At 40.6% G+C, this 144179-nt stretch overlaps 3 protein-coding genes and 1 long non-coding RNA gene across 5 annotated transcripts; 1 reads left to right on the forward strand and 3 right to left on the reverse strand.

The window, feature by feature from the left end:
* Positions 1-6873: 6873 nt before the first annotated feature.
* On the reverse strand, positions 6874-27450 carry slc9a8 (solute carrier family 9 member 8). The gene is made up of 16 exons (XM_004545981.4): positions 27092-27450; positions 26531-26715; positions 25306-25386; positions 22368-22426; positions 16840-16923; positions 16278-16379; positions 15952-15986; positions 14840-14983; positions 11639-11780; positions 11431-11536; positions 11215-11331; positions 11046-11128; positions 10850-10961; positions 9435-9655; positions 8560-8709; positions 6874-7994 (listed from the first exon to the last, which is right to left on the reverse strand). The coding sequence occupies exons 1-16, from the start codon at positions 27328-27330 to the stop codon at positions 7881-7883; spliced, it is 1974 nt and encodes a 657-aa protein (XP_004546038.2). The 5' UTR covers positions 27331-27450; the 3' UTR covers positions 6874-7880.
* A 787-nt stretch (positions 27451-28237) lies between these two features.
* b4galt5 (UDP-Gal:betaGlcNAc beta 1,4- galactosyltransferase, polypeptide 5) lies at positions 28238-62909 on the forward strand. The gene is made up of 9 exons (XM_004545982.5): positions 28238-28773; positions 52041-52160; positions 52722-52835; positions 53277-53404; positions 55933-56049; positions 56215-56402; positions 56494-56616; positions 57069-57170; positions 58419-62909. Exons 1-9 carry the CDS (start codon positions 28668-28670, stop codon positions 58564-58566), a joined length of 1146 nt encoding a protein of 381 aa, XP_004546039.1. The 5' UTR covers positions 28238-28667; the 3' UTR covers positions 58567-62909.
* A 1049-nt stretch (positions 62910-63958) lies between these two features.
* On the reverse strand, positions 63959-65308 carry LOC143414369 (uncharacterized). Its single transcript, XR_013094992.1, has 3 exons — positions 65058-65308; positions 64386-64460; positions 63959-64062 (listed from the first exon to the last, which is right to left on the reverse strand). It is a non-coding gene; the product is annotated as an uncharacterized LOC143414369 (long non-coding RNA).
* Positions 65309-79589: 14281 nt separating this feature from the next.
* Positions 79590-98503, reverse strand: emilin3b (elastin microfibril interfacer 3b). 2 transcript variants are annotated; one of them, XM_004545983.3, is made up of 6 exons: positions 97802-98502; positions 86997-87119; positions 83771-84051; positions 83233-83579; positions 82742-83092; positions 79590-82071 (listed from the first exon to the last, which is right to left on the reverse strand). In XM_004545983.3, exons 1-6 carry the CDS (start codon positions 97984-97986, stop codon positions 80926-80928), a joined length of 2433 nt encoding a protein of 810 aa, XP_004546040.2. In that variant the 5' UTR covers positions 97987-98502; the 3' UTR covers positions 79590-80925. The 2 variants fall into 2 exon arrangements, with proteins under 2 accessions (XP_004546040.2, XP_023010637.2); XM_023154869.3 differs by lacking the exon at positions 86997-87119 and having other exon boundaries at positions 97802-98503.
* Between the last annotated feature and the right edge of the window lie 45676 nt (positions 98504-144179).

The raw sequence follows: 144179 nt of genomic DNA on the forward strand, positions 1-144179 counted from the left end.
GGTACTTTAACATATCAAAATTGAAGCAGTAGAACTTATCATTGGCTTTATGATAATAATGGTTAATGTAGCCTCAAATCTACAAATGTAGTTTCTAGGTCTTGGTGACTACTTCTCATACTTCTTTGTAAATTCATTGGATGCTGACATTGCAAACCTACTGCAATGTCAGCATCCAAACATAGTAGCTGTGTAACTGTGTATAGCTGTGTGAGCAGTGGGCACATCTGTAAGCTAAATAGCTTAATGTTATAATATTCACTACTTGATCTATACCTATTTGTCTTTAGAAAAATGCAACGAATTATTTATTAAGAGCTACTGAACACACTTCCCTTAAATCTTGGCCACTGGCAGGCTTTCAGGAGCTGATCTGACTAAGGCTTAATGTTGTGGGAATTTTTTTTCTTCCTGCGTTGAATAAGTAATGTGTAGGATGTTAATTAAGTGTAAAAAGTCAGAGGTAATATATTTAAATTCCTGCAAAAATATGCACAGAGACTATCATTAATTCCACAATATTCAGGTTTTACTCCCACTCCACTATGCTTTTTGCATGACTACATTATAAAAAGGTGAAAACCTGCAGTAAATGCTGGGGTCAGCCCCACAAAGGAGCTGTTGAGGGCTGTCAGTCTTCGGTGATGCATCACACTCTCTGTGGTGAACATGAGTTGGGACCTTCATACCTTCCAGGGTTGTTCTGATAAATCTGATTGATATGTTTTTGTTACTTGCATTATGAGTTACTGAAACAACATAAATTTGCTTTCACATTATATGTTCAGCTCCGAGCTGTTGCTTTTGACAAATCAGTTCTTTTTCTTCTCCTTTAGTTTCTTGAAGACAGTTTTAGGTGCATTTTGCACTGGGTAATGGATTAAGAAAAGTGCTCAGTGCTGAAGCCTTCCAAATCCACTCTGAATTCTGAGTGAATTTGCTTCCTAATTCAGAATACCTTTAGCTTGATAATATGTCTCATTATTTATGTGCGTCTGCGGTTTTGAAGAACTCTAAGCCTGTCAGTTGTGTCTAACCCTTGTTAACAGCTTTTTACCCTAAAATGTCGGCTGCTGGTATGTGCAGCTTGGCTTCACCCAGAAGTGAAGCATTGTGATGTTGCTCACACGCCAATCTAATGTCACAAACTAGTAGCTGAGGTGCTGATAGCTGACACACAGGAATTGGTGGTCACTTTGGCAACTGAGCAAACTACTGGTTTCCCTAATACACACATTAGTAACACTGGGGAGCCTTGTCAAGAAGAAGGCTTCTGGTTAATGTCAGTTCATAATAGTTCATAACTGAGCCCGTTTAATGCTGCTAGATGTTTCCAAACTACTGATTTTGCATACGGCTGGATGGATGGCTGATAACTTTATTCAGCTAAATGAGGAGAAAACTGAAGTCCTTTTTTGTTCTCTCAAAAAATTGGTACCTTTGGTTATGGAAAACTTAGGCCCTCTCGCTACTTTTGCCAAACCTTCTATCAGGAACCTTGGTGTAACTTTTGACTCAGCTCTGACTTTGGACACTCATGCTAATTTATTGGTTCACTCCTGTTTTTATCATTTAAAAATATTGCTAAGCTGAGTCCCATTGTTTCACGCTCAGAACTAGAAATGGTCATCCATGCATTTGTCTCATCTCGTTTGGATTATTGCAATTCTTTGTTCACTTGTTTAAGTAAAGCCTCTGTGGATCATTTGCAAGTTGCAAGTTGTTCAGCAGGTCCCCGAGGTCATGTGATCAGGGCTTGCTGGTTGTCCAACATACGAGGCTGAAAACAAAAGGCGGTAGAGCGTTTGTAACTGTGGCCCACAGACTCTGGAACTCCCTTCCTTTAAGCCTGTGATCTGTGGACTCAGTGGTGTCATTTAAAAAACAGCTAAAACCCATCTTTTTAAACTTGCTTTTGGTTGATTTCTCTTTTTATGTTTTAGCTTTTCTGTGAAGCACTTTGTGATTTTTCTCTTGAAAGGTGCTATACAAATAAAATGTTACTTTACTTACTTTACTATCTGTATATAAATAATGGATATGCAGTCTCAGTAAGAAAAAAGAACACCCTCTAAGGTTTTACATATCAGGACATAGTAAAAAACAATCTGGTCCTACCTTGTAAATGTTAAATGCAAGATCTACAAGTTTCTATATAGCTTGATTATGTAGCGTGCAAAGAAGATGAATAAATATTCATGTAAATATATATATGTATATATGTATATATATATATATATATATATATATATATATATATATATATATGTGTGTGTATGTATATATATATATATATATGTGTGTGTGTGTGTGTGTGTGCATGTCTACATCATTCCATTGTTAAGTGCTTATAAACAGACAAGTTTTTGTCATCTGACTATATACAGTAGCATTTCAAAGATATTCCGAATAACAAGATAAATTAACCATACATATCTGTGCCACGTGAGCAAAGCAAAAAAGTGCTGCAGGCTAGTAAAAGAATAATAACAAACGAGCACTAAAGTGACACAGAGCTGAGTGAATGAAAAAAAAAAGAAACATACAGTTGAATTAAATGAAAATCCGACAAACTCCTAACTCCATCACTGGAATAAATAGTGTTTAAGACAAATAATGGCTTATCCTCAAAAAGTGACGTTCAGGTGAGTGACAGGTAGGTGTTTCAGTGCTGTGCAGAACACACTGGGCGTAACTATTGATGTTACAGGATGTCTAATGAAATGTCAATAAGGTTAGCCACAATAAGCCTCTAAATCTTGTGATCTAATTACCACGAAGTCCGTATGTGTATTATTGATTACTCTCATTGCCGCCATTGACTTTACGTCTCTTTGTGCTGAGTGGTCAATCCAGCCAGTGAATAAACACTTCAAGCTTTCTCTCTTCTGTTATCAAGCGAGCACACATTTGAGAAACAGATCATTACTTTGCACAGACTAACAGTGCAGTTGTTAATTCATTTAAAAAAAAGTTCATATATGAAATAGAAGTACTCACCGGCACAGTTATTAGGCACACCTGTTCAACTCCTCTTTAATCAGCCAATCACATGGCAGCAACTCAATGCATGTTAGCACAAGGTCGAAACAACCTGCTGAAGTTTAAACCAAGCATCAGAATAGAGAAGAAACATAATTATTAGTTGCCATTGATGCTGATGCCAGAGTGAACTGGTATTTCTGAAACTGCTGGTCTACTGGGATTCCCTCCCACCCCCATACATCCATCCATCTCCATGGCTTATAGAAAATGGTCAGAAACAACAAAAATATCCAGTGAATGGCATTTCTCTGGGTAAACAGTGAACAGGTTGAGCAGAAGTAACGCTGATGTTCTTTTTATACATGACTTTTTCTCTTTACTGTACAGCATATTGGTTTAATATCTAAATGTATAGATATTTCCTTCAAAAGACTGCTCACAACATTTGCAACCCCAGCAACTGGATTTCATGCAGCAGAATCCAAGTGCAATACATTCTGGTACAGGGCCAATTTTCATTTTGCTTCTTCATGACATGCTTTCTGTATTCCAACACCTCCATGTCCAGTGAAAACTATGACAAACTAAGATCAAACCACACTCAAAACACCTGATGTGACATGTACTTTTCTTTGATGAAAAATCTGAACTCAAACATCCAGCCATCTGCTGCCTGTTGTGGCTGTGTTTTCTTTATCATTATTCTGGGAAAGAAAACACATGCACCCCCCTCCCAGACAAACAATGATCACTGGGGGCAGCTGGAAGTATTTGCTTTGCCTTCTGAGGTGACTTTATACGTGACAAAAGACAAAAAGCTGTTGTTCTTTTACTTTGGTTTTGCTCTAAACGAGCGCTGATGCAAAGACTGCTGGTAAACTGTACTGATATATACTAGTAAATAAATTGACATATATTACTCTTTGTGGTGCAAAAGAGTAAAACCATGATGCCCAGATATATCGCTTAAGATTATTTTTCTCCATTAAACCATAAGTCTCTGTTTAAGTATTGGATATTTATGTGCTGTACTTCTCCCGGATGGTCTTTCCTCAATTTGCATGCTGCCTTTGAACATTAATGTCATAATAGTGAATTACTTTAGCAAGTTTCCATAGTTAAAAGCTGAAGCAATTCTCAGCATATGGAGACTGCTGTGACATATAGGGAAACTATAAAAACTGTAGCTTCTGATTCCAAATATGAGCAAAATAACCAGTGAAATCCCCTGCTGTAGTTCTTCTACAGCTGAAATCGAATATTTGCGTGCATATGCATGTGTGCATAATCAGAAACTGTAAGTGTGCCAGAGTGGGATATTAATTCACACCTGTACCAATGTAAGGCAAATTCCATCAACATATTATTTATTTCTTTTTTACTGTTTGGCAGAGGACCAGACTCAATTCAGTCACTCTGCAGTTTTTAATTTTTCCATCTAATCTCTAAAAAAAAAAAAAGCTGTCCACTTGCATGTAAAAAACAAATACAAAAAAATGTATACAGTTCAAAAACTCTTTTCCCTTAGACTTTTAGTCTTAATTTTCTTAAGTTACTGAGTACTGAAAAATAGTATTAAAACCACTGTTATCTGGCATCATCAATTTTTCATGGACCAATGTAGTGGATTAAGACCCCCCCCTACTGGATGCAAATCATTATTGCAAAAAGGGATTTCCACAGAATTAAATGTCCTCTGTATATACACGTTAACACTGTGCTTTCAGGAAATGATATCCACTTATTGCAGGTGGTTATTTCTGGCTATGTGAAATTTTGTCCTCAAATAGAGACCACTGTTTACAAATAACAAATGCACAAAATCAAAACCATGCGCAGAGATATGCTGTATATGGACCAACTGGCCGCACTCATTTATGTTCTACCTCCAGTTAAACACTGTCACTTCTTCATCAATATGCCTAATGAGTTCCCACAAGATGGTTCAAGGGTATAATAGTCTGGTGTTATCAGGACTGGACATGAGAGCTTTGACTGTATGGGTATAGGATAATTTCCCAGCAGGATAATGCATTAACCTTTTTATGTATTCTAATTACTCTGTGGACCAGTCTGGCTCCCTGTCTATGTCAGACACATTTAACCTTCCACTTCCACTTACTACAGTCTATGTGGTTTGCGACATTACTATGAACTAATTAGTTCCTGCAGCTTAAGAAATGGAAAGTGAACCCTGCAAGAATAATGCTCAACGAGTGATTATCACTGAAATTCACATTAAAACCTGTTAATGTCTGAAACACTGTGTTATCTAATATATATTTAGGAGACATGAGTGCACAAGTTGAATTTTATTCATATATTATTTTATCCAGAATAATAGTGTACTATAAAAAGACACGACTAATATTTCAAGTGAAAATGTGTGAAACTGCTTACTTTACGCACCTACAGGGAGTGCAGAATTATTAGGCAAGTTGTATTTTTGAGGAATAATTTTATTATTGAACAACAACCATGTTCTCAATGAACCCAAAAAACTCATTAATATCAAAGCTGAATGTTTTTGGAAGTAGTTTTTAGTTTTAGCTATTTTAGGGGGATATCTGTGTGTGCAGGTGACTATTACTGTGCATAATTATTAGGCAACTTAACAAAAAACTAATATATACCCATTTCAATTATTTATTTTTACCAGTGAAACCAATATAACATCTCCACATTCACAAATATACATTTCTGACATTCAAAAACAAAACAAAAACAAATCAGCGACCAATATAGCCACCTTTCTTTGCAAGGACACTCAAAAGCCTGCCATCCATGGATTCTGTCAGTGTTTTGATCTGTTCACCATCAACATTGTGTGCAGCAGCAACCACAGCCTCCCAGACACTGTTCAGAGAGGTGTACTGTTTTCCCTCCTTGTAAATCTCACATTTGATGATGGACCACAGGTTCTCAATGGGGTTCAGATCAGGTGAACAAGGAGGCCATGTCATTAGTTTTTCCTCTTTTATACCCTTTCTTGCCAGCCACGCTGTGGAGTACTTGGACGGGTGTGATGGAGCATAGTCCTGCATGAAAATCATGTTTTTCTTGAAGGATGCAGACTTCTTCCTGTACCACTGCTTGAAGAAGGTGTCTGGCCCATCAAGACTCACTCTCATTTCATCAGTCCATAAAACCTTAGAAAAACCAGTCTTGAGATATTTCTTGGCCCAGTCTTGACGTTTCAGCTTGTGTGTCTTGTTCAGTGGTGGTCGTCTTTCAGCCTTTCTTACCTTGGCCATGTCTCTGAGTATTGCACACCTTGTGCTTTTGGGCACTCCAGTGATGTTGCAGCTCTGAAATATGGCCAAACTGGTGGCAAGTGGCATCTTGGCAGCTGCACGCTTGACTTTTCTCAGTTCATGGGCAGTTATTTTGCGCCTTGGTTTTTCCACACGCTTCTTGCGACCCTGTTGACTATTTTGAATGAAACGCTTGATTGTTCGATGATCACGCTTCAGAAGCTTTGCAATTTTGAGACTGCTGCATCCCTCTGCAAGATATCTCACTATTTTTGACTTTTCTGAGCCTGTCAAGTCCTTCTTTTGACCCATTTTGCCAAAGGAAAGGAAGTTGCCTAATAATTATGCACACCTGATATAGGGTGTTGATGTCATTAGACCACACCCCTTCTCATTACAGAGATGCATATCACCTGCTTAATTGGTAGTAGGCTTTCGAACCTATACAGTTTGGAGTAAGACAACATGCATGAAGAGGATGATGTGGACAAAATACTCATTTGCCTAATAATTCTGCACTCCCTGTAGGTCGCCTAACTCCAGTACTAATGCATTCAATTATTAACGGAATGTATTTTTTATATTATGTTATATTATATGTATGTGTGTACATATGTGTACATATATATGTGTATATATATGAGAGAGATATTTATTTATTTTTATCATCTTGTGGTACTCACAGAGCTTGTATAGAAGCCATTATCCATAAACGGCACATAAATATTCTTCAAATAAATACAAAAAAAAAAAAGACATTGCCATCTGACATTCATTGGTGCCCGGGATCAAAGGAAATACTTTGTGAACAAGGTCCACTTTTAGACAGTGTAGAGACAGAAATCTTACCCACAAATCAGCATAAACACATGGAAGTTAATTGTTTTTAGAGCTAAAGTATACATAGAAATGAAAGCAATTTCCCATTTTTCAGAGCAATAGTCTAGAATTTAGCATTTAACTATTAGTTTTATCCCACCTGCTAAACTAGTTTTAACTCTCTCCTGCATTTCTTTTGTTGCCCGGTACTTGGTCCTTTTTAAAAATCTTTATTACATATGCATCAATATATATGCTTAAAATTTACTCAGAATAATTAATTAACAAAAATGTGGAGACTTGGAGAGAATTAAATCCAGTTGAATAGCTATTCAAACCTCTGGCAGTATATAAACATTGGCGCCATTGTTTTGTATCTTCCCCCTCACAATCTTTAAAACTTCCATTGTACTTTTAACTAAGCAAGGGACGAATAGAAATGATAAGGTGCTTTAGAACTGAACATTTTCATCACAGTATCACTTGAGTTTTCCCTTGGATTGAAAGATTCATTCAAAAAAAGAAAGAAAAACACGGGAAAAGTTTCTGAGAATCAGCAAAACTCTCTTCCTGCTGTTCAACATGTCAATGGTGCATACAATCAGATATCCTGCCAATTTCTTTACAAAGTAACAACATGTTTTTTCTCATTCAGTTTTACAGTGTTAAATGTGAGTTTTACTCGGACTGTGACTTGACACATTCCACACATTCCTGTGGAGGAAATGAAAAGTATGCTCATTTTCACAGAGGGACACACAAACCACAGCCCACACAATGTCCATAAATTGGCTTACAAAAAAAAACAAACAGTGAAAGTGATCAGAGAAGTTCGGCTTCTTCTTCGTCGTCCTCAGAGCCCGACGGTCCTTGTCGAACTTCTTCGTACCACTTGTTGGTCAGAGTCTTCATTTGGATCCGGCCATGTAACAGGTCCTGTTAAAACACATCAGACACACAAAAATTTGGCAATATGTTAGAACGAACATGCACGTACAGAAATAATCACACAAAGATGCAGAGAACTGGACAAAACAAAAGATCTGGAAGTCTTAAAGCAAAAACATTTAGACACTTGTTCACCACAAGTAGTTGTCAGAATTGCTCAGACATATTTCTCAAATATTTCTATTAGATTATTGTTTCTGTGTCTAAACATGACAGTTTCATTTTGATACAAGAAACAAAGCCCTACATAACATGACACCCCCCCCCCCAAGAAAACTATAAATATAAATATAGGAATAAACCCTTGGGCAGAAATGTTCATGCAGGCATCTTTACACATTTCCTGACGACACAGATTCTCATCCAAATCAAAACGCCCCTCGCAATGAATAAATACATCATGATAATGTGAGATATATATTAATTGTGGATAAATCCCAATGACTGAGGACAAAGCATGACAACTGGAAAATAACAAAGTATTAACAAAGGATTGTGATCGTTTTTTTAAGCTTTATGTGCCACACAAAAGACTTCCCCCCGATTCGCTTACCTCCTGTGTAAGCCTGCGAGTGAAGAAGGGGTTAAGGTACTTAGCATCCAGCCACATGAAGCCCTTTAGGTCTTGCCTCTGATAGATTTGAGCCTCATACTCCTCCTCTGTCAGTTCTGATAGATGCTGCTCTGACTCAATGGTATTACCCTGTAGAGAAAGATGAGCACAGAGGCTGAAGTCATATAAACATATAAAGCAATTAAATTAGAGGGGGCAACAACGCAAGGAGGAGAAAAAGATGAACGCAGGAAAAAGTTCAAATGGCAGAAAAGCGGTGAGACTGGTGAGTCAAGATCACACACAGAAGGAACAAAGACGAGAGGGAAAGAGCAAAGGGACCAAAGAGTGAATTACATCAAAGAGGGCTGGAGACCCGTAAGGAAAAATGGGGATTTGATAGATCTCGCAGCTAGCACCTCAGGGGGTAACACTTAGCTTTGGAAGACATCAAACATGCAAATACTATACATGCAAGTCATGAAAACACACCACCATTAGCTTCAAATGACCTCAATAATAGGATCTACTTCAAAAGAATGACCCATTATATTGAGCTAGAGCTAATACAGTTAACTGAAATATTAAACACAAGAGCTTGATTTGGGAAAATTTTTTTATTAGTGCCACTGGCTAAGGTCTATTTGTGCCTGTCAGAGGTTTGGTGTTTTCAAGTGTGAATCTCTATGATAGCAGTCCATTCCCCCTCACTGATTCAGTGTCCTTCACAATCAACCCTTTGATGTTTTTTCCCTCTGAAGTGCGCAGAAAGAGCCTGATGGCAGATGAGAGGATGGCGCAGCTAGTACCAATACAGACAACAAACTCTCTGTGTGCCCCCCGTGTGCTAGAACCCTGGGTGCTTCAATCATTACCATCTTTTGTGTCTTGCTGAGATTGACGTCCTTCTTGTTTTTACGCCGTGACTGGCTATCCTCAATGTCCATGATGCGGATGAGTGGCATGGTGCCACCCCCGAGGAAAAGAATGGTAAAGAGCACGATGATGATGGTGGTGGTGCCGATTAGCTGACGCTTCTCAATGGGTTCCAAACCCAAATGAAGGCTCAAGGCATAGGGAATAGCACCTCGCAAACCTAGCAAAGAAGGGGGGAAAAAAAGCAGAATGAATGGAAAAAGAAAACATTTAGCATAATGGCTTTCACAAGAAATGGTTATCATATAAAGCTCGATGTGTTTTGACTTTTTCCACATTTTAGTTTTAATGCACAAGATATACAACAGGAGCACGTCTCTGTTTAGTTAAATGATGTTTATTGTGTTCAAAAACAGTAGGACAATGGTTGTCTGCTATATCAAAAACTAGAAGTTTAGACTTACTAAACAGGCACCACAGTGTGAAGTCTTTGCTAAAAAAGTTTACTGCTTCAGTGCTTCATACCACCTTTATTTTCAATGACAGACTCAGACCTCCTCAGCACGATAGATAGCATCATAGCAGAAATTTCTGGAGAGATTTTCTGACTATCTTTAGAGACGTTTTTTCAGATGCTCTTTGCTGTAGTGGTGTGTTCCTCTAACTCTCTCTTTCAACTACCCCGACTGCATTCCACAACACTCAGCCTGCTTGTTCTGGTCAGTTTTCAATTCTTCAGAAACTCTTTGCAAAATTATCACGATAAAATATTTTGCTGCTAAAGAGTCTTGAGACTGGAAGTCATCTTGTTAAGCAGTACTTTGTTACTCCTACAGGCACTTTTGATGCAGTCGACAAATTTTATTGTCCGACCTCACAGAAATCACAGGTTTATTCACTTCTGTTGCGAGTTAAAAAATAAAGTCGAAGCAAAATATTCATTTGATCTCTAAATAACTACACAGAAGTCAGTGACTATATTAATCTTTGAATACAGAAAATGCTGCTTCAGTGATGCTTTTCTTTTTTCACTAGCTGTCGCATTCACAAGAATTTCAGAAAATTTGACCTCTGACCTTGACGATGCATCTCACATGCAGCATGTAGCAGCGTTCTGGGACACTAAGTTTTACCCAGCCAAAAAACATCGATTATGAATTCATTTTTATATTATAAAGCAGAGAAAAAGAAATCAGACATTCTTTTGATAAGGATAAGCTAAAATCAGTCCATGTTCTATCAAAAATGTGATAAACGCAACCGATTTTCCACAACAGCTGCAGAATAACACAAACTCTACTTTCATTTGCAGCCGGAGATGTGCGCACTGTGTTAGTGTAATGAGTGTGGTTTAGACACCAATAAAAAGATGACGCCCTGTAATTAACGAAACACATTAGTCATGTCATCTCACCACTAAACCACATGATGAACATCATCTTAGGTGTGATCTTGTGGTCCCTGCAGAAGTTCAGCAAAAATGACAGAGGGAAGATGTTCACAGCACGGCCAAGAAGAACCAGGACCTACAGAGAGAGAACAGCTGTCATTCCTGATTACCGTGGGAATAAGCAGACAGATTAAAATGACATCAATAAAAGACAACTTACTATGCACCAGATTACAAATGACATTTCAAATTTATGAGGGAAGCTGAAGATGGAGAGGCCGAGGAACGCAAACACACACGTCTCTGGAGAAAGAAGTTAAGAAAGCAGTGAAAACTTCTGATAATGACAGCCAGCGGTGAACTGGGATGCTAAGCGAGAATCTACTGACCACACATAAAGGCCACAGTGCGCAGTGTCTGCTGCATAAGGATCTGGGTGACAGGAGATAGGTTGTGATGGGTGTAGTGAGACATCACAATTCCCGCAAACAGGATAGACATTATTCCTGTAGGTGGAAACAGATGGGAGATGGAGGTCAGAGGAAAAGTCAAACATACAAAACTATTCATGTATTCATTATGTGCATGTGATTGTATTGACCCACCAGACAATTTGATTCCCTCTGCCAGTCCATAGGGAAGATAGGCAAAGATGATCATCATCCCAAACTCCAGCGATGGCGTGTTCCTCAGGTCAAAGTGTTTCAGAAACTGATTCAGTAAGTTAGGGAATTGAAATAAGGCCAGACCAGAAAATACAATTCTCACACATATAAAGTACAAACACATGCAAGGAGAATGGCGGCTGGATACAAGAGCTGAGATGAGTCCAGTGAGGGTTCCCAGTGCAGCAGAACCGAAAAACATGTTAAGGAAATAACCCAGAGCTTGTAGAAAAGTCTCCCAGCCTGTTACCGTGGAGTTGTCTGAGCGGGAAAAGAAACCCTCCGCTGTGCTGAAAAACAAAAAAGGGAGGAAAGTAACAAATTAAATCTCAGTGGCACTGTGATGCATTTAGTCTCGTAATATCTTCAGTTGACACTAGAGGGCAGAAACACTCCACCAAAATTAGGAGCTGGAGAGAGCAGGCATACTGCAACTATCCTGTTGGTTCAACTGAGATATTTGTACCATACATTTCAACTTGTTTCTTTATTTTCATCACAATAAGAAACAAACTGTAAGACAAAAGTTCCCAAACATTTACTGTGATCTGTGATTACCAGAAACACCAAAATCTCTTATAGCGTGACAAATGATTATCTTGGTGCTGGCACCAAAAATGTTGCATGTTGTGTATTTCATAAATATTAGTTTAGCTGGATTCACAGTTTACATCCTATTTATAATCACAATGTTTATTAACAGCCTTCCAAGGTAAAGCATTAGCTTCTGCGTGGCGTTTGGAAATGGCTGGGCCAAACTACATGATTGCTTTCTAAGAAAACCACTTTGTTGGGTGCTAACAATAAGCACACTGCCAGGGCTGCTCAGTCAGCCTATTTATTATTTATGCACTCATTTAGACCTCAGAGACACCCGGATACTTAAGATCACTTTGCACATTTATCCTGTAGTGAGTAGGAGAGATAAGGAGCAATAAAGGGAGTGCAGATACTGAAGCTAGTGTGTGAACAGGAAACCCGAACACTGTTTCTGTCAAACTTGTCTGTCAAGTTTCTGTCGCCTGTCTGAGGTAGTCAGTAAGCAGATAATAACAGTAGAAACTAGATAAACATTCTGAGTAGCAGATATTCTGAAGAAAATCTAAAGGTGTGCCAAGACAAACTTCAGTGATAAGTTCAGACATTGACCACTTTCAGCCTTCCAGCCACTGGGTTTCATCCTTTTCCCGATTTTGATGGCAGCCTGCTCACATCCAGTAATTTAATGTCTATAAAATCAAAATATATTGCTATTTCTATCCTCTTCAGTCTTACCCATGAAAGCAAAATGAGTCATCTGCAAAAACTAGGTCAAGTTCAAAGGTTGGAAAATGCCTGACATCAAAATTTTAAGCCACCGGTGTGTTACTGTTGGTGTGTTTAAGAGGTCTACTGCACTCAACCAAATAATTAAGCCTTGAGGACAATATAAGTCAGCACAAGAGCACATGAGTATATGTTTTAATATGAAAAATATCCCTCTCTCTCTCTCTCCTTGCTTTCTCCTCATGTAACCTGGTCGAGGCAGGTGGCTGTCCTATCTGAGCTTGGTTCAAGAATGTTCTTCTTGTTAGAATAGTTTTTTTTCTCCTCACTATTGCAAACATCAGTATTTAGTATAACGTGAGACAGCAGGCTATACAAATACATATGCCCCGAGATCCTGAGTTGAGTGCTGTTATGAATGAAGCGCTATATAAAGAAAACTGAACTGAAATTTAATTAAAAAAAAATACTGAAAATGTAGGCATTTTATACATATACATCAGTAGATCTTTATTGTGTTACTTAATGATGTATTTTTCACAGAGTTGTATAGATTGTATATAGATTGTAACTCTTGTGGTTGGCAGATCATGCTATTGTTTCCTGTTTTGTTCAAAGTGCAATACACCACCCAATTTAGAAAAATGACAACTTGCTCATACATCCTCTTACAGGATGTAAGAGCAAGTTGTTTGAAATATGCTTGTGAAGATTTTCGCAGTAATAACTGCATTATTACCTAATCCACCACCCATTCTCTCTCAAGACCCAATGCAGGGTTGTGCGGAGGAGCTAAAGCCTCTATCACAGTGGCCATAGGATGAGAGGCAGGGTACACCTTGGCCAGGTTGCCAGTGTGTCCGAACATAAACAATGGCTAATGTTTATGTTTATTCTGTTAACTTCATGGTCTTCTTGTAAATGAAATGCCACCGTTTACTTTAAAATGATCGCATTTCCTTCTCTTCTTTCGTGAACTCAATGGCCTTTGTTTCAAAATGGGAAAAAATGTTAAGCTTATTTTATGCACCAACAATATGATTGAATAAAATTAAACTGATCAGGAGAGCTGCAGTTCAGTAAGTGCTGTAATGGGCTGATATGATTTCAGCTAAAAGCAGGTACTGCTATTCTGATCCCACTTTATAGCTAGTATTTGTTTGCATTTTGTCTAACTGGTACCTGTAAAAGCAATTTGAATGAACTAATAGCAGTCCGTGCTTGTAACAAATGTTGAATTACTTTGAAAGAAAGTAATCTTAGAAGTGTAGTACTTGTGATGTTTTGAAACATGTAATTTTTTGCTGATTTCTATGAGCATTTGGGGATCTTTATTTGTTGTTATATGACTGCCACAGTAAATGTCTATTACAGACCACAAAATGCCACAAGAAATATCTTATCCCCCATGTGTCTAGTTTAATGGACCTTAATGAGGTGATCACAGTCAAGCAAGTTGGGCATACTAATATGTTTTCATTTGAAACAATTTTTACTATAATTAAACATGGGATCCAGTCAAGTGTTTTAAGAATTGAAACATTGAGACTTTTGGAAATCCTGCTGACCCATATTAGCTAGAAATTGTTTTAGTCTGAACAAACAGAAAAAGAGAGTTTTAGAAGCATCCATGTTCACTATTCGTCATACCTTGATTTGTGAAGCCCCTGTCACATAGAACTTTTCCAGTAGAAACACATTAAATCAGCCCTCTACTAACAGTGGTTAATTCAGCATGGATAAAGAATTACAGGCACTGCTGAACTTATCAATGCCAGCAGCAGCTATTGCTTTATCATGCTAGTAGTGCCTACATGCCAAGGTTATTAAATAAACCTCATCTGTACAGTGATCAATGTAAAAAGCTGTTTTAATATGAAAACAGAAGTTTGGATTTGGCCTTAGTTGCTGTTAGATTTTAAGACGCTATGTTGTGTTGTACATCTAACCCTTGTATAACATCTGCAGAGTGCAGACTCTATGCATGCTGTCCTTAGGCCTACTTTTTGATAAAGACTGGGAAAATGTAAATGTGCCAGTGTGTGCAATGGAGAATATTCAAGTCATGAAGGAGTGTCCTTACTTGGTGAGGACAATGGAGACAGCATCGTTGAGAATGCTTTCACCAAACACCAGCATATTAAGGACTGGGTCCACGTTGAGTGCATTGAATATGGCAATGGTAGCTACGGGGTCCACGGCTGAGATCAGTGAGCCAAAGGCAAAGCTACAGCAAAGTAGAAGGGAATGAGAACGATTTACTTCATTCATAAAAGAAATTAAGACACAAACACATGTGGGCAGTAAAAGAGGAAAAACATTTCCAAAATAAATAAGAGGAAGCAGGAGACAAGAAATATGATTTTTACTTTCTCTGACTTTAAAGGAGTCCGAATGCATACAAAGTAGCACACTTTAGTACTAGGAAAATAAAACATTAAAAGATTATCAAAAGTTTCCTGGGAAAAAAAACTGACAAAAAAACCAACTAAACAAAAAACCGCAGAAACAGGTGTAAAAATGGAGCAATTACTCAAGAAGTCAAGAGGCTGTATTGGGACGTTCCATCAGAAAATCTATTGAGCTATGTACCCTAAATTCTAAAAAATCCCCCAAATGTAAACTCCTTTAAGTTATTTCTGAGTTATTTTCTTTGTTTCATTCAAAAACAAATAAAATACGTAGGCTAAAGTACTGCCGGAATGTGCTAGTTGCTAGAAAAAACACATGGGTGTGGAGTAACATGCTGTGTTTGTACTGGATATGTCTCTGGTAGGTGGATTATCCTGTTACTTTGAACTCCTAAAAGACAAACCCTTCAGATGTAGAGGGCACAGTTCAAACTAAGTAGGAAGAGGGTGTTATTAAGAATAGAGGGGGAAAAAAGAATAAGATAAGATAATCTTTATTAGTCCCTCACGTGGGAAATTTGTTAATTTTCCCACGTGAGTAAGTTACACTAGTGAGTAAGTTTTGACCTTTTGTGGCTCATGTAAAAATGGTAAATTCAAAGAATTCACACTAGCAGAAAATGATCTCAGCTCAGTATGTGATTTCATCAGTGAAATACATGTTTAGTCCAAGACTAGGCTTAACACCTGTCAGCAAAACTGAGCCAAGTTTTATCTGACACAGAAAAATTCCATCACAATGAAGTAAGAAAGCTCACAGTAAATGCTTAGAAAAAAATCTCACCTATCAGTCATGGTCATCTTATAGATAACATCAGCCTGTGAGGAAGGTTATCAAAAAAAAACAAAAAAACAAAACCCCAGATTGTTAAGCTGCAAGAAAACATCTGATTACGTCGATATCAGTGTTACAGATTTGTACAATAAGAAAGTGATAATGGTGATGCAGCAATAATTTATTTTTGAGCATATCCCATTAAACATTTCCTGTACTAACAAAACCTTGACAGAACATTGAAAATATTATATCATGAGGTCACATACTCTTTAACTGAATGAGGGCTGTGTGCCACGGGCCTGTGTTGATTACTAGATTAATAGAAACATCACCTGGCCAAGGAAATAGATGCCTCCTCCAACTATGAAGGCAGAGATAGCTGTGCCGATCACAGCAAAGAGGGTAATGGAACCAATGTTCTGGAAGAAGTTACCCTGAAGACACAAGAACATGCAGGTTAAGTATTAGATACTGCCAGCAAAAAAAATTATAGCATAATTTCACAGAGAGTTGTAAAAAACTAAAAAGACTGTGACCTTTTAGTTGTTTGGAAAAAATGAAGCCAGTTAATAATGTAAAAAATAAATAAAATATTGATAAAATAAAAACAAAGGGAGCAAAAACTCAATTATCAAAACAGAAAACACAAACAGGTGACCTGCTTAAGCCTCTTGCTGCTTTTGAATGATTTGTAGGTACTGCATTTGTAAATGTAACACACATACTAAAAGGCTCCAGCTTATTGCTGGGTTGCTCAGACTTTTGGTCTCATGAATCTTATTCCGTCACGCCTAAAGGTCAGTTTTGTCCTTTATAAATATATGTGGTGGTTTGTACTGTTCTAAGAACACGAGGGTGCTGGTTGTGTAAATCCAGCCTCATACACACACGTACCTTATGTAAAGAGTATCCAGATTCAAAGATGATGGGTGGCAAAAGCAAAAGGAAGAACATGTTGGGTCTGAACATTTCCTCCTCCTTTTAGGAAAATAAAAAACAAAACATTTTATTGGTAAATAAACTGCAGCAGAGAGGCGACAAAATGCTGCCTTTAACCTTGGATTAGAGCTGCAAACTGGTCAATAGTAACAAACTGATGAGGTACAAGTACAATTGCAAGTGTCATTACTGTAAAGTGAGACATGTGCAAGCATTGAGTCATAGTTTCAAATTTAAAGAAAACATTTGAAAACGTTAAAGGGAAATGTAACTGTCCTAGTCAAAGAAAAACAGCACTTAAATAATTTGGACTGTTACACATTTGACATTGTTAATCTAAACAGGAATTCTTAGCAATACTGTTAACGCAAAAAGTATGTACATGCCAGTAAATGATAAAACACTAACTTGTGGTTACACATTCAACAAACACTCCACATTATTCATCGGACACATGAAAGCCGGTACAGTGACCATCAGCTGACCTAATGAGTCATGGGGGAGGAGAAACGGTGAGGGCGAGGGGGACTGCCTGAGCTGTTATAGTTACAGCTCTTTATCTGACAAAACAAATTTGGATGTCGACTCCTCAACAATGAGCACACACACACACACACACACACACACACACACCCAACAGGTATTTGTCTAAGGACCGCCTGCCCTGCCTTCCTATTAGGCAACTCACCATTCTATAGAAGCTTTTAAACATGCTCACTTCAACATGCTGTAAACAGGCTGTGAGCTCATCGTTCATATAAACAAGAACACACACACACACACACACACACACACACACACAGGGACCTTGGCTCTCTGATTATTTCAGCAAAATAATGCAATCTTTGTTGCTTCTCAGCTAACTGGGCCAGCCTCCAAGATCAGGCACAGGCATCATGTGCCCATGCCTTACGCTCTAGCTGCCAATGTGTCTGTGCATCATGCACCGTGTGTTCTTGTGTTAGCCAAAGTGTGTTTGGACGGGTGTGTCAACACACAGTATGCATTAATAAATGTTCATGCACAAGTTATATTTCTGAGCGGTTGACACGGCGGTTGCTTCTGTTAGAAAGTTTGAAAAAGGCAGAGCCATATTTACAGCACTCAGTCAACAATCTCCCTCTTTGTATTATGAAAGCCTGTCATGACGGCTGGTTGAACCTGAATTTCAATCCCAACAACCCCATTAGCAGATGGACGTTTAGACAGTTATTTCCACACTTGATGTGGCTTTCCTGGAAAGTATTGCAACAGGCCGGCAACACCTGAGTGCGTAACTTTTTTCTCACATACACAATCCCATTCCACAATCCTCCAATTTACCATTTGAGACACTATTTTTATAGAATTTGCTATCAAACACGATAAGTAGTTTATTAACTACTTATTTTTATTAAGTAGTTAATAAAAAGGTTTAAGAACTTTTCAATTAAAATATGCCAGCATATTTTAATTGAAAATATGCTGGCATAACTTCTTGCATAATCTTCTGCTTTTAGGTATTTGTTTTTTCCCTTTCTAAGTAATTATTTAGAATTAAAAGAGTATAACTGGAGTGATATAAGATGAGACAGAACCACAAAAAAAGAAACCAAACGTGTGGGTGCAGGAGCAGTCATTTTAGTTCAGACGGTAAATTTCTCAATATCAACAAAACCATGGCTACAAGCACAGAGGGTCAAGCACTGAGGACAGCCTGCGGAGGATGTACTGTATGCTTATGCTAAAAGGCTATGCCCTTGCTTACTTTGTTTTTCCAAAACATTCAAATTTCAGGAAAAGTAGACCAACTCTTGCTTCCAGGTTACCAGTTTCTCTCGACATTTAGGTCAAGCAGAAGTCTTCAGGCCAGGTGCTCAGGAATGAATATTAACACCAGAGACACATGAAAGTATGCCATGCGTGCACTGCGACCTGACGTCTACCACTGTACTCCCAAGGCACCAATGCACGTGTTCCTTTAATGCTAATAAAAATGCCAACTGGGAGGACTGAACAAGTACACATTGGTTTTTCTCTACACATACCTCAAAGGATTCTCATTACTTTGCAGGTAAGAGACTGGTTAAAAGTGGAGTGCAATAAATAATATTTATCAATGAATAAAACAATTAAATAAATTGTTAAATAAAACAGTCTAAAGGAGAAAGAATTGTTCTTTAGAATTTTGGGACAAACAAATGTTGTTGGGCGTTACATTTACACTGACTGACAAAGCACTAGACTTTAGGCAAGATAGCACTGCAATCTCCTCCTGAAACTGGAGAAAGTTATGGACTGATGAGGAGTAATGAGATTTCAGAAGCTGAAAGGAAAGATGAAATGGATAAAACCAGAAAGCTGACGATGGGTATACTCGGGAGAAGAGCTGATACAGAGCTTGAACTAAATGAGAAAAGATGAATGCCAAAGATGAAGAGAACACAGTTAAAAGAGAGTTGAGAGATAACAAAAAATATGAGTGCAGATGTTGAAGAGACCTTCATTTATAGTACAGGGTCCCTGGAGGCTTGATTTTGACAACCGGTGAAATCACCACATAAAAAAAAGCACAAAAAAGCCCCTAAAACCACAATTAAAACTTCTCTCATTCTGTCGCTCTCTCTCTCCGTGGCGTGGGAGACATCTAATAAAATATGTGCAGCCCTTTGGGGCTAAAACACACCACTGCTGCCACTGAAGCAAAGTGACAAGCCCAGATAGGACAATACAGAAAAGCTTAAACAGAGAGAGAGGTCTTGTTTGGAGTACAAATATTCTTGTTTATCTCTCTCTGTTTTGGCGATGAGACAAATTTCTACGATTGTAATACTTAATACCAGCATGCTACTTCCACAATCTGTGTCAGAAAACATGGGAGAGATGGGGGGGATGAAGGTAAGTATAAGGAAAAAACAGAGAGGCCTTCCCTGCATGTGCTAGAAAAAAGCACACAGGAAAAGGCTCTCTTTGTATGGTGGGTTGTAGTGAGTGCACTGAAGATAGAAAGCTCAGTTGTCAAAAGCAAAGACAGCAGATCGGTGGTAAAAAGGAAAGAGCAAATCCAGCAATAACAGGATGCTGCTGCCTGAGGGAGTTGTACACCCTTCAGGCAGGGTATAGGGCAGTCCTCCAGGCTGGCGAGATTAACCAAGTGGGCCAGCTGTAGAAATGCTCTAGTTGGATGAGGTGGCGCCAGCCTTACAGGCAGCTACCAAAAGACATTGATCAGGGAGAACAGATCCCTTTAATTAATTATAAAAATAAAGCACAAACCTACAAACAAATGTACAGTTTCAAAACAGCTGCAATTAAAAGTAAACAATAAAAAAAAAATGCTTACAGAAGCCCAGTTCTGCCACTGGCAATCTTACTTCAAACTGGTTTCATCGTGCTTCACGGAAGCTTTTTAAAAAACAAATAGGTCAGACATAATTCATTTGCATTGTGTCCTAGGTCTTTTCAGGTCTCAAATGGGCTATAAACCACTTAGCATATCCATGCTCCAGCAAAGAAGCAGCTGCAAGCCATAGTGTAATTCATATTACTTTACTACTATTGAAGTCACTGCTGCCTAGACATAGACAGGAGAGCAGGCTTGTTTGCTACAACTTAAACACAAATACAGACATAGCAGTCTAGAGATTTACAGGACTGGGGCAATGTGTGGAAAGGGGCTCCAGGGGCTCTGGTTACTAATGTAGATGACTCAGCAATACCCTGGGGGCTCCAAGCTTAAAAGACAATGGGACCCTGTGTGCAAGAAACATTGGCATAACCTGTCCTCTTTTCCTGCCTCCCTTTCACTCTGCATATCCTTCCCTGTGCCTCTCCTGTTCACTTGTTTTCTAACTCACTGGCAGAGAACAGGGAATGTTAATTAAAGGGTCCGAGAACTGCGGGGGGGAAAAGGCTTGTGGGGGGGGGCATACCAAGCACAAAAATGGTGCATGTCACAGGTCGATAACAAAGTTTGCATGATATGAATGATGACATTTGTGACAACAGGAACCAGGAAATTAATGAATGAGAGAAGAAAGAAATACGACGCAAAGATGAAAAATGAAAGCAGATGTTTTGGGCAGGTGTGGGAAGGGATTTTCTATGGAATTTGTTGCATTACAAGTTACAAGACTGTGCATTACGTAGGAATGCAACTGCACTAAATATGATCAATCACTGTATCTATCCAAAGTATAAAATGGGCAAAGGTTTTAGAGAATACTTTTGTATATTTTTTGTGCGTTTGTGGGAATGTACCGTAATTGTCGGGCTATAAGCCGCTACTTTTTGCACAAGCTTTGAACCCTGCGGCTTTTAGTCAGGTGCGGCTTTTCTATGGATTTTCCATGATTTTTGTGATATCGTAAGACGATTTGTTTTGTTTGTTCCGCTGTTGTACGGCACTACGTTGCCTGGCGGAAGGATCGGGGTTCAAGAGTGGTATGTTAGTCACATGTCCGTCCGCCAGGCAACGTAGTGCCGTACGAAGTAGCGCGAAAAACAAACTTCAAAGTAGTGCTACGCGTTCAGCGGGAGTCGTGGATGACGAGCGGCGATAAACTTGCGAAAAGCAAGTTATGCCCAACTCCACCGGTGGATTCTGACAGCGTGGAAAAGTGCGAAAACATCCACGATCACCAACGGATTTTGAAGGGCTGGACTGCTGCATGATGGAGAGGAGGACACCGCCACGGCCCTTCTGAGGGTGTTCGACTCTGACACTGACAACGAGGATTTCTTTGGTTTTGAAAGTGATAACGAAGGAGAGAAGCGGAGAGTGGATGACGAAGCCATCCTGAGCCTGTTCGTTTCCGACATTGGAGAAGAGGACTTTGGTGGTTTTAGAGCGCAGGAAGAAGAGAAAGATGGTGAATGACTGACTTTTCTTCTTGTTAAAGCCGTGTCACTGCACCTGAGCCTAAAAGGTAGTCCGAATCTATTTTTCTGGTGTGCTGTAGGTTACTGTTATGTACTACATGTGCAAATATGTACACATAACTTGTTTTTCAAAATATTAATAAAAGGGGTGTGTCTCCAAACAGCCATCTCTTTCCTGACAATTCACTTTGTGCATATTCTCTTACATATGATAAGTCAACATTGAAACACCTGCGGCTTTTAGTCAGGTGCGGCTAATGTATGTACAAAACAGGATTTTCCCCTGATTTTAGCTTGTGCGGCTAATATTCAGGTGCGCTTTGTAGTCCGGGAAATACGGTAATTATTTTACTCCACTCTAAGAAAATCAAGCAAAACTAAGAACCACACATTTTGAATCTGAGAGCAGTGAGTGCAGCGTGGAGATAAGAAAGGTTGCTATGGGTTAAGCTGTGGACATGCACTGCATATGTGTATTTGTTTGTGTGCTTGCAGTGTAGACAAATGTGATTATTTTACCTAATGCTAAAGTAATCAAAACCAAAAAAGCTACATTTTAAATTTGGACCAAGTGCAGTGCTGACAGAAGAAAAAAAACATGTTGAAACCCAGTAAAACTATACCTTCCAGTTGGCCAGTTCCTGGAACTCAATGATCTTAATGAAGCCTCCCATTAGAATCCCTGGAAAGAGTAAGGAAATACCAGTGTTTGAAAAAAAAAAAAGTTTACTACTTAATTTCATGAAAATCACGCAACACATGCTATTTTAGTGGTTTACAGTAAATACCTCATAAATGTCATCATAGTTCAATTATAACTTGTTTAAAAGAGCTATGGTTATACTTTTGTCTTTGAGAACATCCTGCTGGGGCTTCAGTTCTCTTTCTACACAACCCAGCAGAACATTAATTAAAAGGGTGATGAAACACAAAGCTTTGTAAAGAATCGAGAAAAGGAGATAGATAAGATGAAGACAGAAATTAAACACGAGCCTCAAAGCTGTGTGTAAGTTCTAGATATATTGGCAGATGGAGAGTGATAGTGCAGAGGAAGACATACAAAGAATAGATGGGGAAAAAGGAAGTGATGAGGAAGGAAAAGCAGCCTTTTCTGATTTGTAAGCAGTGTGTTATCTCTCTTCAGCAGAGTCCCCTGTGACGAGGCCTGTCTTATATGCAGCAAGCAGGTCGTGCAAAAGCAAAAGGCCTTCAGGGTGAAGACAGATGGGTGTCACTGAATTATAGCGAGTGTAACTGCACAGACATGTAAAGAGGAAGCTGGTGGAGAGAATTAGAACGAGAATTAACCTAAATCGACTGCACAGAGGAAGCAAAGCTGCACCTCAGGAGAAAAATGAAATACATCTTGTTTTTTTTTTTGGTTTTTTTTTTTTTAAATTAAGTACTTCTTAAATATTGAATAAGGCTGCAAATGGCACCAATGAGTTAGTGTTTGCTCATCTTAAATCACACAGACAACCTAAAGAAAAACGATTTCCCTTAGGTCGTCTACCCTTTGTTTCATTTTGTTGCATAACACAGAAGAAAATTGAGTCTCTCTGTGTGTATAGAACATATGAGTAATATATGAAGTCTTGTGAAAAACGAATTCCCCCCCCTTAATGCTGCCATAAGAATGAACATAAAAATGAATAGAACAGACTTTTACTGTAATTGTACATGTACAACAAAAGAGGTAATATGTCTGATTAACTGTTTATCAGCAAGTGTGTGTTACCTCTATAAAAGCTGAAGCCTGGGATGTTAACCCAAGTGCTACATCTCAGACACTACAGCCCTGAGTGAAGCGTGTTAGAAAAAGACTGAACAAATACCGCTTGCTTTTAACAGCTGCCAGGAGAAGCCACTTCTCTTTAAAAATGATTTGATCTTGTTTTGCAGCCACAGGATCTGGGTACCATGCTGTTGTGGAGTCAACTGTGAACTCCTCTGTTTACCAAAGTATTTTTGCTTTAAATATGTGGCTATCTACATGAAAGTTAAAGGTTGGCCAAAATTGGTTCATGGAAAAGGACTGAATGGCTGAAAAAAAAAAAAAAAAAAAGAATCAAGGCGCTGCAATGGCCCAATCAAAGTTCAGATGTCAACCTGATTGCAATCCTTAACAGAGCTGTGCGTGAAGAAATTCCAGCAAAATTCAATGAGCTGAAGCAACGTTGTAAAGAAATTCCTCCACAATGCTACGAGAGACTGTTCATTTATACAAAAATCAATTACTTCCAAGTTTTTGCTGGAAAGGTTCTTCTACAAGCTACTGACTCATGTTTTTAACAAGAATGCAAAGACATCTCAACGTTTAAAACAATCCATATGCTTTGGTGCAATTCATCTACTGTCTGAAATAAGCCATTTCTGCTCTTCTGCCTTTAAGGCCACACCGATTTGAAGGAAAATTACTTCTGTTTGGCTGCTCCTCACAAACAGAAGGTTCAAACATTAGATGGCTGAGGCTGCACTGCCATGAGCTCTTAATATCCAATTGAGGATTACCCTCTTTGACATAATAAAGTTCCTTACAGAACGTTCATTGTAAAATGCTAAAATTCAGATAAGTCTGAAGGCTAAGTGTTTTATCTAAATTAGGCAGGGCAAGTTTATTTATATAGCAAAATTCAACAGCAAGGTGATTCAAAGTGTCTTACAGAGACATAACAAAACAAAAACAAATAAAAAGGATGATTTAAGATGAAAAAAAGGAGCAGTAGATAAAATCAGTAGTTAAAATATAAGTTTTGAAATTTAAGCTTAAAAATAAAACAATGCGAATTTGGTGCTTTATTCAAATGCAGCTGAGTCAGGTGAGTCTTCAAACTGGATTTAAATAAACTGAATGTTTCAGATGATCTGAGGCTTTCTGGGAGTTTGTTCTAGATATATGGAGAATAAAAGCTGAATGCAGCTTCTCCGTGTCTGGTTCTGACTCTGGGAACTGATAAAAAACCGGATCCAGATGACCTGAGGGATCTGGAAGGTTCATACTGGGTCAGGAGGTCACTGATGTACTTTGGTCCTAAACCATTCAGAGCTTTATAGGCCAGCATCAGAACTTTAAAGTCTATCCTCTGACGGACAGGCAGCCAGTGTAAAGACCTCAGAGCTGGACTGATGTGGTCCACTTTTTTGGTCTTAGTGAGGACTCGAGCAGCAGAGTTCTGAATGAGCTGTAGTTGTCTGACTGATTTTTTAGGTAGACCTGTAAAGATGCTGTTACAGTAATCAAGCCTGCTAAAGATGAATGCATGGACTAGTTTTTCCAGGTCCTGTTGAGACATCATATTGTCTTAATGTGTTTTTCTAAGTTTAGGTCTGAGTCCATCACTACACCCAAATTTCTGGCCTGGTTGGTGGTTTTTAAATTAAATGGAAATATGTTGACATAATATAATTTTTTTGGTGAACCTCCATTAATGTAAACATAAATATGACAGATAACAAGAAATAAAATTCTACTTTAATTACTTGGACAAATACACTTATGATGTTAAAATTTTAGTATGATGCCAAATGCAATTACAAATATAATACATAAGCAGTACTTACCTAAGGACACAACAGCCACACTCTCTGGAAGAAAATGCAGCTTGAACTTGATGAGCAGGTGCACCAATATGATGCAAATACCTGGGGGTGAGTGTTAAGAGAAACATACATCCATGTTAATAAAATCACACCGTCTCCCAAATATTACAGTATTGTCATCTTTTCTCAAGCTGCCTTCCTTCCAGTAACCAAATGCACAGGGATGTCAATGAGAGACGAAGAGTACCATTGAGCTCCAATTAAATTTCTTAATAATTTAATTTAATTTCTTGGACACTGAATCCAGGAGAGATTTACTGATTAAACCTGAATTATTAGTCATATGGGAAATGCTGAATTAAATGGCCTGTATTTGTATAGCGCTCTACTTAGTCCCTAAGGACCCCAAAGCGCTTTACACATTCAGTCATCCACTCATTCACACACACTGGTGACGGCAAGCTACATTGTAGCCATAGCCACCCTGGGGCGCACTGACAGAGGCGAGGCTGCCGGACACTGGCGCCACTGGGCCCTCTGACCACCACCAGTAGGCAACGGGCGAAGTGTCTTGCCCAAGGACACAACGACCGAGACTGTACAAGCCGGGGCTCGAACCGACAATCTTCCGATTACAAGTCAAACTGCCAACTCTTGAGCCACGATCACCCCGAGGCCAAATTCATTCATGCAGCAAGGTAATGAGAGGCAACGTTACAACATATACAACTATGTGGCTTCTAAACTGCTCTCTGAGATAATTTTTCCATTTTCCTAGTTTAGTAAACATTTTTTTCCATATGTTTCTTTAAACCAATGAGATGTTTTCTTAGTTTACAACTAAAACTGCATGCTTTCGCAGTGTAAATCAGTCTAAATAGTAAGTACATGTGTCATTCATGATAGTATCTTGGTTTATAATCTGACAGCGAGATAGTGGACTAATGTGCATAATGGCTACTTTGGATGGTACTTCATGTCCATTCAGTGTGTAACCACATCCTCTATATGCACTGGTATCATCCTAGATCCCCATCTACAAACTTGATTTAATAAAACACTAAATTGGTTCTCCATTATTATGGGTACGGGATGAATTATGCATGCTTTGTTAACCACAAGATGCAGATTTCCTGCTGTAAAACAATTTACTTCTATTGGTCTATCCTGTTTGCTCAGACAAACAGTGATCTTGACAGACAATATGGAGTCAGACTTATTCGGTGATGGGTGAAAACACACTAACCAATAACAAGCAGGCTGAAGAATATGGTCATCCCACTGGACTGTTCTTCTTCTTGGGCCTTAACCCCTGTCTGCACTGGCAGAATGGGCTTGACTGTTGGGGGTGCCGGGGTAGTTGGCTTGACAGTAGTTGTTGTTGAGTGAAGGGTGTCATTGTAGTAGTTGTCGGTGGTGTCATTGGACTTACTGCAAGGCGACAGACAGATTAGATTCAGAGGTGACTATGTCAGTTATCTCAATATGGCTCAGTTACGTCTTGCATTTAAACAGCTGCCATTTTGATCTAGTCTAAGTTTAAGTTAGGTAGAGCTGAATGGAGCACATAAAAACATTTACCCAGTTTAAACAGATGGGATACAGATTTTGTTTTGGTGAAATTATGTTTGTCTATGTATTTTTGTACTTGTAATATTAGAAAGTATAATATTTATTTGGCATCCATACAAAAAATGATTAGGCTTGTACCGTGTACAAGCCAAACTACTGAAACTACTTCTAGCTAGGTACAATATGCCAAGTTAATCCAGAGAGAGTACTGAAATTAGTTTTTGCCGTCTCTGACCTGACCGATGACCCATCCTTCTGTAATTCGTTTGAATCGAGGTTCGAACCATGTTCTGTTTCATGGTTTTCTACTGACTGCCCTTCCTCGGCTATAATATTGTCCTGTTGGTTCACATTTCCTCCATCGTCATCTCTCTCATGCAAGGCAAGTGAGTTTTCCCTCTCTGCTCGCTCTGACGCACAAAAACTTACGAACAACAGAAAAAAGGACAAGACTTTAACAATACCGCCTCTCATCCTCAACCGACTTTTTTAAACATTAAAGCTACGTTTTGTAATTAAAAAAAGATCGTCTGTTTCATGTCGACAGCTCCATGTATCTGTTGACATTTCGACTCTACTTCCGGTTAAATCTTTTGCTGGGAGTTGTAGTTTTTTTTAGCTACCGGGCAAGGCGGTATTAACTAAGGTTAAGGGAACATTCAAAAGTTGTTGATGTGTTCGTTTTAAAAAGATAGATATAGATATTTGGTCCCGTGAATAATTCAACTTTCATGTGTACATACGAAATGTTGGCGTTTACAATTCTTGTATTTCCACTTTCCCATGAGCCATTGTAATCTAACGTCAACCGTCTTCTTGGTGCTTCGTGGGTATTGTAGTTTTATTGTGGCATGCGCTGTTTGCGAAGTACCAGATGTGTATTACATAACACTAAGACACCTTCCACCTTGTAGTCAGTCATATAAGATACCTGCGAAGATTGAGCTATCTATAAAAAGAAAAAAAAATAAATGGTTTGCTCAAATACGTAATAGAGGTCTGTGCTTTAAATGGACAGACTTTAGGGCTTCTAGGTTAAAAATAGTCTTGTATTTACATCCAAACAGTGGTCACAGTATACTCATGGAAGGAGGGAGTGGACATCCAGTATTTACATCCCCTATGATTTTTTTTTAAATCCCAATATTGCTAATAAATTAGCCAACTGTCTAGCTCAAGTAGTGCTGTGAAAAGCTCTTTAACCATTACGCCATAACGGGTGCAACGTCTATCGAAGCGGGCATCTTATTCGAATTTTTTCTCGCCGGTGTTACGTCGGTAAACGTCGGACGCGTACATGTTTGCTAGGCCCGAGCTGAGCTGTTGTGAACGCCCACTTCAGCTACTGCTGCTTTTTTTTTTTTTTTTTTTTTTTTTTTTTTTTGCGGAGGGACAGCTCCATTCATAGGGCTGGGCAGGCGAGGCAAGGCAAAACGCAGGAGCGGCAACACCATCGGCGACTAGTGTGAAACCCAGATGATGGTCTCACACTAAGTGTATCAGGCCAGTTCAAAGCGTGCTGCCGTTATCAGACCTTTCTTCATTGGACCCGCAGCGAACCTAAACCAAAAACAGTAATGGAATTTAAGTGCATTTCCTGAAAATTGGTGGTCCTATACTCGCCCTGCCGCGGAAATAGACGGACTTCCTAGACGCCTGGCTCATCGCTGCCGCAGCCCTACCACTCCACTCGGCTCATTTAACCCACACAGCCACCGGACTACTGGCTCTGGCATCTGGATACATCGAAAAGGATCTGCCATTGTTTTAGAAACGCGAACGTGCCTGTGTGTGCTTCTGTTGCCTGTATAATGCCGACACATTTGCGGTTCCGGAGAAGGTCATTCCTTGGGCTTTTATTCCTTTTTACGCTGTCCACCTCGGCACTGTATTTCATCTACTCCGCCCCCGGAATCGGTAAGTCAAGTCAAATTGATGAATTTATTCCAAAAATTGTAGGTGATGAAGATGTAGTGAGGTTGTTTGTATGGGCTGTTAGGTCATGTGTGACAGCTTGGCTGAGAAAAGACGTTGCCATGCGCCTGTACTCATCTTCCAATCTATGATGATGATGATGGCCATCTGGGTTGCTGGAGCTCAGACTATAATATCCATGTACCTGGACACTATAATAATAGTATTACTGATGAGCGTGTCTATTATATTCATCCCGATGTTAGCAGGCCTAACGGCTATGATTATATTGCTCATCGTATCGTCAGGGACCACAGAAAAAAATGTGATATTTTGGCCCTCATCTCAGATACCCTGATGTCACTGATAGACTTATCAACGCCGAGTCATATTAATTTTACAGTTCTTTCTCTCTTTTTTTGATATACTTTATGAATCTTGGATACATGAGCCTTAATGACATCTGCGGTGTCAACCTGAGCATAGGGATCACTTACAAGCGAGTCATTCCTAGATCATATGCCGCCTGTTAGTCACATGCAATTGTGTAATATCACATGTCCTGAATACCTCCTATAATTAATTCATTAACGTTTCCCATCATCTCCACCCTTCTCTTCTTCTTTTACTCTCTGTGTGCCTTACTGAGTGTGTGTGTGGACATCCCCGTCACCTCAGCATCTGGCACATCCTTATTTTAGGGCCTTGTAGCTTCAGCCGTGGCCCATTCATCCTATCAGCCTGGATAACTAGGCATGCTATTTTGGACTAACACCAGCTACCTAATTTTAGTTAATTCTTTCGCGCTTACCTTGATGTACACTTAATTAAATTTGGACTTTTACCTCCGCTTACAGTAAGTTTCCACTAATTAGCTTTAAGAACATTGACAAACCTTAATATCACCCAATAAAATATGGACCTTGCCAACAATTGTTCCTTTAGCTGGACTGACAGATATGGTAAGAAGCATTTATTGTCACTGTTTACAGGGTGCAGTGAAATTGCAGGTGCTCTGACAGTGACATTACAAAACACATGCATGCATCCATCCATACATAGGCTATGCCCAATCATACACACGATCATTTTCAGCCTGTCACAAAACCATATAGCATAAGGGGATAAAAAAAACAAAACAGAAAAGGCAGGCTAAAATACAACGTTTTTTTTGTAAATGAGGAGCAAAATCGTGGCTTTGAATATTATTCTATATTTAGACAAGGAGAAGAGGAAAGTAAACAGACATTTTTGAGGAAGTCAAGACTGCAGTTAAAAGTGCTTAAAAGTTAGAAATACTTTGATGCTTGGCTATTTACTGACTGGATGTCCTGTTTGGACTAACTGTGCTGGTAGTTAAAGCCAGGCTCTCTTAAAGCATAGTGAAGTAGTAACTGCTTGGTTTAGTTCTATTCTTAGATGTCACAAATCATCAATCTGAGCCAAAATAAACCAAGAGATTGTTTGTCTGAAGAACAGCTTCTTTCCTTTCTTTTCTCCGTGTTTGAATAAAATCGCAAGACAATTAGTTTTTCTACCCTCCCACCACCACCACCACCACCACCACAAAAAAGAGGATGGCATAGAATGCAGTGGACTTTTGTCTTTGCTTATTATAAGTTTCCACTAATTAGCTTTAAGAACATTGACAAACCTTAATATCACCCAATAAAATATGGACCTTGCCAACAATTGTTCCTTTAGCTGGATTTTAAAACGCTGACGGATATGATAAGAAGCATTTATTGTCACTGTTTACAGGGTGCAGTGAAATTGACGACATCGATATTTGCCTAATAAAATATGGACTTTGCCTCCAATTTGTTCCACTAATTGGATTTATGGACGGTGAGAGAGATGTCACTGCTCACAGGGTTGCAGCAACATTACAAAACACATTGTTGCGTATGTATGGATACATGCAGTCATGCGCATGATCACTTTCACAAAACTATACAGCCAAAGAAAAGAAAAAACAGTCAAGACAGGATGACATGAGGCGTTTGCATGTTTAATGTGTAAATAAGGAGCAACAGCATGGCTATGCATACATAGATAATTTCCATATGATACAGAATTATTTGTTTTTTTTTCTTCTCGTTTGACTAAAATAGAAAGACAAGCTAAGCTGTAGTGCCTCTTCACCTCACTGTACAATACCTTGTGCAATACTTTTTGTAAATAGTCAATGGTGCAATAGACCTCAATACTTGAAATGTGCAATTCACTTGTATTTTTATATTTATTCCTATTTATTCTATTTATCCCCTTCGTATATTTTATTTATATTTGTCTCTGTATTTATATGTGTGTGTGTGTGTGTATATGTGTGTGTGTGTGTGTGTATATGTATATATATATATATATATATATATGTATATATATATATATATATATATATATATATATATATATATATATATATATATAATATTCTGTAACTGTAACTTCTGTCGGTGCTGTGCTTTTTGGAAATCGAATTTCCCAGAGGAACCCACCCGAGGGATTAATAAAGTTCTATCTTATCTTATCTTATCTTATCTTAATTCCACTACCAACACTACCGCCAACATTACAACCAGCACAAAAAAAAGATGACATAGAATTCATGTGATCCAACTGTAGCCTTTCTAAAACATCAAAGAAAAAGCTTTTACTTCTTCCTCATCTAAATGGATATTGATCTATTCACGCTTTTTACAAGCTTTGGACAACTTAATCAATAATCAAATCAATTCTCATATGGAGAAAACATTGCTGACAGGAATAGCCTGTGTTGGGTCTGAGTAACAGAGACCAATGATTTCTCTAAATGTGAAAATCCTTCATTTAGTTGACTATTTTCCAGCTCGAGCATTGATGGTGTCTGGTAACTGACAGAGAGCTGCACATGCCTGTATTCATCTTCCTAGGTGTCAGCTATTGTGTGGCTGTAATGGTCACATGGATTAATGGGGTTTGGTTTAGAAGCAGAACAAGAACCAGAAGCGCCAGTCTATTAATTATAGATGGTAACCAGGAAAACAAGGCAGCTTTGCTGCTGTTACTAAAAGCCTCACTTTAGTCTTTTACACTTGGGGAGCCTGGGTGAGCTCTGGCAGCAGACCTTAACTGAAGGTTTGTCGATAGTGCTTAAAAAGGGAGTGGTTTTGTTCTTTATTTTTAATCATATGTTGTGATCTTTTACCTTTTACTCACTGGCAGTGTTATTGATTCAGAGACATACGCAGAAGTTTCACATTCTGTGGTCAGTGATGCATCAGTGAGCTTACACATAAGTATAAATTGAACATCTGAAACAATGACACAATGATACAGTTCGAATGAAGTTTCCCCAACAGAATGCATCATTTTGAATGGCTTTAATCTCTTGGACCTACGTGCCTACTAGAGCTGGGCGATATGAGATTTTTTCATATCACGATATGTTTTTTTCATTTCAAGCGATAACGATATCTATCACGATATAAGCCAAATAACTATATTTGTAAGATTTAAATGTGCCGTTGCTCACAAGTAAAATGTGAAATTATCAGCAGCTTGTTTTTAAATATTTATTTCCCATAATAAGTTCAACAGGGTATATGTACTTAAGGAACATGAGACTTTTTCAGATAAATAAAGGCAAATATTGCAAACTACACAAAAGGCAGCCGCTAAAGCGTTTAAGTTTCAAAATAGAACAAATGAAACAGACTAAATTGTCAATTCCACTTAGAAACAAAATATTAATTCTAAAAATAAATCTTAGTTTGTTTTACAGAAGAACAGACAAAACTGACTAACTTTTGTCAATATCAAATAAACTGAGAACTAAAAGGAAATTCTCAATCTCTCCTTGTTGTATAGCTTAGCTTTTCAAACAGTTTTAACAGTTACTTTAGTCTGACAAAAGCCGAATGACGAATTAGCGCTTCCAGTCAGAGACTGAGGCTACGTCCACACGTACACGGGTATTTTTGAAAACGGAGATTTTCCGTTTTCGTTTTAAAAAATAATCCCGTCCACACATAAAGGCAGAAATGAAGGAAAACGCTGCTATGAACATGCCAAAGCAGCAGGTGGAGCTAGATTCCTAACTGTGCAGAAATGTTGGCCAATCAGAAGTCTAGAAGCCTCGGTGGGGAAAAAGTAAACAAAGCTGGGGCATAGAAGCAGAACCGAGTTGTATGTGTGGAGGGACAGTAACTGTGTGTATATGTAAGCATTTAAACACTGCAGAGAGTAGAATTAACAGTATTGTAGAAATTCATTTCACCGAAACAATAACGTGGCGCACAGTGTGACGCATGCACCAGTTTATTGTATTCCCAGACTTGCTTTCGGCACAATTTACAGTGCACGCTACTCTGTTTTTTGTCAGACTTGAAATAGCCGAAGTACCTTCAAACTACGGAACTTCTATGGCTCTTCCGTTCGACAATCTCTCCAGCATTGGAACTATCATCTGTTTTCTCTTCGGTCACGCTCGGTTGATTTTTCTAGTCGGCACACTCATTTCCTCCATTACCCGCTGGCTGCTTCCCAAACAAACACACGTGCGGCTTGGCACTTGTGCTGTACATAACAAGTCACGCGACGTGACGCTGCGGCTGTGATTGGTTCGGCTCTGCGCTACTTAATTTGGATCGGCTGACCTTTTTTTTTTTTTTTTTTTTTTTTAAGAGGACAAGAGCGGCGAGGTCTATCGCGATAGCTTAATTTCTCTATCGAGTAAAAGTTATATCGCGATACATATCGTTATCGTTCTATCGCCCAGCTCTAGTGCCTACCTAAAATAAGTTGATAATAATATGATACAGACAAGTTTGAATGATAAATCAGCAATCAGACATACAAAATGCTGTTACCTGGTGTGTATACTCTGAGTATTAAAAACTGTCGGGTTGACATTTTAATGTTAGTGTTGATCTGATAAACTGTGACCACACTCTCCACATTGTAGTCTGAACTTCCCTTAGCTTTGACCACATTTTAAAGATTTGAGCAATGAAAATGCAGTTCTCAGAATGTTTTTCTGTGAGACGGCTGCTACATTCTACACAAATAATCCAAGAAAATACTTAGGAGTACCTTTACTTTTGCAGTTGTTTTCTCCCAGCATGCAATGTGCGTTTAATAAGTTAAACAACAAAATCCTGTACCATTAAGCAACACGTATGACCATCTTTCCACCCCTTGATAAATGTATGAAATACATCATTTTGGGCTGCCACACATTTTAATGTGAACTGAAAAGTAAATCAGAATAGTTCAGAGTATAGAGAGGAAATTTCACAATTAAAAAGGGCAAGAGGGTTAGGAGGGGAAATGGAGAGGGGAGGATGAAAGAGCTGAACTGAGCTCCTTTCCTTCTGCTGGTTTGCACATTGGGGAACCCATCCAGAGCACCTGAACAGGGCTTCCTATGATACTCAGGTGGCTTTAGTGCACCATGCCCCAATTTCACAGCTTACTCTCTCTCTCTTTGTGCACTTTCTCCCTCCCTCAGTTTCTCTGTCTGCATGTACTCATATGCACTGATACCACATCCTCTATGTTGTCCCTGACCACGGATGCTGACTGACGCAAACTGGGGATGCAGGGCACAGCTGGGCCCGATAGAAGCAGTTTATTTAATTAAAACATGTGAGGATCCCACTGGAGCGAGCGCTAGGGAAGACACAGCCTCTATTTATAGGTTTGAACACCGACGCGCACACACACCTCCATATCCAGGGAGAGCAAGGAAGACAAGAAACCAGGTGCCTCTCTTTGACACTGGAGACCCTGTTTACCCTTCCATCAATATGGAAAAGTGCAGGCGAAACCCCTTATGTAATGACTTTTCCATTTTACCTTGTACCTGATTCAAATCTAGGTGTGCCCTTATGATAGTACACACCTTGACAGTGTGTGTCATTCATGTTTTTTTATAATGTAATAATAAGGTATACTTTATTGATCCCCGTAGGGAAATTACTCCTCTGCATTTAACCCATTCATCCAGTGAAGCAGTGGGCAGCCACCAATACAGCGCCCGGGGAGCAGTGTGTAGGGACGGTACCTTGCTCAGGGGTACCTCAGGGTAGCCGTTCAGTGGAGTTGAACCCCCGATCATAGGACAACCACTCTACCTACTGAGCTATTCCTGCCCCTGCAATTTTTAAATTGACTACTACAAAGCAAACACACACTCAAGCTATGTGGTTACCACACATCCTCTCGGCTGCACAAGAAATATTTGTCTTGCCCTAACTAAGTATTTAGAATTTCTAAATGTAGACTGTCAAATCTAATTTGAATTTGCTAAAATAATCTATAAAAAATATGTTTTTTTGTTTTCTTTTGTTTTTTGTTGTTTTTTAGCAATATCTGCAGGATTAATCTTTTCTTTCACAGAAACATGCTTCGCAAATCATAAAAGGTTTCTTTTTAAAAACTCGTAGAAACTCATAAAAGAAGTCATGAATTAGGTGTGAATCGTGAATCATATCTTTTGCAATGTAATGACATCAGTCAAGCAATTTTTTATCTTGTGCTAATGAAAACCATAACTTTCATTTGCAAAACACATTTTAGCATATTTGAATTTCAGCATATTGGTAGTTTATGGCTACACATTTAAATTATGTAACATGTGGCGTTTTGTGTGTTTAAAAACGTATATATTTATTGCTATAGAATTATTCCCAGTGAATGTCAGTGGAAATGTAATAAAAAAAAATCTATTTCTTGTAGCTTATTTTCTTACAATAGATCACCACTTGCAGAATGCATTTGCAGTTGATAATCTAACTTCAATCGCAATGTCATCCTTGATCGCTTTGCAGTAGTACTATAAATGGCCTGCAAATGGCCTGCATTTGTATAGCGCTTTTCTAGTCCCTAAGGACCCCAAAGCGCTTTACACTACATTCAGTCATTCACCCATTCACACACACATTCACACACTGGCAACTATAGTATGATAAATAAATGCTGATGGCATTCTCCCCACCCTGTCTCAAGAAATTACTTGCAGAAGGACCACCTTCTGAATTTTTGCTTGGCATTGTGCCCTTTCATCACTTTACGGGCAGAGCCATCAGGGTAGTTCTATGTTGTCATGCTGCTTGCAGTGTGTTTCTGAGAAAGCTGTTTTCCCAGAGCAGTTTCCATTTCCTCTGGCCACGCCCACTATGTGTTGCAAGTGCAAACTTGTATGATTCACTTATATGCATCTATTTGTTTGTGCAGCCACTTATAGCCTGGAAAAGTTTCCAACTTAAGTTTCTACCTTACTTCGGGATCATTTGAATCCTAATTTGAGTAAAAAATTACTTCTGAGGTGGGAAGGTTTACGGGAGGAAGATTCTTATAATGATAAGACAGATAATATTTTTAAATTTGCAGTTTGGAATTTCTAGGGAAACCCACATTAGGTCTGCATAGTACATGTTTGTAACAACAACAACATGTTCAAATGCAGCCCTGTTACTCTAGTCTGAATGGGGTAAATCATTAATTTTGTCAAGGTGCATTACACTTTAGTTCATTATGCTTAATGGATTTGTTAAATCGGTACTTTGACTAAGAACAAACAGGCAATTGATGAGCATTTTAAGTACCACTAGAAGAATTAAAATCCAAATAAGTACTAGTTGTAGTAAAACTGCCTCTGTTAAGTCTTGTATTGTTGGTGTTTATACTCAGAGTTTAAAAGCATGGCTGATGGTAACCACAGAACTAAAAATTGGCTGTACTCCAGTAGAGATCCACTTGTAATAATAACAGTGTCTGTGCACTGCAGTGTTAAGTGAGTGTGTATGTGCGTGTGTATTTAAGTGCAAGTGAGTAGAGTTGTCTGTGGAAAATGCGGCCTGTTGTGTGTCATAATACTTGGAGCCCATTTGTGCTTGATGGGTCGGTTACTTCTGTGCTGATGCTGGTGTCTCAATGTTAATGCCTGTGCTTCTCTGGCACTCTTAAAGCAATTTATCCTGGTCCTAGAGGCCCAATGTAGTACTATTCTTACTCCCTCTAACACCCTCCTGCTACATGAAGTTGCTGGAATTAGCCAGCAACCTCAGGCTAATTTCCAGAAGCTAGAGAGAGCCAGGGTGAAATATTAACTGTGTGCCAAGCTGCCTCAGGTGGGTTTCATTGTGAATAGACAAGCGTGCTGAATAGGGATTAATTATGTAGCTTTAACTTTTGTGACTCTCTTTAGACAGTTGCAAATGGATGTCTCTGATTTAATAGTAAGTAGAAAACTGTATGAAATCTAAACACACACAAAGTTGAATGCCTGAGAGTCCAGACACTAAAATTCCTCTACTTTGGTGTTTGACATTTTCACTGCAGTTGCCATGGTTCCCTCAGGACTTGTTCCCATCCAGGACTGACTAGTTTTTAATGTCACAGGAACCAAAGAGACATGCCATCCTGCTTCCCATGATGGTCTGTATGATGACAAATCCTCATTGATACAGCCATTATAGTAATTTGGGATTTTTGATAGAGACATCTCTTTTGGATTGAGATTGTATAGATAGGACCTCTCAGTAAACTTCAATAGAACTAGTATAAATAAAACAAAGTAACCCTGATGGGTCAGAAGAGCGCTTGCCTCAATATTTCAATAAACACATATAAATTTTGTTTATTTTCATATGTGTAAATGCATGTGCAGAGATAAAGGACATGTGACTTAAAACTCTGCCACTGCAGGAAGCAGTAAACAAGATTAAATTGATTAAACTGTAAGCGCAGTGTATCCTGATACATGTTTATTGTGTGATATTCTTTACATGGCATGTTTGAGTGAAGTTTTCAAAATATAATAAATATAAATATATTGACAATCAGTGTCCAGCCTACTACTGGTCATTCCTGATCTTTCTAATTTCCTTTATCGATAAATACAACTTTTACATACGGGTTGCTGACAGTAGTGTGAAAATACCAGTCATCAGTTCCAGATATGTCACCAGATATTCTACTAAGATATTCATGTACACCTCTCTAGGACTTACAGAGAGTAGGCAAAGTAGAGTAACTAGTGAAGTAGAGTAATGGTTTGGTAGAAATTGATGATTATTAACTGGCACAACCTACCTGAGTATTGTTGTTGTTGTTGTTGTTGTTGTTGCTCTTTTATGAACACAGAGCTAGCATCATCTAATGACTGCTATCAGCACGAGAACAGTTATGTATGCTTAAAACGCATTTTTATTTACTGGCTTTTAATACAGCATGAGAGTTATTTGTTAATTCATATTTGGTGTTTGCTATCAGTACTCTAAGTTAATTTATTAGGTATGTTGTATTCTTGTACAGCACTTTGGTCAACGCTCCTGTTGTAATTAAATGCGCTATAAATAATAATGTACAATGTAATGTAATGTACTCATTTAATTTTAGACAGGTTGCCTAAATGTGAGAATGAGTTCCCTGTGATCAAATAACCAACTGGAAGGGATAGCTCAATAGGTAGAGTGGTGGCCCCGTGACCGGAAGGTCCGGAGTTCGAATCCACTGAATGGCTACCCTGAGGTATCCTTGAGGTAGGTACCGTCCCTACACACTGCTCCCCGGGCGCCCATTTATGCAGAGAGGAATTTTCCCACAGGGATCAATAAAGTATACATTTATTTTATTTGTTTATCACCAGATCTCGATCCAAAAGAGCGTGTTTGGGATGTGGGGGAACAAAAGATTAGTAACTTGAAGGCGCTGCCCACAGATCTGCAACATCTGTGTAGTGCTATCATGTCAATGTGGATCAGAATCTCAGAGGAATGGTTAAAAGCACTTTGATTTTGATAGAGGCCACAAAGAATAAAGGTGAGGGTCTATTTGGTAGTAGTAGAGAGAATCTAATACTGAAGTGAAAAGTGCTGAACAGTTCACTTAATCTCAGCAGTGTTGGTTTAATAAATTATGATAAAGAATCTAAACTCTTAAACTCTGATTTACTCAAATTTAAAATGTCCTTCTCATTTTATTTTATTGGTTTGTTCTTGGTTTTTTTTTACTTGTAGCTTCTTTGAGATACAAGTAGGGCATAGCATGCACAGTCATATGCTCAATCATTTTTCTGTAAAATGACTCCTTAGCTGCCTGGATATTTGATCAACAGATAGCTAGTGGAGGTCAGTGTTGGTATACCACTGCTTACACCTTGATTATAGTCTGTTATGGACACGGACAGCTAGAGACAGTACAGCAGAGTAGTCATTCCTCTTAAACCTTGATTATACTCTGTTGCGGACAGTTGGAGACAGACACAGAAAGTAGTCGTTCCTGATATTCTTCTTTAACGTCTGGGACTGCATCTGGGACACATGCACAGTTGATGTATTGTAATGTAAAATCCCTGGGGTGGAGTTCAAGCATTCTCAAAAAATTAGCAGGCGCATGTCCGTACGGACCTTCGCACTCAGTGTATGATGACGAGGTTTCAGTTGCTCAGACCCTAACGGACTCGCAGAAACAAGAAAGTATAATTAAGGCCTTAGCTGGAGGGCAGTGAGTTATTTTAGAGGCTTACTGAGGGTCTTGTGTTGGGGCACTAATCATTTATGTAACCTAATCATCTGGGGGAGAATCCCAGTCTTTGTTGACCTGGTCTGAGCCTCCCTTTGTTTTTGAGACGGTTACCGTGGTTACTTTTGGTCAAATGTTTGAGGGCAGTCAAACATGCTGGTGAGGCATAATCCAAATGCACACAGTGTGGTGATGAGTGACGCACTGCTGATTCTAGGGGATCATTATTGCAGGGACAGCATTGGTTTTAAACTTTGCTCACAAAAGCCATTTACTGAAAGCAAATATTCGCTGTCTAAGCTTTACATGAAAACATACAGTGGGGCAAAAAAGTATTTAGTCAGCCACCGATTGTGCAAGTTCCCCCACTTAAAATGATTACAGAGGTCAGTAATTTGCACCAGAGGTACACTTCAACTGTGAGAGACAGAATGTGAAAAAAAAATCCATGAATCCACATGGTAGGATTTGTAAAGAATTTATTCGTAAATCAGGGTGGAAAATAAGTATTTGGTCACCTCAAACAAGGAAAATCTCTGGCTCTCACAGACCTGTAACGTCTTCTGTAAGAAGCTTTTCTGTCCCCCACTCGTTACCTGTATGAATGGCACCTGTTTGAACTCATCATCTGTATAAAAGACACCTGTCCACAGCCTCAAACAGTCAGACTCCAAACTCCGCCATGGCCAAGACCAAAGAGCTTTCGAAGGACACCAGGAAAAGTATTGTAGACCTGCACCAGACTGGGAAGAGTGAATCTACAATAGGCAAGCAGCTTGGTGTGAAAAAATCAACTGTGGGAGCAATCATCAGAAAATGGAAGACATACAAGACCACTGATAATCTCCCTCGATCTGGGGCTCCATGCAAGATCTCATCCTGTGGGGTCAAAATGATCATGAGAACAGTGAGCAAAGATCCCAGAACCACACGGGGGGACCTGGTGAATGACCTGCAGAGAGCTGGGACCAAAGTAACAAAGGTCACCATCAGTAACACACTACAACGGCAGGGAATCAAATCCCGCAGTGCCAGACGTGTTCCGCTGCTGAAGCCAGTGCATGTCCAGGCCCGTCTGAAGTTTGCCAGAGAGCACATGGATGATACAGCAGAGGATTGGGAGAATGTCATGTGGTCAGATGAAACCAAAGTAGAACATTTTGGTATAAACTCAACTCGTCGTGTTTGGAGGAAGAAGAATACTGAGTTGCATCCCAAGAAAACCATACCTACTGTGAAGCATGGGGGTGGAAACATCATGCTATGGGGCTGTTTTTCTGCCAAGGGGACAGGACGACTGATCCGTGTTAAGGACAGAATGAATGGGGTCATGTATCGTGAGATTTTGAGCCAGAACCTCCTTCCATCAGTGAGAACTTTGAAGATGAAACGAGGCTGGGTCTTCCAACATGACAAAGATCCAAAGCACACCGCCCGGGCAACAAAGCAGTGGCTCCGTAAGAAGCATTTGAAAGTCCTGGAGTGGCCTAGCCAGTCTCCAGACCTCAACCCCATAGAAAATCTGTGGCGGGAGTTGAAAGTCCGTGTTGCTCGGCGACAGCCCCAAAACATCACTGCTCTCGAGAAGATCTGCATGGAGGAATGGGCCAAAATACCAGCTACTGTGTGTGCAAACCTGGTAAAGACCTATAGTAAATGTTTGACCTCTGTTATTGCCAACAAAGGTTATGTTACAAAGTATTGAGTTGTATTTTTGTTATTGACCAAATACTTATTTTCCACCCTGATTTACGAATAAATTCTTTACAAATCCTACCATGTGAATTCATGGATTTTTTTTTCACATTCTGTCTCTCACAGTTGAAGTGTACCTCTGGTGCAAATTACTGACCTCTGTCATCATTTTAGGTGGGGGAACTTGCACAATCGGTGGCTGACTAAATACTTTTTTGCCCCACTGTAGTGGAAATTCCAGTTTTGTTTCACGGAGACATTAAACTGTAAAGTTTTGCTCATCTACCATTATTTGCTTTAAGCATATTCCATTTGGACTAGTTTCTATACCTTGACACAAAAATAAAGGTGAGGTAAAAGTAATGATAGAGTCACAGCAAGCTGTCCAGTTCTATCCTTAAAAAGTAGTTCTGCTTCATGCTGTGGGTGCTCTTGGCCACAACAGATTACTGGATTCAGTGGCTGCGTGTAATTATTGGAAAAATCTGCTTACTTTTGCTAAATGAATCACCTGACTGACACATGACACTGACAAATGCTTGTGTCATATAAGTGTACATGAAAATGTCTGCCAGTATGAAGTGAACCAGAACTATATTTATTAGGGGGATTTAACCGTCAAGATTCCAATTCATTCACTTCATGCGCAATCTGAAAATTTATGATAAAATAATGAAATTGTATATTGTCAAAGGACAGCTTCACATCATGTCATACAAAACCACATTTCTGGCCATTGCTCAATACCTTAAAGCAGGGACTGAAAAGTAGGGAAAGGTGTAAAGGCAAGGCAAGGCAAGTTTATTTGTATAGCATAATTCAACAACAAGGTGGTTCAAAGTGCTTTACAGAGACATTAGAAACAAAAACAAATAAAAAGCATGATTTAAAATTATAGCTGCCGTGTTCAGTAATATTGTTTGCTACTTGGATTTTGGAGTGATTTGCATTTTAACAATAAAAAGTTGTAATGATTTTAGAGATAAACCATTTCATCTTTTTCCTGTTCGGGTATCTGTTTATATCAAATAACAGTCCAGTAACAGTATTAAATTATTAAGCTGTTTTCCTCGTTGTGAGATCTTGGAGTCATCTTTCACATGTAAGGCAACACAAGGCTCAGCTTAAACACTGCTTTTCTATCTTTAGAAGATAAACATAATTCATACATAAATATAAATGTAATGAATTGGTATTTCTTGGTTAAATAACCCATTTTATCAAAGGTGATAAAATTCTCTTTTAATTTTTAATATTATTATTATATTTATTATTATTATTATCATTACCGGTATTATTATTAAAATGAAAAAATGCCTCAGCATTAATCATCTGTTTAATCTGCTGTCAGTGCAAAGTGAGTCAGTACAGCTGCACCTGTTTGTCTGTTTATCCAGCACCACTTCCTTCTTCCCCATTCATTTGGCTCAGACACGGGAACAGTAGGGGAAATACAAAAAATTTAGTTTTTTTTTTATCTTTGCAGGGTTCCATCTGAACAATGAAATGTTCTCATGAAGTTAAGTAGAAATGCATGGCTGAGTAAAGAGAATTGTTTTTTTTTCCATGTGCATCATTTGCATTAAAACAGAAGCACTATTATTCTCATGAAATATTAAATGTATCAAATGCAGCTCCAAAGCCTTAGCAGTTTTTTTAATGTTAGCTAATTAATGCATACATACACATGCATGCAGTATAAAATAGCACATACATTATTTATTCCATATTATTATCTTGGAATATCATCTCATATGTTTTCCAAAATCATTACACAGTTTATGTTGCAGTTAAGCAAATAGAGTTTTTAATTTAGCATTGATGTGATTAACCATAATATCGAAGAGTGTCTCAAATGTGGGCATTGAAACCTCGGTGCTGTGCACAGTTTATGTATTTTGAAGGATTTCAAATGGTAGCTCTAGCGTGCCTTGTAGATAGTTGAATGTGTATATCACGAGGAAAGGTTGCGTTATTCTGCATCTTGTTCCACTATATGTCACTACTACTATTGTGCAGCGTGCAGCATTTGCTTGCCGCTCTGGCCCATTGCTCAGTCAACAGGAGTAACCTCCAGCTGTGAAGAGACTTCAGCTTTGTGGAGGGGGAGATTGGTAGGAAAATATCAAGCAGCAGGAAATGTGCAGTACAGTGTATGTTTGGGGGTTGGGGTCCATGTGTACCTGTCTGTGCATGTCCTTTGTTTGCCCATTATTCAGAGCCACTGCAATAACACAGGAATGCATTGGACAACCGCCAAATATAAAAGCAGGAGGAAAGGGGTGAGATGAAGCTGTGGGTGTACTTGAGGAATGAAGCAATGCCCTGTCTTAGCAACACTGCAACTGTCTTGCATATTGTGACTTGACAAGAGTTGAAGAGCAGTTTTTTCGTCATACAGATCGGAAGGGCAGTTGGTTCTACCAAGGTTAGATGTGCAAAATAAGTAAACTCTACAATTTCAGATTTTGTGAAATGAAGAGGCAAGAAAGGAAGTTGCAGGTCGGGTTAGCTGGTGAAATACAAGAGAAAAACAGAAACATCTGGCAAAAGACCAAAAGCTACGTGAGAAGGACCCAGTCATGTTGAGCTGGTTTAATGATCTGCATAGTTGTATTTGGCAGGAACTGCTTTGTTGTTCACAAAACAGGCACTTGAGATATTATTGGCATACTACAGTAGAAAAAAAGTGTAGGAGAAAGGAGGAGAAGGGCGCTCTCCAACTGGCAGCAGACTTGCTTCAGAGGGCTAACAGCAACTGGAAATAAAACATGCTCTAAAATGATAAAACTTAGATTTTTATTGCTCTGAGTCCTGGCACTTAAACTTCAGTCTGAATGCTGAATATTCCATTTTGTTATGCTGGGAATTACATAAAGAAATTCTGTAAACTGGCCTGGCCTACAGTATATATTTGTTATTTTTAATGAAGTCGTGCTTTTAATAGTTGTGCATCCTTATTATTATTTTTTTTATTTAGGCATCGAGCAGTTCTGAAACACTATAAAACTGTAAACTGTGACTCTTAAACGTCATAGAAATCCACCTATAGTTGGGCACAGGCTTCCCTGTAGCTAGCAATGAAGTCACCAATTTACTTTAGAGCTAAAAATAAAACTGCCTATCAGGAGAACCAGAACATTTCCTGGTGGCTCTAGGGTTTTCTGCACGAACAGTCAGCTTGTCCAGCAATAATAAAACAGCTTTCAGAATCCCGGCATCAGGCAGACTTTCTCACTTTTGTTGCAGTTGTGCGCCTGTTAGATAAACAAGGAGCTGAATTTGTTGTAAAGCTTTATAAACCAGAGGAGGGCTGCAGATTCGAGGTGATTATTCTCAAGATGTTTATCACTACAAGCAGTGCAGTTCATGTGGGTACACTTAACACTTTAATACTTAAAAAAAGTATGTTTATTAAACCGTGCAACAAGCAATGGTTTGTTTATTTGTTGTTTTTTAATGGAGGCTGTTAAGTACTGTCATCAACGGCAGCAGATGACTCTCTGGTATAACATTAGTTAAAATACACATGAGCTCTTTATTTCCTTTTTGTAACTGATCTGAAGAGGAACCATAGGTTTTCCTTCACTTCTCACTTCTCAGTACTTTCATTGTTCCTCATGTCATGTTGCCACCCTGTGATCACACACCCAGTCATTTCTTTCATTCTGATCTGAACTCTTTTCGGACAAAATCTTGGACCATTTATAAACAAACATTTCCCATAGTCATGATTGAGTGAACAAACTGAGAAACAACCTTCCGTTTCATCCTGCCTGCTCTTATCACTTACAAAAAATGTCCCATTAGGGTGAGAACGGGAGCGCGCTACTAAGGGAGAATCTCTCTCCATCTTGAGCTAACATCCATATATATCAACAATCTGTCCATCTCACTCTTTTCCTCTCTCATAGTCCTTCCTTTAGATCTGTTTTCCAGTATTTGCCAGCAGCAGGGTGAAAACAAGGGGTCCTGGCACCACTGTGTCGTTTATGTAATTCTCACTGCCACTTCTGGTCCCCCATGCTTCTCTGCCATGTAGTGGCTCAGCAGACATAACGAGTCGGGGGGGGGTCAGATATGCAGACAAAAAGGCTGATATGAGCATGTTCACACACACACACACACACACACACACACACACACACACACACACACACACACATCCATACATTTGGGAGAGCAGAACAGATGGAGGGACAGAATGGCTAGTGCAAAACCAATAATGAACTCAAACTGCACCTCATGTTGTCCCTGCTGGCATGTGTTAGTGTATACTGTGTCTGAGCATGATTACATTATGTGGCTTTTTTTTTTTTTTTTAAATAGATAGACATGATTTTTCCATTACAGTTACACTTTATGTACAGTCAATTCCTGCATCTATAAAATATTCTATTCTACATTTCATACATATAATATAGCATGCCTGTTTCCTGCAGTCTTTCAAGAAGTGTGTTTCTTCTTCCAGCCACAAAGTTTCAGGCATTTATGTCCCCTCCATCTTTGCAAATTGCTGGTTAGTTTCTTTAGCACAAACAGAGCTGACACTAAACAGATATGAGATGTTTTGCAAACTTTGGGATACAACAGGCATTTCCAAAGAGTGGTTCTAAAGCCCCAGTAATGTTCACATATCATGTCTTAATCCAAAAATGCTACATCCAAAATGTCCAAGTTAAAAAAAACACTGTTTGCATGACCCACCTTATATCCATTTTCAGAATTATAGTGATCGTATAAATATAGTTGGTGACTAAAGAGGGAAGTTCAAAGCAACCTTAGAACCTAGCGGTCAAGAATGAGGCAGTTTCTGTAAGAAGGTTTGAGTTTCAAGCAATAGTCCTCTCACATCAAACATTCACATTTAAAGCTCTTTAAATTCGAGTTCCTTTTTAAAACTGGTGTTTTCCCCATTTTTACTCTGCTTCCTGTGGTCACAGTCATTGAGCACATGAATCATTGATCAGTATTCACCTCCAATTTTAGATCAATAAAAAACAAAATATAATGGTAAAGATTTTGCTAGAGGGTATAAATCCACTCTTACATCTAGTCTCTGTAGGTATTCCCATTTGTTTTTATCTGAAAAAACTGAATGTAGGATTTATGTTTCTCGTATGCTCATATCTGCTCATAATGCTGGGCTTACACTGTGTGATTTTTTCAGTCGCGCGATTCAGCTCCTGCTCAAACTGTACGATTGACTCGCAGGGGTTAGAAGTTCATAGGTCACGATGCAGGATGCACTGCTTTCACTTCTGATGCAAGTCACACACAGTATGAAACTGATATTTTCACTGACAGTAACAGTGGCATAACAAAAGAGTAGTTTACTTTTCCAGACGTCCCTCCATAGCAGGCATTTACCACCAGCAGAGACATTGTGGATGGGGAGGCAACATTTCAGAGATACTGCGAATAACAATGATTGATTGAATTCAGTTGTCTCAAGAGGAGGTTAGAAGCTTTTAGAAGGCAAGGGGGTGGTTCCCACGTCCCTAGAAAGTGGGCACACAGCCATGAACATAAGTACTGACGTCATTTAATTTACGGTAAAAGAGTACTGATCTTGTGAAAAAGAAGAAGGAAAAAAAAGGCGTGGGGTGCACTAAGAATGTAGACTTTAAGGCATTTTTCTTTTTTTGGGAGCAGGTCTGCATTCCTGTGCACGTGACGAGCATTCTGGTCAGTGCACGCATGATGGTTTTCCTGTAATTTTATTTTTATACACGGCGCTATTTGGAGTTAGTCTAGATGTAATGTGAAACAGACTGTGTGTGTGTGTGTGTGTGTGTGTGTGTGTGTGTGTGCGCGCGCGCGCATGCTCACCAGTGTGTCATGCGCGTGTGTGTGTGTGCAGGGAAGCTGTAAGTTTAGTGGAAGCTTCCTGATCTAGTTATGACGAAGTGTAATGTAGCCGTAACTAGCACAGCTGGCATTCCCTTTGTTCTTGCTGGTATGTTTCAGATTCTCTGAGCAAAATCACATTTTCATTTGCACAGTTGGTCAGATAAAAAACGAAAAAGATTGACCATTATTACTCTCTCTAACTTGCTTCTAATCCCTTTTTCCTGCCCTGGTGTCATGCATTAAGGAGATTGTCCAGACCCTGACAGCCGGATAGACTCTTGAGTGCAATAACAAGTCATAAATGAGTGAATGCGAGAGCCTGGTTTGCTAACTGTGAATATGACAAACCCAAGAAACAGACAGACACTGAACAAACAGAAAAATCTATCATATCCTTCCTGCCTCTATTACTACTAATAAAAATATTTAGCCAAAGTAACCAAAGTAAAGCACAGCAAAGACCCTTGGAGAATAATTGCACACTGCTGCTTGCGTAACCTGAAGTTAACCATGATAACAACAACATAAATGTCATTGTAAGCACAACTGTTATAGAGACAGTACTTAATCAGTAAGTCAAACAATTATAAGTACCAGAGCTGTGCAGGCATGTTTTGGAGCACTTCACTGAGGCGTGGCTCAGCTGGTAAAAAAACAAAGTTTGCCGTTGCTTTACAACCTTTGTGCAACTCTGAAATGCCCCATCAACAACTCATTAGTTACAAAAGCACATTCAGTGTGTGTGTTTGTGTGTACATGTTTAGGCATCTTTGTAATGACAGAAATTTGGTATGCCACTATAGTTGTGGGGACGAGCAGTGACTTATGGGGACAAAATGCCAGTCCACACGGGTTTGAAGACATTTTTGAGACTCAAAATGTGGTTTTAGTCAGTTTGTCTGTATTATTAATGATAAAACAATAAAAGCAATACTGTGTGCAGGAAGCACCTGTCTTGATGTTTGATGTTCGCACAGGCGTATTTGAAAAACTGTAATTGGAATTACAGATGGGGCTAATAAGGAGTTTGTTTCGTGAGACAATTATGTCCACCGTTTGGTGTTTGAATTTCTGTTTTGGGTTTTTTTTTTGTTTCATGGTTTTTGGTTTTGGTTTTTGTTTTGGGTTTTTTTTTTTTTTTTTGGGGGGGGGGGGGGGGGGGGGGTCACACCTATCAATGGGTAAAGGGAGGGGGAGGATGTAGAATGTTCTCTGTGGTAACACGGCATTGTTCATTTCACATGTGCGTGCATTTGCATGGGTTCACTGACTGAGGCATGGCTGTGGGTGGTGAGTGTCAATCCACTGTAGTTTATGTATTTCTCACCATCATTTGCAAACAGTCCAACAAGGTGATAACAAGTGTGTCCCTTCAGATAATATCCAGTTTGTGTTTAAAAAGGTCAAGTTACACATCACCATGTGCAAATCCCAAACCTTTATCAGTTGATCAATGCACTCAAGTTACAATAGTTGTTCCAGTTCATTGTGAGGGATTTTGTGTTTTTGCTTAGAGTATTCGCCCATTTTCCTTACCGTGAGGTATTCAAATGAAACTGTGTAGAAAACACTCTAACAATACAAACGCTCTCCTAATCCACTTTTAAAGTCAATTAATATGTGTGAATAATATGATGAATTTGTGAACATAGTGTTTTCTTGGCGTGGCTCTGTAGGTGTCAGTGATATACAGCGGCATTAAAATGAACATTTTGAAAGTGACTATGGTGCATACATGCAGAAAGCTTTTCTGGTCTGAGGTAAGAAAAAAAAATGCCTTTCAGCTCTTATCGCCTAGCTAGCAGAACAGGAGAAATCACCTCCCACTGCTGAGCTGTATCAGTGTGCAGTTAATTGCCTTTTTAGAGAAAAAACAAAGGGGTATGTGCGTGTGTTTACTTTTTTTTTTTAGTTCTTTACATTTTCTTTTTCGATTAACCTCTCTTGCACTACAATATGGTGCAGGGTCGGTGCCTGGAATTGTCCCCATAACCCTGCAATCCATCATTCAGCTCATTTGCTTAAAATGAAAGCAACAAACGGAATTGACAGAAAGTGATACAAACCACATTACACAGAGACGGCAGCACAACTAGATGAAGAGGGAGATAGAGGAAATGACAGATAAGTGGGAGTGATATGGAGAAAGAGACAAGGATAGGTGGGCTGTGCTTGGCGTGACGGCTGGATGTTCTCTGAGAGCTATAGAAGACAAGGTCATTCAAGGTTGCCTGTCGTGCTTGATGGGTTACAGTGAGTGGTGCTGATGGGATGAAGAGCTGGAAGGGTTTGGCTGGGGAGGGGGTCCTACGTGTCCCCATGTCTCATTTATATAGTTGTATATGCCGACACTGACACACTGACAAAGCTCTGTGGTGATACATGCCTCCTCTGTCCTGATATGTCCAGTGTTAATGGCTTTGTGTTGTAACCTGCTATGTTAGTTTCCTCTAAAGCCAAGGTCTCTCATGGCTATTGCATTTGTCACAGTTTATAACCTTGCTTACCTCACCGTAAACCATTAATCCAGCCTCTAGAGTGCATGTTAGATGCTACATGGCTGTGTTTTAGTTTGTAATTTCAGTCAACCTGACCCTCTTTTTTATTTATTCATATATGTATATATATTTTTTACACCAAAGAAAAGACTTCTTAGCTTTGCTTTAATCTTCATATGCTGCTGTTTGGTACAGTATGATAGGGTAGTTAATATATAATACACTCACGGTAAAATGAAAGTACACCCTTTTTCAATTCACCTCTTTCAGGTTCTTAAATATCAGGGTATAATGATAATCTGGTACTCAACAGGTCTCTAAATGGCACATATTTACTGCTTCCATAGAAATTAGGAGGGTAAGTACTATCCCATTGCCAGTCTTCCCAGGAGTGAACAGATACCCAGGAAATTCATCCAAAGAGCTGGCCATGCAATGTTCCGAGAAAATGCAAAAAAAAAAAACCCAGGAACAATATCTCAGATTCTAAAGGCATCAGTTGGCTTGTAAATGCTAGTTAAAGTTCACGAAGAGTACATTGATATTTCTTTAGTCTTGTTCTGACTTGGACAGGTTGCATGGGAAAGATATTCTTTCTAAGTTCAAAGAATAATATGGCAGTATGGCTTAGGTTTACAAAGGACGTTTTTCCAGAAAGAAGTCTTATGACTTGTGGAAAAACATCCTTTGGACACATGAGACCAAAGTGAGGATGTTTGGCTTTAATGCACAGCAACACATTTAGTGAAAGCTAAACACAGCATGTCAACACTAACACCTCATATTAAATGTCAAGCATGGTGGAGGAGGGGTAATGGTTTGGGCTTGTTTTGCAGCCACAGGCCTAAATTCTACCATCACTGAGTCAACCGCAAACTTTTTTTATATATTGAAGTATGAGGCAAATGTGAAGCATCTGTACGATAGCTAAAGCTTGGCCAAAGCAGGACAATGATCCCAAGAACGGACTGTCCATAAACCTCAGTGAACAGAAGTAATGGTGTAAAGAAGAGTGGACCAAAGTGCTTTCACCACAATCTGAGAGTCTTCTCATTTGACATTGTTTAGCTCATTTAAAATCTGCTATGATATACACCTGCATATTATGTTGTGGTATTTTTTGGCTTTTTTGTTTTTTTACTGTATATTCATATGCTTGGCAGGCGTGAGAAAAAGACTTGTCAAAATATGTTGGTGGCTTGCACTGGGTCACACTCCAGACGCCTCTTAGCCTTTTTCCATCCATATGGTGCCTCAGAAGGGCATCAGTTAATGCACGTGCGTGCGTGTTTGTGCGCACATTTGAACATCCGTGCGTGTCGCTCTTCCTCTACATGTGCTACAGTGCAAGTGAAGAGAATCTGTTGTCTGTTCCATTGTCGTCTTCTGCGGTTCCAGCTGCACTGTACTATTTGAGTGCTGCAGAAGTAAAATGAGAACATTGATTTCAGCTAACGCTCAGCCACTAGTCTCTGATCCTGCAAGCCTGGCATTTTGTATAAGATAAGATAAATGTGATGGAAACTGTAACGCAATTACCATGACAAATCACATCCAGGGGATTTCTAGCTCAGCAGTATACATGCCATCCACACAGATACAATGTCCGCAATAATGCAGATCATCTTGACATTGCCGGTGTTGGACACAGAGCTACAAAGGCAGAGAAGTTATTCTACGAGCTGTGTTTTTGCCTATTTTGTTTGACTTCTGAAACTTGATTCAGTGTTTTAAATGTTTTTTGAATGTTTTTAAAGCTTCTTACTATGCACATAGTATGTCATACTTCTTTACTGTACACCAAAGAGTGCATGCGTCACTAGGTGTATTCAGCTATTCGCAGTTAGACCACATAACCCCCTTTTGTTCCACTACATTGCTTGGCAGGTTAACCACTGTTGTGGTGTTTATTTAGGTCAGTTCCATGCTGACTGGAACTCTCACTAAGCCTCTCTGGTGTAGTTCCCAATTATAGTTAGGAATAAATCGACTGAACTGTTATAGCAAACAGATCTACTACATAATATTGTGTCAGCTTGATGAGATGTCGCTGGTACAATAGAAATCTCACTACAATCCCAGATTGGCACATTCTCATTCACCTAGAATCTCTTGCTACTTCCTGTTTCCTGTATGTGACTACTCTATGCTGTGCAGTTTCACCCACATCCTATATGTCCCCGTCACATTTTCTCACGAAAAAGAGTGCTTCAAAACGATACAGTGGTTTCCAGACCTTTATGACTGGAAATAGCTTAGTAAAATAGAGTAAAATATTGCGGAAGGAAGTTAATCAATAATTAAAAATCTATTTTCATTTCTTCCTCCTTAAAAAAGTTTAAGTTTAACCTCTTCTCCCACTGCTTCTCTTCAATATAGATTAACATGCCATCGATCGGCCTCTTGGTATTTAGTTGGGAAATTCCCTCCTTACTAAGCACACCCATGCTGTTTGCAGTGCAACCTAGTGCAACCGCATTTCTTAAACATGAATATTGTTTGAAATAATTATCAGAAAGAAGAAGTGAAAGGATAACAGGTCTGAGAATGTATATATGCATTCTCAGACATTTCAAACATTTTTAAAAGTCGTTTTGCGTTAACATAATATGATTCATGTCTGTGCTTGGGTTTCTCGAATACATGCCTCGAGTCTGTGTTTAATAATAAAGTGTATTAATTCTTTTTTTCGCCTGTTTTTTCTTCTTTCCATAGTGAATGAGTATGTGTTTATGGTCCAGGCCAGAGGGATCCAGATCAGAGAGAACGTGAAGAACATTGGAGCTCAGGTTCTGGAGCAAGTAGTGAGGGGGGCTTACAGCATAAATGGCACAGGTAAAAACATGCCCATGCACACTAGTTTATTAGAAATGTTTAGCACAAATGCTATCTTTCATATCCTTACAAGAGAATGAGTGCAGTGTCAAACAATGTTTAAATAAGGAAGTAAAAGAAAAAGCGCTATGGCGTTTTCACATTTAAGTCTGTTTGCTTTCCAGTGAGTGACTCATGCTTGCCTTTACTAGAAAAGATATTTTGAATGACAATGAAAAGCTGTCGGTAAAATACAGGGTGTATCAAAAAGAATCAATCAATTTCAAAGTCCTTTAGTTCTGCAGCTGTTTGCTGGTAATGACTGAAACACGTGCTGTTGGAAAAAGGGGAATTGTAAGTTTCACGTGATTGCCTTTTGGTGGCATTAGTGACTCCAGACATGCTCACCAAAGTATGGGACAAGTTTGACTATAATAAAGACATGTATTCATATTGTATAAATTACTGTTAGCTTCTGTGTACATTACTTTAGAAAATGTCCACCTCCTGAAATCATTTTCTTTTTTTATACACGCTGTACATTAAAGCATGAAGCCGGTCATGTTTTTTTTTCACTTTCAGATTATTCTTATGACTTCAACTTCAGCGAAAGCAATGCTCTTCCCACTACATACCTCCCCGAGGGTTTCACCTACCTCCCCTCACAAGTTTGCCCTGAGAGGCTGCCCTCCATGAGTAAGTGCACTGTTAAAGTTGTGATTTTAAATTTAATTTGAATTCTTTCCTTAGAACCAAACTCCTTATTCTGTAACAACAAGTAGGTAACAAATGAAAAAAAAGGCTCTCAGTGGAAATGTTCCTTATGCCTCTGTATTTATTTGTTGTAGTATTGAGCTGTGAAACTGTTCCAAGAATATGTTTTATATTAGTTTTGATTGATGACGCATCAAATACAGTACTGTGTTATAGCACAAGCAGGCAATTTATGTCCCAGATTTCTCAAATGTTGCAGGCTTTGACATTTTCTTAGTCACATTCCTATGATCGTTTTCCTCTCGCTACTGTTCTTCTTTACTCGCACACCGTGTCTCTTATTTTCTCCCCCACGCTCTTGACCTTTCTTGCTTCATGACTGTTGCTTGACTCCCTCTCACTCTCTCTTTCCCCCACGCACAGAGGGCAGGTTGGAAGTGAATATGAGTGAGATATCTCTTGAAGAAGTGGAAAGATCTTTGCTGGAGGGAAAGCCCAACATTGCCCCTGGAGGCTACTGGAAGCCCACAGACTGTTTACCTCGCTGGAAGGTAAGTGCCCACTGAAAAAAACAATCTTGTGCGTAATGTGGCCGGTGAAGCAAGAAATAGAGTGGCTTCATAGAGTGGTTTGTATATTGTTAAAGTATGGCTCAGCAAAAGCACATCAAACAGAACTTTTTGAGGAATGTTGCTTAACCCTCCTGTGACATTGCAAAGAGACATTCAAGCCCTGCATGTTATAACATGCATGTGCTCTGCACACTTGGGTTTCTATTGAATTGTCACCTTTATATATATAGTCGAATGGTTGTGCATGACTTTTTCCATTTTGTATATAAAACATGCCTCTCACACAGTGCAGCAGCATTAGGTTTGTAGCGCTGGACCTGCTAAAACCCGCCTTTGCCCCACAATAACACCGATATATGTGGATGCTTAGTTGCTATGTTTTTTTTAACACGTTGCTAAAAGTAATGTTGGCAATAGTAATGCAAGAGTTTCTATTCTCAGTGTTCAGTGTTTCAGTGCAGAGTTTGCATAGCAATGTCAAATGAACAGCAAAACCTTAAAACTGCAATGAAGACAAAAATATTGTTTCCACAAAAGTTCATTTTTTTCTGCGTTTCTGGGGCATTAGACAGCAGCAGAAACTCTCCATGAGAACACGAGAAAGGTGTGTTTATTTATACACAGAGCATAGCATAGCAGGAGTTACTTCATAAATTACTTATGATAAATTATCAGACACTGAGACAGGATCGATCTCACAGCAAATGAGTATTATGTATAATAAATAAGCAATAGCAGTTTAATAATGGTCTGATCTGTTGACGTCTATGCGTGTGTTTAGCACACATAATATCGGTCAAGTACTGTGACTGATTCCGGCATGTCTGATTTGAAGCTGTGAAGAACATGTGAAGCTTAGCCATAAATACTAGAGGTGGGAATCACCATACATCCCACGATACGATATTATCACAATACTTAACGCACGATACGATATTATTGCAATTTTTAAAAATATTTTGCGATATTCAGATTCTGTACATAAAGGTAAACTTTATCAATATTCATTTTATCTAATATCAAAGTCTCACACTCAGTCTTTCTCTCATTTCAGTCAGTTTTATTGTTGACAAACTGAACGGTTTGTATTACAGTCTAGTCCAACTTAACTGAATGCAACCATCTGGTACAATTATAGCTATTCTGAACTATGCAATTTGTGAAAACTATGCAGCCCCTTCAGCAACTGAAGAATTTGAAAGTAAATTAAAACAAAATATAATTTTACATTAAATAAAAAAGTTTTAAACTTAATTAAAATAAAACATGTCTTAAATTAAAATAAGCAAACTGTCATGTTTATTGCTGCAATAAAAAAAGTTAAACACATTTGGACAGTGAAGGAATGTCAGGATTCTTGCTCAGAAAAAGGATCAACATGCTCTGAAGTCAGAGCATGTTCCAGTCCACAAAAACCGTTTTTGTAACAAAATATCGATTTCTGCTGTCCCTGTATCGATACATTATTAGCAAACAAAATATCACGATACTACACAGTATCGATTTTTTCCCCCACCCCTAATAAATACTATCACTGTAACAGTAGTAAAGACAGCACAATAACATATTCTCTACCTCAACAGGGCTTCAATCTCACCATGGGAAGGAAATGATGAGAGGAATTATCAGAATTTCTCCTCTGTGTACCTTTCCTTTTATGCCCTTTCTTTTATTCTGTTGCTCCCTGTGCAAATAAGATTGATGGAGCTCTTCTATTTGACATTCAAATTCCAGAAAAAGTACACATAAACACAAAGTACAGGAAGTAACCTAAATTACAGCTCGTGTTTGTGCTTTGCAGTATTGTTTCAGTCTTTAATCTTTAGCCTAACAGTACTTTTTTTTGTGCCCAGTAGAGTGATCTTGCTTTCCATCTGTCTGTATCTCTCTCACATTCCTTTGCCCCAAAGGACCGTGTATGGTCTGACAGCATTTTTTCCCCTGTTTATCTCATTAGCCAGCAGTCTCGCTCTCTCTCTCTCTCTCTCTCCCTCTCTCTCTCTCTCTCTGTCTCTTTCTCTCTCTCTTTTTTTTTTTTTACACCTGTCTCTTTTCTTAGCGTATCCTAGCCAGTTATATTCTGTGAATATTTCACTTTTTTATTGATCTTCAAAAGAAAGTGCAAAACAAGAACAACCATTATTACAAATAAACGCTACACAGTCATTCAGCTGCTCAGTGGGGTTTTTTTTTTTGGGGGGGGGGGGGTTGGACTGATCCATGTCACTTCTCGTTGTGGAAATGACACTCTGCAAATCCGCCAATCTTGTGATGAGTCAGGTGCTAATTGGAATATTTTAGTGGTTTCACACAGCACACACTAAGATACTGATCAGGATGTCCACATCGGACATTGGGGAAAGTAGTATAATGAAACATGTTTCAGTATTAGTGTTGATTTGGACATGTAAAGGTGCTATCTGCTCTAACTCTAACTCTACTCTAAATTTATCCCTATATCTTTGCAATTTATTCAAGTCCCATGTTATTCTCCTTTGTGTACCTAGGTGGCAATCCTAGTTCCCTTCAGGAACCGACATGAACACTTGCCCATTCTCCTAAGACACCTGGTGCCAGTGCTGCAGAAACAGAGACTCCACTTTGCCTTTTATATAATAGAACAAGTAGGTTCACTTATTTTCACAATCAATCAATCAATTGAATTCAGAGGTAAACAACTAAATGAATTTCATCTCAAGCCACTGTTTTATGGAAGTTATAACCCATTATCTTCCCCCTTTTTTTTATGAAAAGGCAGCTATACCAAAGTATCATCTTTTTTTCTTTAGGCGGGTACAGAGCCATTTAACCGAGCCATGTTGTTCAATGTGGGCTACAAGGAGGCTATGAAGGACCTGAACTGGGACTGTCTGATCTTCCATGATGTAGACCATCTAATGGAGAATGACAGAAACTACTACGGCTGTACGGACATGCCCCGACACTTTGCGGTCAAACTGGACAAGTATTCTTACATGTGAGTCCTGATTATTGTCTTTGGGGAATTACAGAGTACATGTGTTCGGACGCAAAAAATGAATCTCAATATGTATAACTGTCCCTCAAAGGCTGCCGTATAATGAGTTCTTCGGCGGTGTCAGTGGCCTGATGGTTAAGCAGTTCAAAAAGATTAATGGATTTCCCAATGCGTTCTGGGGCTGGGGAGGAGAGGACGATGACCTGTGGAACAGGTGAGGGCAACTTGTACAGACAAACACACACTGGCCTTTCTGATAGAGCTGCAGCATGTTGTTAACAGTAGTGTTGACATTAGGCATCCTCAAGTGATGAGGTAAGCCATTTGGCACATAGAAGGCTTTTGTATTATATTGTTTTTTCCCACTTCGGCCCAGAGCGTTTCCCCCACCTACACAACTCACAGGCAGCTGTACACACAGAGTAAATCTGTGTGTACTGTAAATACTGATTCTCTTGTATATTTGTTTCCATGAAATCCTTCCTTTTTGCCTTTACTATGAAATCTTTCTGATGTATTTGGAGCATGTTATTGACTATTTGAAATATTATAGCTCAGCTATCAGAGGCATTATTGTGATAATTATTATAGCAGGATCATAAACACAATGCCTTTTCCTCCCAACTGTGTACAATATGGATTAAAATTTTAAAAATGTTTCCGTAGGGTGCAGTTTGCCAATTACACAGTAAGCAGACCACAAGGAGACCTGGGACGCTACATGTCCATTCCACATCACCATCGTGGAGAAGTGCAGTTCCTGGGCAGGTTGGTGTCCTAGGTTTTCACAGCTCACTTACAAACAGTACATAATACACACTCCCAACCAAAGGAGGAAGCTGATAATTGCAATGAGGCTTAGACTCATGTGATGTAAGCCAGTCACATGAAAAGCCAAAGCAGTACCTTTGATAGAATTTCCACTCTTTTAAAGACTTTGCATGTGATATGCTCCTATGCTTCAGGGCAAAATTCCTGAGTAACTTAAAAATGGCCCAAAGAGTAAATGTTTCTTTCATATAGTTTTACATAGTACCACAGTACTAAGTGGAATTTATTTTTCACTTATTTAACTTTAAAATAAGCCTTAGATTTAAGCTACTCATATACTCATATCATTTAGGGATCTACTAGAATACGTTTGCACATTTTATGTCAAATTATTTTATCCCCCCCTGTTTGAAATATTATTTTTTAGCGCTTTTTTCTTCTAAGCCCAGCCTGGTGGTCACTTTGCCTGACTAAACTGAGGCAGCAGGGGTGTAGCCCTCTGCCTCAGTTTAGTCAGCTTTCACTTTTACTCTGACACTTCTAACTTGAACTGTCTGTGATCATTTTGCGTGAAAATGTCACTGAAACAGCACAATGCTCCTTTAATTTACATGAATGAGGATATTTGTCACATAGTGCAGCTGTTTGTTAAGGAATTTCTGCAGTCCAGAGCTGTACTTTGGCAGCTCGCCTGAATGTGAAGGGTGGTTTCCATTAATGAAGTCGAGTAACTTTTATTCATATCACACCCTGATATGAATTGATCCAAAGCACTTTCCAGCTTTTTAGTCATCTAGTATGCAAAAGTTTTCTTCTGTTGAAAAATGTATGAAATCGATGGTACAACATAGCAGGAGACTAAAAGAGTCCAAGGGTGTATATATAGTCTGTGTTAGGCCTGAAGCAGACTCCCCCCATGCCAACTCTGAGATATTTTAGAGTTGTTTAAAAAAACCGCTGTGGTTAGAATCAGTGGCTGATTGAGAGGCAGTGGGCTCTTGCTTAGTTTTGTTGAAGCAACTGCTCATTCTTTGTCAAACTTGTAGCTTCGCACATTTAGTGATGTACATAAGTAGTAGATTACAATCCTGGGCCACAAATAAGGTATTTTTGGCTGTTTAGACAAGAATCACTCCATTTGGCACAAACACTGGACTTTTTACATTTTGCCATCCTTTTCACATGTAATGAGAGAAAAGTGCTTCTTACAGTGTTCTGTTTTCTCCTCTCATTTTGCACCTGCAGGTATAGTCTTCTCCGTCACTCAAAGGAGAGACAGAAGGTGGATGGTCTTAACAACCTAAACTACTCCCCCCTAGTGTCCAGAAGGCCTCTCTACACCAACATCACAGTCAGCTTGAGCAGAAAGCTTGCACCAATAACTGACTACTGACGTAGGCAGAGCTGGACTGCAAAATCAAAGTCCTTTGGGACATCAGCCATATCTCACCAGTTGCAACACTGCTTAGGACTTTTTAGTTGACAGATTTATTGCTTTGTTTATTTTGGTTGTATGCAAAAAAAAAAAAAAAAAAAAAAGGAGAATCAAAAGCATATGTTTGATAAATCATATAAGAAAATAGGGATAAATGCTGCACTTGTTTGTGCCACAGTCCATCACTCCTCTCATCTGGGCTTATCTAGACTTCAGTCTCCACATGCCTTTTGCACCATTTTGGCCTTCAGCATTCATTCCTCAATTCATTTTCTTCTTCTGTCCATCACTAGCTCCACGTGGCACCTCTGTGCTCGATGATTTCGATAGGTTATGGTACACATACGTTTAAGTGCACGCACGTATAAACACACACACACCACACATGCACGCAGAGTTTGGCTTAAATGTGCTGACATTGTCCTAAGGCTATGACTTTTCTTTTTTTTTTAATTACTTTTTCTCTTGCACTTCTTTCATAAATGCAGTACGCCTGTGAAAACATTTGCATGCACACATAACACGACACATCAACTTTAAGCGAGTGGACTCTTGCAGCTGGTTCTGCATACAGTATGCCAAATCTACAAGAAAAGAGAGCAAGAGAAGACGACATAGGGAGTTAGAGGCTGTGGTTATATGTTGTATGTGAAATAGTTTTTCTTTCTGAGTTTAGAGAATATTGTTTCCTTAACCATCTCTTGTGTTTTGTCTTTCAAGCACACGATTTAAAGACTGATGTTTGCGTAATTGCATGGAATGTCCTGCCTGCCTGCAAGTGGCTGTATGTTGGAGTGCAATGTTCATCCTGTTAGCAATAAGCTGTAATATCAGACAGCAGAACTTTAGCCCTGACTTCCTCACTATACAGATGCAATAGCGCGGGTGCTAGCATGCCCTCATTGGACTAGAGAGAAGAAGTGACTGCGTATGCAAACTTCACACTCAACCCAACTTTGCCTAAGCAAACATGCCACCCTGTTCAGAAGTTGTGTGTGCCTGTTTGCGTGTCTGTGTGTAAGTGAGGGAGAGCTATGCAAATGGCCTGTATGTATCTCGTTGTCGGTTCAAAGTAATCGGGGTGACCTCCCAGGTCCCTTTGCTTCTGAAGCTTTGACTGGCAGGTTGCAGACCTCACTTGGCATGCGGGTGTGAATTCGGGCCAGGGAGAGATAAACGCTTGCCGTTTTTTATTTTTAGGTTTCGTGTCTTCAATGTTTACTCACCTTCATTGTGACAAAAGAGAATTGGAATTAGAAAATACTTGATTGCTGTAACTGTCACTGGTGTTTACAGAAGCATTTGCTTTGTTATTTTGCAGATTGTGTAGTCTTTGTAATACTGTTAGCCAGCCCTGCTTCACTTTGGGCCCTGTGAAAATACAACTACCATTCGATGGCTGCCTTTACTTTTTAAATGACACCTCTTTCTTTATCAACATTTCGATTGGGGGAGAAAAAAATACAGCTTGTCTCAATCCTTATCTGAAGTGTCAGGTTATAACCACTGATTAGCTTTGTTAGCTTGTGGCCAGGCTTTGGCTCGTGAGATTTCTTGTGAAATTCATTTTTCTTTTGGTGGAGGGAGTTGCTCTAAACAGAGGTTTATGTTCAGTGGCATGCAGCCTTTCACTGTGCATTAGACACAGACTCTGGCAGTACATAGAAGTGTAATGCTCCTCTCTGATTTGTGTATTTGACAGTGTTGATTTCAGTAAAATCCCAATACTGTAAATGAAGTTCCTTTTTAATATATCGTACAGACTTTACTGTCCTCACTGTCTGTCCTCTAGTCATGCAGCTACTTCATTTCACACAAATCGCCTTGTACGCATTACTTAACATGTACCTTTTTGAGGAAAATATTGGTGGTTGACTTAATGTTGTTCCCACAATGAAATATGGAGCAAAGAGGCTGGACCTCATTTTATTTATTTTTTTGGATTATTTTCCTTAATTGTTCAGTTTTTATTTTATTTTGCAGTTAATGTGACAGTTTAATAGGTGACACAAACTGATATAGATGCACTGAAATGTACTCATGCGTAATTGTGCGGGACGGTGAGGTTCAGGTCTGTGTAAATGAGGTATATTCCATTTCATTCAGATTCCCTCTTAAGATAAAGCATAGATAGATAGATAGATAACTGCTTCTAATGAAATGGAATGGGACCTGTAGCCTGGTATTAAATTGTAATCTCATGAGCAGACATATTGGAGGAGGCCATTTTGTGTGACAACCACAGGAAGAGCAAGACACAGAATCAGACAATGCTACTGGTCACTGTCTTTCACTGATCACCTCCATTATACTAATTGATGATCAATGGTGCTGACCTTCCAGAGGTCCCTTCCAGGGACTCTCTCTGCGTGCTTACTGGAACCAATCCCAACATCACAGAGGCTGGTATTGACAGGCAAAACATCCTTCAAACTTTATATTTTAATTCCAATTACAGGAGCAGATGTTGAGCATGTTTACATCCATACATTTGTAAGCCTGTTGCCTTTCCACCTTAAAGTTGATCCAAATTGCCGCAAGCAGAAGCACGTTTACTTCCTAGCCTATCACCCAGGAGGTGTCCAGTGGAAGTCACAGACAGTAGCAGCATTTTAGTTGAGTTTTCTTTTCCACGTGCGTTTGAGTGAAATGGCTAAACCTTTCCGAGGTCTACCTATCCTCCTAGGTTTCAAAGTTTCTGTTTTGTTTTGGGTTTTTTCCTTTTGGTTTTGCAGCACTGATGACAAAATTATTTATAGTGACCTTGTTGTGAACAACTGGTAGGTTATTATTCTAGGTCTTGATACCTACATAATGCACTGTATATTATATCTTTTTTATGTTTCATTGCTTTAAATTAAAAGCTAGGTGGACTTATAGCAAAAGCCAAATGGTTTTAAATTGAGTGTTCAGGTAAAGAGATGGACCACACGGGCCCTCTTAATACAAAGAGGCCCTCTGATTGAGGCCTGGTTAGGGTCAGTATTAGGCTCTATACTCCACAATGAAGAATGAGCAGCTTCATAAGCCAACACCATCTTTGAGGAGACTAGTACACAGCTTTGGCTATTTTGTGACCTTGCAACAAGGACAAGTGAGTCAGTACTTCTGATTTTATCTAAAACAGGAAGTAGATTGATTTCACTTGGTGATAAGAGCATGTTGGCTAGTCTTGTTCCAGTTCTATCTACATAAATAAAATAAACCTGGTGTCAGTCCAGACCCAGACCAAGACTGCTGCTCACTAACGAGTCTTCATTGTTCCATTATCTCACCTCATCCATTCTGTGCCAGTTTAAATGAAGGGACCATTCTTTGGGCATCTGACAAAACTGGCAGCCTTAAAGCTTCTTAATTTATTGCAGTGTTTTTTGGGTTTGTTCTTGTTTTTGTTGTTTTGTTTTTTTTCCATTCAAGTTTTTATTTTATTTTTTTATAAGCAAAAATATTTAAATTGAAAAAAGTGCATATCAAGATAATTATCATTGTAAATATTGTTGTGTGTAGTGTTTTAGAAATTCTATAAGGTCTTAATTCACTACAGATGCTAAAGAACAAGGCTTCGGGAGGGTTTGGTTTGTGGGTTTATCCGGTGCCATTTAAGTGCTAGTAAAGCTTACAGAGTGACATCAATGTTTTTACATCACTGCTTCCCAGCACAGACTTTTTGTTTCTGATGGAAAGAATAACCTCATTTCATAAATTTTCAATTCCTCTCACGATCTCAGAGGTGTTCTGCATCCCGCAGACCTCCCTGTATTTTAACGCGCTGTCGCAATGCAAGGCACATGTCGTGGCAGACGGAGACGTAAAATCCTTTGATGAATTTAACTGTCCTTGTGTCTGCACGTGATGTTTCTTTATAATAGTGACAGCAGCTGAGATAAGGCGCAGGTCACAGGAGAGCGCTGCGGGATAGCAGTGTTTCAGCCAAAAAAAACAACACCTTATGCTTACAATGCAATGAAACACAGGCACCCAAACCAGCGACCACAATCCACTCCAAAATCCACACAAATTATTTTTTTGTATGAAAGCTAACTATTAAAAAAAAAAAAAAGAAAGAGAAACAATACAGCTAAATTTAAAATTTATCTCCTCTGATTGTAAGGAGAGACGATCTCCTTGAACTGAAGCCATTTGAAGCCACTTGTCAAAACTTGATGTCAGCCTTATGTGGATCCGTTTGTGTATCGGCATATTATCTTTTGATTATTGAAATTTGTATGATGGAGATTTTTCTTTTATACCATCATTGTTATTGTCAGAATACACCAATAAAAGTAAAACTTGTAAAGATAGCTTTCTGCCTGCCTGTGTGTTTGTTTCTCTGTCTGTGTTGAGATCAATCTCCATTCTGTGTGCTGACTGGAACGGCTGCCTCTTCCCAGTGTGGTCAGTGACTTTTAAATATTATAAATCACAACAAGGATACACTTCGCACACGACGACTACTTCACAGTGTAAACACGTACACGCAGACACACTTGCTCTTAAGAGACCTTCAGTTTATATTTCATCACTTGAACAAGATGCAGAACACAAACTGGCCAAGTCGGTCAAGAGCAGCCAATACTGGAGCTCAGCTGGAAGTTGCATGCAGTAGCTTGAAATGACCTCTGCTAGGCTCCTTAATTAATTTTACTAAAAACATAAATGCATGCACAAGTGCAGAAGGGCTCTACGTTGACAGCAGGGGATATAAACGGCATCCTGTTCCTTCTAAAACTCCTTCCTTAACAGAGGTTTTTTGTCTGTATTTTTGGCCTGTGGATCTTGTTATTCACAGTTAACAACAAAGTTCCAGTATGCTGGGGCCAGATTCCTCTTTTTCTTTAAGTGCAGTCCAGTTTTTCCCCACTGATGTCACTCTGAATGCTCTGCTGTCAGTTAATACTGTACAGACTGGATCCTCAGACAAAAATGATCCTTATTCAGACCCTCTGACCTATCACCCAGTGGGGGGAAAAAACAAAAACAAAATGAGTAAAACCCCAGTGAGGTCATTTAAGACTCATTTAATCAAAGCCGCTCCAGTCCTATGGCGTTTAGCACATTTAGCTGAGTATCTCCAGCGGTTAACACAAGCGACATCTGATATTGAATTTTCTTATCAGAAAAGGAAATGCAAAAAGGCAGGGAAGGAACTCAGAGTGAATTCCACGGACTTTGTGCACCACTTCTCACAATGGATCCCATAAACTACACATGCACAAGGAGAGGGGTGTGCTTTATTATATGATGTGCTTGGAAGTATGCAAAAAACATACTTACTTCTCTCCTGCTGTGTAAAAGCAGTCCGTGTGTGTGTGTGTGTGCGTGCATGAACATAAATCAACATACTTAAAATGTAATTTGTTTTCTTTTCCATCAGTCTCAGTTCCTCCAGCTTCAAATTCACTGCAATCCCCAAAGCCCCTCTTGACACATTGGGAAACCTCTTCCTTACCGCCACTGTAACAAACAAAAGTCACAGTTCTATTACTTTTATCAGAGTTCAAATAAAAATAGCAAACAGATATTTCTGTTTATATAGCTACAGATATATTTCACACAGAATTCTACCTCTTTTTTTTCCCTCAATGGAAAGTCTATCCAGTTCACATTACAGTAACACTAACACCCCTTTATGTCATCTCCTTACCCTCCAGCATTCATAAATCTGTTGACCAACCACTACAATGCATCATCACCTATTTCTACAATTTTTTTAATGGTTGCAAAGTAAGTTGTTTGTGCTGTATACAATTTTAGATACACAGAAAGTCTTCACTTACTAAATATATCTGTCATAGTTTCCTTATCAAGAGCAGTTCTTCGCTCTGCGCCAATGTCCATTTTGCTCTGTCCTCCTATAAAAAGCATGAATATTTGAGTGTCTGACTAGTTTTAGATTTCCAAAAATCTGATCTTTGTTCATCTACACATTTGAACTACAATAATATGCTTTTGAGAGATACTTTTATGGATACTTTTTGGTAAATAAACTGGTGACCTGTTCTAACGTTTGAATCTAAGGTTTCTTTTTTAGCACCTGGCGGCTCTTTTTTGCTTCTCATCCATACAAAAATCTGCCTACTCTTTCATGTAATTCAGTTTATTTTGAAAAGTCTCAACAGGATCTTGAGCTTTATTGTGAAAGGTTTATTTGGAAAATAAACAAGTGGACACGGGATGGTTTTACCGTGGTTGTAGCTAACGACAAGGCATAAAGATAGTCGCTTGTCCATCCCTAGTGTGGTTATATTAAATATAAGAGAAAGAGAGAACTTTAAGAAATTAATATAACCACTACAGTGACCATCAAAACGATGAAAAAAATATTGCCGTAAACAGTTTATTTTGCGACACCTAGTGTAAAATGAATCGATAGACGTTTTTATATTGTCATCCGATATATATATATCGTTATATCGAACAGCCCTAATATGAACTTATTTAGAACTTACCAGAATGAAAATGTCTGTAGCACAACAACAGATATCTGTGGATGGTAGAGAACTGGATATAGCTCGTCTCACAGCTGCTATCCAGGCTAGTTGCCTTCTTTTGGTAGTATCCAATACATAAGCTCCCTCACGTTGCTTCCAGGTGGGGAAAGAATAAAACGTGAGCCAATTTTCCCTTCCCGATCGTGCATCTAACATTACAACCCCCAAAACAGCAAGGTGAACCATTGTTGATGCTTTCGCTCCTTAAGCCCTTTGTTTGGCAGGGAATTCTGGGAAGATGGCGGAGTGAGCGGTTCAACTTGAGTGGGCTCCGAGGCTTTTCCTGAAAAGAACCTCCTTTACAGTGGGGCAAAAAAGTATTTAGTCAGCCACCGATTGTGCAAGTTCCCCCACTTAAAATGATGACAGAGGTCAGTAATTTGCACCAGAGGTACACTTCAACTGTGAGAGACAGAATGTGAAAAAAAAATCCATGAATCCACATGGTAGGATTTGTAAAGAATTTATTCGTAAATCAGGGTGGAAAATAAGTATTTGGTCACCTCAAACAAGGAAAATCTCTGGCTCTCACAGACCTGTAACGTCTTCTGTAAGAAGCTTTTCTGTCCCCCACTCGTTACCTGTATGAATGGCACCTGTTTGAACTCATCATCTGTATAAAAGACACCTGTCCACAGCCTCAAACAGTCAGACTCCAAACTCCGCCATGGCCAAGACCAAAGAGCTTTCGAAGGACACCAGGAAAAGTATTGTAGACCTGCACCAGACTGGGAAGAGTGAATCTACAATAGGCAAGCAGCTTGGTGTGAAAAAAATCAACTGTGGGAGCAATCATCAGAAAATGGAAGACATACCACTGATAACCTCCATCCCTCCCTCCAGGCCTGTCTGAAGTTTGCCAGAGAGCACATGGATGATACAGCAGAGGATTGGGAGAATGTCATGTGGTCAGATGAAACCAAAGTAGAACTTTTTGGTATAAACTCAACTCGTCGTGTTTGGAGGAAGAAGAATACTGAGTTGCATCCCAAGAACACCATACCTACTGTGAAGCATGGGGGTGGAAACATCATGCTATGGGGCTGTTTTTCTGCCAAGGGGACAGGACGACTGATCCGTGTTAAGGACAGAATGAATGGGGCCATGTATCGTGAGATTTTGAGCCAAAACCTCCTTCCATCAGTGAGAACTTTGAAGATGAAACGAGGCTGGGTCTTCCAACATGACAATGATCCAAAACACACCGCCCGGGCAACAAAGGAGTGGCTCCGTAAGAAGCATTTGAAAGTCCTGGAGTGGCCTAGCCAGTCTCCAGACCTCAACCCCATAGAAAATCTGTGGCTAGAGTTGAAAGTCCGTGTTGCTCAGCGACAGCCCCAAAACATCACTGCTCTCGAGAAGATCTGCATGGAGGAATGAGCCAAAATACCAGCTACTGTGTGTGCAAACCTGGTAAAGACCTATAGTAAATGTTTGACCTCTGTTATTGCCAACAAAGGTTATGTTACAAAGTATTGAGTTGTATTTTTGTTATTGACCAAATACTTATTTTCCACCCTGATTTACGAATAAATTCTTTACAAATCCTACCATGTGGATTCATGGATTTTTTTTTCACATTCTGTCTCTCACAGTTGAAGTGTACCTTTGGTGCAAATTACTGACCTCTGTCATCATTTTAGGTGGGGGAACTTGCACAATCGGTGGCTGACTAAATACTTTTTTGCCCCACTGTATACTGTAAAATCACAAAATACTTGCTATTCTAATTTTCCTGCCTGTGTCAAAAGGTCTATGTTCCTTATTACTTTACCCTAGAAACTTTTATTTTCTCACTGTAAAGTTATGATGACTTGCTTCAACCCCTTTTGTAATGTAAATTGTTACAATTCTGGTCTGTTTCCTTGACTTGTTTTGTATATGAAAATTTCTTTCAATATAAAAAAAAAAAAAAAAAAAAAGCCCTTTGTTTGGCCTGCTAAAATGGCGCCCCGGCGGTCACGCCCCCTGCCGTGACATCACGCTCCAAAGCCCCATAGACAATAGAACCAAATTTTTAAAAAAAAGAATGTTGCTGTTACGTTATGTTATGACATCATCATGATGATCAAAGGCATTTCATATGGCTGTGATCTGTGAATCCTTAAATCCGGGTAAGAAGCCCAAGCTTTCATGCGGTTTACTTGTAACACTCGATATTGCAGCATTGAGAAAAATTTTAAAACAGTTGAATCTTTAAGACAGTCACTTCATCAACACTCTGACATGTCTCAGAGTAAACACGGCAAAAGCCAAAAAGCTTACGCTGGCTTTACTACAATGGACCACCAAAATCCAGAGACAAATTCTGATGAAACACATTTCCAGCTTCCACTCAAGAGGAAGCGAGGCCCGGATTATGTTGCACAGAATTGCAGAATTGCCGACAGCTGCTCTCCACCAAGGAAAAAAAGACGAATCTGTGAAGAAAAAACTGTGTTGAAAAGACGATACAGTCAGATTTCCAAAGGCAGCAAAAACAACTCTGAGAGCTACTCTCCAGAGAGAAAGAGGATGAGAATAGACACTGAGAAAAAAGAAACAGCAGTGACTCGGAGCATCCAAAAAAGTTCTTCTTCAAGGACTATCCAACTCCAAGTTCAGAAAAAGAACGATATGAACTTGAGTGATACCAAAAACTCTCAAAACATACCAAAAGACAACAAGAGGCCAGAACAAGCAGCAGTGACACAGAGCATCCAATAAAGTTCTTCGCCAAGGTCTATCCAACACCAAGTTGAGAAAATGGACGTTACGACCTTGAGCGATACCAAAAGCTCTGAAATCACACTCAAATACAACAAGAGGCCAGAACAATCAGTAGTGACATAGAACAGCCAAAAAAGTTGGACGCCAAGGTGTATTCAACACCATGTTGAGAAAATGGACGTTACGACCTCAAGCGATACCAAAAGCTCTGAAAACACTCCAAAATACAACAATAGGCCAGTACAAGCAGCAGTGACACAGAGCAGCCAAAAAAGTTGGACGCCAAGGTCTATCCAACACCATGTTGAGAAAATGGACGTTACGACCTCAAGCGATACCAAAAGTTCTGAAAACACTCCAAAATACAACAAGAGGCCAGTACATGCAGCAGTGACACAGAGCAGCCAAAAAAGTTGGACGCCAAGGTCTATCCAACACCAAATTGAGAAAATGGACGTTACGACCTCGAGCGATACCAAAAGCTCTGAAAACACTCCAAAATACAGCAAGAGGCCAGAACAATCAGCAGTAACACAGAGCAGCCAAAAAAGTTGTTTGCCAAGGTCTATCCGCCTCCTAGTTAAGAAAATGAACAATATGACCTTGAGTGAAACCTCTGAAAACACACCAAACACACCAAAAGACAATAAGAGGCCATAAGAAGCAGTAGTGACACAGAGCGTCCAAAAAAGTCCCTGATCCAGGACTATCCAACTCCCAGGTCAGAAAACAAACAATACGGCCTTCGGCTAATGAAAATAAATAAAAAAAAACAAACAAAAAACATCTCTTACTGCTCTGTTTATTTCTTTAAATGGGTTTGTTTGTTTGATTTCTTCATCAGAGAAAGTTCACAAAGACTTTGAACTACTTAAATCAAAGATTTCAGAGAACCTGATTAGGTCTTTCTTTGTTGTGTTGTGATGTTATCAACCAGTACTGTCCTAGATTGACCGTATTCTTAGTGAATTTAAAGGAAATAAATCTGCTCATATAGGCACCTAAGGCTCACCAATCTGGTTGGGTAGGGAGGACTGCATCAGAAGTCGGGCTTTCACAATAATTGGTGCTGAGACAGTCATTACTAAAAGTTAATTTGTACTCAATACAAAAAATGGCCAAAACATATATGTGCTAAAATACATTTCAAAATATGTTATAAATATATTCTAAAATGTATTTTAGCACATATATTTTTTGGCCATTTTTTGTATATTTTGACATATATTTCAAAATACAAATGAAAATTATTTAAAATCATTCAAATATATATATATATATGAAAACCAAACACCCAGCACGACCCTGCGGGCGGTTTATCCTTCAAGCTCGGGTCCTCTACCAGAGGCCTGGGAGCTTGAGGGTCCTGCGCAGTATCTTAGCTGTTCCCAGGACTGCGCTCTTCTGGACAGAGATCTCCGATGTTATTCCCGGGATCTGCTGGAGCCACTCGCCTAGCTTGGGAGTCACCGCACCTAGTGCTCCGATTACCACGGGGACCACTTTTACCTTCACCTTCCACATCCTCTCGAGCTCTTCTCTGAGCCCTTGGTATTTCTCCAGCTTCTCGTGTTCCTTCTTCCTGATATTGCTGTCATTCGGAACCGCTACATCGATCACTACGGCCGTCTTCTTCTGTTTGTCTACCACCACTATGTCCGGTTGGTTAGCCACCACCATTTTGTCCGTCTGTATCTGGAAGTCCCACAGGATCTTAGCTCGGTCATTCTCCACCACCCTTGGGGGCATCTCCCATTTTGACCTCGGGACTTCCAGGTTATACTCGGCACAGATGTTCCTGTACACTATGCCGGCCACTTGGTTATGGCGTTCCATGTATGCCTTGCCTGCTAGCATCTTGCACCCTGCTGTTATGTGCTGGATTGTCTCTGGGGCATCTTTACACAGCCTGCACCTGGGGTCTTGCCTGGTGTGATAGACCCCAGCCTCTATGGATCTTGTACTCAGAGCTTGTTCTTGTGCTGCCATGATTAGTGCCTCTGTGCTGTCTTTCAGTCCAGCTTTGTCCAGCCACTGGTAGGATTTCTGGATATCAGCCACCCCCTCTATCTGCCGGTGGTACATACCGTGAAGAGGCCTGTCCTTCCATGATGGTTCCTCGTCTCCCTCCTCTTTCTTGGGTTTCTGCTGCCTGAGGTATTCACTGAGCACTCGGTCAGTTGGGGCCATCTTCCAAATGTATTCTTGGATGTTCGTTGTCTCATCCTGGACTGTGGTGCTGACACTCACCAGTCCCCGGCCCCCTTCCTTCCACTTAGCGTACAACCTCAGGGTGCTGGACTTGGGGTGAAACCCTCCATGCATGGTAAGGAGCTTTCTTGTCTTTATGTCAGTGGCTTCTATCTCCTCCTTTGGCCAGCCTATTACCCCAGCAGGGTACCTGATCACGGGCAGGGCGTACGTGTTGATGGCCCGGATCTTGTTCTTACCATTCAGCTGACTCCTCAGGACTTGCCTGACCCTCTGCAGGTACTTGGTGGTTGCAGCTTTTCTAGCGGCCTCTTCATTCAATTCAATTCAATTCAATTTTATTTATATAGCGCCAAATCACAACATAAGTCGCCTCAAGGCGCTTTATAGATACAGAGAAAAACCCAACAATCATATGACCCCCTATGAGCAAGCACTTTGGCAACAGTGGGAAGGAAAAACTCCCTTTTAACAGGAAGAAACCTCCGGCAGAACCAGGCTCAGGGAGGGGCGGCCATCTGCTGCGACCGGTTGGGGTGAGAGAAGGAAGACAGGATAAAAGACATGCTGTGGAAGAGAGACAGAGGTTAATAACAGATATGATTCAATGCAGAGAGGTCTGTTAATACATAGTGAGTGAGAAAGGTGACTGGAAAGGAAAAACTCAATGCATCATGGGAATCCCCCGGCAGCCTATGTCTATTGCAGCATAACTAAGGGAGGATTCAGGGTCACCTGGTCCAGCCCTAACTATATGCTTTAGCAAAAAGGAAAGTTTTAAGCCTAATCTTGAAAGTAGAGATAGTGTCTGTCTCCTGAATCCAAACTGGAAGCTGGTTCCACAGAAGAGGGGCCTGAAAACTGAAGGCTCTCCCTCCCATTCTACTTTTAAATACTCTAGGAACAACAAGTAGGCCTGCAGAGCGAGAGCGAAGTGCTCTAATAGGGTGATATGGTACTACAAGGTCATTAAGATAAGATGGGGCCTGATTATTTAAGACCTTGTATGTGAGGAGCAGAATTTTGAATTCAATTCTGGATTTAACAGGAAGCCAATGAAGGGAAGCCAAAACAGGAGAAATATGCTCTCTCTTTCTAGTCCCTGACAGTACTCTTGCTGCAGCATTTTGGATTAGCTGAAGGCTTTTCAGTGAGTTTTTTGGACATCCTGATAATAATGAATTACAGTAGTCCAGCCTGGAAGTAATAAATGCATGAACTAGTTTTTCAGCGTCACTCTGAGACAGGATATTTCTAATTTTAGAGATGTTGCGCAAATGGAAGAATGCAGTCTTACATATTTGTTTAATATGTGCATTGAAGGACATGTCCTGGTCAAAAATGACTCCAAGGTTCCTCACAGCGTTACTGGAGGCCAAGGTAATGCCATCCAGAGTAAGAATCTGGTTAGATACCATATTTCTAGGCTTTTCAGGGCCGAGTACAATAACCTCATGGTTCCCATTCGCCTGCGGGATCCCCAGGTACTTGTAACTGTCCTCTATGTCTGCAATGTTGCCTTCTGGTAGTTCAATCCCATCAGTTCTGACTACCTTCCCTCTCTTTGTTACCATCCGACTACACTTCTCCAGTCCGAACGACATTACAATGTCATTGCTGTATAGCCTGGTAGTGTGGATCAGTGAATCGATGTCTCGTTCACTCTTGGCATACAGCTTGATGTCATCCATGTACAGGAGGTGGCTGACAACTGCTCCGTTACGTAGTCGGTATCCGTAGCCAGTCTTGTTAATGATCTCACTGAGGGGGTTCAGGCCTATGCAGAACAGCAGTGGGGACAGAGCATCTCCTTGGTAGATCCCGCACTTGATGGTGACTTGTGCTATGGGCTTGGAGTTGGCCTCTAGTGTTGTACGCCACATCCCCATTGAGTTCCTGATGAAGGCTCTTAGGGTCCCATTGATCTTGTACAATTCTAGGCATTCCAGTATCCAGCTGTGGGGCATTGAGTCATAGGCCTTCTTGTAATCGATCCAGGCAGTGCACAGGTTGGTCAGTCTGGTCTTGCAGTCTCGGCTGACTGTTCTGTCTACCAGTAGCTGGTGTTTTGCGCCTCTGGTATTCTTGCCAATTCCTTTCTGTGTCCCGCTCATGTATTGACCCATGTGCCTGTTCATCTTAGCCGATATGATGCCTGACAGGAGCTTCCACGTGGTAATGAGGCAGGTTATTGGTCGGTAGTTGGAGGGGACCGGTCCCTTCTTGGGGTCCTTGGGGATCACGACCGTCCGACCTTCGGTTAGCCATTCCGGGTGTCTCTCGTTAACTAGCAGCTGGTTCATTTGTGCTGCCAGATGCTCGTGGAGTGCAGTCAGCTTCTTTAGCCAGTAGGCGTGAACCATGTCGGGCCCTGGTGCTGTCCAACTCTTCATACTGGAGACCCTTTCTTGGATATCTGCCACTGTGATGGTTACTGGACCCTGTTCAGGGAGGTCGCTGTGGTCTGCCCTCAGATCCACTAGCCACTGAGCATTGCCGTTATGGGTTGCGTCCTTCTCCCACATGCTCTTCCAGTATTGCTCCGTCTCCAGCCTTGGTGGTGCTGTTCTCTTATTATTATTATTGTTCCCTTGCCACTGAGAGTACACCTTTGCTGGTTCTGTGGAGAACAGCTGGTTTATTCTCCTGCCTTCTATCTCTCTGGTGTACCTCCTCAAGCGGCTGGCCAAGGCTGTGAGTCTTTGCTTGGCAGTTTCCAAGGCCTCAGGTATGGACAGCTTGCTGTATTTCTTATGCACCTTCTTTGTCGCACCTTTCTGCAACTCCGTTAGTTGGCTAACCTCCCTCCGTGCTACTTTGATCTTGCCCTCTAGCCTCCTTCTCCATGGAGGGTACTGCCCCTTGTGGCTGTTCAACTTGTAGCCAAGCATCTCACTGATCACTGCTGCCGTATTGTAGATCAGCTTGTTAGTGTCGGTAATCATGGTTGTAGGGGTTACTTGCGTAGTAGCATTCCAACAACGCCCTGTTTTCGTCTCTTGCCCACCGATGCCTTCTTGTTCCAGTAGCCGACTTTTCGTCAGGGTGCCCTGGTTCCTCAACACCTGACGCGGACCTTGTTGATCCGGGCTACGTCCGAGCTGGCATGCCTTCATATTTATCTGTCTCGCTCATGTCTGTGGTAGGCTTGCTTAGCATAGGGGGTCTAGCCTTAGGACCCTTACTGGATACAGACGCCCCAGGTAGGAATCGAACTTGCGATCCTCTGTTCCAAAGGATAGCGTAGTGGTTATATAAACAACACCCAGCACGCCCCTGCGGGCGGTTTATCCTTCAAGCTCGGGTCCTCTACCAGAGGCCTGGGAGCTTGAGGGTCCTGCGCAGTATCTTAGCTGTTCCCAGGACTGCGCTCTTCTGGACAGAGATCTCCGATGTTATTCCCGGGATCTGCTGGAGCCACTCGCCTAGCTTGGGAGTCACCGCACCTAGTGCTCCGATTACCACGGGGACCACCATTACCTTCACCCTCCACATCCTCTCGAGCTCTTCTCTGAGCCCTTGGTATTTCTCCAGCTTCTCGTGTTCCTTCTTCCTGATATTGCTGTCATTCGGAACCGCTACATTGATCACTACGGCCGTCTTCTTCTGTTTATCTACCACCACTATGTCCGGTTGGTTAGCCACCACCAATTTGTCCGTCTGTATCTGGAAGTCCCACAGGATCTTAGCTCGGTCATTCTCCACCACCCTTGGGGGCATCTCCCATTTTGACCTCGGGACTTCCAGGTTATACTCGGCACAGATGTTCCTGTACACTATACCGGCCACTTGGTTATGGCGTTCCATGTATGCCTTGCCTGCTAGCATCTTGTACCCTGCTGTTATGTGCTGGATTGTCTCTGGGGCATCTTTACACAGCCTGCACCTGGGGTCTTGCCCGGTGTGATAGACCCCAGCCTCTATGGATCTTGTACTCAGAGCTTGTTCTTGTGCTGCCATGATTAGTGCCTCTGTGCTGTCTTTCAGTCCAGCTTTGTCCAGCCACTGGTAGGATTTCTGGATATCAGACGATATATATATATATATATATATATATATATATATATATATATATATATATATATATATATATATATATATATGTGTGTGTGTGTGTGTATATATATATATATATATATATATATATATATATATATATATATATATATATATATATATTACCCTTCATATATTTCAATCTAAGTAAACACATTCACATGTAACAACTGAAAAAAATGTAACAACTGAAAAAAATCTTTATTTGATGTCTAAAACATACATATCAATCAAGCAAGGAACATATATTTTATAATATTATTTTCATAACATACTTAAACATTCTAAAACAAACACACACACACACACACACACACACACACACACACAGAGATGTGTGTGTGTGTGTGTGTGTGTGTGTGTGTGTGTGTGTGCGCGCGCGCAAGTGCGAGACAAGGGGATTTGGCAGACGCACAAGAGCCTGGCTGGAGCAGCCACATCTTAATGGAATCTGGGAAACACAAGGCTTTGGTATGCTAACGCCAGTGTCACTTAGCTGTCAGACCCACGCACAGGGGGCAGCTCTTAAGATCTCAAGAACTGTTTTGGCATTCACACACACGGGCATTCGTTATGATTCTTTTGAGTGTTGTGCCATTCAAAGGTTTTGCTCTCATCTGTTAGTGTCTTCACCTAACTATCTATACATACACACACAAACACACACACAGCTTTATGTGTGTGATCTATGTGCTGACACCATGCATTCAGGGGCCCATCGTCTCATATCTGGTTAAATCACATGTTTGAAAAATGGAGAACAGTGCCTTACAGGGTGCACAGCCTGTGCGTGCGTGTGTGTGTGTTTGAGCCGCTGCCTGCACGACAGCAAGAAGCAGCAGAATAGAGAAAGCAACAGCACCCATGTGTGGCTGTCGCATGGATTTGTAACATTCTTTGGTATTACATAACAGTCTGTTACAGATTCAGGTATGAGCCTTACTCCGGCATATGAGGAACCCGCTCCCCTTCGCCCTGTTTGACGTGCTTTTCTCTCGTCACGCTCCCACTTCTTCTGTCTCTTCTCCGGGTCACCAAGAGGACAAACCTTTGTGTAATCCTGCTTCCCAAGGGACGACAGAGGATCCAGCTGCTACTGGACACCAGAGTTCAAATTTACACTGCTGCAGTTTTTAACTTTTTTAAATTATTATTTATGTATTTATTTTTTGCTCTTTTCAAGCTCACTGTTTGTTCCACGTGCAAGCCTGCGAGCAGCATGTGAGCCACGATGTCGCCTCTGCAACTCCTGTTATGTCTTTCCTGTCAGGAAACAAGACACGCAGCTGAGAGACAAGATGGCTGTAAACACATCTGTTTCCACTTCTCACATTATTCATCCCCCTTGACACTGTTGTGCTTTCTGTCTCAGTGTCCATCCCTTGCACTCCTGTCTGCCCTGCCCTTGTCACATCCCTGTCTATCAGCGTGAGTATTCCACCTCAGCGAGCCGGGCCCTTTCTCTCACCTCACCTCCTCCCAGTGTGGTCATGACTCCACTCTTTTCTGCTTTGTTCACATTTCCCGCTTTTTCCATGATTTTTTCATTTCTCATATCTGCCTGTCCATATTACATATACAGTGGGGTGCAAAGGTTTGGGCAACCTTGTTAATAGTTATTATTTTCCTCTGTAAATCGTTGGTTGTTACGATAAAAAAATGTCAGTTAAATATATCATACAGGAGACACACAGTGATATTTGAGAAGTGAAATTAAGTTTATTGGATTTACAGAAAGTGTGCAATAATTGTTTAAACAAAATCAGGCAGGTGCATAAATTTGGGCACCACAAAAAAGAAACGAAATCAATATTTGGTAGATCTGCCTTTTGCAGAAATTACAGCCTCTAAACACTTCCTGTAGGTTCCAATGAGAGTCTGGATGTGGTTGAAGGTATTTTGGACCATTCCTCTTTACAAAACATCTCTGGTTCATTCAGGTTTGATGGCTTCCGAGCATGGACCTCTCTTTAACTCACACAACAGATTTTCAATAATATTCAGGTCTGGGGACTGAGATTCCAGAACGTTGTACTTATTCCTCTGCATGAATGCCTTAGTGGATTTTGAGCAGTGTTTCGGGTCGTTGTCTTGTTGAAAGATCCAGCCCCGGCGCAGCTTCAGTTTTGTCACTGATTCCTGGACATTGGTCTCCAGAATCTGCTGATACTGAGTGGAATCCATGTGTCCCTCAACTTGGACAAGATTCCCAGTCCCTGCACTGGCCACACAGCCCCACAGCATGATGGAACCACCACCATATTTTACTGTAGGTAGCAGGTGTTTTCTTGGAATGCTGTGTTCTTTTTCCTCCATGCATAACGCCCCTTGTTATGGCCAAATAACTCAATTTTAGTTTCATCAGTCCACAGCACCTTATTCCAGAATAAAGCTAGCTTGTCCAAATGTGCTTTAGCATACCTTAAGCGGCTCTGTTTGTTCTGTGGGTGGAGAAAAGGCTTCTTCTGAATCAAAGGAGCTTGCAAAGAAAAGCGTCTGGACTTCTTTAAGTTGCTTGAAGATGTTTCACCTCTCATCCGAGAAGCTTCTTCAGTTCTAAGGTCAAATGGTGGAGAGTCCCAGATTTAAACCTAGTGGGAGTGTCTCCCCACAGAGGGACAAAAGGACCCCCTAATGATCCTCTAATCACCTGAGCCAAGGTGTGAAACTGGGTGTGGGTCCCAATCAGCCAGGGTTTCGGATGAGCTCATTGTGAAACCTGGCCCCACCTTATCATGCGAATTCCTGAGGTCAGATGGCCCAGGATGTGAGTGGGCGTTAAGGCGTCTGGGGAGGGAACTCAAAACTGGATTATAGATGGCAGAGAGTTGGCCACCAGCGTGTTGCTGGGTCTAAACATCCCGGTGCATTTCAGATCTAGCAACAAGCTCAGACAAAAACTGGTTCACCCGAAAGACAAAACTCCAAAACACAGACTTAACAATGTGGTGTATGCTGTACAGTGCAGCGAGGAATGCCCAGACCTCTACATTGGAGAGACCAAACAGCCACTTCACAAGAGCATGGCACAACACAGAAGAGCCACCTCCACAGGACAAGACTCAGCGGTCCATCTGCATCTTAAGGATAAAGGACACTCTTTCGAGGATGCCAATGTTCACATTTTGGACAGAGAGGACAGATGGTTTGAAAGAGGAGTGAAAGAAGCCATCTATGTCCACTGTGAGCGACCATCTTTGAACAGAGGCGGTGGTTTACGACACCAACTCTCTGCCATCTATAATCCAGTTTTGAGTTCCCTCCCCAGACGCCTTAACGCCCACTCACATCCTGGGCCATCTGATCTCAGGAATTCGCATGATAAGGTGGGGCCAGGTTTCACAATGAACTCACCCGAAACTCTGGCTGATTGGGACCCACACCCAGTTTCACACCTTGGCTCAGGCGATTAGAGGATCATCAGGGGGTCCTTTTGTCCCTCTTTGGGGGGGAAACTCCCACTAGGTTTAAATCTGGGACTTCCCACCATTTGACCTTAGAACTGAAGTCGCTTCTGTCTATCCGAGATTTTTCTTAGTCTGCCACTTTGAGCCTTAACTTGAACTGAGCCTGCGATCTTCCATTTTCTCAATATGTTCCTAACTGTGGAAACAGACAGCTTAAATCTCAGAGCAGCTTTCTGTATCCTTCCCCTAAACCATGATGGTGAACAATCTTTGTCTTCAGGTCATTTGAGAGTTGTTTTGAGACCCCCATGTTGCTACTCTTCAGAGAAAATTAAAAGAGGAGGGAAGCTTACAATTACAACATAAATACTCTTTCTCATTATTGGATTCACCTGTGTATGTAGGTCAGGGGTCACTGAGCTTACCAAGCCAATTCGAGTTCCAATAATTAGTTCTAAAGGTTTTGGAATCAATAAAATGACAACAGTGCCCAAATTTATGCATCTGCCTGATTTTGTTTAAACAATTATTGCACACTTTCTGTAAATCCAATAAACTTCATTTCACTTCTCAAATATCACTGTGTGTCTCCTATATGATATATTTAACTGACATTTTTTATTGTAACAACCAAGGATTTATAGAGGAAAAATAATGACTATTAACAAGGTTGCCCAAACTTTCGCATCCCACTGTATAGTACTTTGCAAAAGTCTTGAGCCACCCTTCATTTCTTTATATTTTCCTGGGGAACTGTGAAACAGTTTTAACAGAAACGTGTGCAAAAACATAAATGGAAATAAGTCAATATTCTGTAAGACCACCTTCAGTCTCCAACACAGCCTGAACCCTCCTTGGCAAGCTTTCTTCAGGAATAATTCTTCAAGACTTCCTGAAGCACATTCAAGGCTCTTCTTTAGATAATGAGAGCCTTTTTATCCATTCTCAGCTTAATAGACCCTGCTAAGTAGCCACTCACTGTTGTACCTCTTTTATGATCTCTTCCATACATAGTGGCGATGTTTTGAACCAAAAATGTCGAATTTGGATTCAGTTCTCCATGAGACCTGCTGTCACTGGTTTTCAGTAGAGTTCCTATGTAATGTGGCTGTTTCACTTCCTTTGAATGGCTTCCTGACAGAAACAACCTTCCACAGAGGCCATTACTCACAAGGCTTCAGTGAACAGATGCGTCTCTGGGGTCCTTACAAGAATTTTTCCAATTTCACGCTGTGATATCTTTGATATTTTATGTAGATTCAACTAAAGAAAAGGAAACAAATGATTTTAATTGCATTTTTTTTTTTTAAAGACTGTCAGAAAGCCTGGAGAACTTGCTCAAGACCACTTACAATATTTTCAAGGGAGTCTGGCTTCTGACTCACATCATGTACATATTTGGCTTTGGCTTTGACGTACGGCCACTCTGTCTGCACTGTATTGCTCCTGAAGCATTTTTTAAAAACTTTTAAAAAATCTAGCTTCTGGATTTTCTTATGCTGTGATTGCTCCATCCTGTTCTGGTTACTGTAAGATGTTATCTTTAAAAACTATGTGCTGACAGCGTACAGAAGGTCTGCTGACGACGCTTCAGTGGAGCAAGGTCAGCAGACCTTTTTACAGTTGATCTTTCCCAGCTTTATTCATTCATTGTGATTAAGTGTCACCTGATCTTAAAGTCTGCCAGACTCTTCACCAAGTGACTTTATTTGTTATCTGACTGCCGTGCAGCACCACAGTCTTGTGAACTGATTTGTTTTGCAGCTTTAGCACATCGTTCTCAAACTATTTCAGTCACGTCCGTATCAAATGAGCTCAGACTTTCATGCATCGGCTTGGTTAAGTCAGCGGGGTTGAACAGCTTACTCTGCTTAGTCAAGCATCAGATTCTTCAATCCTATATGCTTCACTGCAAATAATGATATATTTCTGGTCCCCATTACATGCTGGCAGCTACTTAATCACGGAGGGATGTTACTGTCTTTAACTATGTGCTGACTCTGTAAAACCTGCAGTGCAGTGAGCATATTGACTTAGTTGTAATTCAAATTATTTTTGCTGTTTTAATTATGTGGTAACTTTTTAAAAAAAACAAACAAACAAACTCTTAGAAGGAGGAAGTTTACTGATCTGTGAAGTGGACAGTTTAATGCAGTTTCAGCTTTTGTTTGCTGGTTACACACCCTTTTAATGAAGGACACAAACAGACTGTAGAAGAGTACAATGTTTTTCAGATCTTTTTAAAGAATATTGGGGTGAAACGGACAAAATCTTGTCAGGTACATTTTTATTGCCCTCTTCAGAGTAATGGGCTAGAACTGGCTGTGAAAAAAAAATCATTATTCCAGTGTTACATCAGATTTTTATGAAGGTGTAGATTAAAAAAATTCATTAGGAATGCTTTCTACTGTGAAAGTTGTCATAACATACTTTATTTTTACAGGAATGGCTACACGTTAAGAAACAACAAAAACAAGAAGGCCAAAAGGTTTCCAAGGTATTGATGGGAGAGACCTAGATGATGTTGTTTCTGCTAAACCACAGCACAGTGTGACTCAGTGGGGTCAAGGTAGCTCACTGAAGCTGAATTAAAGTGGAGAATTTGACGGCTTAGAGAATTTGGTTTAACGAGAAGTACTTACCACCCAACTTCTAATTATAATAATTAAACAGAAAAATTAACTTGATAAACTAGATGATGTACACAGTTCCTTACGCTATAACAGATAAAGTTGTACTTGTTGTTTTAGACTTTCTCTACTGTCGACCACGCCGTGTTGTGTGTTCTCACTGCCCCCTAATGGTGAATTATGGAACTTCTCTGCAACTTTGAGCCAAGTGGCAGCAAATGAACACAACAGACAAAGCAGAGATATATTTGTATAAGGCATTTTTAAACGTGTAAAACAAACAAAGGTTTACAAAAATGCAAATAGCACCAAGTTGACATACAGTATTTTTTTTAAACAACAACAGAAAAAACAAGGCAAGTGTCCACACAGAGGTTGTTGAGTGTGCTTCTCAGCAAAAACCCATAGCAGCACTGTGTTTTGCTGTATTTTTTTTTAATGCAAACAGTTTAATATCACAACAATCCAGTCACTTCATATAAGTTAAACAGGTAAAATGTCTAAACAAAACAATCATGATCAGAGAAATGCCCTCTAGAATAAAACCTTGAGAGAAAATATCGCCCAGCTATACAACCGTAGGCGTGTCTTTGTATTCTGCGTTGTCCTCTTCTCTTTCCAGATGACTCAACTAAACGCCCAGGACATCTGGAGGAACTGGGATGAGAAGCTCACAGGGAAATGACTTTCACTAGTTTGGTTAATTTGCATCTGTGCAGAGTGGGTTTAAAAGACAGGAGACAGAAGCAAATGAAGGCTAATAAAAACCACACTTAAGTCTTAATTTTTTTTATAGATTCTGTAGCTGAAATGCTACTGGTCTCCTTTGTGGTTGGCAGCATCCTTGGCCTTGCAGTCTTTGATGTCATCTTTCAGCTCAGCTAGCTGTTCTGCATGGATTGCCAAGGTACCGTTTACTTGGGACAGGTAGGAGTCAGAGTGTCTCTCAAGCTCCGCCCGGATCCGTTCCAGGTGATCCGCCAGCTCGCTCAGGTTGCTGCACTGGCCCTCTACCTGGGTCACCCTGCTATCGACATCCTTTACCTCTTTCTGCACTTCTATTGCTGTGCTGTGGCAGCCCCGTAGTTCCCCGGCCAGCTGTCTCTTCAATGCCATTAGCTCCCCTTTCAGCTGGACCAGTCGCCTCTCCCCAGCTCCAAGGAGGGAGGCTTGGTGGCCCATGAGTTTGGTGATTCCTTGCACTTGGTTGACGAGTTGGTGCTCTCTTTGTTCCCATGTGGAATTAGCATGTCCCACTTCACTTGCAATAAAGCTAAGAGAGTCCTTTAGGCCCTTCAGAGTGCGGTTCACAGAGTTGATGTTGACCTTTAGCAGTGTGATCTCTCCTTGGATAGACCCTTCTGTTTCCTCCTGGGCAATCCGGAAGAGCATGTTCTGAAGGGTGTTGTTTAAGCGATCCAGCTGGTTAGAGTGAGAGTCCAGACGGTTTGTCATCTTCTTTTCCATCTCTTTGCACTCGTCCTCTACTTGAGTGCCGCTGACACCTCCCGCTGGTGGCGTCGAGGGTGGGCAAGAGGTGGTACAGAGGAGCTCCAGGTGTTTTAACTGTTTTTGAATTCCATCCAGATCTCCTTCAACTCTCCTCCTCACCGACTCAATCTCGGTCTCCAGTGCAGGGACCACCTGCCCTTCCAGAAGAGCCGGGGCTGTGGCGTTACTCAGCTCCTCCACGGCCACAGACACTTTCTCCTCCAGGGTCTTCAGCTTGTCCTCAAACAGAGTCTTGAAACCATCCAGACCACCAGGAAACCCTTCAACCCCGTCAAAACTACCACTTGTGGCATTTATTCGGCCCTCTATGTCCACCAGTCGAGTCTCAATCAGGGTGTCTATGTGGATGGTTTGGTCATTAAATGCGGTCTGGAGCTGCCTTTGTGACTCCGTAAAACCTTTAACCGACTCCTCCAGCAGCAACACACGATGAGACAGACTGCTCACCTGCAACAATCAATAACTCATTAGTTGTTGTGTAAACCATGTCATGGCCTAACAAACTGCACTCATAAATTATTACAATTTAGTGATGTGACCCTTTCTGGATTTCAGAGCTGGATTTGGAGCAGCCAAGATATTTTTTAGTACCTTTCAACAAATCTCTATAATAACATTTCAGTATAGTGTGTTTCAAAGGTCTGAGAGGGAAACACTGGCTTTTTAGCACATATGGAGCCATCTCTAAGGTGGGGCTTCGAACATAGAGTGGAGAAGCACTCTTTTCACCACTCTGCATTTAATAATTAGTTATTATTTTTCTCCTTTTTTTAATCTTTTCTCAGGAATCTGAGATTAAAGTCAGAATTCTGACTTTAATTTCAGAATTCTGGAAAAGAAGAAAAAAAGATGTCCCCAACTTTTGTTCGGTGGCCCTAATCCTCAGACTGGTGTTTTGGGAAATTTTTCTTTGAGCGTCAAAATTTGCAATAATGCAATAAGGTTTCAGCAACTGTCAGGAGATAAGGCTTAGCCTAAACATTTGGAAAACAAAAACTTTTCAATTTCATATGTATGGATAAAGCACCAGAATTATTCGGGATTTCAATTAATAAGCAGATTACTGATTAGTTTATTGCTGTTATATTGTTATATTACAACCCCACTTATGTCATACCTGTCCGCAGCAGCTCTCAGTGAGTGTTAGACCCTGAATCTGAGCTTGCAAAGAACCCAACTCCTCCCTGAGTCCAGTTTCTCTGCCATCCAGAGATTGCTGCATCTGTTGTTGGCCATCCATGTGCTCCCTGTGGCACTCCCTCTGCACCTCCCCGATCTTCTGATCACAGTGCTTCTCGAGGCTCGTCAGACGGCGCTCAAAGCCATCCAGGATATCACCCCTTATATCTGCCAGCTTGATATCTAAGAGTTCGTCCAGAAGAGATCTGGTGTCAGGGCCAGGGATGGGCCTGCCTATAGCTCCTTCCAACAGTTTCTTCAGCTGGCCATCATGACCCAAGACCATCCCCTAAAGATGAACAGAAGTCAGATCAGAGACAAAATTGAATATTTATTGAAGGAATAAAAAAAAGAAATGAGGCATTATTTGTTTCAACTATGAAAAACAATGTATCAAATGATCGATCAGCAGGCATTATGGCACAGTACCTGAATCTCCTCTAGAATATGAGTCTTGGCCCGCAGCTCATCCCTAACTTCTGTCACTCTCCCTGCTAAATCCCCAAATCCAGTAAAGCCTCCTGCTCCATCCAACCCATCATGAGTCCCATCTGGGATCAGCCCAAATCCCACAGCAGAGTCGGGCGCACGAGGTGTGTTCGGTAGCAAGGACACCAGAATTTTATTGGTGTCTTCGCGGAGTGATGTGCGTAGTCGGTCCTCAAGGCCAGTCACCACCCCATTAAGAGTGTCTAGACCCTGGGTAAGGCGACGCAGGTCCTCTTCGATGCGGTCCAAGCGCTCACCAGTTACACCTGAAATGCCATATTTGTTGCCTGTATTTTGAAGGCAAATCACAGAAAAGGGAACGTTTTAGAGATATTCATAAATATGTCAAATATGAGGGAAATAAGTGGTTTCAATTACAGAATAATGCGCAAACATTCAAAAACATTGCAGAGTTAATGACAGTCGTTAATTTAATACTCCAAGACTTTACAATAAACAAATTGGAACCTCTTCTCACCATTTGTCTTTCCTGTGGGTATACCAGGGAAGGGTTTTCCTGGCTCCAGCTGGCCTCCTCCAGGCTTATGCTCAATAGGAGGTCTAGGGCCATGGGGGAAGCCCTTCACACTTGGGCGATGGGGAAGAGCTGCACCCTTGAAAGGTGGCATTGCAATATCTGGATGCGACGTGGGTCCATCGTAACAGTTTTCTCCAGAATAGCCGGGACAACATTTCCACTCGAGCTCGGTCACTGTTTTAAAACCAACCTTGTATTTTGGCTTGTAGAATGTCCTATACCTAAAGGAAATGTGATATAAATGTGCTTACAATAAGTGATTAAGCAAATGTTATGAGTGAAATATATCAGGTTTTACTGTTAGAAGTACTTTTGTTTTCATCAATCATGAGCACAAATACAGGATGGAAAGATGGCGCTGAGCAGAAATAACAGGATTTAGTTGTTCACTATGAGATTAGACAGGGATTAGAGGAAGATTAAGAGATTAAGATAATCGTGGTGTAAATGATGGCATCAGGGGATTGGACCTGGGTTAGCACCCAACTTCATTGTTATTTAGTTTAAGCTGAATTTTCTATCCATTGTGAATCAAAGTCTCTCTTTACACACACACACACACACACACACAGAAAATCCACTCTTGTTCCCATTGTGTCTTTCGAATGGTATACAGGGAGTGCAGAATTATTAGGCAAATGAGTATTTTGTCCACATCATCCTCTTCATGCATGTTGTCTTACTCCAAGCTGTATAGGCTTGAAAGCCTACTACCAATTAAGCATATTAGGTGATGTGCATCTCTGTAATGAGAAGGGGTGTGGTCTAATGACATCAACACCCTATATCAGGTGTGCATAATTATTAGGCAACTTCCTTTCCTTTGGCAAAATGGGTCAAAAGAAGGACTTGACAGGCACAGAAAAGTCAAAAATAGTGAGCTATCTTGCAGAGGGATGCAGCAGTCTCAAAATTGCAAAGCTTCTGAAGCGTGATCATCGAACAATCAAGCGTTTCATTCAAAATAGTCAACAGGGTCGCAAGAAGCGTGTGGAAAAACCAAGGCGCAAACTAACTGCCCATGAACTGAGAAAAGTCAAGCGTGCAGCTGCCAAGATGCCACTTGCCACCAGTTTGGCCATATTTCAGAGCTGCAACATCACTGGAGTGCCCAAAAGCACAAGGTGTGCAATACTCAGAGACATGGCCAAGGTAAGAAAGGCTGAAAGAAGACCACCACTGAACAAGACACACAAGCTGAAACGTCAAGACTGGGCCAAGAAATATCTCAAGACTGGTTTTTCTAAGGTTTTATGGACTGATGAAATGAGAGTGAGTCTTGATGGGCCAGATGGATGGGCCCGTGGCTGGATTGGTAAAGGGCAGAGAGCTCCAGTCCGACTCGGACGCCAGCAAGGTGGAGGTGGAGTACTGGTTTGGGCTGGTATCATCAAAGATGAGCTTGTGGGGCCTTTTCGGGTTGAGGATGGAGTCAAGCTCAACTCCCAGTCCTACTGCCAGTTTCTGGAAGACACCTTCTTCAAGCAGTGGTACAGGAAGAAGTCTGCATCCTTCAAGAAAAACATGATTTTCATGCAGGACAATGCTCCATCACACGCGTCCAAGTACTCCACAGCGTGGCTGGCAAGAAAGGGTATAAAAGAAGAAAAACTAATGACATGGCCACCTTGTTCACCTGATCTGAACCCCATTGAGAACCTGTGGTCCATCATCAAATGTGAGATTTACAAGGAGGGAAAACAGTACACCTCTCTGAACAGTGTCTGGGAGGCTGTGGTTGCTGCTGCACACAATGTTGATGGTGAACAGATCAAAACACTGACAGAATCCATGGATGGCAGGCTTTTAAAGTTCTGATGCTGGTCTATAAAGCTCTGAATGGTTTAGGACCAAAATACATCAGTGACCTCCTGACCCAGTATGAACCTTCCAGATCCCTCAGGTCATCTGGATCCGGTCTTTTATCAGTTCCCAGAGTCAGAACCAGACACGGAGAAGCTGCATTCAGCTTTTATTCTCCTTATATTTGGAACAAACTCCCAGAAAGCCTCAGATCAGCTGAAACACTCAGTTTATTTAAATCCAGGTTGAAGACTCACCTGTTCTCAGCTGCATTTGAATAAAGCACCAATTCCACACTTTTAAGCTTAAATTTCAAAACTAACATTTTAACTACTGATTTTATCTGTTTTGATTTTATATACTGTTTTGTTTGTTTGTTTGTTTGTTTGTTAATTAGTTTGTTTGTTTGTTTGCTTGTTTTAATCAATTTTAAATCATGCTTTTTATTTGTTTTTGTTTCTAATGTCTCTGTAAAGCACTTTGAATCACCTTGTTGTTGAATTGTGCTATACAAATAAACTTGCCTTGCCTTGCCTTGCTTTTGAGTGTCCTTGGAAAGAAAGGTGGCTATATTGGTCGCTGATTTGTTTTTGTTTTGTTTTTGAATGTCAGAAATGTATATTTGTGAATGTGGAGATGTTATATTGGTGTCACTGGTAAAAATAAATAATTGAAATGGGTATATATTTGTTTTTTGTTAAGTAATAGTCACCTGCACACACAGATATCCCCCTAAAATAGCTAAAACTAAAAATAAACTAAAAACTACTTCCAAAAATATGCAGCTTTGATATTAATGAGTTTTTTGGGTTCATTGAAAACATGGTTGTTATTCAATAATAAAATTATTCCTCAAAAATACAACTTGCCTAATAATTCTGCACTCCCTGTATGAAGAGAAACTTACTAGACAACACTTTGAGAGCAGATAGCAGAAAGGTACATCTGCCTAAGAACAAGTTAAAGCCAAGTTAAAATGTTTTTTTCTTATGCCTTACTTTCTCATGTTTTCAACAAATAATAAGAACGCAGAACAACAGCTTTCCAGAATTCTTAATAAATAAAAAACAGATCTTAATCATTTCCATGCACAGAGACAGAATTGGTAACACAGACGTCCCTGCATTTTATTTTATTTAGCAAAATAAATAAAAAGTTATCAGCAGTATCGCAGATGTGCATTAATAAGGGTAATATATAACACTAGAGGGCAGTATTGATGTAGAGTATGTTCTACATTGTGCTGCAGTTTGCCAAATATAAAGAAAGAACGACATATTTAAACATCATTACCAAACTCCTAAGGCGCAGACTGAACTGTAAAACATCTGCAGCATTGTATTACTTCGTTTGATTGACTCACATCACAACAGGACATTTCTGACCCCAGATACACTTGGTGGTATACTCAGCCTTCACATAGGTTGCCACTCCATCCTGCATGATGCATGTGATGTTTCTCTGAACCACATGGGCGCAGTGGTTTCTGTGGGGAGAGCAGAGGGATGTTACAATGCTAGCACCAATAAGATGCCAACAGCCCCTGTTTTGCTCTGTGTCCATCACACTGACGTGTGTTAAAGTAAAACCTATTTAGATTTCGTAGAACAGCAACCACTGCAGAGACAAGTACTATAACTAACTGTGAATTTACAAATGTGGTTCAGCAGCAGCACTGTTAATTCAACAGGGCAGTATACAGTAGACTTAAACGGCTAAAACTATAGCCACTTTAAGATACAAAACATGCCAGAAAAAGTAAAGCTGTAACTGCAAACTCTCAGTGTATTGAGGTCAAGAGGAATCTGTTTTATTGTGTATAATTAAAACTGTTGGAGTGTAACAGGCAAAATTTAACAGAAAGCTATTTCTTCCATCAAAAGTGTTGAAAGTGATGAAGATGCATCATAAAACCTTCTGTAAGATACTATTGACTCAGTGTTTTAATCTTTGCTTTGTTGTGTTTAATCTTTTACAGCTCATTCTTCTTTTGGATTATGAATAAGCCCGTGTTGTTGTGTTTTTCTCTTTTTATTGGCACTTTAATAAAAAAAACAAGAAAAGTTTGCTTTTGATCTAGCTGATAGATATTAACAAAAGATCAAAGAGAGCTTTTCATTGAGGAGCTACAGCTGCAGATGGACTGAGTAGGGATTCTTTAGTTACTTGTATTCCCAGTTACTTTCAGGTATAGCTGCATGCAGTATACTACAAATACCCAGGCAGTGAGTTGTGTTTCAGTTGTGTGTGGAATCATAGATTGTGTATAAATGTATATATGAGGTAGCCACTTCGGCAACACCCCTTGGTTAGTGAAGTCCCGCTGCAAAGGCTTAAAGTGAGCTTTGTTGTTGTTGCCAAGTTGTTTTATTGGAACAGGATGATAAGGGTGAAGAGCAGCTCTGACTGAAAAGCTGAGGGATGCTGCACACTCATCAGTCAGTGAAGTGCAATTGCTAAATGAACTTCAGTTTACAAAAACGGCATCTTTTATATTCATTAAGACGAAAATAGCAAGTGAGGCCTTAAAGTCATCCAGAAAATATTTACTGATGTGGATAAGGAAGTTGAAGAGTCACTTTCCAATGGACTTCCACACAAGTGGAAGTCTTATTGAAACTACAGGAATTTCCCACTGGTGGAAGCAAGTGCTCAAACATTTCAACACAAGCTCCTTTATTCAAAAACTATTTTAAATACATGTGGTGTATGTAATTTGGGAATGTAGTGGACGAGGAGAGACCACCCATGAATTTTTACCCAGCAGGAGGAAGATATTCAGTCAGCATCAAAGACTGTACCAGAGTGTGTTGTGGTGTTGTTTGATGTTTGTGTGCAATGACTTCCAAACTTCATTGTTAAAATTAGATTTACGTGTTTTTCACATGCTTTACAAGTTGCAAATATATGCAAATGCACTGTGTCATGTTCAATTTCATACAATACTAGTCCAGTCCTGCACGAAAACCATGCAAATAAGTATACTGTACAGCCTACATAGTGTACTTTATGTAAGTATACTAAGAAAACTGAAAGTCCTTTTAGCTTGTTTTGCTTCTTTTAGTTACGTAGGGTAGTTGAGCACCAAAAACATTCACGGAGACTGTTTTCAATCCTGGAAGTGCTCAGATGTGCACTAACTTCACTGTAACAACTTTGAGCAGTTGTTGCATCACACTGAACTTTCCCTGTCTCACTCGCTCTCACTCTTCATAGCCAGTGCAGCTATAGCAACTGCTAAATGTTCCCCTGGCCTCTGTGCAACACAGGAAATGATGATCTGCTCTCTTTAGGCTCACATGTGAAGCATTTCTTACATTCAGAGGGGAGCATTTAGCAACACATGCGGCACTTAGAATTGCTCCACAGCTGTTTCAGGACTAATAGAAGTGTTCGGAGCAGCAGGGAGGGACACGGGGGCCGAGGCGGGTCTACATGCCAAGTTAACAGGTTCAGAGGGCTAACAGAGAGGGGAGGCTGTTAGAATGTGTGAGAAACCACTGCGCCGCTGTGTCCTTCTGCAAATGTGTTGACAGTGTTTTCTGCGTGTGTGTGTGTGTGTGTGTGTGTGTGTGTGTGTGTGTGTGTGTGTGTCACCACTCTCCCTGTGTTGACATATGTTAATAGCAGTAGAAGGTAGAGGGCAAAAGTTAGAATGACAGAGCTCCTTTCATACCAGCCTGACAACCTGCTGCCAGGTCATGGGTTGTTAAGGAAGTGGCAGTTACGACCTTAACTGATGTGGTATGATGGGAGTTCTTTAAGTACTTTTAACTCCCGCATGCAGTTTACTACTTGGTGCAAATGATTTTCTTAGCATAACAAAAAGGGGAACTGGCTGGAATAATGTATTAGGTCATTGAAATAAGAAATGCAAGCTTAATTTGACAACACAAATGATGCTGCATCATCTTTTCTGGCTAGTTTTTTTTTTTTTTTTTTCAAAAGCTGGACTCCTGTAACATTTCTGTTGTTCTTAATAATTTGCTTTCATGCTGTTTTTCTTCTCCCTCTCCACCTGCAGGCTCTTTTCTTTACCAGGCCAGAGGGACTTTAAAACTGATCACTCCCTGTGCTGTCATCTGCTGTTCGCAGTGAGATCTATTGCAGACAATACACAGTTTTTGGCACCAAAGTAAATGACTTTTTAAAAAAAAAAAAGACAGAGAGAGAGAGAGAGAGAGAGAGAGAGGCGTAAGCAGTTAGATCTTGTACAAATGTGTTTGTCAAAGTCACATGAAGATTTTGATAGCGATTTCTGCAGTATAGAAAAGCTATAGATACTGTCAACCTGAATATTTCAGCACTATAGTGAATGGCTTCAGTATTATTATGTGATATAAATCAAATTTAATGCCTTTAGTTTTCTCATCTTACATCTTCAAGGAGCTTAAAGACTTGTCTCTGTGTAGCTCTTAAAAGCTGATAGCTGATAGTTGCTGATAGATAGATGTCAAACTCATTTTACATTGTGGGCCACATACAGCATATTTTGATCTTCAGTCATCCCGACCAGTGAAACTACATGATAAATATGTAAAATTGCAGAAAAGGTTATTTTACTATCCTGTAATTATAATATATTTTTGTTAATTTACTGTGGACTCACTAATAGTGGGGACAAAGGAACTTTCCTGTCATTAAAATTGTTTATCTGTTAGTTATTTTGGAGTAGAATGAATGGCAATGGGGTTGGTTGGAAAAACTGTAAAACCTGTGAAAATACAGTTAAAAGTTTGAAATCTATGCATTCTTTCACATTATCTCAAGCTGTCCAGTGGGCTGAATTTCACTCTTCGCTGGGCCTGGTTTGGTCCCCAGGCCTTCTGTTTAAAACCCCTGATATAGAGAATAGTAAGTGTGTGACCGTTTTCACAGCTGTGAGATGTAACCCACAGACTTCACACCATGGCGAAAAGTGCAGCAATCCAGATGTACATGAGGGGGGGGGGAAATGGTTCCCTGTCCACAGTTTTCTGTTTCTGCTTCACATTTTTTTGTCATTTTTCTGTCAGTGTCATTTGGGTCTATGAGTGATATTTAATCCTCACTGTCTTCCATACAAGGGGGGTTTCTGGCTTTGTGAAACTCAGAGTTGAGTGCTGATATAAATCCCGTCCCTTTGCGCTGCGCTGTCGGTCAGGTCAGCAGCAGGTCGCCTTTGCTGTGTGAAAACCTGTTTTTACAAGACGAATGTTAAGTTTCAGCTTGAAAGCCTGAAAGCAATAATACAGTCAGCTGTTGAGAAAATGACACATACTCACGTGTGCAGATTTTATAGACACATAATCAAGCAATAAAGACCTTGGGTTTATATCTCACATCCACAGAGACCACTCAACTCTGCAAAAAGAAGACTACACAAACTTTATTCCAAAAATATGAACCCTCGATGTGGAAGTGGTCGTATATGAGCAGGAGCGCTGCCTTTAGCATTTCTTATTATTATAGCCACTTCCAGCAGCTGCAGAGTAGGTGAGAACTTTGTTTGGGCTGCTTTTGTGTGTGGGAGGATGCCCAGCTGTGAGAAGGCTGTTAATCTGGACACTTTGGGGAAAAAGAATGTCCAAGTCCTGATGTGTATGATATGAGATCAGAGAGCTATAGACAGAACAGTGAAAAGGTGAGAGAGGAGTGATAGCCTATTCTGAGCTTTTTCCATGCCTCATCTGTCAGCCAGTGTGGTACAAGGTCACTACTGTTAAAAAGTATAAATACTTTCTGGCGTGTTTGTTTTAGAGCTTGTGGGGGACAGATGAGAAGGGTTGGCTGCCCATAAAGTACCACACAGTACAACTCACCTAGGTCAAGTCGCGTTTATTTAAAGCTTATAGTTAAAAGCAAATAGCACTTCCAAACATGCAACACACCTGATCATAATATAGAGTAGAGGTGAAGCTGCAGTTAGACACCACGGTGGCTCCAACACTGTAAAGCCCGAAACATTAAATAATTGCCAGAAAGTTAATATATATTTTTTAAACTGGTGAGTTTATTGAAAGTTATGACAAATTGAAAAAAGTCATTAATAATTAATTTGTTTTTAATTTGTATAATTTTGCTACATCCAGTATTTTTGTGCAATTTATTGCTCAAACACTTGTTGTGAAAAAAATCACACAGATGAAGCAGAGGTCTCAAAAACTCAGGTTACAGGGTTAATAAATGTATTCTAGTAAATAACCTATTGACCAGTACTATTTATTGCAGTGATGAGTTGGTGAGGTTGACGCATTGGCACAGGGAAGTCATGCCTCTAAATGCACAATCTCTGAAAAGACAAGATGTATGTAAGAAACGACTGACTACACACTAGTGCATTTTCCTATTTTATTTTGTAAATGTGATAATTCTGCACCTTCTCCCATCAATTTAGACTGAATTACTCATAAAGACTCTGGAAAAAGGAAGATTCCCAGACATGAGATGACAAAAACTGAAATATTTAGCCAGAACTTAGAGCCCGGTGAGCTCCAGACCCTGCCCATTATCAAGCATGCCACAGTGAAGCATGGTAGTGGTATCATCATACTCTGGGGGTGTTTCGCAGCAGCAGTGACAGGGTGACCGGTTCAAGTTGAGGCAATGTCTTTGAAGATAGTGCACACAACATGAGACTGAGACATGCGTTCAACATGACAATGAAAGGGTGGTTTCTGGATGTCTATGATTGTCCTTAAATTCCTCAGAACAAAAAAAAAAAAAAATCAAACCCTCAACAACGTTCCTGGAGAAACATGTAGCTAGCTTGTTTACATGTGTTTGAAACAATTTCATAGGAAAAGGGGAAGAACCTGCCCAATTCCAGATGTGCAAAGCCTGTCGAGACTTGTGCAAGAAGACCTGAGCTCAGAGCTCCCAAAGGAAATATACTAAGTTTCACTTTCAGTTTTTGAAAATTCTCAGGGTATGTTTTTACTTTGTTGGTAAGGTGCAATAAATGGATATCAATGACACAGTAATCACTTTTTGGATGAATGAAAATGTTAATCTTCCAAATAATCTCTTTATTTTGGTAATAGTCATTTAACTTCACTTACTTAACGCTAAATATTTTTTTTGTGTGTGTTATATGAAACTAACAATTGATGTTTTTCAAAAGAAAGCAAAAAGAAGGCAGGGAAACACCCAAAACTGAAAGTCTCCAGTTGATCCACACATTCACTGAACCACCCAATCCCCACTGAATACACAAACTGAATTTGTGTAAACTATGTCATGTGTCTCCAGACCTAATCTGACCTTGCACTCTTCCTTTTCAATCAGTATGAAAAGTCTTCATCTCCATTCACCACGACAGGAAAACTGCACTTTCCTTTGTCTCTCTGGTCTCTCTCCCTCCTCCTTACTCTGAGTATTGTCTGTTTTTGTGTCACTGGAGTATGGCATTTGTGACTGCCGGTCTGGTCCCACTGTAAATGTTTGAAGTATAGCGTTTCAGCTTAAAAATCTTTTCATAGCCTCCCAAGAGAAAAGCAGAATTCCCATCTCAAATTCACATGTGGAATGTGTTTGGAAAGTATTGTTGTGGCTACACCTCCACAGTTTGATGGGCCTGAACAAATCACCTCTCATTCACCCTTTCCTATAAATTTTCCTATAACTACAGGTTATGTTTAATTAGTCATATCAGTGTTTCTCATTCTATATATCACAAAACTCCTCCGCCTTGCCTCATCATGTCAGGCTCTTTACTTTTCCCTATACTGCCTCAGTTGTTTTGACATGTGGCACTAAAGGGCTTACCTCACTCATTACAAACCACACTCTCACCTGTAGGAACTCCTGACTGCTTGACCCGAGTCCATTGCTTTTGGGTCCGACAGATTTATGAAGAGTGGAATGGATAAAGAAAAAAATATGATCTTTAATAGGACCATTGGTCTAACTCCAAGGCCCATCTCCTTTGATATATGCTTTTAATGAAGCCTATTTCCAGCCAACTGGCAGGTCTTGAAATTCCCATGGTCCAGGGATTATTAAAACTGTGCTTATGCCTAATGATTAGAGGTAAAGGCATGCTACTCCCAGCTTTAAGACCAAAGAGATCACTTTGTCATTTGGAGACAGGGTCAGCTCCAAGCCAGCTCTAGTCATCATAGCTTAAACTCAAGTGACTACACATGCTTACATTTTGGAAATTAAGCTGTTAAAAGCAACAACATAAGCTTGTGTACATGTAGATGTACTGAAAAAATAACTTTACTTATCCTCAGGCATTTTCCAAAGTACATAATCTACTTTGAATAAGCTCTCTGTGCTTCTGAAAAGAACGGTTTCAAACAGAATTATTAGATTTACAAAGAAAAGGGGTTATTGTGTATGCAATAAGAGTGAAACAGTGTAACTGTGATACTTTATTTAGCTCTACACATAGGCCTGATACACTGAAGAGACCAGAATATCACTCATATGTAACCTGCAACACAAATCTCTTCACAGGCAAATAAAAATAGAACTATTCTCTTTTTATTCAGAGGCTTTTATGAGAAGATCTTTTGATCTGTGTATTAGCCAAGTATGAAGGTAAGAGTCACAGGCTATCAGCCAGACTTAGCATAAAGACTGAAAACAAGAGACACGGCAAGTATAACTCTATCCATTTATTGATTCCCCTTCTGCCCTTTTTTTCCTGCAAATTTCTGTAAATTATAAAATGCAAAAAAAAACAAACAAAAAACCCAGACTGCATTCTTACCAAAATGCTAATCTTTTTATAAACCAGGACGTTTTTATGCCTAAATCTGCTGACTAAAAACAAAAGTGAACAATAACTTTACTTTTTGTTGTAAATGTCTTTTAGTCTTAAAAAGTTAAAGCACACCTGTACATGCCAGCTGTGGCTCATTGGAAGACTTTTGCATAAAAATAACAAAGCACTGAAATGTAGATGCTTTACTTTAATGATGTAAGTTGTCAGTTACACTTTGCTTGGGATAATTATTTGGAAATTCGCACCAGAATCAACACCCTATCCAATTAACTACAAACTGAATCATAATCCAACCTCATTAAATACCTTCAATATTTTATAAAAAGCAACTAATCTTTTTCACTGTTCTTACATAAACCTGAGTACTTTGGCAGATGGATTTTAAAAGAAAAGTGTCAGGTAGCTTGGGAGTTTGCTGCATGGTCTTTTTGACCCTTAGCAGGAGACCGGCTCCATTCTTGCTCTCCACTGGACATTCAAGATAAACGTACAACAGCAACCTCTAACCTTTAACCTCTGCTAACCTACTGACCTTTCCCCCTTGATCTCTGTCCCATACATCAAAGAAAAAGCCCTCAGATATGTCTGTAATCTGATTGGTAAAGACATGTGGCATCTCCCAGGATGCTGTTTGATTTATCCAATACCCATTTCCCAGTGATGACTATGTATGACTCTTGGCACCTGTTCAGTGGTGATGTGTGAAAAATAGTCATTGTTTTGCTAATCCTAAAAGAACTTCCAAAATACTCAAAAAGCGATTTCTTTCACTCATTTTTTCCTCTTTCCCAGACCTTTTGTTAAAAACATAAATCACAAAATCTGACCTTCCTGAGCCACAGTTTAACCTTTGGAAGAAAATTAGCTTCTTTGCAATAGAGCTGTGACAGGTACAGTACTGTAACTGTCTAAGATGTCACAGTCACCCACTGGAGGGCCATATATTTTTCTTACAGAAGCAAGTGGTTGCACTGAATGAAGGAATGACTGTGAAATCAAATCACTCGCTTTGCTGCCAAAATACAGACAATAATTCAACATGAAGACAAAAAGTCTGGGGTGTTCCAACAGCTGAGAATTTTTTAAGTCTCGTACTAAAAATCCAGTGAGGTTTTGCCAATGTGTGAGTGTAGTCAAGTTAGAAAGAGGAGTTAGACTTTACGGGCGATCATGGCTCAAGAGTTGGGAGGTCGCCTTGTAATCGGAAGGTTGCCGGTTCGAGCCCCGGCTTGGACAGTCTCGGTCGTTGTGTCCTTGGGCAAGACACTTCACCCGTTGCCTACTGGTGGCGCCAGTGTCCGGCAGCCTCGCCTCTGTCAGTGCGCCCCAGGGTGGCTGTGGCTACAATGTAGCTTGCCATCACCAGTGTGTGAATGGGTGGATGACTGGATATGTAAAGCGCTTTGGGGTCCTTAGGGACTAGTAAAGCGCTATATAAATACAGGCCATTTACCATTTACATGCTGTAAATGCGCTCCGGTGAAGTCCTTTAGTTACACTTAAATAGGCATTCATAAACACACTCACTCACTCACACACACGCACACACACACACACACATCATAACGTGTTATTTTAAAGTGTCTATTTCCATTGACCAGTCAGGCTGACAACAACTGAGCTCATATGTCTGTAGTGGTGGTCTGACAGCAACACGTCCCCAGAGGCTACTGTGTCTAAGATGTGCCTGCAGCTCCTATATAAAACTATAGTTGGACTCTCAGAAACAAATGGAGCAATACTACCAGTTATCAGCGACAAGCAGTTCCTGACTGTATTTCATTATTGATCAATTTGTTTTGACTGGAAAGTCTATTACATCTGGCTAATCAACTAATCTTGTTGTGTAAGATGGAAATCTGGCACGACGGCCTGTATAAAAAGAAATAAACCTCTTTGGCAATGCTGTCAAAAAGTAAAGGAAGGTATACAGGTATATAGCTACCATGCTGTACATAAGAACACTTAAATCATTATAAAAACTGCATTGGCTTACTGTTTAGTGAGCCAATTCGAGTTTGGCAATTTAAGCTTCAGCTCCCTGTGACTCCAAAATGGTCATATTTATAGATTTGTGTTGCCAATTCTCTGAAATCGCATACTTATGTTCAGAATTTTAGGGCATATGAATGTTGGTGAATAAATACCTCCGGAAACACAAGATGAATGTCCATTAGAAACAATTTATACAGATAAAGTCCAGTTCTTACCATATAAAATTGTACAAAATATATGGGGGGCAAGAGTCTGATTGTATAAATGTATTTCTGCAAGAGTTGTGTTAAGTAAGAAGTTATTTTAGTTAGTCAATTAGGTCAGTTTTTTTTTAAAAAAAAGTGGCAATCTAATAATAGCTGGGGAAAATCCAATATTCAGATTAACCGAATAGTGAGCAAAATGTAAGGGGATGAAAGTAATATATTCAGTTTTAGAGTTAAGTGAGAAAGTTAAAGGTGTAGACTCAATATAGACACTGCATTCAGGTTGAGGGATGCTGAACAGTATGTTGGGTGGAGGTGAGCATACATGGCAGACTAAGTGGGGCTGGGCAATCAGCAGTCTTCTGTGGCAGTTTGAGTGAAGCAGCAGGTAGCTGGGGAGCTGTCCAAAAGCATAAATGCTCTTGTGGGAAGCCAAGCAAAAGAGAAGGGGGGGAGGAAGAGGGAGGAAAAACCAAAAGAGCCCTGCGGGCCAAACATCAGGCATCAGGCAAAATATATCCACAAGTCTGTTTCATCTCAGAACTTCATTCAATAGCGTTCATAACTTACTGTTACTCTTCTGTGTGTGTGTATGTGTGTATCATCTTTACAATATGTATCTGTCATGCAGTAATTAAAAGCAGATGAACACCCCTCACCTTTGTGTTAAATCTGGAAAAGTTAAATAATTTTCTACTTAACTCAGGGTAAGTTCATTTGAAATCAGTGTCTGCGACTGGAAGCCAGTTGTGCCACTCCCTCCTGACAGTGTGTGCCCAGCTGTACCATAAATCTTGCCCCTAATTGAGCCCCCTTGCCCCCCCACCCCTTTACCACACACACATACAGTGACTGTGAGGAATCAATACCCTTGTCATCAACTCTGCACCCCCTCGCTGCACCATAATGACCGTCATGATGGCTTTGTTTTCACTGTTGCTTCGTTGTTGCACTATAGTGTTTATCCCCAGCCACAGATGGTTTTAGGTGTGAACCACAGAAAAGAGGCTGATTTTGAGTAAGACAGAAACAGAGCGTCAATTCAGGGATCTGTTACCAAGCTGATTCCATAACTAAAAACATATTTCTGCAACTCACTGGTGACATGGGTTTCTCGAGGGAAATACAGTATTAGGTGGGTCCTGCTTGAACTCCAGCTACTTGGAATGATTTTAGAATTCAATACCCTGCACCTTGGAAACACAAATAAAACATGCATCTGTTCCTGTTATGTGTCCAAGGTGGAGAACTTACTTGTGACGGGTCATGGGCTTGTTTGGTGAGTGGTGAGGGTTGAGTCCAGCCTTGTAGAGGTTGTATCTGTTTCCATAGAAAGGGTTGACATGGCCTCCATAGAAAGTCCCTTTACTGTGAACAACAGAGAGGAACACTCCCAGGAGAAAGACCTGTGCTATTAGCTGGCACAACTTGGTCCGCATTTTGTTTTTCTAAGTCTTTTCCAAGGCTAATCCAGAGTCTCAAAAATTCAACTGTCAAGAGGAGAGGGGTTCAGAAGTGGTAGTCTCTAGCTCCTCTGGGTGTTGTGTTGCTCCTTGGCACATGGAAAGTCTTGTTTTCTTCAGTGGGCCCTGGAGGAGGCGTGCAGTCCAAACAGCTCTAGCATCAGCAGCATCTTGTCCTGTACATCTTCAGGTTGCTCACTAACAAAATTCTGAGCACGCAAGACGGAGCAGGGGGAAAACTGATGATACTGAAGAGGGAGGGGGAAGGGAGAGGGGAAGGAAAACAACACAAAGGTGTGCTGGAGGAGGCGAAAGAAGAAAGATGAGCGCAAGAGAGAGCAAAGAAAAGAGGGAAGATAGTGTCAGTCTGTCTGTTGGAAAGTTTCAGCTCCATATACACAAATACTGTGTAGGAAACCTGCTGCCGAGGCTCGACCCTCTAAGTAATCTGCTCTCTGCACGAGTGAGGGTGTGTGTGCAAGCAGCAATGTGCTGCTCTTGCTGCCTCTGAAGGGGCAGGCAGACAGCCTGTATTTGCATATCCCACCCCAACTCCAGCCCGGTGGCTCGCACAAAGAGGGGGACTGACTGATATCAATTGATGTCCTGCTCTTCTTTCTCTCTCTATTGCAGCATCACAAAAATACAAAGTTGTACATGGAGATACTTCACTTCAAAGCAGACTCCAATAAGCAACAAAAAAAAGCCGCTGTCCTATTCTGTTTGAAATTTTTTCACCCACCCCCCATCAAGCATTTTTAGTTGTTGTGTATTCAGTCCCCTGATTTTATTTCTTTACCCAGTTCTTTTCTTTCTCCATCTGCTCTGGGAGCGGCTGTACATCAAAGCATAGCCCCAGTATGCAGTGCCATGTGCGTGGCTATGGCTGCAGCCAGCTAAGACGCTGTAGATCTGGACACAATGGACCTCCTCCTTGCTTCACTGCGGTCAGTCATTAAATATCCCAGCCACAGCTTCAGTTGAGAGTCACGTCCCAGCCCCCCACTTATGTCTTACTGCACATCCATGTGGTTCTTGAATTCATGCATAAATGCCTGCGTCTCTAAAGAGTATTTCCTGGGATTTAATCGAATCAGTTCAGTTTCTATGATAAGTGAGAGTGATTGTCCTCTATAATTTTTTCGTGAGTTGTAAAGATTTACATTACATAAACCTTTAGTAACAGGAGACTAACTTGTGCTAAACTTAATTCAATAAAAAATAAGCACTTTTGAGCTTTTTGATGGCAGCAGAATGTAGAAAAAAAGCTCGAAAATTGGTACTAAAAAGAAAAAAACATTTTGCAACATTTTTACAACTATTTAGGTAAACTAAAAGCAGGTAAGCAACATGGCTCCCTATAGAATTGGCGGCTTACACATATTGACAGGCACCATCAATGCTGAAAGGTTCAGGACCAACACATGCTCCCATGCAGACATCTTTTTCATGGAATGCTTGAAAGAGGCACAAAACAATGCAAAATCACATACTGCATCTATTACTACAGCATGGCTTCCTAGAAGCAGAGTCCGGGCGTTGAATGATCTTCCTGCTGTCCAGATCTTTCACCAATTGAAAACATTTGCTACATCATCAAATTAAAATATGAGAAGGAAGATCCAGCACTGTTGAGCAGCTAGAATCCTGGATCCGACAAGAATGGGACAATATTCCGAAAAGTCAAACAACTGGCCTCCTCAATTCCCAGACTTTTACAGACTCTTAAAGAACATAATGATACTATATAGTAGCAAACATGGTCTGTTCCAACTTCTTTGAGATGTGTTGCTGCCATCAAATTGAAAAAGTGCCAGTATTTTTCCAAAATGGTACAGTTGCTCAGTTTAAACATTTGACACATTCGCTATGTTCCGTTGTGGATAAAATATGGATTTATGAAATTTGCAAATCATTACATTCTGTTTTTATTTCCATTTTACACAGCATCCCAAGTTTTTCAGAACTACCGAGTAGTCTCAGACACATTGTAAGAAGACACTAAAACCAGAATGTTGTCATTTTTAGAGTTAGTATCCAGTTTATATAAATCCTGAAGGACCAAACATTACACAGCACTCAGCTGTTACAGTGACGGAATCCAAGATGGATCTAACTTAAGGAGAAGTTTGCCAGAAATAGGCAGTAATCCTGGGATATAACGGTGTCTTTATGTTCCAGAAGGGTCACAGAGGATTAGCAAAATACACTAGAGAGATGCACAGAGCATTCTCAGTAGCTGGTAGAGGGACTTGGTGACTTTCATACCTTGCTTTATTGGTCACAGCTATTTTTGGCGGGGGTATAAACTCTGGCATGGATATGCTGCCAGTATATCTTGGCTCCATCCCAGTTTTCAGGTTTTCTTAATTGTCATGTTATTTATAAGAGGATGACGAAGGGATTGGCAGCCAACTTATATGCATGTGCGGCTCATTTTTAAAGTTTAGAAGACAGACTTGGAGGAAGAAGCTGCTGTTTGAATTGACCTCTTTGTTTGGATGGTTGGTTTGCAGTGCCCTTCTCACCTGTGTGTGGACTTTGCACCGCTTAGGCTACTGTATTTAGTCTTCATTTACAAGTCAATAAGAAAGAAAAACACACAGCTTGGTGATATGTATAGAAATATTGACAAGAGGGACAGCCCCTCAAACACTCAAGCAGGTGGTGGATCTATTGAGCAATGTAGGCTAAACAGATCCAAGTGGGTAAACAAAACCTTTGAAATGCATTTTGGAGTTATGGTTCTTTATGGCTTTTGATCTTATTCCATAATTTGCCCTACATTTAGCTTATCCTGTTGCACTTTTTTTGGCCTATGCTGCACAGACTCACATGTCTATAGTTTGTGAAGATGAAGCATTTTGCTTCCTGCTGAAGATGAACCCCATTGCTCCAGAAACGGTCACCTCACACTGGCAGGGAGACAGTGAGAAGGAAACTATTTTAAATCTTTGTCCATTCTGGCAGTGAAATACCATTTTTCACTGAAATGACTGGCACAATTTTAAACAGATGTGTCCCAGCATACTGTCCAGATGTCAGGGTAAAATGAGAAATATCTGGGATACTGACTTATGCTAGTTTGATAGTTTATGATCATTTAGAACAAAAAATAATAATTCTTACTGTGGTGAACAAACACTCGGGCAATAGATGCCAAAGAAAAAAAGCCAAAGAAAAAATAAAGAGTACTAATAATGACATAATTGCAGTGTACTGTGTAAGAGCCAAACATAAAATTCTATGCTTGAATGATGCATTACTCAGCCAAAACAGTTTCTGTTCACTGTAAGTCTTATGAGTCAGGATTTACTCAATTTGTTTCCTTCAATTTATTTATTTTTTTACGCATTTTTTTCTAGCTAATAGCAGATACAGTATTTCTGTGTTGCATCTGTGAGTGGTTTTAGATAAGTATTCTTATCTTGCGCTGAATGACTGACTCCATACCCTGAGTGGAAATCTGAGAGGAAGTTCATACAGCTTTTCAAAAGTCCACGGCCTCCTGAGCATTTGGCTAATGCAATATAAGTCAGTGACATTTACACTGCGCTATACTGTAGGGGCAGTTTCCTCATTTTTATTTGGTTTCAACTCTGGATCTTTTTCCATACATACAGCCCGTTTTCAGTTTTTTCCCTTAGGGAACAAGCTGTGAAAGGAGCCTTCAGTTTGTAGTGTCTCTGTGCACCCTCCTGCAGAGGTGAGATACAAAATGAATCCACTGCAGTGAAACAGGACACCACTCCGTTAGTTTGATTTCCCTAACCCCTCCGTGAACCAACCCCATCATTTGCTATCAGTCTTCTCTAGGGTTTTTACAGACACTTTTATTAGATATAGACACAGGGGCACAGGCACACTGAGGAAGAAGTACAGAAATGGGATGGATTCCAGGTCAGTGACATCAGCTACTTAGCAATGAGGACACTCGATCGCTTCTTACAGTAGTGACCTGGGATGCAACCCAGTCTTCAAAAAGTAACCAGAGGAATCAGGAAAATAGCTGTTATTTATGTCCCTATATTATGTCCCGAGCTTTGAGAGTTGCAAGACTGCACATGTATACTCAAAACCGCACCCAAGTGTCCAACAAATGCCAGCAAATTCAGCAGTAAGGTCTCTAAGTGTATTTTGTGTAAAGTTACCCAAAACTTCTTCCTCATGAAATGTATTCATTGTTTGGACACTTGGTGTGTTGATTCCCTGTGGTGATATGACTCTCCATTGCTTGCACTGTAAAACGTGCTTTTTAACATGTTACACCGGCAATAAAATCAGGCCTCCATCTACAAGAGTTCATGATGGATGGTGATAAATGACCTGCTGTAAACACTCTACAGACACTCTACTGGTGCTTTCTAGCTAAAGAAAAAGGAAGTATTCTGTGTTGTCTATGGTATGGTAAGATGGTGCGTACATAAAATGATCTGATTTCACTACCACAAAAAAGGGCCTTAAAGTACATTTTCCATTTTGCTAATAAGCCTCTTATTATCAGGGTGATTGGACATATTGTGAAGGACTCTTTTGGTGAGAGTATTTTGCTAACACAGAAATAACCTTTGTTCATGCTCTTCTCATGGGTTTGAAGAAGGCTCTGCAAGAACAAAGTGATGCCACAAAGATTGTACCAGTCTTAATTTAGCAAAATGTAATCTAAATAGATATTCATGCAAGGAACAAAGACTTTGGTACTGGAAGCTTTCTGGATTCTGCTTGTAGTCCAAGTTCTATTGACCACTGATGAGAATATTTACGCACAAAATCTATTTTCTATTGATCCCTCAAATAAAAGCAGTGTTTTCACGGGAGTGAACGTGCCTTTCTGTGATGGAAAAAGGCCCTTTTCCCATAACAGAACCAGGAGAAACTCCTAAAGATGTTTGTATGGGAATGAAAAGGCATTCCAGAAAGTATACATAGATGACCACAGGTCATTTTTTCCTCTTCCTCTCATCTGCAAAGTACCAGAACAGTTCTTTATGCTGTTGTCATTCCATGTGAGCTATGCACCAGAGTTTACTTTCATTCCAGTTTTCCAGACAAGACAGAAAGGCGGTGAGTTGGGGCACACAGAGACCCCTTGGGAGTTTGCAACAGAGTGGGACCTTTTGGCAGAGGAAGCATCTTTGCTTCATGATGTTACAACTTATGCTGTAGGGACAGCAGTTCCAGTAAGACCAAATGACTGAGAAACGTCCCAGGCTTTTATCAGGAGATGGGGAAAGTCCATTACTGTCTGTTAATATCTGTAGGCTTTTTTATCAAAGGCTTGGTTTCAGTTTGTAACACTGAAGGAGGAATATTTTTTTAATACACTACAAATAGAGACTGTTAATTTCCAGGTCTTGCATAACTTTTTACACTAACCACATAAAAAGAAATCCACAAATACTTCCACTTAGGGAAAATGCTTTAGTAATATAAAGGTCAACTTTAATTGTAGAAAAACAGAATAATAATTCCAGTATCTCTTATAAACACTGTTCGTACTATAGACACTACCAGGCCAGCAGCCACGCTGATTTCATTGTCTGTGTTACATTTAAGATTTGCAATGGCATAAAAATCACACAGCTCTTTACAAGATAAGACAAGACAAGATAGCATAAATGAAAATCTTGAAAAGTGTAATTATAGAAGCCATTGTGATGTAAAGCCAGTTTTGCTATCAGTGCTTCAACCACGGTTTGTTTCCAAATGCTTCTCTTAGCTTGTAAACACCGCTGCTACTTATTTAGTGCCATCTCCACAGCAGTCCCGATTATCTGCCCAGAGAATATCACAGAAACATTATTAACAGTTCAGATCTTTTGCACATTCCCCATATGCATCATTTTCACCAAGTTGGTAAAAATGGAGGACATCCCCACAGCAAGTGCCATCAGCAGTGGATCCCCAGTTTAATTTTCTATGGCTGGGCTTCTTGCATGTCACACTCACATACTCACCAATTCTTTTTTTCTGGGACTTTGTAGATAAGTCTTTTTCAGACATTTTAATTATGTTTCAGCAGAGTTGCGTGCAAACAGCTAAATGTAATTTTTAATCTGCATTTTCACTGATATTTAGATTAGTAGTTATTTGGAATACTGGAAAATTCAAGAAGTCAAAAAAAAAAAAGCTGATCGAGGTGCTGCTCGGTGCCCGCATACCGGACCATTTTTCATGCCCGGACTGCCACTGGTAGTAGCTGAGGTCATTTTTCTTTCAGATGTTGTTTGACAGATGCCTTGTGAGCCATTGTAACACTGCTGCTTATTTCTGAAGTTCTGACACATGAATGCTAATATTTGTGCTTACAGACTAAATTTATTGTGGGTAAGTGTACAGAAAATGATGCTTGGGGGGGTTGTATTTGGCTCCCTGCAGCTTTTCACTCCAGAAGAAGCTAATGATGTATGTGAGAAACTGTAATTTCAGTTATTCACAGTGCAGTCATACACATACATTTCCTGTAATCATTTTAAGAAACATTTACCACAAATATACATATAGATTTCTTTCTTTTTTTGTCTACACACTCCACATGCAGCAGCCAAACATTAGAGAAGCTTAAACACATTGTGTTCATGTAACTGTCATGCGGCGGCTGTGTGAAGGCGAAAGAGGACCCAAATGCACGGCTCTAGACACACGGGGATGAACTCAAAGGCAGGTATTTATTAACAGGAACATAAGAAGTCATACAAAAACTATACTGGGAGCAACTAAAGCTGAGGCGCTGGGAAGACACGGTAAATGCACACAACCTAGAGGGACGACGCAACACAGAACAAAGGGACACTCTGACATAAATACACAGAAAGTAATGAGGGAAGTTGGAACACACGGGGAACACAGCTGAAGACAATTACTCATGACCGGGCAGGGAGGACACGAAACTGAAAATACTGACACCAAGATGTGGACCTTAAATACAACACAGTACACAGAGAAGAGCACAGAGAGAGAGGCAGAGAACAAGGATGAATACACGAGGGGATGAGGAGAACACAGAACACAAAGGACGGGAACATGGTACCAGAACAAACACCACAATAACAGCATGGATAAAGGGGGGTCCAAATACCAAACCAAACAATCCAATGAACATAAGGAACGAAATACAAAACCACAGGAAAACTAAGAACACTGGGTCAAAATGACCCAGGACCATGACAGTAACAGCCTTATCTTAAAAAACATTCAGGCTCTATAGATTAGACTCCTGTAGAAATAGTAACAGAAAGCGTAACATCAGGGTGGAGACTCAAAATATAAGCTGGTTATCCTAAAACAGACTCTGCATTCATGATACTAAGATAAGGGCAATTAAATAAATCTGCTCCACGTGAATTGCCTCAGTGAATTCTACTCCTTTCTATACACCAGTTTATTCATGCAATCCTTGCCCTCTTGGCATCCATTGAAAACACCTGACCACTTCAGTGAGTCTGTTCATTCTTGCCTAATAACATTTTAAGAAAATACAAATAAGAGAGGGCGCACCGATTTGGTAAGATGATCTAATAGATTGCTGCAAATACACTATGCTGCCTGTGCTATGAAAATGGTTCAACAAATGAAAGCATCACACTCTGTTCTTGCAAATAGGTTGATTAGATTTGGCTAATTTGTTAAAAAGGGATTTGGTTCATTCTGAGTAGCTGTTCTTGCTTTGAAATCGCCATATTAGTAATGCGTGACTTGTTTCTCAGGTAGTCTTTCTGGGAAAACTGACTTCCAAATAAAGCTAATGATCAGTCCTCCACATGAATCTCTATATCAGCTTAAACACGCTGACCTATAACTGCCACGTATTGACATTTTAAGTCACTAGAAAAATATAAATAAAACTACTCAAACTCCTGAGATCTAGACCAGCAGTGGCTATACTGTATGAAGCCTATGGAATTTATGGATCAGTTATATGAAGCATGAGCTCATTCCAGCAAGCACAGCATCCCCGCACTGCCAAATGTGGTTGGTGCAAAGCAAAATTACATTGGATTAGTAATCAGTGAGGGTGCGCTCCATGCACAAACACACACACACACATATACACTGGGTTCATTCTCCCCACTGGGTACAAAAGTTTGCATCCACTCCACATCTGGTTTACATCATAGCCAGACCACCACCACCACCCAGCCTAGATCTATCATCAGTCCCCTTCTCGCGCTCTCTCTCTCTCTCTCTCTCTCTCTCTCTCTCTCTCTCTCTCTCTCTCTCACACACACACACAAGCCCGTTCAGCTATCTTAGTGAGGACCTTCATTGACATAATGCTTTCCCTAGCCGCTTACCCTAACCCTAACCATTAAAAACGAATGCCTAACCGAAAACCTAACCATAACCTAATTGTAACCCTGACACTAAAACCACATTTTGAGTCTCAAAAATGCCTTCAGATTTGTGAGGACCGGTTTGTGTGTCCTCACAAGTGACTGTTGGTTCTCAAGTATAGTAGAATGCGGATTTCGGTCCTCACAAGGATAGCTAGACAGGAACACACACACACTCAGATAGTCATACTCAGATGAATGTATGCACTTAGATTATATACTTCTAAGCATATATAAATATATATTTCTAAGCATAAATGACAATCCAACAATATAAACCTAACATTCAGTGTTTCATTTGATTACACTTTGGTTAAAAACCTATTTATTACTTATTTATAGACTGCTGACTCTTCATAATTATTTTCTCCATAAAAGTAACATTTTAAAACTTTTCTTTATAGGATATCTAAAGAAGCTTTATTACAATTTACCAAGTCTTGCTACTCAGAATCCTACAATCACCTGCAATTACTTCAACTTTTTGTGCTCATTGTTTGAAATTTCGTTTACAAAAATCACTGGTCAAATCTTTCTTTCTCACACTCATCTCGGGGTTATTGTTGCTACGTAACATTAATAATAAAAAACAAAAAAGAAAAAAAATCGTTGGCTTCTCATTGTGTGAAGTTATTGGGGACAGATGATATTATACTACTGCCCACAGTACTATGTAAACTGTGCCATTATCTCTTGTCGTTAAGGCCATCATTTATGAACTGCAACTGCTGGCACACACATACACGCTTGCCCACACACCCACTCACCCACACACCCACACACACAGGGTGTCTGCATGTGAGCATGTTTGCAAACACTTAGTCTTTTAATTGCTGGCTTTGTTTTTTATAGTAAATGCTGGTGGGGGTCGGTGGTCTGCACAAAATATGAGGTGCGTTGAGATGAACAGGCACTCACAAAGAGCCCCTTGTTTCCTCAGCAATCTGTTCTCAGTTGCAATGCAATTAAAGACTAGTTTACTGGCGAGGACCTTGCTTTTCTCTGCATGTGACGCAATCCTCCAGGTTTGCCCAGCTGAAGGCTGAGTGATGGGCATGCACACGCAGCAGCAAGCACAAAAAACCAGACACGTGTATGTGCATACAGGGGGAGACACACACGGACAAACATGGACTTGTGCATGCCTGCGAGCATGCATATACACCTACACACACAGATGTCATTTAAGCTCAGCCAAAGCTGGCAGAAGGAAAACACTCCACTTTACTTCAGCACAAGGCATGCCCTGTATGAGGCTCTTATTTTACCAACCTTACAATGATGATAAATCTCAATGAGTCACAGAAACTTTCACATTAATGGCAAAGATATATATATATATATATATATATATATAACACCCAGCACGCCCCTGCGGGCGGTTTATCCTTCAAGCTCGGGTCCTCTACCAGAGGCCTGGGAGCTTGAGGGTCCTGCGCAGTATCTTAGCTGTTCCCAGGACTGCGCTCTTCTGGACAGAGATCTCCGATGTTTTTCCCGGGATCTGCTGGAGCCACTCGCCTAGCTTGGGAGTCACCGCACCTAGTGCTCCGATTACCACGGGGACCACCGTTACCTTCACCCTCCACATCCTCTCGAGCTCTTCTCTGAGCCCTTGGTATTTCTCCAGCTTCTCGTGTTCCTTCTTCCTGATATTGCTGTCATTGGGAACCGCTACATCGATCGTCTTCTTCTGTTTGTCTACCACCACTATGTCCGGTTGGTTAGCCACCACTATTTTGTCTGTCTGTATCTGGAAGTCCCACAGTTGCTGGAAAAATCGCTAGCCCCAGGACGTCGGGCTAGCGATTTTGCGAGCCCTGTATCTGATTGAGGAATCACTCATCTTTGGAAAAGAGAGTTTATTACAGAGAAATGGCTCTTTCCAAAATAAAAGCTATACTATCCGCTTCTTCTGGGCTATATTCTCAGCAGCATATTAAACATATCAGGTCCCCATAAGGAGAATCATGTGCTAACGGCTGTCTAAATGACTCGGGTAAAGTTTGTAGCATGCATGCTTGTTGTTTTTGTCTTTGCACTAGGATGATGTCGGCGTCAATGTGCAGTCATATTCGTTGTGTTCCCACGAGTGCTTTCCGGTTAACCTCGTTAAAATGACCTTAACGCCACAACACTGCAAATCTCCGTTAACGAGCTACCCCTGATAGCCCCGTGCACGGGGCTAGACGGCCAATAAGTTAACGAGCTAACTGCGCTAACACACTAGCTCCCACCCATGTAATTGAGCATTGCGTGGCACATCCAACATACTGTTTTACTTTAGTCCATGACGCGTTTACCTTCAGGGTCATACGTCACATGAAAACCAAAATAATTCCAAACGCCAGATCTGAATGAGGGTGGGAGAGGTTCAATTTGCCATGTAAGGAGAGCTTAACTTCTGTCTCGCTAGCTTGCCCTGCGCTCTTCCTTCTGACGATGCTGTCTGTGTGGAGCGCTCAGTGGATCTGCTCTCGACAGTGCAGCCCAGGCGGAGTAGTCGAACGCAGATTCACTGAGCGCTCCACACAGACAGCATCGTCAGAAGGAAAGTTGATCAAATAAATTACAAATGTTGTATTGTTCGATACATATGCGTACCGAACCGAAAGCACTGTATCGAACGGTTCAATATCGATACGAATATCGTTGCACCCCTAATATATATATATATATGTATATATATATATATATATATATATATATATATATATATATATATATATATATATATATATATAAGCAAACCACCCAGCATGCCTCTGCAGGCGGTTTATCCTTCAAGCTCGGGTCCTCTACCAGAGGCCTGGGAGCTTGAGGGTCCTGCGCAGTATCTTAGCTGTTCCCAGGACTGCGCTCTTCTGGACAGAGATCTCCGATGTTATTCCTGGGATCTGCTGGAGCCACTCGCCTAGCTTGGGAGTCACCGCACCTAGTGCTCCAATTACCACGGGGACCACCGTTACCTTCACCCTCCACATCCTCTCGAGCTCTTCTCTGAGCCCTTGGTATTTCTCCAGCTTCTCGTGTTCCTTCTTCCTGATATTGCTGTCATTCGGAACCGCTACATCGATCACTACGGCCGTCTTCTTCTGTTTGTCTACCACCACTATGTCCGGTTGGTTAGCCACCACCATTTTGTCCGTCTGTATCTGGAAGTCCCACAGGATCTTAGCTCGGTCATTCTCCACCACCCTTGGGGGCATCTCCCATTTTGACCTCGGGACTTCCAGGTTATACTCGGCACAGATGTTCCTGTACACTATGCCGGCCACTTGGTTATGGCGTTCCATGTATGCCTTGCCTGCTAGCATCTTGCACCCTGCTGTTATGTGCTGGATTGTCTCTGGGGCATCTTTACACAGCCTGCACCTGGGGTCTTGCCTGGTGTGATAGACCCCAGCCTCTATGGATCTTGTACTCAGAGCTTGTTCTTGTGCTGCCATGATTAGTGCCTCTGTGCTGTCTTTCAGTCCAGCTTTGTCCAGCCACTGGTAGGATTTCTGGATATCAGCCACCTCCTCTATCTGCCGGTGGTACATACCGTGCAGGGGCCTGTCCTTCCATGATGGTTCCTCGTCTCCCTCCTCTTTCTTGGGTTTCTGCTGCCTGAGGTATTCACCTAGAACTTTGTCGCATGGAGTCACACAAACCACCTGCAACTCAACACCTCAAAGACTAAGGAACTGGTTGTGGACTTCGGGAGGTCCAGAGAAGGTCCACTACCGGTTCAGATAGAGGGGGAGGAGGTGGAGGTGGTCAACAAGTACAAGTACCTCGGGCTGTGGGTGGACAATAAACTGGACTGGTCATGCAACACAGAGCACCTGTATAAAAAAGCCCAAAGCCGACTGTACTTCCTCAGGAGGCTGAGGTCTTTTAACATCTGCAGGAAGCTCCTGAGGATGTTTTACCAGTCGGTGGTTGCTGGAGTACTTTTCTATGCTGTGGTGTGCTGGGGGAGCAGCACAGCAAAGAAGGACTCATCCAGGCTGGAGAAACTGATCAGGAGGGCTAGCTCTGTGGTCGGCATGAAGCTGGACACTCTGGTGACAGTGGCAGAGAAAAGGACATTAAAGAAACTGCTGGACATTATGAACAATGCTGGGCATCCTCTGCACACGGCCATTAACAACCAGAAGAGTCTGTTCAGTGACAGGTTGCTTCTACCAAAGACAAGAACTAACAGACTTAAAAACTCCTTTGTCCCACACGCCATCAGACTGTTTAACTCCTCTCTGGAGGGGAGAGGGAGGGGAAACAGGAGGACAAAGGAGGGGGGAACAACTAAGCTGTAGTGCCTCTTCACCTCACTGTGCAATACCTTTTGTGCAATACTTTTGTAAATAGTCAACGGTGCAATAGACTCAATACTTGAAATGTGCAATTCACTTGTATTTTTATTTTTATTCCTATTTATTCTATTTATCCCCTTTGTATATTTTATTTATATTGTCTCTGTATTTATATATATGTGTGTGTGTGTATATATATATATATATATATATATAATATTCTGTAACTCTGTAACTTCTGTCGGTGCTGTGCTTTTTTGGAAATCGAATTTCCCAGAGGAACCCACCCGAGGGATTAATAAAGTTCTATCTAATCTAATCTAATCTAATCTAATCTAATCTAATCTAGCACTCGGTCAGTTGGGGCCATCTTCCCAATGTATTCTTGGATGTTCGTTGTCTCATCCTGGACTGTGGTGCTGACACTCACCAGTCCCTGGCCCCCTTCCTTCCGCTTAGTGTACAGCCTCAGGGTGCTGGACTTGGGGTGAAACCCTCCATGCATGGTAAGGAGCTTTCTTGTCTTTATGTTAGTGGCTTCTATCTCCTCCTTTGGCCAGCCTATTACCCCAGCAGGGTACCTGATCACGGGCAGGGCGTAGGTGTTGATGGCCTGGATCTTGTTCTTACCGTTCAGCTCACTCCTCAGGACTTGCCTGACCCTCTGCAGGTACTTGGTGGTTGCAGCTTTTCTAGCGGCCTCTTCGTGGTTCCCATTCGCCTGCGGGATCCCCAGGTACTTGTAACTGTCCACTATGTCTGCAATGTTTCCTTCTGGTAGTTCAATCCACTCAGTTCTGACTACCTTCCCTCTCTTTGTTACCATCCGACTACACTTCTCCAGTCCGAACAACATTCCAATGTCATTGCTGTATAGCCTGGTAGTGTGGATCAGTGAATCGATGTCTCGTTCACTCTTGGCATACAGCTTGATGTCATCCATGTACAGGATGTGGCTGACAACTGCTCCGTTCCGTAGTCGGTATCCGTAGCCAGTCTTGTTAATGATCTCACTGAGGGGGTTCAGGCCTATGCAGAACAGCAGTGGGGACAGAGCATCTCCTTGGTAGATCCCGCACTTGATGGTGACTTGTGCTATGGGTTTGGAGTTGGCCTCTAGTGTTGTGCGCCACATCCCCATTGAGTTCCTGATGAAGGCTCTTAGGGTCCCATTGATCTTGTACAATTCTAGGCATTCCAGTATCCAGCTGTGGGGCATTGAGTCATAGGCCTTCTTGTAATCAATCCAGGCAGTGCACAGGTTGGTCAGTCTGGTCTTGCAGTCTCGGCTGACTGTTCTGTCTACCAGTAGCTGGTGTTTTGCGCCTCTGGTATTCTTGCCAATTCCTTTCTGTGTCCCGCTCATGTATTGACCCATGTGCCTGTTCATCTTAGCCGATATGATGCCTGACAGGAGCTTCCATGTAGTACTGAGGCAGGTTATTGGTCGGTAGTTGGAGGGGACCGGTCCCTTCTTGGGGTCCTTGGGGATCAGGACCGTCCGACCTTCGGTTAGCCATTCCGGGTGTCTCTCGTTAACTAGCAGCTGGTTCATTTGTGCTGCCAGACGCTCGTGGAGTGCAGTCAGCTTCTTTAGCCAGTAGGCGTGAACCATGTCGGGCCCTGGTGCTGTCCAACTCTTCATACTGGAGACCCTTTCTTGGATATCTGCCACTGTGATGGTTACTGGACCCTGTTCAGGGAGATCGCTGTGGTCTGCCCTCAGATCCACTAGCCACTGAGCATTGCCGTTATGGGTTGCGTCCTTCTCCCATATGCTCTTCCAGTATTGCTCCGTCTCCAGCCTTGGTGGTGCTGTTCTCTTATTATTATTATTGTTCCCTTGCCACTGAGAGTACACCTTGGCTGGTTCCGTGGAGAACATTTGGTTTATTCTCCTGCCTTCTATCTCTCTGGTGTACCTCCTCAAGCGGCTGGCCAAGGCTGTGAGTCTTTGCTTGGCAGTTTCCAAGGCCTCAGGTGTGGACAGCTTGCTGTATTTCTTATGCACCTTCTTTGTCGCACCTTTCTGCAACTCCGTTAGTTGGCTAACCTCCCTCCGTGCTACTTTGATCTTGCCCTCTAGCCTCCTTCTCCATGGAGGGTACTGCCCCTTGTGGCTGTTCAACTTGTAGCCAAGCATCTCACTGATCACTGCTGCCGTATTGTAGATCAGCTTATTAGTGTCGGTAATCGTGGTTGTAGGTATTGTCCGTAGTGCTGCATTAACATCATCTAGCAGACCTTCTGAGGGTACTTCACGTAATCTTGGTAACCGGCTACGGGGGATCCAGGTTTCAAGCTTGGGGTTACTTGCGTAGTAGCATTCCAACAACGCCCTGTTTTTGTCTCTTGTATATATGACATATATATGATATATATATATATATATATATATATATGATATATATATATATATATATATATATCATATATATATATATATATATATATATATATATATGTATATATGATATAAAAATAAAAAAAACACCCATCACGCCCCTGTGGGCGGTTTATCCTTCAAGCTCGGGTCCTCTACCAGAGGCCTGGGAGCTTGAGGGTCCTGCGCAGTATCTTAGCTGATTCCAGGACTGCGCTCTTCTGGACAGAGATCTCCGATGTTGTTCCCGGGATCTGCTGGAGCCACTCGCGAGACAGATAAATATGAAGGCATGCCGGCTCGGACGTCGCCCGGATCAACAAGGTCCGCGTCAGGTGTTGAGGAACCAGGGCACCCTGACGAAAAGTGGGCTACTGGAACAAGAAGGCATCGGTGGGCAAGAGACGAAAACAGGGCGTTGTTGGAATGCTACTACGCAAGTAACCCCGGCGGAAGGGGCTACATGAATAGGATATATATATACACTCAACAAAAATATAAACGCAACACCTTTGTTACTGCTCCCATTCCCCATGGGATGGACGTAGAGACCTAAAATTCATTCCAGATACACAATATAACCATCCCTCCCAAACAGTGGTCACAAATCAGTCCAAATGTGTGGTAGTGGGCACATCTGCTATATTGAGATAATCCATCCCACCTCACAGGTGTGCCACATCAGGATGCTGATCTGACATCATGAGTAGTGCACAGGTGTACCTCAGACTGCCCACAACAAAAGGCCACCCTGGAATGTGCAGTTTTGTCTCACAGCAAAATGCCACAGATGCCACAAGCAATGAGGGAGCGTGCAATTGGCATGCTGACAGCAGGAATGTCAACCAGATCTGTCGCCCGTGCATTGAATGTTCATTTCTCAACCATAAGCCGTCTCCACAGGCGTTTCAGAGAATATGGCAGCACATCCAACCGGCCTCACAACCGCAGACCTCGTGTAACCACACCAGCCCAGGACCTCCACATCCAGCAGGTTCACCTCCAAGATCGTCTGAGACCAGCCACCCAGACAGCTGCTGGAACAATTGGTTTGCACAACCAAACAATTTCTGCACAAACTGTCAGAAACCGTCTCAGGGACGCTCAACTGCATGCCCGTCGTCCTCATCGGAGTCTTGACCTGACTCCAGCTCGTCGCCGTAACAGACTTGTGTGGGCAAATGCTCACATTCGATGGCGTCTGGCACGTTGGAGAGGTGTGCGCTTCACGGATGAATCATGGTTCACATTGTTCAGGGCAGATGGCAGCTGAGAATGTCCCAGTTCTTGCATGGCCAGCATACTCACCGGACATGTCACCCATTGAGCATGTTCGGGATGTGCTTGACCGGCGTATACGACAGCGTGTACCAGTTCCCACGAATATCCAACAACCTCGCACAGCCATTGAAGTGGAGTGGACCAACATTCCACAGGCCACAATTGACAATCTGATAGACTCCATGCGACGATGTGTTGCACTGCATGAGGCAAATGGTGGTCACACCAGATACTGACCGGTTCTGGGTCCCCAGACCCCCAATAGCGCAAAAAACTGCACATTCCAGGGTGGCCTTTTGTTGTGGGCAGTCTGAGGTACACCTGTGCACTACTCATGATGTCAGATCAGCATCCTGATGTGGCACACCTGTGAGGTGGGATGGATTATCTCAATATAGCAGATGTGCCCACTACCACACATTTGGACTGATTTGTGACCACTGTTTGGGAGGGATGGTTATATTGTGTATCTGGAATGAATTTTAGGTCTCTACGTCCATCCCATGGGGAATGGGAGCAGTAACAAAGGTGTTGCGTTTATATTTTTGTTGAGTGTATATATATATATATATATATATATATATATATATATATATATATATATATATATATATATATAACACCCAGCACGCCCCTGCGGGCGGTTTATCCTTCAAGCTCGGGTCCTCTACCAGAGGCCTGGGAGCTTGAGGGTCCTGCGCAGTATCTTAGCTGTTCCCAGGACTGCGCTCTTCTGGACAGAGATCTCCGATGTTATTCCCGGGATCTGCTGGAGCCACTCGCCTAGCTTGGGAGTCACCGCACCTAGTGCTCCGATTACCACGGGGACCACCATTACCTTCACCCTCCACATCCTCTCGAGCTCTTCTCTGAGCCCTTGGTATTTCTCCAGCTTCTCGTGTTCCTTCTTCCTGATATTGCTGTCATTCGGAACCGCTACATCGATCACTACGGCCGTCTTCTTCTGTTTGTCTACCACCACTATGTCCGGTTGGTTAGCCACCACCATTTTGTCCGTCTGTATCTGGAAGTCCCACAGGATCTTAGCTCGGTCATTCTCCACCACCCTTGGGGGCATCTCCCATTTTGACCTCGGGACTTCCAGGTTATACTCGGCACAGATGTTCCTGTACACTATGCCGGCCACTTGGTTATGGCGTTCCATGTATGCCTTGCCTGCTAGCATCTTGCACCCTGCTGTTATGTGCTGGATTGTCTCTGGGGCATCTTTACACAGCCTGCACCTGGGGTCTTGCCTGGTGTGATAGACCCCAGCCTCTATGGATCTTGTACTCAGAGCTTGTTCTTGTGCTGCCATGATTAGTGCCTCTGTGCTGTCTTTCAGTCCAGCTTTGTCCAGCCACTGGTAGGATTTCTGGATATCAGCCACCTCCTCTATCTGCCGGTGGTACATACCGTGCAGGGGCCTGTCCTTCCATGATGGTTCCTCGTCTCCCTCCTCTTTCTTGGGTTTCTGCTGCCTGAGGTATTCACTGAGCACTCGGTCAGTTGGGGCCATTTTCCCAATGTATTCTTGGATGTTCGTTGTCTCATCCTGGACTGTGGTGCTGACACTCACCAGTCCCCGGCCCCCTTCCTTATATATATATATATATATATATATATATATATATATATATATTAGGGGTGCAACGATATTCGTATCGATATTGAACCGTTCGATACAGGGCTTTCGGTTCGGTACGCATATGTATCGAACAATACAACATTTGTAATTTATTTTATCAACTTTCCTTCTGACGATGCTGTCTGTGTTGAGCGCTCAGTGAATCTACGTTCGACTACTCCGCCTAGGCTGCACTGTCGAGCGCAGATCCACTGAGCGCTCAACACAGACAGCATCGTCAGAAGGAAGAGCGCAGGGCACCTCCCCCGCCCTCCCCCACCCTCATTCAGATCTGGCGTTTGGAATTATTTTGGTTTTCATGTGACGTATGACCCTGAAGGTAAGCGAGTCATGGACTAAAGTAAAACAGTATGTTGGATGTGCCATGCAATGCTCAATTACATGGGTGGGAACTAGTGTGTTAGCGCAGTTAGCTCGTTAACGTGTTGGCCGTCTAGCCCCATGCACGGGGCGATCGGCGGTAGCTCATTAACGGAGATTTGCCGTGTTGTGGCGTTAAGGTCATTTCAACGAGGTTAACCTGAAAGCACTAGTGGGAACACAACGAATATGACTGCACATTTACGCCGACATCATCCTAGTGCAAAGACAAAAACAACAAGCATGCTACTAACTTTAGCCGAGTCATTTAGACAGCTGTTAGCACATGATTCTCCTTATGTGTTTAATATGCTGCTGAGAATATAGCCCAGAAGAAGCGGATAGTATAGCTTTTATTTTGGAAAGAGACATTTCTCTGTAATAAACTCTCTTTTCCAAAGATGAGTGATTCCTCAATAAGATACAGGGCTCGCAATATCGCTAGCCCGACGTCCTGGGGCTAGCGATTTTTTTCAGTCGGGCTACCAAAATCTATCTCTGCCCTGCCCGTCCGGCTATTGTAGGAAGGAAAAATATATGTCAATGCTTTTGCATTCTTTCAGAAATGTAGCTGGGTAATTATGTCATTGGCATCGGTGAGCCACTGTCAATATGTGACATATTGCAATCGCGTTTGAATTTGCGCTTGTTTTTTTGCTTTCACTTTGCAATCGCGTGAACTGTGTATAGAGAGCGACAGCACTGATCTGTGAGTGATGATAATTTGTGCACCAATTCCTCTGACATCGTCTTATCAATCGTTAGCTTACTATGCAAACATGACAAGTGAAATCTCCCGCAGCAAGCTTAAACATGTGAGAGGTTGATCGCGCAGAGAATCGCTGAGCTTATGTGAGTGCGTGTGTAAAAGCAGCAGGATATATATTTGACTACGATGACCTGGATGACTGAGAACCTTCACAGACAGATATATATTTTAGTTCTGCTGAGCCAAATAAGACAGGTCAGGGTGAAGAAGTGACAGCCAAAGAAAAGCTTACCACAAAACGGAGAAGTTATGACAAATCAGACTATAAGGCAAAAAGAAAGTGCAGCTTTATGGTTTCATGGACAAAAGAATTTCTGTGGCTGCAATATGACGAGCTAAATAACCAGGGCTGCACATAAGTGGTCCGCAGGTGCGCATTCGCTGTCAAAATAAAAAACACGCACAAGGGTTAGGGTTAAATTTAAAAACTGTACTTTTGAGTTAAAATATATATTTATAATTTTAATAAATGACAAATTAAAAAGGCATGAACATTTTTTTTGTATCGAAAAAATATCGAACCGTGACACCAAAGTATCGAACCGAACCGAACCGTGAATTTTGTGTATCGTTGCACCCCTAATATATATATATATATATATATATATGCGTTAAATGTAAGGGTGGAGAAGTTTATATTCAGTTATTTCAACTCCTTTCTTTAGGCTTTAAACCTAGAAATGCATCACAGATTCTAATCGAGTGATACCTAATTGCTTTATCAAATCTACAAAAGTTATGTAAATATGCAAGTTCTTTTGCTTTCTTTCTCATACCTTAATTTCCCATACCCAGCACTTTTGTTTTATTTGGATTACATTTCAGTAAAATATCCATTAATCAGCCACAAGTGATCATTGTTATTCACTCGCCTTAGTCAATAAAAATTTAAATAGTTCTCACCGTTACAACACAAGCAAATCACTGAGCGTGAGTATACGATGTGGTTTAATATTATTGGACCTCAGTCGGACCAGTCTCCACAGCTCACACCGGTACCATACAGGTTGTGTGTTTTCACAGAGAGAGCCCCGCTCTGTGCTGATGTGTCTTATGATAGCACTGCAGGGTATGTGAAAGGACATAACTTGCATAACATAACTAAGCAGTAGGCTTTACCGTTTCTCACTCCCTCTGAAATCTCTCCAGAAGCAAAAAAGACACACATCATAAAGAAGGATTAGATGGACTTCAAACAGGCTTCTACAGGACTGGGCCACTTGGGGTCAGCTGATTAGGGATTTTTGCAGTGGCTTAAGGGGGCGAAAAGGTGGAAGTAGCCTTGTCTATGTTTTTTTTTATGAGAAATACCAGCTGTGAACTTTACTATCACCTGGGGTTGCACTATCACATTAAAAATCTAATAAATCAGTTCGGTCCACAGGCTGTAGTTGTTTTCTACTGATAGCTCCCTCTGTGATGCTCTCCTTGTCTGATGTAGAGGTTGAATCTCACAATAGCTGCTTTGTGGTCTTGTATTTGTTCACTTTCCCGTGGCTTGTGGTAAAAACACCAGAAATGATCCAATCACTCTTACAAAGTTGTGTTTTATGTGTAAAGATATACAGTATGTGTTTGCATGCTCCCTCATTTTTTAAGCCTCTGAGTGGGTTGTTCCCACAGACACATGACTCACATGAGGCTAACACTTAAAAGGGTCATAAACTTATAATACTAAAGCTTAAATGATTGCCTTTCCTTTCCCATATCATTAAATATCACTGATCTGTCTGTAAAATCTTATCGGCCTCATTCTTCATTTCTCACCTGTTCTCCTGTCCTGACAGTATGCAGTTTACGCCCGTCTCCAATCTTTCTCTCCACTCCTTCCTTCAGATGCCTCCTTGCTCCCCAACACTACTCTTTCATCACTCCATCATAATGGAGGAATTTGATTCTTGAGACTGACCTCCGCAGTTCTCCAGCCACAGTTTGGCGTGCTTTCTAAGCTTATCATGCAGTGCATTAACTGTGATCAGGGCCCGTATCACCACCTTCTCGGATGTGGTCCAAAACCTCCCTGTACAATGAGAGCATGCATCAGGAGTTACAAAAGCATTCACTTTTCCACAGTGTCACTGACTGGTGCCAGCTGGTTTCTCCTGGCTTGTCCATATAAAAAGGGATTAAGTGAAAAAGCCCAGTGGAGTGTCACTCAAGAGCAACAAAACCCTAAGCGCCAAGCCACTTATTTTAAATCTCAAAATTCATCTAAATGTAATCAGTCACTCAGTGGAGGGAGAAAAAGGAAGTTAGTAAAGTTGAATCGGAGCTGCAAAGGAAAGCACGGCCATCAAAACACACACAGAAAAAAGTGCAGTGCATTAATTGCAGATATGTTCAAAACGATTGCATGACAACCGTCCACTGGGTGTTCCCCCTGTTATTTTTTTTAGCTTGAGCTACATTAGTGTTTTTTGACTTTATGACTTGTTGGATTTTTCCCTGTGAGAAATTTTCCACACACATTCAACTATAGAGTATTTAAGTAATCAAGTAACCAAGTAACACTTTGTATTAATCACTTCATTCTAATTCCACTTTGTCTTTTACTTATGTCATTAGTTTTAGTTAAAAAATATAAAAAAGCGACAGTAAGAATTCCATTCTGTTGACTTTGGAATATGTACCATATTATTTACTGTAAAATCTACCCATCCAGGCTACACTACTCATTAGAGTATGCAGAGATGCCAGGACCTCTAGCTCTTCTGAGGGGACACGGAAGCATTTCCAGTCTGTCCCATGTTTTAACCAGACAATAAAGGTTTCAGATTGGATAAAGCTACAGTTTTATTTCATATCAGAACATTTTTTCAAAAGTTTTTTCTCATCAAATTTGACACAAAAATTCAATGGGAGTTGGGGATCAGGGGTCAAGGTCACCTCGTCCGAGACTGTTTGGCAGATGCACCTGTGGTATCAATTAGAAAATCCTAGGCCAAGTTTTCAGAAAACCTGACCTCCACCCTTGACCTTGAGTTCAAGGTCACCAGGATTTGAACTTGTCTGAGATTTTCTAGCAAATGCACTTGTGGTATCAATGACAAAGTCCTAATTGCATCGTTCTTCAGGTATTGGACTCACAAACTTGGGTGTCCAAGTCAACAACACCAAATATATTTTATAATTAAAAGAAAAAACAAACAAACTTACTATTACAAAGGCTTACAATAGATTAGAATAGAATAGATAACCAGAAAAACAAAAATATCACATAAAGGTGTTAAAAAAGCATGCACAATAGTGTCAGTATATAATTAAAACAGATTGTTGGAGAACAAAGTAAAGACACATCATGCTTCCATTTAAGTTGCTGTGTTCCTTTCTGGATAGAGAATTTGCCCAGGGAGCATAATGAATACCTGTTGTTAGAGCTCTGTGGTCTGCCTGTGTGTTGAGTTTATAATTTATAAACAGCACTGACAAAGAAAAAGAAAGCACTTGGCATGAGCTGCAGAAAAAGAGGGGCCATTTACTATGCTGTGATCTAGGACCATGAGGAAAGCTTTTATCACCCAAACTAGTGCAGCTTCTAATCTTTCTCCTTTTTTACCTTCACCACCCACCACTGCACTCCCACAACACTCATAAAAACTTGTTAGTATTGTTCCGCAGTAAATACATCAGGCTGCCATCAGTGATGTTTACAAGTTTTGTACTGAGTTTCTTAGCATTCAAAAGAGGGCTGAGAGTGTTTATTTACTGTTATAAGTCATCACTTCAGCACACCACTCAGCAAATAGGTGGAAAATCAGTGCAATAACACTTTCGCGCCTGTTTTTCATTCAATTTAAATATCGCAGAACCAAGTTTTCACAGCAACACAAAAATGGTCAAATTTTGTCTGTGAGTTTAAGCTTTGCTTTTTCTTTTTTTCTTCCCTAATTTCCTGTGAGCTCAGCAAAGCAGACATGTAGTAAATGAGGGCTCATATGGGCTGCAGTCTAAAGCTGCAGATGCCAAGAACCCCTGCCCTGCATACCTGAGGGAGCTGAGACAGGACAGAGGAGTCAAAGAAGCAGCATCAAACATGCCGCCAATCAGTCTAAATGCTGCTCCAGGTTAAGGGTCTCTCACCAGTCTTTGAACTAGAATAATTTTTTTTTCTGTGCAAACATTGATTGCACTTTTCCTTGTGTGGGTCACAAAAGGCTTTATCCATACTAGTAAACTAAAAAATAGTAATAACTAGGAGCAACTGAAGGACACTATAAAGCAGAAGCACTATAACCATTTCAGAGTGATAATTCAGGAACATAACACTTTTTTGATGGTCTGCAGCTGTGTGTGTATGGTGGTTATAAAATACACATGTACAGAGCCATGGATCTAATAATGGCATCAATAATGCTATACAACAGTATAATAATGGTACTGTGGTGCGGATTGTGTTATATGTTTGATTTTCTTTTGTTGCACCAAGCAATAGCGTCAAAGTGGAAAAGACAACTGTACTTGGGTGATAAGTATCAGCCAGCTGTAAAGAGCTCTACTTCAAGGGTTTGGCAGCAAATGGTGCGTACCATTTGAAGTCAGAAGTTGGAATTTCTAAGTTCCCAGTAAGAATCTTCAACTGGAATACCCCTTAAAGTCAAATTTCCAGCTTGGAAAGTTGGAGCAGCCCCACCAATCCTGACTTTACAATCCACGATGGAGGCAGTGCACATAAACGCCATTGTACCGTCATTGCTGTGTATTTTGGACTGGATAAATAAGCTGTAAGCAGCACACTGACCAGGCTTTGGCCATGAATTTGTTGACCAGTGGTCATGGCAATTTGCTTTTTAATGATCATGAAACTGAACTCCTGGTCTATTGTTAGTCAATGATGCTAGCTTTGGTCATTAGGCTAATTTCAATTCAATCGGAGGGATGACCATCTGCCATTACCAGCTGGGGGTTAATAATAATTAAAGGCAGAGTGGTGTATAAATACATAGCGAATGAAAAACGTGAGTGAAGCCCTAACTATTAGAGAAAGGAACCTTTAAAGCCATAGCTTAAAACTTGGAAGGGTTTCCATGGTCCAAATGCAAAGTAGAACCTGGTTCGACAGAAGAGGAGCTGAAAGCTGGAGGCCTCCCATTCTACTTTTAAATATCTTAGAAACCACAAGTAAGCCAGCAGTCTGAGAGTGAAGGGCTCTATTAAGGTGAAATGGTACTACGAGGTCTTTAAGGTAAGATGGGACCTGATTATCCAAGACCCACATGTGAGGAAAGGTTTTAAATTTGATTTTGGATTTAACAGGGAGCCACTGAAGAGAAACCAAAATGGAAGATACATGTGTGGAGGGAGACCTGCAGTCAGCTCAAAGTGAAGAAGTCAACTGATAAAACATTTCTCCCACTGAAAACACAATGTACAGATGGAACAGAATCAACTTTCTGGATGACTGAGCATGTATGAAGGCATTGCATTGCACTGAATTGCACCATATTGCTTGGTTTTTCCAGTTTCTCCTCCCTTTTCTTTTATTACTAGAAATCGCCAACTTAAGAGTGACGACAGTATCCAACATCAATGAGAAGGATGCAGGTGAAAGACCATCTAAATTGCTTTGGCTTTTCTCTTTAGATAAGGCTGTAATATTAGTCCACTTGAAATGTAACTAAGCAATAACGGTTATTAGTTCAATAATAATTAGTTCTTTCTGCATTTTCAATTTTAATGTAGTCAGCACAGGTTTTTAATTTTCCAATGAATGTAACATACAAGCTCATCCACTAAAAACACGTGACAGGAAATTTGTTTTACTCTGCTTTGTTCTGATATTGAAATTTTTTCCACCTCTTCTTGCACTATTAACACATTTCCACGTACACATACACACGCACCCCGGACAACTTGCTGCTCCACATACCTGAGTGAATTATTCCAGTATACCTAATGGATCACACGTGCCACGGTGCACATTGGCACTTGGTCAAGTCACTCTCCACTCCCTGGGGCCAGGTCCAGTAAAAAGGCTTCTATAAATAAGGCCAACTGTTTCTCTGGAGCTCATAAATCTGAGGGAGCTGGATTTCTCCCCATTCTTGCATCTGGCGTCATTTGTCACATATGTGGTGAGCAATTAGGTTTAAAAGCAAACCAGGAAACCCAGCAGAGGCCACACTGGCTGGTGCCAGCAGCCAGTGCTATGTTAAACTTCACCACAAAGAGCCCTCAATCCAGAGACTCCAGTGGGGTTCGAGGGAAAGCAAAAAAAGATAAAAAAAAAAAACAGGGGGGGAAAGCAAAAGCAAAAGACTAAGAAACCCAAGTACGGGCTTTCGGAAATGACATCATTGTTTTTTCAGTGAATGATGTGGCTGAAGTTACAGCACTGTGTCTACCACAGGCTACCAAACATTTAAGGCTGTGCATAGACTCCAGTCAAATTCATGCAAGTCTGCACCCTCAAACAAACAGAGCAATAGTCTATTACTGCAATTCAGTATTAGACACTATTCCATAAAAGATGGCCAGTTTATGGTGTCACTGTGCAGCATTTCCCGAGCCTGTTCTTTTTAGACTGATGTATTTCTGTCCTCTTATCCAAACAGCAAGCAACATTCAGTGCAAACCAAACGCTAAAGTAGTTGCTTCCTGTGTCACGCCCAGTCACTTCCTGGAGCCGATCACTCTGCTCTGATCACCCCTGTTGGGTTGTCTACTTCAGACAACCCAGCCAAGAAGTTTCAAAATCCATTTTTACATTTACTGTAAAAAGAACACAAACTTGTACTATAAATACTGACATATTGTAGGGAAAACTGTGTCCACAAGACTTTATGTGACTTTGATTACATGCTTGCTACACATTTTGTGTGGGTTTTACAAGGAGTGGACCAAAAAGCTCCCCATCCTTTTGCAGCCAATGCAAAATCAGAAACTAGCCGCTGCTATACCTTTCATATCCATCCATTCGCTTCCGCTTATCCTTTTCAGGGTCGCGGGGGGTGCTGGAGCCTATCCCAGCTGTCATGGGGCGAAAGGCAGGGTACACCCTGGACAGGTCGCCAGTCTGTCGCAGGGCTAACACATAGGGACAGACAACCATTCGCACTCTCATTCACTCGCACATTCACACCTAGTGGCAATTTGGATTATCCAATTAACCTATCCCCACAAGCTGCATGTCTTTGGACAGTGGGAGGAAGCCGGAGTACCCGGAGAGAACCCACGCAAACACGGGGAGAACATGCAAACTCCACACAGAAAGACCCCGGCCTGATGGTGGAATTGAACTCAGGACCTTCTTGCTGTGCGGCAACAGTGCTAACCACCGTGCCACCGTGCTGCCCTACCTTTCACATATTAACCGCAAATAAGGGGCTTCACGGTGAAGGGGTTAAACAGCCGACCAACAATAATTACATAAAGAGGATTAGGCACATTAATGATTATAGACAGAACAGGACAAGTCAAACCTGCAGGGAATTCTCCATAAGTTAAATGCCTCTTGTCGTGATCTAATGTTTACATTTGTACTTCAGAATTACTGACTTAAAGCTCAGCCACATGGACACTAAAGCCACTTCCAGATCCCATCTAGTGTAAGAAAAAACATTCACCTCCACCTTCACTGGTATTCAGCTTCTCTTTCATCAGAACCCCTTCTGTTTCTGCTGACTTCCTGATCTGGCATGTTCAAAGTCAAGGACTGTGCTGAAGCACTGCACCTGTGCCAATAAACATAAAAGCATAAAAATCAGCACATATGTATGCACATGCAAACATATGTGCACACAGGGTCACACACAGATAAAAACAAAAAAGTTCAAAAGTCTTCCTTCTTCTTGATTATTACCCAAACATCTGTGACATAGCAGATCTTGGTTAATTGATTTGTTTCATATGGACGCACAAAATGTCTCTGTCTAGACACGTCTTAGTGCCTGAGTGTGTGGGCGAAGGGACGTCCCATTTGAGATTTACTGACGTCTGAAATGGGAAAGAGATGGGCAGCAGAAGCAAATTCTTTTTATTACCAGGCTGCCCTTTCCACTCACTTTCTCAACAGCAAACACAAAATAGCAACAAAATGCTCTCTTAATGGGGCTTTGACCTTCCCAGTGGGAAAGGGCTTTTGAATGCAGGAGCTATAATAGGGGGACGGGTGTGTATGGGCTGAGAGCAGAGTGGGATCAGTGATGCACACTGAGCTGTCAGACGTAAACCCTTCAAGCCGTCAACTACTCAATCCCGCTTCTATCCAAAGCCTCACTTCCCCTCCCACCACCACTGCTGTCTGTGGCATTCTTTCACCTTCCACCCCACTCTTTCTATTTCTATACATCTTTTATTGCCACTTTCCCTCTCTCCTCTCTGGATGTCATAGGAAAAAAGAGGGACTCTTTTAAGTTCACTGACACTGAAACCCCATTTAAAGCATTTTTGTCATAACATTTCTTTTTCACAGTAAAACTCAATCCTGCGATGTGCAGTTTTAACACGGTCCTTTAGCAAAGGTAAAGCCTTTTTTTATTTGCACATCAAACGTGTCTCGCATGAGCTGCGCATTTTCAATATGCCTATGTGCAAATGTCATATCCTCTTGTGAAGAGACTCTGTGCCGACCTTTGACTTTTTCCTATTAGACGGAAGCCGTAGCACACACCCGAGACCTTTCTAGCATTTACTGGTTTATGAAGAATTAAAATTTCTTGTGTGTGTATATATATATGCATGCGCCTGTGCAACTGTGCATTCTTGCACTGACATTTAATGCTCTGACACTTCACTCTAAGTGATAAAAGCCATTCACTAAACACTTGGAGCCAACTCTTGGAACTCCTGCATCACAAAAAAAGAATGTAATGCACCCAAATTAGACAAAGCACAATGCAGCTTCTGTTGTTACAGTGAAACTCGCCCCTCTATGTCCCCAACACACATCTGCAAAATCATTAACAGATGTCTAAAGAACCTCCTTTGGCCAGCCTATCGCAAACACACGCTCTACCTCACTATATTATTCCATTTTCTCAGTTACCATGTCTGGCTCCACTTCTCTCCATCTTCCCCTGCTCACATGCTTAAAAACACTCAGACCGCAAACACATGCAGACACACTGGGAGAAAAACATAAAGTTGAAGAAAAACTTGCTAACTCACTCATTCAAACTTCAAGAAAAACATTCAATCTTTCTCATGTATTCTGTCTTTTTCTGCAGCAATCACTTGATTGTGGCAGATCTGGAACATTCAGAAGAAGAAAAGAAAAAAGTATCTTATTTAGTACTTTTACATCAATGTGTTTGTTGAACACACCAAGCTTTTCCAAGCTCATTAAGCTGCACACCTCCAAAGGGAAAAGAACAGCAAGGGAACCCTGCATCATTACCCGCAGTCGGCCCTTCATCAGCTGTGCTGAATATAATTATCACCTCGTAATTGGTGGTCCAATTTTTCCCAGGCTAAACAGAAAGAGCATAAGGTGTGCCAGGGGAAGCGCTTGCCAGTCTGTAAAGCTGGAGGAGGCAGAATTTGGTGGAGTAAGAGAAAAACTGGATGCAGTCCACTGTGAGACACAACTCACTCAGGAATTTACAGTTGGTCTCATAAAGCAAATGAAAAGCAGAACTCAAAAACAGCAGGCATAGTCATCCGAAGTCAAACACTGGGAGGAAGAGAGACGAGCGGCAGTAAAAAGCTCTGAATGGACTGGTAGACAACAGGCAGAGGAGCTGAGAACCTGAAAGGAACAGAACAACACATCATGTTTATTTATTCATTTTCAGCTATCATTAATAATGAAGTATTGCTTATTTAACACCTGCATATTCGTGCTTTCCCATCGCTGCTTTTAAATACATCGCTACTTGGCTGCAGGATCAGAGGAAAAGGGATGAAGTAAATCGTGTGTGGTTTTCAGAGTAAAGTGATAATGTCTATTAGGGCTTATAGGATTAGTCTTGGTTACAGACGAACTCTGGAATGCGTAGAGAGTGTGGTTATTCTAGTCAATCAGTACAAATCCACAAGGCATTAGTCTGCTGACAGATCAAGAGGTTTGTGAACCGGCGCTGCTGGTAAAGGCTGGAACAAAGTCGTCCCGTTTGGGCCAAAACTAATGGAGTTCTGCCACAGACTACCTCACAACCAGAATGTGGCTTAGTTACACTGGCACTGGATTAATTGTGTGTAAGAGTGAGAGTGAAAGAAGGAGCAAGGATGCAAGTCAAAGGCATGGGCTATTAACCACCGTAGCAGCTGTGCTGGCGCTTGTGAAACCACACATTCATCACTCTTTGACTGAGTTATATTATGCTCTTGTACATTTGAGTGTAAGTGCATGCATGGGGGTCCAGGGAGGGCGTAATCGGGCAAAATGCGCACAAATCGTTTCAAATCCATATGACTCCGAAAGCTTACAATAAATACAACAAATGGAGGGGAAAGGGTAAACGGAATCCAGCGTCAACAAAAAATCAAACAGTTTGGAGCCAAATGATCCTGAATGAATGTGTAAACAAAGCTGCGCTGAGTTTCCATCAGACATCTGAGTGAACTCTGAGCTGCTGCTGCTGCTGGCCTCTCACTTTATGTTCCGATGTTAAATTAGCACTCCAACCACCAGGACTTTCCGGGAGACATGAGGCAAGATTGAAGGAGAATGACAGATGGCATGAAAGAGGAAAGACAGAGATGACACGGAAGGTCTTTGCTTCTTTTACTTTAGTTTCTTAGGCATTTGGCTCTTTTTTACTACTAGCATGAAGGGTCGACATTCAGAGTCTGGCTGTTAGGCTTTCTCATGGGGCAACGCACAGCAAAGGCAAGAGTCTTCTGTACAAGGAGGCCACAACCAGGCCAAACAAGTCTCTTTATTTGAGCACTCTTCACACATGCGATGGTGAGTACCAATCAGGGAAAACTGGAAAACTAAATTTATGTGAACAATAAAGCATCAGGCTCAGTGTGTGGTGCTGTATTATTATTTTGAGCACCTGAAGATTTTGACTTGTTATTCGTGAAAAGATAACTGATGAAACATTCTCAAAAGGTGCTTTGTATTCATTTGCAGATGGCTCACTTTGAAGTTCTTACAGAAGATTTGCATGTTTATTTTTTTTATAATGCTCCGTCTCATCTTTTGGATATTAGTTTTTCTTTTTCTATGACTTTTTACTCATAGTCTGAAGTTAAACATGAAAAATCTCCTGCATCTGCACTTGCCAGACTCCCATTATTGCACCCACAGCCACTCTGGAAAATAATAACTCTGACCTTTCCAGAAGTGGCACTGACTGTGCAGAGGTATCGCTGCTGTGACAAAGTGCTGCATGTGTTTGGATAGCACAGGAGATGGTTATGTGTTATAAAAACAGGCTGATTAGAGGCATTTAGCAGGAACAACATATATGAAAGGAACACAAAAGGTCTGAGCTGGATGCTATCACATAATAGAAAGCCTACTTTTTAGGCAACATCTAAGAAACAAGGAAAAGAAAAAATTAACTCATAACTCTATAATTTGTATGCACACAAAATAAAATAAGTCTAAAAATTATATTATTCACTTTAACATGTGGAATTTTTCAGTTAGAGCATGTTTTAGGGTTTCAAATGATCCGGACCTTGTTACGGGTGACACTGGGATATCTGATTGTTAAAGCTGCAAAACAGATAAGGATGTTAAAATATATTATAATCATCTGTCAAAATATAATAGCTGATAATTAGCTCCCTCCTTGAATTTGCACTGCATGTTTCATTAGTGAGTAAAAACTGATTTGGGGCTGCTATATGCTATACCCTCTACAAAATGCCCTATGTAAATGAGATGGTGAAATCTTACTTTAGAAGTGGTTTTAGTTACAAGGAAATTATTTCTCTTCTAGCACATAAGTGCAGTGTGGCGACCAGTATAGGGAAGTTGAAAGGATTGTGGAGAAAGCTGCATCTGGTCAGAAGGAAAATCGACAAAAACGTGGAACAGTTGGCCAGATTTATACAAAATTAAATAGCTGGCAGTGGACAGATGCAAGGATACTGGTGGTCACACCCTTGTGCAATAAAGAGGATGTATGTTGTATCACAAGACACAATAAGACAGCTGATCAATTCGTTTCGCTAACTCATTTACAGAAAGCTCATTTACACATTTTGTAGAGGGTATAAGAGCCAAAGCAGTTGTTTCGCTTGAAACGACAACTCTAATTCCACATTTCAACTTCATTCTCAAAATAGTGTTTTGAGAATATGATCAAAAATGTATATTTTTTACCATATGTGTCCCTAATAATCCTACAGACTTTGTAATAAGATTAATTAAAAAAAAAAAAAACTGCAAACAAATCTGTTTTAATTATTTTTCCCCCTCTTGAAATGTATGATATAAAGAATTAGGAGATATGTTAGTGACAAGCACAAATAAACACCTCTTGGTCATGGATTTTGGTATCATCTTGTCAATTATCACATAATGTACTGTATATCCAATGTAATATCCCTTTTACAATCTGCAAGGCAACTTGGAAGTTTCTTACAATTCCAGGAAACCAGATATTGCAGCTTTACTTGCAATATTTCTGTCAATCATATAACTGACCTATGTTTGACAGACCACAAGTAATTTCTCTGTCAGATCTTCAGTTTTACAGCCTGATTCGACACTTTCAAACACAACTTGTGCACAGATGGTTAACTGGGAGAGTGCTACAAACTTTTCGAAGCAACCGGGGCCGATAGATGACACTTTTTTTCGTGCTGCATGCTTCCCAAATTTGGAACGGTCTTGCTGCTGAAAGCCTTTTCCTGTTTTTTTGACTCTCAAATCCACAGTCGTCCTGTGATCTCACTGGCCAATGAGGGAACGCTATCCACTGAGAATACATAGCCTGCATGCCAAAATCTGTCCTCAGTTTAAACAGTGTCATTCTGGAGATGGACTCTGGGCTTTTAATGGCCAGGTACAGTATGAGGTTTAGCAGACAAGTCAGTGATATGTCCAAACCACTTACTTACTAAAGGAAGTAGTTATACAAAGTCAAGGATTTGAGAACAGTTCTGTTTCATATCCAAGTATGAAGCAACAATTGGAATAATGGTTGGGGGGAGAGCGATTTCCTTGGAGTTTGACGCAGAAAACTCCTTGTCTTGATGGGCTGCTGATGATAATGACTGGGTTGCTATAATCCGGGTGGTCAAGGATCCCAGTTGTCCCAGCTCCCTCAGCCATGCCAGCTGGAAGCAGCAAGACTCTGGGAACCACTGGGACGAGGGGAACATAAGCCAGGAAACAGGGAACAGACTTCCTGGTATAATTGGTTGAATTAGCAGCATAAGAGGCACAGCTCAGAACATCCAGTGGATTAGTGACATATTTGATAGCAATTTGGCACTGTTTTTTGTGTGGAACAGAAACAAGAAGAGACAGTACTGTTTGGGTTGAATGAAAAATGAAAATCATAGGAAACTGAATGAAATCCATCGATAATACAAACACAACTGGCTGAGGGAAAGACTTAATGTCTTCATTTTGGATTCTAACCATCATTAGTAGCTCTGAATGCCTCTACAGATAACTTCAAGTACAGCACATGTCTGTTCTGTCCTTGCATTTTCCATCTTCAATGGTAGACAGATAGCTGACGCTACGAACCTTTCCAGTGAAAACAAGTTGCTACTTTTCTTAACTTTCTCAGAGCTTCTCATAAGTAATTGTAAGCAATAGTATTGTAATTCTTTTTCTGTAAAACTGCAAAACATATTCATAACATTAATATTCAACATTATTGTGCTCCCATTTACTATATAGCTCAAATCCTTGGAAAGGAACATAAAAGAAAATAAAAAGTCACTCCTCCAGGGTTGGTAGCAGCCTGTATGAACTGGACAGACTTTGAGAGGGGGCATTTGGTTCGAATCATTTTGCTATTCTGTTAAAAAGTCAGCTTGAAGACACATAGTAGCCTCATAGAGAAATGTAACCACTTCTAAAAATGCAAATAATATCTGCAAGGAGACACAAAGGACAGACATTTTCTCCGGGTGCAGAAGTGGATTGATGAACAAAACATTTCCATTTGTTTTGTAATTTTTGATCAGGTTCATACTTTAAAACTAATTGCACAAGCAGAGGAGCTTTTAGTTTCAAAGAGTCATGAGGGGTATTTCCCAGAGTCTGCTGAAGTGCTGAAGCCTGATTGTGTGGTGCTGAAACCTGCATAGGCCTGTCCATGCAGTGTCCTTCTCAGAGTCATGTTGGATGCCACGATTGCCAAAGAAGCACTAAACTAATATGACTTTCACTGCAATAACTTATTGATGATGTGGATGTTTAAGTTTTTCATTAGCAAATTGTATGAATTAGCGTAAAGAAATAAATTAAGCTGAGGGGACACAGTGACTTACTTTTTTTTTTATCATGCTGCTCTCCACATCCAACCAAATATCAGTTATTTGACTTGAACTATATTTGATCAAACTTAAAATGTACCTCAATTAGTGTTTAAAGTACAATTACGCAAAATACTCACAGACAAACAGTTTCCAAGGCAACAAGGTGTAAGAATAATCTGAAGTAAAACAAGCTAGTTACACCATGTGCTCTGCAAGGTCCACAACTGCACTTTCTTGGCTTCAGAAGGTGGCACTGTGGTTCACAAACATGCTCAAACATGCTCTCTAATACTGAAAGCAGAAAACTGGCTGTATCCAAATTCAAGGGCTGCCTCCTTTGAAGGACCTGGCCAAAGTCAGAAGTAAGCGCTGTTAAATTGGATGGCCTAGCCTACAACTGCAACTCACCTAGCAACAGTAGTGGTGGACAGTATGTTTGACTGCAATACTTTTTTTTGGAGGAAATTAAGATGTTTTATTAGTATCTGGATCGAGTCATGGCCATGGATTGAGTCCAGTGGCATTACAGCAGGACAACTGTCAAATGTAAAATCCAAAGTACCAAAATAAAGTGATTTCTCTCTTTTTTTTCTTAGACATCACTATCATAAAGCTCCTAACCTGTCAATTATTTTTTGCATACATCCTTTCTATTACTGCCATCTTATGGCTACAGTCGAATATTGTCACCGAAAGCTGTGTATACTTCAATCTCATAGAACAGCGTAGTCGCGTCTGTCTCTGAGGGTGTGTCCATTTCCCGTTAACACTAACTGAAGTTGGCAAGATGAGAGGCCTGCAGCTTTTTTTTTTTTTTTGGTGGTTTGCACACTGTGGATAAACTGCAGGTCTTTGACGGTACACTGAAAGGATACGAGCGTGCGAGGCAAGCTGCTGCTGGTTCTGGTTTTACTATTCCTAGATTAGGTATGAACTGCACCTCAAATGGAAACACAGTCACCATTAGCAAGTAAACAAGCTTCGGTGAATTAGCATCGTAACAGATGAGTTTGCGCTTGCTAATCACCTCGGCCAACATGTGTGATGTAGAGGAGATGGAGCATGAAAAGTTGGTAATAGCTACTTTAGTATATCAACAAGGAAAACTTTGATGATGATGGAGAGGAGACGGCAGCTCTGACGATATCTGGTCTATAATAAAACAGGCAAGTTGAGCAGGTGCATGCTCAGGCAGTGCTTTCAGAATAACATCTGTGAGAATGTCTGAATGTAAGAAGTTTCATAATATTTTTTATATGTTTAATTCCTTCTGTAGATATCGTCTCTGCTTGCCTTTCTGGTTACTGCACACCACAGACTGAGTCCCTTTAGCTCATGTCATATAGCTCTGTACCTGTATGACTGTCTCAGAGACAAATATTAATACATTGCAACCACCATAATTGTCTGAAATCTTTAGTTAGATATATTTAAGGGCAATATCCTATAGTGATAGCTAAAAATAAACCAGAAAAACATAATCATTTTCTATGTTTCAGATAAAAATTAATGGTAAATGAATGCAATAAATTTTACTGGGTGAGAAAATTGTGCAATATCATCATGGAAAACTCATCGGATGGGGGGCAAAAGGCTCTCAAAATCCCACCTGTCTGTCATTGAGCAAGTATTTATTTTGAATAAATGAGTGTTGAATGACTCATATTTATGCATACTGATGTGTGGTTGTCAGATATTCCATATCTAATCAGATTTATCGGCTCATTTGCTTGCTCATTTGATCTCCACATGTGTTACTGTGAGTATAAAGGTGAGCAAACCCGAATACATGTAGAACTCCAGAATAACTAGAGTATCTGTGTTAATACCAAGGGGTATTTAACCCAATAACAGGAGCTTAAGTGATCAGATATCATTACGATGTTAGAGTGGACAGGGCCATACCGTGAAAGAGAAACGTTTTCCAGATTAAGAGATTTTAGACAACTTTACCAATATTCTCATTGTTATTTAAAGTTCTTTCATCTCCTTTCCTGGAACAAAAGTTTGCACAGTCATATCACAGTTTCTTCCAGTGGAATCCAATGGTTTAGAGAAAGGTCACTGTGGTCAGACAAGGATGAAAAGCCAAGACAATTGTTATGTGTCCGGTTTGGCTCTGGTGTTGCTTTCTGTGTTCTAAGATTTTGAAAGACACAAATCTTCCACAACAAATATTCACATCTGCAGACCAGAGCTAAGCACAGAAGAGATTTGATGCAGTAAAGCAGGGTGACACGCTTACATTTCCTAATGCAATAACAAAGTGAGAGAGGGCGAGAGAGAAAGTGAAAGTTAGAAAACCCGCGTGAGAACTGTATCTTGTGGTTGCTGCTGGATTTGATTATGGCACTCTTGCATTATATGGAAATGGACATGGCAAAAGAAGACAATGTCGCAATGCTCATTTATGGTGATGACTAATGGACTGCATCAATTTCATTTTTAGCTTATTATCACTAAATCATGTTCATGCATTTATTTCCTTTTCAGTCCAATTTGTATCCATGAGAGTGCTTTGTTAGTAAATAGAGCCCGACATGTCATTTCCCAACGGGGTGATTTAACTCTGTGTGATCTCCACTGAGGCCTTGATGGTGTGGTGCTGAATATGTCCATCTCTTGGATGAAAAAGCTTGTTTTCCCATTCTCTGCATCTCGTGGGGCCTCTCAACTTTATCACTTCCAGACAGTTCGATGACCGTGTACACGCACATGCACATCCACACTTGTGGGTGTTCAGCCTGTAAAAGCACAACACGAGATTGATACGAGCAGCAAGGCACAAAAACAGCTGCAATTCTGACACGAGGGTAAGCCGAGTCCTGCACAGTGTGGCCTTCTCATTTTTTAAACAAACATTAAATGGAAATTCCTCAACGCAGTGAAAGGAAAATACAAACACATAAGCACGTGGAGTAGATCGAGTGGAAAGTCATGGTGTTTCCCAGTCCGGGAAAACCAAGTAATCAAACCTTAGGATCAGGAGCTGTGCAACAAGCCTATATCCTCGCTGATAAGCCAAAATCCTGTTCCTATCATGCTCTGACCTTTTGGTTCACAGAAACTTTCAGTAATCCAGAGAGATTTTTTGTGTTGCGTCTTTTCCAAAATATTCACTGCAGCAATAGCGTTCAAATCTGCCTTCAGCGCTCTGGGTTGTTTCTGTGTGTTCTCCCTCCTTTTTGCTGCCTTGATGCTTCAGGTGCTTTGGTTCGCTCTCACACAAATGCTTATGAGACTAATTATTTTATTACCCTGTTTCTCTGTCTCATCCTTATAATAGAGTAGGTGTGCCCCACTTTTTGCCCAATTTACACATCTAGTTGGATAAGCAGTTAAGAAAAACAGATGAAGGGAAGATATACATCCATGCACAAAAAGATCCATTCACCTTGGGTAACAAAGTAAGAATTTGGAAGCCAGGAGCCCTCCTGTCTGAGTGTCTCAGTTTGCACTGTTCTCAGAAAGAATTATTCGATCAATCACAGAAACGTGTTGTGTTGAAATGTATTTTATCGCCCAACTATTTGGAGCTTTTGCTACATTATTGTAAACCTTGCTTTACATCGTCTGGCAGGACATTCAGCCTCACGGGATTAGGATGAATGTGATCGTTTTTAGATCAAACACATCCAGAAAGATTAAAAATGGCCAATAAAACTAAAACCTGATGTAGCGTAAACATTTAGAGCCACGTTTAAAGTAAAAAAAGGAGCCTGAAATGTGCAGACATTACGTCATTTGTCTTCGTATAAACTTCCTCCATGTAAACAGTCGCCATGAAGACAGAGGGCTGTACACAGATCAACGAATGTTTGAACTTGTTGAACAGTGTCTGTAAACCCACACCTGTAGAAATAGGTGTATGGAATGGTCATTAGTGGCACTCCTGCCATATTGTAACATTCTGCAGTGTAGCGTGATGGCAGAGATCACTTCACATTGATAGGAGTTGGAGTTGGAGAGACTGAGGCTCATAAAATGTTTTTTTCCCTCTTTTACCAACAGATTTCCGAGCATTTCAATTCAAAGAATGCTCATGCTATACCCATTTTTATTAAAATAAATAAATGTTATAAGATTTGTAACATTTTTAACATATCTGTTAGTTGCCAGTCGAAACAAAGAGACTAGGTCACTCAACATCTTTAGCTGCTCATACATCCTGTTGGTGTATGAGGACCAATGGAGAAGACTCAAATACAGATGCCAAACTAATAAACCGAGAAAAACAAGAGGAGCAAGTAGGACACCAAAGAAACAACTGGAAATAAGGAAAGGACCTAACTCTGACCCATTAGATAAATGCTTTACCACAGCTAATTAGAGTCACTGAAGAGGCTTCTCTGTCGTGTTGGTGCCTTTTGAGGCATTTTAATGAAATCTGACAAAATTTTTGGCTTGCTGTGTGGTTAATTGTATTAGTACACTGTCAAAGAGCCAGGGATCTGTTTGCTATTCACACATGAAGTGCATGGATCTATCTTGCTAACCAAGCTTGCCTGCTATAGGCCGTGCCTTTATTCTAACCACTTGGTCTACAGTTTGAAGTAATTTTGATCAAACTTTCTTTAGGAAATATAATGGAATACGCTCGTTTTGTCCCAGAGATAATTTCATAGGATTACATTTCACTGGACATTAGTTAGCCAGGGATTTTACTCACTAATTAGGTCGGACATCAAAGTACAAACAGATGCACTTGAAAGTGTCAGACTGGTCTGAAAATAATGGGATCTGGGTCATATTAAAATGCCAGATACGGATTCAAAAACACTTTGGACACATAGTGACAGCTCAGAAAAACATTTATCTTCTTTGTTATTAAAAGAAATCCAGCAGCTGTTAAACAATATGTTTGCTTTATTTGCTCCTATGAGAGAGGATATGTTCAGAAATTGGCCGAATTTCACAGATCACACACAGGGACCAGGACATAAAGAGCCTTATAGTCCAGTACATTGGTATGCAGACTTACCCGTGCATGCACACATGCACAAACAAAAACAGGCACCTTAGTTTAAGTGGACGGCTGCAGCCACTAAAGCGTGTTTGTTTTTGTGCTGATGGTCAGTTCCAATAGGCAGACTTTCAAAGCTGTCTCTAATCCGTTTGATTAGCTGAACCCAGGCACCCTGGCTGCACACAAAGAGCTCTTTCACACATGCAACCACTGCTTGCAGCTACATGTGATCTCAGGAATCTTTACATCATCAAATACTCTGCTGATCCCCATCTCTTTTGTCCTTGTTGGCAGATAAGTCTGAAAACTTGATATGATGTATTAGGGTAGATTATCGTGTACACAGATGATTTCAAGCTCGGTAAAAACTTTTCTTGTGACTCTTATGTGTTTAAAGTACACATTTTCTTATGAAAATGTGACTCTTCAGCACAGATGACAAACTATGTTAAGAGATGCACAGAAAAAAACTTGCAGTCCAACAGACTGACAACAAAAAACAGTTCCACCTCAATCATTACTTTTTTCTCTCATTAGGATAAAAGGTAAAAATGCACTCCTACAAGCTTACTGGATCACAGAAACATAAAACATAAATGTTCAAATTAAACACATAAAAAGTTATGATACCCTGATTTTATGTCCCTCTCAGCTAAACCAAAGGGGTTCTTTGTTTCACTGTTGTAAATGTGCTTAAAAATAAACTGCCACATCACTCAAACTCCATGAGCCATAAACTTCCTGTCCTCTGTGAGCTGCTACACCTGTCAGACTTTCCACTCTCACAGACTCATCATTTACAGATTTTGAAACATTTTGAAAAAGTCACCTGCTTACTTAATAAACCAATTGCAACCCCTGACCTTTTGCAGATTGTTCCTGTCAGCATATACTTTTGAAGAAGCAAAGACCTCATCAAGCACTGGGATTTGGGGGAACCTTTGTATTACCTCGTAATGCATTTGCTTTGCTCCTCAATAAAATTTGCATTGCCTCGACTCACACAGAAAGGATAAGTCAGCACATCTGACCTACATTTTCCCCAAATTTAATAGAAACATGTTCACATGGAAAGAGCCGTGACGGAACCAGATGACCAGACGGAAACATGCGCAGGTCTAGAGTCACATATTTCTCACAAGATGACAAACTATAATCATAAAAAAAAGAAATATCATAATAGAGACTAAATGCATTACAGTTGATGCAGACAAAAAGAAAGGCTGACTGAAAAAACACTGCAAAAGATGGCTTAGATATACTCGTTTCAAACAAATTTTAAGTAACTAAACTTTTTAAAATTTGCTGAAGTTTGCATGGGCTGAAAAAAGAAGCTTAACCAAGCTAGCTACAGTATTAACTGATAAAATAGCACTCCACTTTTGCATCATCTGCACCCATCTGTCTATGCCTTAAAGCTGATGGCTTGTTAAGGCGGAACAGATAGAAATATAACATGAACATCTTCAGCTCAAGTTGTAAGTTTCACTTCTTGTTAGACCTCATATTTGGTCTCATTTTGTGTTATTGTTTTAAAAAAAACGGTTCAGTTGCTCCTTGAATCAAAACAAAGCAAATAGTTCCCAAAATGTCTGAGAATGTGACCATAAACAGGATCTGTTTAACATATGAATAAATGGCAGCAGAAATGCATTCCGTCTTGTTAAATTTATGTCAGCATGCCATTAGCAGCTCCCATGTGTTGCTATCTCTGGTCCTGAACCTGATAAGTAATGGAAGGGCCATCTGGTTTGACAGCACCTCTGACATCAAATGTTTTCTGTTAAAAGACCAGAAAAAAATCTCCCAGGGAGGACCAGCATGGTCAAAGTGATGTGAACACAGCCATGCAGTTGAAACCTAACACATGATTCAGGGAGTGAAGCATACGTTGTAAAACGGTGGTGATCCAAAAAACCACAGAGGAACCATAAAAACCTGTAGTGTGAAGAGCTGAGACCGAGCGCTCTTCTTTGGTTTGCTTCACCCGTCCTGGATTAAAGATTTCACGAGTCCCCCAAAAGTTCACTGCTCACCCAATCTCAGTTCCGCTCAACGCTTTTACAATATAAACTGGAAAAAAAATCAAGTGAAGAGGGAATGGCTTGAATTCTGTTTTCACAGCTTTCTTCTTCCCTACACAACACAAGACCTTTAAATGGACAAACCCAGATGGTCAGAAACATATTATGTCATGTTTGTTTTGACACTATGTACCACCTTCTCCTACACACAAGCATAAATGCACACACGTGCATGTTTTACAGCTGCCTTCTCTAATGGAAAAAGACACCCATTTTCTCATGACCGCTATCATAAATAAAATAACACAATGTCAAAACATTTAATGAAATGTGCATTAGCTATCATCCCCAAAAGACCAATTAAAAGGTGTGTTCCACAATTTAAGAGACTGTTCCAGACAAAGGCACTTGGGAGGCAGGCTGACTGAAAGCTTGTCCGCCTTTATGTGTATACGTGTGTGTGCGTGCACGCGTGTGCGTATGAGTGTGCAGGCTGTGCATGACTTTTATGCGACACAGAGGAGAGACAGATCTTGGTTAAGAAGGGAGTGTCGGTGTGAAGGGACAGTGGAAGCAGGCGGCCTTGTGTCTCTTGGGTGCATCTCTGTTCTGCTCGCTGAATACGCAGCAACAGTTAATGACATGTTTTCACAAATGACAATGACGACGACGAAACAGATAGACCATAAAGCGTACATACCAGCAGAATTATCCAGGTTTGATAGGTACACTCAGCTCTTTCTCTCCTTTCCCTCACTTTTTCCCCTCTCTGTTTCTCATCTGGTGCTCCTAGCCAGCTGTGAGATTGCCCAACCAGCCAGCCAGCGTGAGACATCTGGGATACATTGGGCTTGTGAGACAAGAGAGAAGGGGCAGCTGGAAGCTATCAGAACCCAGGAGATCAGCAGATCTGTTCAGTGTGTATGAGATCTGACCTGTCCTGAGCGCTGAGTTCATCCCATACAAGACTGATGTGAAGGTAAAAACGAGGGTCAGTGACTAAAATGCTGAGAAATTAATTTACTGAAGGTTTACTTTGAGGTTTTAGGTTTCTGTTGATTGCACCAGGGGGTTTTTTTTGGGGGGTTTTTTTGCAGATTTTTCCATGACAGGAGTTGAATATTTGCTTGTGATAACGCAGAGCGGAACTTTGGTTCTACTTCATTTTATCGAGTTTCAGAAAGCATTTGTCAAACGCTATATTGATTTTTTTTTTTTAATATAGTTTTTACATTTTAAAAGAAAAATAGAAAATAGAAAATTCAAAAACCCTAAATAAATACAGACTGAAATGTAAAACTGATTTATTTTGTCAAAAAGCTTTAAAGGAATTGGCTGACCCTTGCAAATAGTGGGTGGGGACGCTGCGCTCAAAGCCAGAGATGGGAGGATCTCTTGTTTTTGACATCATACAGGGCAGGGATTACTTGCACACATGCTGACCTCACTGTTACGTTGTTTAAAAAGCTGGTCATGTTTAATATGAGGATCCAAATACTGTGCACATATACTTAAGAGTGAGTGTCAGCAAGCTAGCATTAGCCCACCCTGCTGAGTTAAAGTGGAATATGAGATACGATGCAATAATTGTCTGTTAAACAAAAACAAAAAGTTCTTTGTAAAAAAGCAAGATAGGGGTGCTGGCTGGCTGGTAGACTGAGGGTGCTACTGACTAGTGAGGTCATTTACATCTGGGATTTATAGGGTTTGGCAGGTGTTGGAACCCCTGATCCAGTGAATGGAAGCAGCAGGGGAAAATGACTCACCTCAAAACAACTCATGAATTTATTGAAATTGTACTGTGCACTGTTGGACCTGTTCTCTTTGCAGGACATGTGATCAGGTGACCAGTGCTGCTGGCTGTGAGGTTTGCTACTCCTTAATGTATTAAACCAACTTCATTTTTTATGCACATTCACTGACAACCCCCCCCCCCCCCCCTCAAAAAAACAAACAAAAAAACCCCAAAACTATTTCATGTGATGCAGAGCAAGCAGCTGGAGTACACCCAGAATGCAGGACTCAGAAGACAGGTGGAAAACTCAAAATCACAGCAATATCGCTGGCAAAAAGGCACTGCAAAATTAATAGCTATGCTGGGTTGGGACAGACTAAGACAGACTATGCACAATATACAGATGCTCAAGAGTTGGGCGTTCGCCTTGTAATCAGAAGGTTGCCGGTGGTGGTGGTCAGAGGTGGCGCCAGTGTTCGGCAGCCTCCCCTCTGTCAGTGCACCCCAGGGTGGCTGTGGCTACAATGTAGCTTGCCATCACCAGTGTGTGACTGGGTGCATGACTGGATGTGTAAAGCGCTTTGGGGTCCTTAGGGACTAGTAAAGCGCTATATAAATACAGGCCATTTATACACAGAAGGAAATTAGGGCAAAGCTGACACACCTGTGGACCACAGCTGAACGAATCTGACTGATGACGAAGCGAAGAAAACGCGAACATCACACACACACAAGACATGAGACTATCAGAATAAAACAGGAAATAACACACTGAGACCAGACTAAGGCACGTGAACTTCACACAGAGACAATAAACAGACATGAAGACATGGCTGATGAAAGGATAGAACATGTTGCTAGCTACACTGGTAATAAATACCACAACCAGTCTTTTCTTTTCTTTTTAAACACTGAATTTGAACCCATTCAAGGGAGTTGTGAGGAGAGTGGAAACACCATAGAGACACATTACTTTCTCATTTATCGAGTTAAACAGATGAACTTGAGATTGACATTCAGAAAAACAGCTTCAGATTTTTTTTTCTTTATTTGAAGGTGCAGGCTCCCTCTGGCCCACCTTAAACTCTGGTGACACTTTAAGGCCAATCATGAAAAGATAGCATGTATGGCAATTTTCTAAAATCATTTCATATATGTGATGACTGGACATAAGCCCTATAGCTTGAGCTAAGTCAGTTGATTTTATAAAATAGCATGGAAAGAGCTGAAAATGGAAACTTAAATAATTACATTTTTAAAAAGTAAATTATTGCTTTGTACAGACATCCTCCCCTGGCCTGTTGACTTATTTTGACTATCTTATCTCATTTTTGGCACATCCCCTGTGCTATAGACATATAAGGTAATTTACTTGGGGGCAGAGAGAGAATGACTAATGTCACTCTACAGTCCAAATGAAATGGAACAGCTGCTGAAAACATTTCCTTCAGTCAGTGCCTCATTAAGGATTCTATTTTTTTTTTCACTGTTCACAATTGGTTTATAAATGACCAGGTTTATTCCAGCTTAAAACTACGGTGTTATGTTAAAACAGCATTTATGTGTTCAACTTTACAATGCAAGTCTTGTTGGATGTAGTTATTTATTTTTTGTTTACATAAAAACAAAACAAAGCTTAGAAACTTGAATAAAAAACGAAACAATATTCAAAACTCTTTCCCCTTAAATTTAAACTTCTACCACATTCTTTGTTGCAGCATAGATTTTGATTCAGGATTCTTTTAGTGACACTTTCTCAGTCTATGGTGTTAGAGAGGAAACACCGATTATGGTCACAAACACATTATTATCCATTTATTGCACATGAAAGTGAAGCAACAGGTCTAACTTACTCTGTAGATGTTATTGTGGCAGTGCAAGGTACAAAGAACTGTGCAGGGAGTACTAAAACAAATATGATATGGAAGCTTGAGATAAGAGCTTTTGTTTGGTTTAGCTTGGGAGTGTAACGAATAACAAGTGTTTAATCAATCACTGCTTTCCATTCATTGGCGTAAAGGCTGCACCAAGACTTGCAACATCTTTCTGTAATATATATATATATAGAGAGAGAGAGATAGCTCACTTTAAAGGACAGTTTGAGCTCAAGGGTGACTATCCTGGAGACCCAGCGTCCCTCTCTTCATGCTTGTTTTTCTTTCTTGCGTGTAGCAGGTGTCCAAGCTGTGATGGAGCGCTGGCGGGGCATTAAGGATTCTAGACTATTGTCTTCAGCAGCTTTGTGGGCAGGTTAAAGCAGGTGTGTCTGGTCCTGGGCCCAAGAAAGCTAGAGTTAGACTCGGCGCTTAATGGAGGAGGACAGATGTGTTTAGTAGGCATGCTGACACTAATTTGGCCTGACACTTGGAGCCTACGGTGATGATGGCAGTATTTGGACATGTCTATACCCAGTAAGCCTTTTATGAGTGGCCTTTTCAGAAGGGAAGTCCAGTGAGTGAAAAAAATGTGTCAGAAAACCACCTGATCAGCATATTTCTGGATCTCTTCCCTGAGGAAATTTGTCTCTTTTTTTTTTCTTTCTTTTTGCTTTGTAAATTTAAGCCTGCCTGCCTCATGGCACCTGGCACCTGCTACAGCTGAGACGACAGACGGACAACAGACAAAATGTCAAAGTGTAAGGGGTCACCGTTGAGATGTGTCAGCAAACATGAAAGTAATTTTAAATTATGTTGACTGTAGCTATAATTGGATTAGTGGTTTTTTTCCCCCTAATATAGCTGAAAAGATCATTTAGCTTTGGCACCTGAAAGAAATTCTGCAAACAGCAGTGCACAACAATAAGAGCTACAATCATGTGGATACTGCTCATCTGTAAGGGCTTTAGGTGTGGGTAGTCAGAGAATGTGCTGTTGGCTTTCAGAACAATAATTGACTTTGTTCCACCCAAGGATAATTGAGCAAAATACAATGATCCTTGTGTGTGTAACACATTTATACAATTAAACATACAGACCCTTCTCTTCTGCAGCCACACATGCATACATGCATGCAGGCCTGAAGCAAGATTTATGATATTTGATATACCTTTATTCACAGTTTATGCAAAATGTAATATATTCCCATAAAATTCTTGCTGATTCCCAACACTAGAGTCATTTGTTTAATACGATACAGTGTTTCCACTCAGAAGTGTCTACGCTCAACTCTGCGAACTTTTACAACTGCAGATCCATACCCTGAGTTTACAGCTAGATTAGTGTTTCACATTTCATTCCTCCCATTGTCTTTTCTCTTATCTCTGGCCAACACACCGAATGCCTTTATTCACATACTGAGCCCATGTGTTTGATAAGTGCCCTGAGCAGCTGGCAGTATGGGCTAAAACTAAGGCTACAGAACACAGTATGAAATATCCAGCAAAAAAATGTGTTCATGGCTGCTAACGTGGCTGTTTCCTGATCATCAATGTGTAGTGAATTATAATCAGGCACCTTTTTTGCCCAGCTGTGTTTGGGGGTTTTTGCGTGTTGCTCTCTAATTCCGGACTCCTCTTTGCTACGATCCGTCTTCCAGTTTTCCCTCCAGTCACAGCACATTAACATATTATATAATCCTCAAATTGCAGCTTTTGTTTTAGTGTGCTTTCCAAATAATCAGAATTCACTCGGCAAGACACTGTCCAGCACTGTGACTCATTGTTTTCAACAGCACACTAGAGGCCTGTATATTAATCACTTCTCACAATGACAAAGCTAAAGCAGCCCCCTGTTTGTTTATGGGTTTTTCTGAAGAGTGCTTTTTTAGGAAAGTGTTGTAAAAAGAGCACTTAACACAGTGTCAGTGCCACTGAGAAAGTCTGAGTGACTCAAAGATGAAATGCTCAAAAAGCAAATGCCCGGTCATATTCAATCCAAAACTAGTGCCTCCTGCATGTCATTTCAAATGAATCTCAGCTGTCTCAAATATCAGTCAGTCTCGCCAGTGGGAAACACTATATCCTTTAAACCACTTGAAGCATGGGCCCTTCTTCCAAGACAATAAATGCAGAAATCACATTCCTCTCATTTACATATT

This window comes from Maylandia zebra, linkage group LG20 (genome assembly GCF_041146795.1).
Source record: "Maylandia zebra isolate NMK-2024a linkage group LG20, Mzebra_GT3a, whole genome shotgun sequence".
NCBI classification, from domain to species: Eukaryota; Metazoa; Chordata; class Actinopteri; order Cichliformes; family Cichlidae; genus Maylandia; species Maylandia zebra.

What these genes read in the sequence shown, in the direction of transcription:
- slc9a8 (XM_004545981.4), bottom strand. Translation starts at nt 27,330, where the DNA reads ATGAGAGGCGGTATTGTTAAAGTCTTGTCCTTTTTTCTGTTGTTCGTA. An exon ending in GCATCTATTTCCTTGGCCAG is followed by an intron (nt 15,987 to 16,277) that starts GTGATGTTTCTA and finishes CCTTCCTCACAG; the next exon opens with GCTGATGTTATCTATAAGAT. An exon ending in AGAGGGAATCAAATTGTCTG is followed by an intron (nt 11,332 to 11,430) that starts GTGGGTCAATAC and finishes TTCCACCTACAG; the next exon opens with GAATAATGTCTATCCTGTTT.
- b4galt5 (XM_004545982.5), top strand. Translation starts at nt 28,668, where the DNA reads ATGCCGACACATTTGCGGTTCCGGAGAAGGTCATTCCTTGGGCTTTTA. An exon ending in CTGGACAAGTATTCTTACAT is followed by an intron (nt 56,403 to 56,493) that starts GTGAGTCCTGAT and finishes TGTCCCTCAAAG; the next exon opens with GCTGCCGTATAATGAGTTCT. An exon ending in GACGATGACCTGTGGAACAG is followed by an intron (nt 56,617 to 57,068) that starts GTGAGGGCAACT and finishes ATGTTTCCGTAG; the next exon opens with GGTGCAGTTTGCCAATTACA.
- emilin3b (XM_004545983.3), bottom strand. Translation starts at nt 97,986, where the DNA reads ATGCGGACCAAGTTGTGCCAGCTAATAGCACAGGTCTTTCTCCTGGGA. An exon ending in CAGAAATGTCCTGTTGTGAT is followed by an intron (nt 84,052 to 86,996) that starts GTGAGTCAATCA and finishes CATTTCCTTTAG; the next exon opens with GTATAGGACATTCTACAAGC. An exon ending in ATATTCTAGAGGAGATTCAG is followed by an intron (nt 83,093 to 83,232) that starts GTACTGTGCCAT and finishes GTTCATCTTTAG; the next exon opens with GGGATGGTCTTGGGTCATGA.